This window comes from Xyrauchen texanus, chromosome 12 (genome assembly GCF_025860055.1).
Source record: "Xyrauchen texanus isolate HMW12.3.18 chromosome 12, RBS_HiC_50CHRs, whole genome shotgun sequence".
Taxonomy (NCBI): Eukaryota; Metazoa; Chordata; class Actinopteri; order Cypriniformes; family Catostomidae; genus Xyrauchen; species Xyrauchen texanus.
The window spans coordinates 7257341-7377006 of NC_068287.1; the positions used below are offsets into that span (position 1 = coordinate 7257341).

The following is a 119666-nucleotide window of genomic DNA, read 5'->3' on the forward strand; positions in this document are numbered from 1 at the left end:
AAGAAATATTTCCTTCTCAAACTAAAATGTTTCAATTAAAACTTGATTTAATTGGTAATCAATTTACAGGTATTTCATGTCTCCGCAATAACACTTTCTTAGTATTTTATATTAACAACATATTTCTAAAAGTTAAAAAAAAAAATACAAATTAAGTTGCAGGTTAAAAGAGTGCTACTAAACATGATTCACCCAAAATAGTTCGTCACACAGCACAGGACGTTCTACTGTTAAAATATTTAAAGCCATGAACTTCATCAGGTTATAACAGTCTCTGGCATGAGTCACCGTGCCACATCAGTGAGTGGAGAAGACAAGAGATACTGGGAAGTGCTCCCATGACTTTAGTGAGACGAAGAAAGGTTCCTCTGGATCTGCTGGTCAGAAGCTCCCCACACATGGACCTGATGGTGGAGAACACTAAGCAGACAATGTCGGTTTCCAACGACAGTGCATACGACTCCTCAGCAGTGGACACAGACACAGAAGAGGGACAAACCCACTCCAACATCACACTCATCCTCACCTACAATGAAGAGCTCATGCATAAGGTGAGCACCTCGACACATTCTCCTACAACCACAGATGCAGTAATTGCATGTAAACATAAAGTTTCTATCTTTTACATGGCTGCCTTAATTACACATCCACCTCCTGTGTTCATTGAGCGGGGTGGTTGCATCATGTGGATTTCTGTATTGCATAGAGGAATTGTGACTCATGCCTGTCATATCAGAACAAAAGTGACCTTCTGTATCAGTGTGACTCATTGGTGGGTTTTGCAGGTTTGTTTTTCTGTCACTCACTAAGATTACAAAGCTGCCCTAGAGCAAAAATTTGACCACAATAAAGGTTTCTGTTTGAAACAACATAGTTGTGCAGCCTTGTGTCATAAGACATCCCTTTAAATATGCCATGAAATCAATTGGAGTTTTGTGGCTTTTATGTCTAGAGCACAACAGTCAGGCTTCTTATAAACCTTTAAAGACCGACATACAGTATCGTGAGCTCCGAAGTTGTTAAACGCTGGTATATGCTTCTGAGCGAACTACACTACCCATGATCCTCAAGGAAGATCCATCAATCAGAGAATCGCATCAAAGCACATCAAAAGAGCTCTGCACTCCCATGATGCACTGTGAATGACACAATCTGCACTCTCAAACTACTTGTAAACTCAGCAAAAAAAGAAATGTCCAAATAACTTTACAGATCTTTATTGTAAAGGGTTTAATCAATGTTTTCCGTGCTTGTTCAATGAACCATAAACAATTGATGAACATGGACCTGTGGAACGGCTTACAGATGGAAGGCAATTAAGGTCACAGTTTTTAAAACTTAGAACACTAAAGAGACCTTTCTACTGACTCTGAAAAACACCAAAAGAAAGATGCCCGGGGTCCCTGCTCATGTGCATGAACATGCCTTTGGCATGCTGCATGGAGGCATGAGGACCGCAGATGTGGCCAGGGCAATAAATTGCAATGTCCGTACTGTGAGACGCCTAAGACAAAGCTACAGGGAGACAGGAAGGACAGCTGATTGTCCTCACAGTGGCAGACCATGTTTAACAACACCTGCACAGGATCTGTACATCTGAATATTACACCTGCTGGACAGGTACAGGATGGCAACAACACTAGGAACGCACAATCCCTCCATCAGTGCTCAGACTGTCCGCAATAGGCTGAGAGAGGCTGGATTGAGGGCTTGTAAGGCAGGTACTTACCAGACGTCACCTATGGGCACAAACCCACCTTCGCTGGACCAGACGGGACTGGCAAAAAGTGCTCTTCACTGAGGAGTAGCTGTTTTGTCTCACCAGGGGTGATGGTCGGACTCGCGTTTATAGTCAAAGGAATGAGCATTACACCGAGGCCTGTACTCTGGAGCGGGATCGATTTTGAGGTGGAGGGTCCGTCATGGTCTGGGGCATCATCGGACTGAGATTGTTGTCATTGCAGGCAATCTCAACACTGTGCATTACAGGGAAGATATCCTCCTCCCTCATGTGTTACCATTCCTGCAGACTCATCCTGACATGACCCTCCAGAATGACAATGTCATCAGCCATACTGCTCGTTCTATGCATGATTTCCTGCAAGACAGGTATGTCAGCGTTCTGCCATGGCCAGCGAAGAGCCCAGATCTCAATCCAATTGAACACATCTGGGACCTGTTGGCTCGGAGTGTGAGGGCTAGGGCCAGTCCACCCAGAAATCTCTGGGAACTTGCAAGTGCCTTGGTGGAAGAGTGGGGTACCATCTCACAGCAAGAACTGGCAAATCTGGTGCAGTCCATGAGGAGGAGATGCACTGCAGTACTTAATGCAGCTGGTGGCCACACCAGATACTGTTACCTTTGACCCCCCTTTGTTCAGGGACACATTATTCCATTTCTGTTAGTCACATGACTGTGAAAATTGTTCAGTATGTCATAGTTGTTGAATCTTTTTATGGTCATACAAATATTTACACACATTAAGTTTGCTGAAAATAAAAGCAGTTGAAAGTGAGAGGACATTTCTTTTTTGCTGAGGTAGTTCATGGCTTAGAACACTTAAAAGGATTTTATGAAAATGAATGGGAAAAATACTTCTAGTTCAAAGATGGTTAAAAAGTTAAGAAGGAACGGTTGCACTCTGTTAGCTTTGAGGCTAACATCTTTATGCTAGTATACGTCTTCAAGCTAACAAAAATATCTTGTAGCAGATATATACGTCAGTGTTGAGGAGTAACAAACTAAAAGTAGCAAAGTTACTAACTTGATTACATTTTCCAGTTGTGTGACAGTACCTCAGCTGTTTTCAAAACAATGTAGCTTTTCCAGTAACAAACCACTTTTCCCAATAAGTATTAAATTTCACAATGTTTGTGGACTTTGTGACTGAGCAAGTTATAATCAAACTCCCTTTCCTAAACTGTCTCTATCATAAGTAGTGCAAGAAAGTAATTTTTTGTGAATTGATTAATTCAGATGGTTTGTGTAAATGATCATATTCAATTAGTCATATTTAGAGCAGTTAATTTATCTGTTCAAGTTTAATGCTGTCGCTATAATTGAGATTGTTCATTCAAAAACCCTCATTGCATATAACTCATCAAAATTTGACTCTGATTAAATTATACATCTAATAATCAAATTGTTGTATTTAAAAAAAAAAAAAAAGTAATTGCTCTCTTTCTTTTAGTAGTTAGCCAGTTTTGCAGAAAACCTTTCAAAACATTTAAAATTCTAGTTTTAAAATACAACTCTCTTATTATATTAGCAGAGATTGTTTTTTCCAGTTAATGGGCAGCTTCCATAAAAATGAGTAATCTGTGGTGAAATGATTAGCACAGGATGTCATCAGCATTTTTCAAGGATAATTGTAATGCCTGACCACACAAATGATGACCGTTCTGCTCTCAGAGTGTGCTTTCAATGACACTCCTGCATTAATATCACACAAACACTTCTATAGAGGATGTGAGGTTAGAGATTAGAAAAACTGAAAACTGTAAGCAAAGCTTCAATTTAGTCAGTAACTGGAGGATGAAAGCAGAAGAGCACAGTCAGCAATCTTCACATTTACATTATTTGCATGTGCATACTGGCCAGATGTCAGATGAATGTACTGTATGAACTCTAGATCAGTGGTTCTTAACTGTTTAACTGGAGGTACCCAGTTAAATTATTTACACAACACTGGATATTTCTTTCTTTTGTGTTGCTAATAAAGCACATGCAACCCGTTCATGTTTATATCTATCTACTTTGATTAGTTTCTACCAAATGACATAATTTTCACCAAAATACTCTATAGAGTTTGATCAGAAACTGTTTTGCTGAGATGAAATACTGGTATTAAAATTAATGGGAGTGGCCAATTGGAAAGGCCAATATGGTGGATGTAGAAAAGAAAGTCCCGGCTTATTGGTAAAAGAGCCAATTACCTTTTAGATTCAGACATCGTCTCTAAGGCTACTCGAGTAAAATAGCATTTATTTTGCATTTAATCTGAGGTAAAGAAGCACAAATTATGATACTGTTGATGTCAGATTTTACAGCTGATTTTAAATATGTTCTATGATTGTAATCTTGACCAACCATTTTGGAGATTATGGTATTTTCCCATTCAAGTCAACAAGAGCTGTACTTTCATAGCTGCCTGGGAGTGTTCCTAAAATGGCTGCCAGTAGAGGGACTTTGTTTTGATTGACAACCAAAGATATGGGAAGCATTTTCACCTCCCTTTTACTGTTAATACTGTATGCCTATTTATTTTGCTCTTCTAAATACACGGTTATATGGTTAGTTGCATTTTATTATTTGAAATTTGCATTGTTTTGATCCCGTTGTCTGTGATCCTATCAATTCAGAACAGATCTGAGACGCACAATTTGAAAGCCTCTAAAATACACACATATGTACAGTTAATGCACACAATCTTGCTATTGTTAATTTTGAGGTGTCATTTGACGTTTGTGTGCTTTCGTTTCAGCCCAATAATCCACTCAATGCATGTTCAAAGACCATTTTTTGCCACATTAGTATTAAAGTACAGAATTTCAAGTTGATTTCAATAACTGTCATTTACATGTATAAAGTATTTGTCCTGTTTGTTCAGGTTGTAAGTGGATGTGGTGAGGATGGATCACAGGAAAGGGGCGTATTAAAAAAACATGAGATGTGAAGTACATCACATCCCTCGAGTGAGGGCACTCTAATTGTTTCTGTTGTTTTTTTTTCTATTATTAAAGATGCTGCATGACTAAACTTGGTCCTTAAACCCATAAAGGTTCTGTCAAGTCATTGTGAACTGAGAAGATTTTGCTCTGTAAAAAGTTTCATGTTGTTATTCAATTAAGCAATAAAGTGCAAAAACACATTTTAAAGGGACAATTCTCTCATCATTGACTCACCCTCATGCCAGCCTAGATGTGTATGAATTTATTCCTTCAGCAGAACACAAACGAAGATTTTTAGAAGAATATTTCAGCTCTGTAGGTTCATGCAATGCAAGTGAATGGTGGCCTGAAGGTCAAAAAGCATATAATGGAAGCATAAAAGTAATCAACACTACTCTAGTGGTTAAATCCATGTCTTCAGAAGAGATATGATAGGTGTGGGAGAGAAACAGACCAATGTTTAAGTCCTTTTTTACTATAAATTCTAAATAAAACAAAAGAAGAACAAAGTGGAGCTTTTTTGATTGATAAATCTTAATTTGTGCCCACCAGAAGAAAGTCATTCACATCTGGGATGGCATAAGGGTGAGTAAATGATGAGAGAATTTTCATTTTTTAGTGAACTATTCTTTTAACGACGCAAATTTTCATTAAAATGAAATTAAACTTTTCATCAGGTCAGCCAGGAGGAGAGTACTACAGAAATATTCTTATTGTAGAGCTTTTAGGCTGCGTGAATCTAATGTGATATTCCTATTGTCATAATGAAGCATCTACTGAAGAGGGATGTTTTGCTGGTTTGGCTGCAGAAATGCATGTGTTGCTATGACAATGTCATTGTCTGCCCCCTTCACCTGCCTCGTGTGGTTTATTCCATTGTGTGTTTTCTTCATCAAGCGTGTCTTCAATTGGATGAGGGATTTAAAGAATATCAAACATGCATGAGTTTTGTATGAATTAGTAATAAAGATTAAAGTCCTGTGGCTGTGTATTGGACAGTGTTCGTGTTCTGAAATCATGCCACCCCTAAAGGAATTGCTTACAGCTTTCATCATGTGCAAAATAATGCTACATTTCGAAATAGTGCCATGTCATGAAACTATTCAGTATGAGCATGATATCCATATTACACTCAAGTACAATATTCTAACATGCTTAAAGGGATAATTCACCCAGAAATGAAAACTCTATCATCATTGACTCATTTATTTTCATTGTATTGTTAGAGTGACCAGGATATTCTTCACCAATTCAACTTTTGTGTTCTACATAAGAAAGAAAGTCAGAAAGAATATGTGTTTGGACAACATGGTGGTGAGTAAATAATAACAGGATTTTCATTTCTTGGTGAACCTTTTTTTTTCATTTAAAAATCTATCAATGTAAAAACAGGAGGGGTCACACAGCATGATTAAATTACATCCTCTGGGAAACCTTGAAAAATCGGAGGCATACACTCAGCAGGGATTTCATTAGAACAGAGGGAAACATTGCGAGACACACTAGTGTCAACCCGAGCAGAGTATCAGCATCTGCCCCAGAGGTGATAAATGTCATCCAACAAGCTGCATGTGCTTTTGCAGCCTCTGGCCAGATGCTAGAGTGGATGTGATATCCATGGCAACCAGGACTGGATGACGCCCACAACCTGCTCTCAGTCCCCACGGAGATGACATGCTGCCCTTTTTGATGTGACATGATGCTTATAAAGGGGGGCAAGTGAGAGATATAGATAAAAAGAGGGGATGTTTTACTAACAGTGCTTGTTGAACACTATTCTAAGACGTGAGGGGTGTTTGCCTATGCTAAAGTCATCACCTTGTTACTAGGGTGTTACTAGGTGGTTTCTAATATGTTCTGCGCGATTGCTTGGACATTGCTAGATGAGTGCAATGGTGTTGTGGTTTTTCGCTAAGGAGTTGCCAAGGTGTTCAGAGATTGTTTTGGGTGTTCTGGGTAGTTGCTAGGGGGTTACTAAGTGATTCCTCTGGTGTTGTGAGTGTTTGCTATGGAGTTGCCATGCAAGGTGATCAGAAAGTTTTTTGAGTGTTGGTATGCAATTCGAAAAGGTTGTTAAAGTGTGGTTGCTAGGGCTTTACTTGGTGCTTGCTGGTGTGTTCTGGATAGTTGTTAGGGTGTTTTTAAGAGGTTGCTAGGGTTTAATGGGTGGATGCCAGGTAATTGCTAAGGAGATCAGAGGTTAGCATGTTGTTACAGTATATGGTTTGTAAGGGCATTCTGGGTGGTTAATAGGACATTGCTAAGTGGTTTTTAGTGTGTTGTGGATGGTTGTTAGAGCATTACTAAGAGGTTGCTAGGGTGTAATGGGTGTTTGCCAGGGAGTTGCTATGGAGGTGCTGAAGTATTCTGAGTAGTTTTTAGTGTGCTGTGGTTACTGGGGTGTTCTGCATGGTTGCTAGGATGTTGCTAGATTGGTGCTAGGCTGTTGTGGGTTGTGGCTGTGTAGTTTTGAGGGTGTTTTTTGGCATGTTGCTATTTGGTTTATTCGAGTGTTCTGGGTGATTGCTAGGTGGTCCACAGTGTTTAGTGGACTGTTGTTAGGGCTGTTCTATGGCGCAGTTGGTAAGGTTTTTTTTTAGTTGTTTTTAGATTGTTGGTATGCAGCTCCTATGGAGGTCCTGAAGTGATCGGAGTGGTTTTTATCTTGTTGCTATGTGGTTGTTAGGGTGTTCTGCAAGGTTGCTAGACAGGGGCAAGGGTGTTGTGGGCTGTGGCTATGCAGTTGCTCTGGCAGTCAGAGTTTTTTTTGTGTGTTTATCTAAGAGGTTTGTTAGTGTGTGCTAGGGTGTTGTTAGGTGGTTGCTTGTGTGTTCTGGAAGTTTGTTAGGGTTTTTCTAGAAGGTTGCTAGAGTGTAAGGGGTGTTTGCCAGGGAATTGCTATGGAGGTATAGCACATCGTGCTTGCTAGTGTGTTCTGAATCGTTGCTAGGGCATTGCTAGATGGGTGCTAGCGTGTTGTGGGTTGTGGCTATGCAATTGTTAACACTGTCTGAAGTGTTTTTAGCATGTTGCAGGTAGGTTTGTTAGTGTTCTGGGTGGTTACTAGATGTTGTTAGGGCTTAATGGGTGTTTGTCAAGAATTTGCAGTAGAGGTGCTTGGGTGATTTTAATGGTTTTTAGCTTGTTGTGGTTACAAGGGTGTTCTGGTAAGTTGCTAAGGTGTTGCTAGATGGGTGCTAGGGTGTTGTGTGTTGTTGCTATGCAGTTGTTAAGGTTTTAAGAGTGTTTTTATCATGTTGCTATGTGGTTTAGGGTGTTGTGTGGTTGCTAGTGTGTTCTGGAATGTTGTTAGGGTGTTTGCCAGGGAGTTGCTATGCAGGTGCTTAGGTGATCTGCATTTGTTTGTGTTGGCCCACCATGATCCAATCAAAATGTAGCAACTTTTCTTTCATATGACAGTAAGAGAGGGGACCTGCCATAATCTGGGGGCCCTGGAATGCCAGCTTTTACATTCTACATATGTATGAACCCACAACGATCAAGAACATTTGCCATTACATAAATGTTAAAGTGAAACTGGAACAATTTGCATTCACTATTTCAAGATTCTTGCCTACAGTTTTTAACAGCGCATGCACATCACAGCTAGCGTTTAATATTTACATGCTCTTCAGGAGCTGAATAGCATAAAGAATAGAACACTTCTGACTGACTGCACAACTCAAGTTATCATCCACAAGTTATGTACTTAAGTCTAACACCTAACATCAAATAATAAATTAGTAAATGCTGTATTAGCAATAGTAATAGTTATAACACTAATAACATCTACTTGACTGATCTTAACAAAGCAGTGAGTGGGTACAGAGCTGCTTTCTGGCATCCTTTACTAATTCTTTTTGGCACTAATAGCGGGTGTCAACATCAAAGTGACTAATCTGTCTTTACAACTCCAGCTCTGATCATCTCTCCAGTGATTTATTCATCACAGTTCAGCTGAATAATAATTTGAGAATGCAGTGATTTAACTTGAACTTGATTCTTCTCTGGGTTTGTCACTTGTCTGGATTTTGGTTATGCTTGTACTTTACAATGTATTTTTTATTTTATTTTTTATCAGATAAAAAGCCTTGTGAAAGTGTCTTAACCCTTAACCAATTTGCTTATTTTACTTGTGGATCTTATGTAGACAGTTTGTTCTCCATATTTTTATTTCTAAGCACAGAAATTATGTAATTTTAACATGACAATGTGCAGCTTTTGGGGTTTTAATCTGAATATCCATACTTTTCTGTTGCAGACTATACTAGTTGGAGACAGTGGAGTGGGGAAGACATCTCTGTTAGTGCAGTTTGACCAGGGGAAATTCATCACAGGATCCTTCTCTGCTACTGTGGGCATTGGCTTCACGGTGAGTCTCACTGCAAATTCATCCATCTGGATGTCAGCAGCTAAAAGATGACTTCACTTTTCTCCATGGAGGTGTCATTATATAATAAACATGGCCATATCCACTGCAATATTTTTTAATTAATTCAGATTTTTGTTTTGTTTTTTCAAGCTTAAAGGTGCACTCAGTAATTTTTTGAAGTATGTAGAATAGGGATGGGCATTTTGATCATTTTGTCTACTCGGGTACTCAGACTAATTACTCGAGTACTCGTCGAGTACTCAAGGGGCAATGACATGTACATAACTGTATATAATAACATGTCTGACAAACGTCTTTGGCTGCTGCATTGTGTCTTGTTGTTCCAGTGTATTGAAGTTTATTATATGAAGATTCTCTCCCCAACTGCACAACATGCGTCTGTCTGTTCTTTCTTCAGGTTACCTATGTAATCTAATAAGTGCGCACCAGTTTTTTTTAGTGACTGTCTAAACAGTATATTTTCAAATAACAGGAGATGCCATAACATTGCGTTTTAATATGCGTGTTAAGTTGAAGTTCAGTTTTGAAGATGCTGCACTGTGTTCCATTTAACTGCGCTCTGTCAAACTGTTTGAAACATTCACCTGCTGTACACTGCCACACGCGCCTGGTGTGTGTGTGTGTGTGTCCAAATGTTTGCTCTTGTGAGGAAAGCAGTGATGCTCTGTATTATTGTTGTTTCTGTGATTCATGAAGCGATCCATTCAACTCGGAGAGTCTGAATTTCTATCTTTCAACAGAGGAAAGTGCAACGGAATGACACTTTATATCGGATATCTAACTTGGAAACATGAGCTGAAATCTTTATTCATTTGGTCGAAATGCAGGTGTGTATTACGTCACGCAGGGCAGGGAGGTTTAGTCAGTGACAATCATTCACTTTTACTAAATAATATCCATTAACGAGTCAAAGTTCTTACATTAAATGATAATAAAGCGTGTTTAACAAACGTTTTACAGGACAGGTTTTCAAAACACGGTTAATTACTCTCTCTTTGTTTTGATTATTGTAACGATAGCATTGCAGCGTCGTATCAGTTTGTTTGCCATGAGAAGTCTCTGATAATCGATGTACTCCTCAAAATCACAATGTAATCAATCTCAAAATTAAAAATAAGCTCCCTCTTTGACACGGTTGTGTTAATTGTCAGGTAATTGTCACTGGATTTCAAATTAAGTGAAAAGTCACATCATACGTGATCACTATCGATCATCGTTTTCATGATGGATCATTGCTGCCACGTCTGAGAACCCGAGTCCTCGAGTACTCGTGCCATCACTAGTTAATAAGTATGCCTTACACTGACACCTAGTGGCCTGGATGTTGCATCATTCAAACCCAGTAGTTATCAGTTACCGATGCCATTGTAGAAATTAACTATACAAAGTAAATCAGGATTACTTTAATCAATGAGTGAAAGTGTCCAATAACACGGCAGTTACTGAGATGCAGCGAGTAGTATTCAGCTGGTCATGTGATTCTAACATGGCTGCCCCCATGATGCACCTCTGCATGTAGAATTAAACAGCTTTTATAAGATTACTGATACGACTGGACTCTTCATCTCACATGAGTGGTCATGATTTTATTAATGCATTTCAAAATGACTATTCATCTCTTTAGAAGTAAAATGTTTTAAGTGAGGAAAAAAACGACTGAATACACCGTTAAGTGTGTAATTTCTATGCCACTAGCATCACCAAACAGAGTAAAAAAAAAAATGCTGTTTTTTAAACGGATTACAGAAAACTCCCCCATCTTTCATTGGTTGTACAAACAAATAGTCCCGCCAACTCACACCATTGGTCAAGATAATGGCAATGCTTTGATAGCGCCATAGTATCGCACTTTTAGGGGAAATTAAACTACAAATGGCTTACTTACAGTTGTTTCTGCAAATTAAGCATGGATATGAGGGGAAAAAATTATATTCAAAAATCCGTTTTAAACAAGATTCATTACTTGTGAAGCATGGAGTGGTGGTGGCGTAGTGGTCTAAAGCACATAACTGTTAATCAGAAGGTCGCTGGTTCGACCCCCACAGCCACCACCATTGTGTCCTTGAGCAAGGCACTTAACTCCAGGTTGCTCCGGGTAATAAGTGCACTGTAAGTCGCTTTGGATAAAAGCGTCTGCCAAATGCATAAATGTAAATGAATTGATTCTTCTTACCCCATTGGCAAAAAAATATATATTTTTGTTTTTTTAACCTTCCTATATTTTTGCTTAAAGCAAGAAAAGAAAAAAACTATATGCCAACATGAATATTGAAGATCTGAACAAGTCTTTTCATAATAGTGCAAAATGGGGCAAGATGTCCCACCCAACATTTAATTTCACACTTTCTTATGTTAAAAAACATATTTCTTCATGAAATAAATATAAAAGTACATTTTAAACACCTTTATTATTTGTCATTACCTATAATTGACTTCAATAATCATTGTCACTATTTTGTGATCATTGCATGTTTTAAAAGTATGAAATTTAAGGAATATGTTAATCATTCAGATGTATCATTTGATTAGTCAGTCATTATAGTTTACTCAATTTAAGAGAACTTAAGATGTATAATTTGAAACAGATTTTTTTATTTGCACAATATACAAACATAAAACTGACACAAATATTATAATAGAACAAGAAAATAAATAAATAGGTCTTGTGCAAAGTACTTTACCTCAAAAAGAAAACAATTAACAATTATTTCAAATGTATTATATTATATTATATTATTGTAATGGAATATTGTTGATATTTAAATATTTGTAGTATTATTAGTATTCAATTTAGGATTTTACTTTAAAAAGCAATTTTGTTTTCAGATGTACAGTACGTTATATTCCCCTAGTGAGTGGGTCACCTTACCCCAATAGGGCAATAAGATGCCCCTATACATTAATTTAGCTGTAAAAACCAAATTAACATTGTTTCAATTAATATATTGTATTAATATATTAATAATGCATCATCATCCATATGCTAAACTTATATCTAAATATGTTTTATCAGTAGATGCACATTGTTCATTAAGGGGGGCATCTTCCCCCTTCTGTTCTACTCTCTGAAAATGTTAATTGACACTCAACTATCAGTGGTTTGTCTGTTGCTATCTAACGTCATATGTGCCTGTAGAGAGCCGCTGGGGTTTCTCAGCTCTGAGCGTCTGATTACAATAGTATGAAAATGATCATTTTATTGAAGCCTCTGATTGTAATTGCTTATGAATCTGTCTGCCCTCTGTTGTTTTTCAAGTGCCCTTTTTTAATATTGTGTAATTACTCTGTGTTGTCGTGTGTGAAACAAGGTGTTAAAGGGATAGTTCATCCAAAACTGTTAATTCTGTCATAATTGACTCACCATTATGTCATTCCAAACCTGGATGACTTGCTTTCTTCCCTGGAACAAAAAAATGGATGTTTAGCTGGCTCTGGTAATCTCAGGATATATATCTCGAAGTTCAGACAGGGAATCAAATAGAATAATATTAGTGTATATTCCATTCACTTTAATCAGATTATTGTTAGAGAATATGAAAAGTGTTTCTGGTTCTGGCATACCAGACTAATGCAGCATAACTATGAGTTGAGGAATAAATTAGGTGTATGCCTGGCTGAAAAGAGGAATCTAGACTTAAACTGAGAGAGTGTGTCTGAGTTGCGAATAATGCTAGGAAGACTGTTCCATAGTTTGGGGGCCAAAAAGGAAAAGGATCTCCCTCATTGTGTGGATTTTGATATTCTAGGTATTATTAATAGGCCAGAATTTTGATGGAAAACAGCATAATAGAAGATCACATAAGTACTGTGGAGCTAGGCCATTTAAAGCTTTTTAAAGAAGTTAGAAGTATTAGAAAATGAATAAGAAATGTTACCGGTAGCCAATGTAGCGATGATAAAATGGGGCTGATATAATCATATTTCTTGGTACTAGCCAGCACTCTAGCTGCTGCATTTTGAAATAAATAATAATACGTTTATTTATGGAACTTGCAATACATCCTCCCAGTAATGCATTACAATAATCTAGTTTTGAGGTCATGAACGCATTAATTAGTTTTCGGCATCAGAACCAGAGAGCATGTGTCATAATTTAGCAATATTTCTGTGATGAAAAAATGCTGTTCAACAAACATTGGTAATTTGATTTTCAATCACAGATGACTTTCAAATATAACACATAAGTTCTTCGCTGTAGAAGATGACATAACAGTACATCCACCGAGAGTCAAATTATATTTAATCATCTTATTTTTGATTTCATCTCCTGTTGTAGTTGTTGTTAGTTATTCTTGCTTATCTTTTGTAAATAAAATACATTTAGAGTAAGAGCTTAGGCCGAATCTCACAAATCCTTCAGATTATTCAGATGACCGACTCCCTCCAAAGTACATATTTCTAATTTATTGAATGGTCTGTTTGGATCTTTCTTATACTGTGAAAGGTGAGATTCTTTAGCTGGTGCCCCAAATAAACGGAGGGAGGGGCCATCTGAAATTCATAAACACATACACACCTTAAGTGACGTGTGATCAAAAATCACCACATACTTTGGTGTCTTGTGTGAAGCCCACTACATTTCAATTGTTGGCCGTATTATCACTACAAGAGTGACTATAATGATGACAAGATTTTTATTTTTGTGTGAAGTTACCATAGTGTGTAAAGATGAAGCTATAATGTGCCGTTTCATGGGGGAAATCAGAAAAGAGCATCAAAACAGCCTTGCAAAAAAAATAAACCTACTGGAATCCTCCATGGGAGGATTGCCTCTGGGATTTCTAGGGTTTTTTGAAAAGTAATGAATACAGTTTTATTAAATTTTACTGAAAGCATTATAAAGGAAACAAAAACATTCCTTTATAAATTAACATTGATTATTAAGCAAAAGTGTTTTATTATTATGAGAATGATAATAGATGTCGTTCTATCAGTTTGTTAGTAGCGGGCGCCAAAAAAACACGTTCCTCTATTTGTGAAAAGGAAATCAAGCTTGATTAATTTTGTAGCATTTTCCGAATAGGCGTGCAAGTGATCAAGAACGCTATCTCTGTATCTCAGCAGATTTTTTAAAAGACACCTGCTGTCATACTGATGTATGCATCACAATTCTCTGTACATGAATGAGAGAACCACTTGTAAAACCCTTTAATATTTTTGGCAGAAGTTAGATGCATTCAAAACCGATTGTGCGCGGTGTCACAGCCTATATAGATTGCAAGCGAGCAACGAGACAAACCAAAACACTCCTATTATAATCAGCGAAATTTTCTCATGGACGTGGAATAAACCTCCCCTCTGCTGCTCAACCTGCACTTATGGTCTGTGAGGAGGATGTGTGTCAGGTCTTCCGGAAACAAAAGACTAGGAAAGCTTCAGGCTCAGATGGTCTCACCTGCCTGTCTGAAAGTCTGCGCTGACCAAATGGCACCCATTTTCACACATATCTTCTATAGATCACTGGAGCAGTGTGAAGTTCCCTGCTGCTTCAAGTGCTCCACCGTCATTCTGGCCCCCATAAAACCTAAAATGACAGGACTTAATGACTACAGACCTGTCGCTCTCATGTCTGTGGTCATGAAGTCATTTGAGAGACTGGTTTTGGACTACCGGAAGGAAATCACTGGACCCCTCCTAGACCCCTTCAGTTTGCTTAATGATCAAACAGGTTTGTGGATGATGCTGTCAACATGGGACTGCATTACATTGTGCAACACCTCGACAGACCTGGGACTTATGCAGGGATCCTATTTGTGGACTTCAGTTTAACCTTCAATACTATCATGCCTTATCTTCTCTCAACCAAACTGACCCAGCTCTCCATGCCCATCCCAATCTGTTGATGGATCACCAGCCTTCTGACAGTGAGACTGGGGAAAATAACATCCAGACCCTCACTATTAGCACTGGTGCTCCAAAGGGATGTGCTCTCTCCCCTCTACTCTTCTCCCTGTACACAAATGACTGCACTGCAAAGGACCCCTCTATCAAGCTCCTGAAGTTTGCAGACGACACCGCGGTCATCTGCCTCATATGCAATGGTGACGAGTCTGCATATAGATGGGAGGTAGAACAGCTGGCTGTCTGGTGCGGTCACAACAACCTTGAGCTGAACACGTTCAAAACAGTGGAGATGATAGTGGACTTCAAGAGAAATCATCACCATCCTGAATAGTACGGTGTTAGCAGTGGAGTCATTACAATGTTTGGGGGGACACCCACATTGACTCCATTGTGAAGAAGGCTCAGCAAAGGTTGTACTTCGTTCACCAGCGGAGGAAGTTCAACCTGTCACAGGAGCTCCTAACACAGTTCTACTCGGCCATCATTGAGTCTGTTCCATGTACATCTATAACTGTCTGGTTTGGTTCAGCCACCAAATCTGACAGAGGGAAAATACAACGGACAGTCGGGACTGCTGAGAGGATTATTGGTGCCCCTCTACCCACCCTCCAAGGTCTGAATGTCTTCAGATTGAGGAAACGTGCTGGTAGAATCACCCTGCCCACTGCCTATTTGAACTGTTGCCCTCTGGCCGGCACTACACAGCACTGAGCGCCAGGACGTCCAGGCACAAGAACAGTTTTTACCCTCAGGCCTTTTTCCACATGAACAATTAAACCGCCTTCAGTGCAAAAATGTATAAATGCCATGTACATGTGTAAATTCACTCATATGCACTTGCACATGTACAAATGCCATTCTATGTAATATGTCCTATTTATTAAATGTTTTTGTATGTCTATTTATACTCTTACTTTGTTGTATATGCTGTCTCACTGTAATGTTCTGTGTGCACTTATTTTCTGCTATCACCAAAAAATAAAAAATACCTTGAGTAGTAGATGAGCAAATTTGGCAATAAAACTCATTCTGATTCTGATAAACGCAGAGAATGCCAGTTAAAATGAATCAGAATTATCAAATGGGCGGGGCTTATTGGTGCGGATGTTGTCTATAATTGATCAGGTACGGTTAATCTGTGTATTTCACTAAACAATGGCTATTAAAGTTACTATTCAGTTGTGACTGTCGTGGAATATCGCGATGAATCTCTCTAAGTTGTAAGAAAACTTTCGGAGTCTTGAGTTCCAGATGCCAAAGTTGTAGTTTATTGAACACCAACAAACATGAGACCGGCCAGCTGTCCGTTCTGACTGTCTTAGTCCAAAACCTCCTCTTCTATACAGTTTGTTATCTGGCATTACCTCATTTCTGTGCCCCTTTGTTATTTTTGTAACCAATGGATACTATTTGCCACCATTATCTCACAGAGCCTTTTGATATCTTTTTACTGGTAGAAACTTGGCTTTAGTCTATCTTCAAGGTCCTTAGTCTCATTATTTTGTTACAGCTGGGTGCTCTTTGTGGCCTCTGCAGCATCAACACTTTTAGTAACCTCATATGCTCTCTCCTGGGTCACACAAAGGCCAGGAAACTCATATAAGTATTTTGATATATAAGAAACATACTAGAATATTGAAAAATATACTATATGACCTAGTGTCCTTATTATCTATTTAAGTCTCGCCTTGTCATTATTTAGATGAATTGTTTGTAGTGATGTTACGTTCGTGAACGAATCGTTCTTTTTGAACGAATCTTTTAGGTGAACGAATCATTCTCGTTCACGTTATCCATTGACTCATATTTCTCGTTCACTGAAATTCCTCCCTCCACCACTGCGCGCCGCTATTGCGCGCATGCGCAGCTCAATGAACCGTGTAGCTCTGTGGACCGTTTCATCTGTCAAAGACAAAGAGTGACTAAACCTCGAGCCAATAGCCTTCGAGTATGATACGAGGACGGAGCATGTGATTTGTTGAATCTAGTGAACGAATACGCCCTTTATTGAGTTGCTTTGAGTTTGAACGAGTCAAATGAACTGTTACATACATCTCGTTCAGTGAATAAAAATGAATATAAAAATATATATGTTTGAGTCATGTCATGCACTTTTGTTTGTTTAAAAACTGTAAAACATAAAAAAATTTAGAGTACTGATTATTTGCGTCACGTCATTCCATCTCATTTGCGTCACGTGACTCACGTCAGCTAATAGCATTTCAGCTCGGGCTTAGAAGGGGCATGTAATTGGTTGGATCTACTCTGCTGAATGAATATCATATTGCTCTGTTTTGAGTCTGAACGAGAGAGAGATCTCCCGTTCGTGAACGAATTGAACGAACTGGTTGCTATACCCAGTTCGTGTACCAGGTCGGCCATTCTGTCAATCTAGTTCATCAATCAGCAGAAAGTGAATGCAAAGCGCAGGTATCCGTACTGTGCACGCGCAATTCATATCTTACATACAGAACATAACTCCTCGTTTAACTCGTTCTGACCAAACAAATAAAATGTTAACTAGCCTGCCTAGTATGCAAACAAATTAAAAAACACATGTGATTTGGTCATCCGAAAAGAGTGTAATTTAAAAGATAAAAAGAGTGTAAAGACTTTGATCACTTATTTAGACTTATTTTATCCATTTAATGAGTAGGGCACCATTTTTAATAAAGTCAAATCAGTTTTTATTTTGTAACAAGTAAATACGTTAGCTGAACAACACATTTTGCCGCACCTGCTGCTGACGTATTTGTGTAATATGGAAAAAAAAAACTGAACGAATCAGTGAACGAATCTGAACGAATCATTTTGGTGAACGAACTAAAAATGAACGAGTCTCTTGAAAGAATCAAAATTTCCACCACTAATTGTTCGTATTTAGTTGTAAATTGTCGTCCAGACCGCTTTTAAAACGGAACGTGTTGGACGACGTCTTCGTGTGATACCTGTTACTTTTATCAGCGCTGGTTAGGAGGACCAATCACACTCGTTTGTGATTAAAGAATTTGTTGGGGAGCCGATTTGTTTGTGTATTTCATATACCAGTCCTTGTAAATAATATATGTAAATGATTTTACTCTTTAGTGGAGAAATTTCTTTAACAAAATAAAAACGTTTTAAGATTTTAATGCGACTTAACAGAGAATTCGGCTTTCTGAGCCGTCGCGCCCCCCCTGCTGGACAAACACCTTTATGTCTCTAGGAAACGATTATCGACGCGACAAAACTAGTCTTGATCGCTCCCATTATAATCACCCAACCTGCGCGCTTGCTTGCAGAATAGACAGCTTATCTGATAAATATCTACCCGTTGTAGTTTTGACGCGTCGCTCTTAGGGGTGTTGTTTGTCGGTCTCCTCTCAATCAGACTGATCAGATGTGACCACCTGTGGTGTGTGCATGACTCACAAGAGCCTGTTGCTCGCGCGCTTTATTACTTCATGTGATTTTTTTCGGAGCAACCTGTGATTATGCGCGCGACTGGATGATGATAATCGTCATGTTTTGAGTCTTTGCGCGTTATTGATGATGAGGAGGACGCTTTGATGCATTTAGATGCATTTGTATTTTTCTTCATTTCTATTTTTCTCTCCTCATCCTCCGGCTGCATCTGGTGAAGTTTGGGCTCGTTTGAGATGGACTATGTGATGCATTTATGAGTCAGTCACTGGCGTGTCAGTAGAAGAATACCGAAAGCAATATTTGCATTATTTGTTTCCGCGATGTCAATCAAAAAAGCAACATTGACGGAGAATGGGGTTAAAAACGGAACATCAAGAAATATGCTGGAACGATGCGCTTCGGTCAATGAGTATTTTGATATTTCATTCAAGGTGTGCATTATTATTATTTTATTGTTGTTGTTGTTATTGTTGTTATGTGTTATACATTTGACCTGTTAGTTGGGACTTGTGGCGCGCGCGTGGGTAGAGCTCTCGGAAACCACTTTTTAAGAATGTAAAGGCATGCTCACCCAGCCATGCAACTATCAGCACTTCAAATTGCAGGAAATATGATGTTTATATCCTTGTGTTCAAATCAAATAGCGTTTAAATATTATCTTACTGTCTAACTATTAAATACTTGTTTTTAATTTATACGTTGGAATTTGCAGGTATATGGTGAGGAAGGGTGTAGTAATATTTTATTAACTTTAACTTTTCCTCAGTGGTGGACATATTTACCTAGGGAGTCGGTCAATTTTTGCATTTAAAGACTATGTCTACTCTGAAATGACAATGATATTTCGTTATTGCATCCGGTCTGGTATCCTAAATAATCCCTTGAGACTTTTCAGTCCAATAAACGAGCTAAATTGGTTATCTTTTGTTTTGTAGTGAGGAAAATTAATAGATTAACGATAATAACAATGTGCAATGACAGAGTTGAGCAATAGCGTTACATCTAGGTTCTGCGTGGATTACTATTATGCAATATTATAAAAAAAAAAACAGTGTAAAGCGGAAGACGTTTCACAATTTTAGTTTCCTGTCTATTTAAGGCCAGTTTTTCCGGTTTAAGCAGCTTCGTTTTGGTCTTAGAGTCAAGCAAATTCACCATTTACTTTCTTATATCTTGTTTCTTGTCTTATTGTTCCGTGAGGTAAACTCTGCACGCCATCAGTTAGCGTTCTCTTTCATCTCAATGGCAGTTGCTCGACTGTCGCAATCAGCGTTGTCAATATTGCACACAGTTCCACTAGCGACTATCCTGAGTTTTGGCGTCAAAGGCAAAATGTAAAACAAATTTCATGCTTTTAAGAGCCACACATTCCTTCCCATTGTCTGAACTTCTTGAAGCGTGCAGCGGAGCACATATCCACACGTTCTGACGCATCACTATTGTTTTCTTTTTGGAATCGCGCCAGGACCACGCTGCCCCAATTTAATCCCTGATGCTAACCAGACAAACCTTGACTTCCCATTTTTTTTAAAGAAATCCAAGCCCTGTTATTTTTTGATCCCTTCTGTCTTTCCTCCTGTCATATAGAGATTACGTCTTTTGAACTAATCAATGGTCACTTTTCATGGACTGACACGTTTCCACCTTATTTAGCAGCATAAATCTAGCAAACATTTTATATTTGCAATTATTTAGTGTAAATATTTAACAATATACTTTGTAGAGATCGGCCAATAGTGAATTTTTCTGATAGGATAACTAAGGTGGTCGAAGAGTCCGATAACCGTTGAATCGGCGATATTAAAAAATACAATAGTGGAAAAGCGTCTAATGTATGTGCTGACGGGGCACATTTTCCATTTAGTCACATTTTTGTTGTCATACTCTCGCTTCAGTTTAGAACACTTAATTTTCTAATCAAAATAAAAAGAATATGCATTGAAGTGAGGATAAAAATATGGATGAATATTGTCAATGATGAAAGGTTTAGATACAGCAAATCCCTACGTAATTGTTTTTATTTCACCTTTAGAGAACGCAATTATACTGTAGAACCAAACTGTTCTAACTAGAATCCTCCAGAAGTGGCTACAGAGAGGAGGAAAAAAAAGTTTCAGGAAATATCGGCACCGATTAATCTGTAATACTGGCATATCGGTCTACCTTTAATACTTTGTATTATATTATCCTGGAATACGTTTTACAAACGAGTTCCCACTGCTGCATTGAGGTTTCTAATACAGCTGCTGAGGGAGTGACAGAAAATGTTCACATTTCAAACCCAGATTTGTGAAAAGGGTTCATTGCCGCTCGACATCTTTTCGCATTGAAAATCCTGTTTCATTCTGAAAACCTCATAATGTTGAACGTAAATGTGTTGTGAACAAAGTTTCATGTTGACTTTCAGTGCTCATCAAACAAAACCAGGATGTTTGTAATAAAGTGAGTTTTGTGTCTGACCCTGATGCTTTTAGGTGATGCTGCTGGGAGACTCTGCAGTGGGGAAGACCTGTGTCCTGGTGCGCTTTAAAGATGGCGCCTTTTTGGGAGGCAACTTCATTGCCACAGTGGGGATAGACTTTAGGGTGAGCCTGCAATGGACAGAGCTGGTTTACTTCTCTTTGTTCAACATGTTTGCAATGACTTATCACCAGTTAAAGGGGTCATATCATGGAAAATCTAATTTACCTCAATCTTTAAATGAGTTTTATGTACAATGTAAACATACAGTAACTTTCAGAACTCACATATCCTATACGATTACGCATTTAGCAGTCACTTTTGTCCAAAATAACTTGCTATACAGTACATTTTAATAGCAATATGTGCATTCCAGGGAATCAAATCCGTGACTTTCCTGTTTCTAGTGTCATGCTCTACCAGTTTAGCTACAGGACTGCAGAAATCCCTCTGAATTATCCCAATGTTAGAAGGTGGCGGCTGAAGTTTATCTTTAACAGTATCCAGGGTCATTTGAGTCCAAATTTAATGGTATGTGGCACATTTCAGCCAGATCGTTTTGTGAACCTGTAAGTGTAATCAGTCTTTCTAGCAAGTCAGTCTACTGGCGGCCATCTTTGGTAAGTGCAGCTCATATCTACTCGAATGAGGAACACAGAAATCTCCAAAACGGTTGGTCAAGATTACAATCAAAGAACATATTTCAAATCAGCAGAAAAATCTGACAACACTGGAATCATAAACGTGTATTTCTTTACCTCAGATTATGCAAAGAGACGCAATTTTCCTGGCTTGTATAGCTAATGCGCATGCGTGTTCTCAAAGTTGATTAACAGGTGATGTCTGTATCTAAAAGGTGATTGGCTCTTTTACTTGTAAGGCGGGATTTCCTTTCTACATTCGTTGAACATTGGGCGTTCCAATTTCTCCCATTTCTTTTAATAGAAGTGGCCCATCTATGCTAAATAGTCTCTGTTGTAATGCACGCTTTGCAGAAGTGGCTATTTTTTGAATGATTCAAAATCACAAACTATATCAAATGGCAGCAAACCTGTAGCCTGCAAGGAAGTGCTGTCACTCATTTCACATGCAAAAAGGGACTGTTTTTGGTGCAAAAAATTGATTAAGATGCTGAAATAAGAGATGATCTCACAGGACGTGTTTTTGGATTTTTTCTGTACACATGCGTCTGATGGGCACTTTTGGTGCGTCTTACTGGTTTTCAGTTTCCTTAGCAAACACAAAGTTTTAAGGATGTTCTGTCAAGTTAACTATTGTTTGAAACTTTAAAAACGCATCATGAGACCCCTGCACTCCACTCCGTTGCGTACAGCTGGATTTGTGTTTACTGCCCCCTGCCGACTGAGACTAGCAAAAACATAGTGGTGCCACATCGATCTTGAATTGCTCCATTGGTTCTGCAACGATTAATTGCATTGATTTTTTTTATGTGTTAATATAATTAATCAAATGAATGGGTTAACTCCACAGATGTAATTACAAGTAATGAAAATTTTATGATATGACCCCTTTAACATTTACATCCAATGTCAATAAGCTTTACGGACACTCATAGAGCTGTCTTGTGTGTGTTTCACTGTATGCATTTTCCATATAATCTACCAGCCTCTCTGGTAAATCTGTGAAGTCACTGTGCCACTTCAGATGTCTTGGAGTGTGCAGATATAACAGGCCAATATGATGCTCGTTCATGTTTCAGTCTGGCTAAATGATTAACAGTTTACGACCCTACAGCAATGGGGTCTTGAGCTACATCTGCCAGCCCTGGTTGGAGTGTTAAAACGTAGTTGTCTGTATTAAATTAATATTCCAGAATAAATATAAATGTATACAATAAATGCACTGTCAGTTAGCTTTAAGGGTGCACATAATTGGATGAAAATACAATTTGCTATCTCAGAATTGATCAACAGTGGTTCAAATAGGTTCTGCAAAGAATGTTATGCAATACTAAGCAACATTTTGTATTTAGGTTGAAATTAAATGATTATTTCAGATTAAATACAAATGTATACAAAAAAATGCATTGACAGTGAGGCTGTACACGTACAGTGCAAGGCTATGGGGAAACCGTTTGACTTATAGCCTTCCATTGTAGACTTCCATTATAAATTCTTACCCACATACGCTAAAGCAAGAGAGTGCTGATAATCTTCCCCTACACCGAGTAGCTCACAGATCTTAATCACACATGTGTTCAGTTAAAATAATGGCACCTTTAATCGTGTCCCGCCAGGTTTGACATCATTGCAAATGCCACTGGTTTTCACATGTCATGTCACCAATCACGATGCGACAAGTATGGATGGGAATTGTATAAGGAATTTAACAATTTTGATTTAAAAGAATATTATGGATTAATTAAAAGTTTATACAAAAAATACATTGACAGTTATGCACTTACAATAAGGGTTGCCCCATAGACCTCAATTTTAAATATATAAATGTACTATTTAATCCACATACACTTAGCCAATAGTCCACTGTCAGTTAGCATTAAGGCTGCATGTATTATTGGATGAAAATAATGGAATAAAAATGGAAAAAAAAAGGAATTGGATGAAAACATGACACAAATAGATTTTTGCCCACATGCCAAAACAAGTCAGTTTGGGTTAGCCACGTGTCACTTCACAGGAAGGGGAAATTGTATATTTTTGGCTTGTGGTGCAAAAGTAAAATAATACTAATAATAATAATTTAGAAAGTGGCATGTTTTAGTCGCCCATAAAATTCTGCAAGCTTTGATTTTCTGCCAACAATGTCTAAAATTAATTTGAAATGTGGCATCTTATCTGCTGCGGCTGAGAGAAACAGTGAAGCATTTCTCCGCTGGTATTTTTTTGAATGGCACAGTGGCAGCACTATAGCCTGTGTCTATTTTGGGCTCTTCTTTGTAGCACTTGCTCAGTATAAGGGTGTGTAGGAGCAGAGCCAGAGCAGGCTGATGCCAGAGAAATGGAAAGCCATTACTAGTAATTGATAGCTAGAGCTGATTTATGCTAGATTCACAGAGGCCTTCACAGATGTATGTTCTTGAAAATATGGTGTCAAAAAAGACGCTGCATATGCAGTACATGGTCAGTTTATACCAATTCTCAAATATTTGGCAAGGTTAAGACTTCTAAAAGGTCCTTAGAGACATTTAAAGGATAATTTTCTCACCTTCAGTGTTGTTCCGAGCCTAAAATCTGATGTTAGGCAGTATGTCCGAGCTACGATTTTCCAAAAAAATGAATGTAGTTGGTGATTTTTATTGTTGAGCTACAAAGAGGACAATAAGCACAATAAAAGCAGCATAAAGTTTTCCATGTGACTCTATATGTGCTATATTCAACCTGATCCCATTACATTTACAAAAGCGAGTGAAGTCTGTTTTTAAGGTGAATGTTAGATGGATGTTTTAATCAGTACCTCATTCTCAACCTCCCTAATCTAAAACTTTAACCGAATCCTAACCAATAATGTTCAAAAAGATAAAGGAGCGGTGAACAGAACAGACATCCTTACCCTAGACCAATAACTATACCTAACCATAAGTGTTTTAAAAGCATATTTGAAATGAAAACACATTTACTGAAGCAACCACGTCATTTCGTGTCGCTTGTATTGCACTTTCGCTTCACTTTTGTTTTGAGCGTCCTTGGCTGGGCTCAAGGTCTGAGTCCAAAGTCCAACACTATCAAGTGAGTTACAGTGCAAGTTAATCACATTGGAATAAGTGTGTAAATGTAGGTGGGTCTGTAATACAATCGTTTTAAAAATTTCAAATTTTAAAAAAGTGTTTTGATATAAAACCATAGCAGTATGTGAGTAACAGATAAAAAAAATAAGTGTTCATAAACAGCCACAGTACCCGTGATTTGGAAGAAAGTGATGTAAAAGTCAGCTGCAAAAATGTAGTTCAAGTAACGTTCATTCGATGAGGCAAGGTTGGCAATAATCCACGTCTTCTGAAGCCATGCAAAAGCTTTGTGTGAGGAAGGCACTCAAATTCAAGCCCTTATTCACTCATAATCTTCCCTTCTGCTGTAGCTCTCAAATCTTATTTGTGATTGTGTTCAGTTAAATATTAGCACCTTCAATCATGTCGTGACATCATTGACACCAAATGCTGTTAGTTCTCTCATGTCATGTCACCAAAAGAGCCGTCTTGGTTCTGGAAGTATTTTTCATTATTTTTTTCACAGGGATTTGATAAAAGCCTTCATAAAAGAGCTGTTAGCCATGAACCAAACAAACCAGCACTGAGGTGAATCACAACATTACGAACTCTGATTTGAAGCAAAAAACGTATTTGAAAACCAGACAAAAAGATTAAGTTACAAGACTGTGTACTTGCCTCGTTTCTTGATGGAATGAACTACAATCCCATGATGCATTGCGAATGTTGTAATCTAATTAAAAATGGTGGGAAAATATAAAACTGTTGATTTAAAGTTGTAACCAATACATATTTTTAATTTTTGCAAAATATAAAGACTCAATTGAGTCATTAACAGTCTGCCATAGAAGTGAGTTCTTTAGTTGGAGTTTGTTTTCTCCTCCAGATCATGGGTATTGCATTGTAGTTCATCATCATGAATTCCACCATTAAACACAAGTTTTAAAAAATGCTGATGAAATAATGCAAACTGATGTCTATAACAGAAGCATATACCACTGTTTAAGAGCCTCGAAACTCACAGTAGGTTTATACAAGGGCAGCATAATTCATCGAAATAAAATCGAAATCGCAATATGACCTTGTGCGTTTATTAAATTGCAAAGGGCTGGGATTTAAATAAATAAATCGTCTACTCGCTTCAAAGTTTATTTGCGCTGCTCAGTCCAATCTATATTAAGTTAGAGCACTGTTACAGTGTTTTCAGAGCGGTTCTGTGCTCCACAACTCCCTCTCATGCTTAGAGTAACAGAAGTGCTCTGAGTTCGGTTCCATTTGCTTACGTGCGCTAAACGCTTTATTTACACTAAACTGGTACGTCCTGCGTATCATAATAATAACACAGAAAACAAGATGAGGTGTAAATCAAACATCTTTATTAAATGATTGCTGAGCAAACAGCATTAACAGTAACATCTGTAGAGTCCAGAAACTACTCTTCCTCCATTCTCCTGTCATCTGTTTTCCTCACGAGAGTGTGTGTCCCTCTAATTACACTCCCCGAACATTTGAATATGAAGAAGACTTTGTTTCACAGTTTATATGTTTATTTGTTTGTGGTTGAACTGAAAAAAGGTCTCAGTTTGGTTCTTTTTAAGAGGGCTCAAGTGTGAAAACCCCATAAGCCTTTTTGCAGTTGAATTCAAAATAATCCCAATATGACTTTTTGTCCAAATTGTGCAGCCCTAGTTTATATGTTATCATTAAAAATCTACTCCCGTCAAAAAATATTTATGGGATTTTTACTTCCGAAACCACTCTATTGAGACAAATTAGAAAAATATGACAGAGGTAAATATTATCAGTTAACAACGACTTAAATATCGGTCATGCAAAGTTATCATATGGCTTCAGAAGACTTGGAATATAACACAGCAGTCATTTGGACTGCTTTTATGATGCTTTGATAGTGCTTAAATAGTGACAACATTATCATTTTTGTGTAAACTATTCCTGGATGAGAACTAGAATCATGTATTATGTAATCCTATATTTGTGTCTGTGGAATTCTTCTTATTATGTAGCTGAAGATGAGTGATGCATATTTGATGGTTTTGCCCTTGGAATCTCTGTAAAGAAAAATAAGACATCTGAGCACTGCTTAAAGCAGTTCTGTCAAGAAAGAAAATGGTTTTCATTCAAGCCAGATAATTAATGCTGAGTGAAAGCACAATGGAGAAATGTCTGTGTTCTTGTTGAACCAGTTAATGTTCTCTTTAGAATTGCTCTGGTCTTTGCTGTGCTCAGATTTCACTGTTGTTTATGTGAAATGTCCTGGTTGTGTGTTAAGTATGCAATGCGTGCATATGGGATAACTAGTATGTTTGTCAACCACATAACCATTTTTTTTGGTCAGTCAGCATTATATTTAGAAACTGGGTAAAAATATTGAGGACTGTATGACTGGCTTCAATTATTGTCATCGAGCAGCCTTGAAATGTGTGGATGTATGTGAATGTCTGCAGATGACAGTGAAAATTACTCATCTCTGAAATCTCACTTCCATTTGTTTGATTGACGTTTTCTTTCTTAATAGCACTGCCATTTGGTGGACCAAATCTTCTGTTAAGTCTGCTGCTCTCAGTGCAGAAGGTGCGATTTTAAAACATTTTGTTCTCAAAGGAAGTAACGGCTGACGTCAACAGGAAATTAAGCAGCGAGCTGGGCTGCTACTTCATCTTCACTATATAATTAAGTCAAAGTCGAGAGCCTGGCCACACAAAAGCAAATAGCACATTAGAGATCTCACTTTAGTGGTAGCTAAATTGTATGACCATTTAGGTTTTTGTGTGTGCTGTAATTTCCTTGAAAAACAAACTCAATCATTGTTTTCGTCTTCCAGAACATTTGTGAAAATTTAAAGAGTTACTGCTTTACAGATCTCAAACCAGACAAAGCTGGTTTAAGTTTACATTTACATTTATGCATTTGGCAGACGCTTTTATCCAAAGCGACTTACAGAGCCCTTATTACAGGGACAATCCCCCCGGAGCAACCTGGAGTTAAGTGCCTTGCTCAAGGACACAATGGTGGTGGCTGTGGGGTTCGAACCAGTGTCCTTCTGATTACCAGATTACCAGTTATGTGCTTAGACCACTACACCACCACCAATCCCACTAAGTTGGTCTAACTGGTCCTCCAGGCTCCTCAAAAACCATCAGACCAATCTAGCTAAGGATTAAGATGTTTTTTTACACATGGAGTGTACTGTGGTGTCATAAATCCTGTGTTTCTTCTTGTTGTCTGTAGAATAAGGTGGTGTCTGTGGATAATGTGAAGGTCAAACTCCAGGTAAGTAAACACAAGTTCATTCTCTTGTTAAGGGTGTTTGCTAAAACAGGCAACACTATTATTATTTTTCATTAGGGATGTACTGATACCATTATATTTTGAGAACGAGTACTAGTAACAATATTTTCTTTTCGGTACTCGACAATACTGATGTCTGTTTTAAATGTTTCTGAATTCCATATTCTACAGTTTATTTCAGTTTTATCATCAAAATGGTGCTTAAATGCATTAATCAACTGAAAATAGAATAATTTATTTTCAACATAATGTAGTATTATTTTTTATCAATTGAAGTACTTCTATACAGAACCTCATAGCACAAGCCAAATTAGAGATATTTTTGTCAAATAAATTGCTGCATAACAGATGTGAGGAATTGTTTAAATATAATACATTACTATTGTATTATTATTAGTAGTAGTATTATTACAGTGAATATTACATAACTCCACAGTAGTGATATATTTCTGTTGTCCATTTAAATTGAGATTTTTATTTTGGCGGTACCTTTTATTCTAGTGTGAAGCCCTTTTCTGTGTGTGTTTTTGACGGTAGTTTGTCACCTTTCAGAAAATCAGGTCGCTTCATGACCAATGTGATTATTAAACCGCAAAAGGCTACTATTTCATTAACTAAATATGTACTGTAGTCTGTAGGTGTAGTGCGCTACAAAGTGAATTAGTGCTATGTTCCCTGTCATCTGCTACAAATAGAGAACGCAATGCTCATGATGATATTTTAAAACTCCTTGGATTTACATTTACAGTTGAAGAAGTTTACATACACCTTTGCTAAAAATTAGGGTCACTATTTATTTTAAGAATGTAAAATGTCAGAATAATAGTAGAGAATGAGTTATTTCAGCTTTTATTTCTTTCATCACATTCCCAGTGGGTCAGAAGTTTACATACACTTTGTTAGTATTTAGTAGCATTGCCTTTAAATTGTTTAACTTGTGTCAAATGTTTTGGGTAGCCTTCCACAAGCTTCTCACAATAAGTTGCTGGAATTTTGGCTCATTCCTCCAGACAGAACTGGTGTAACCTGAGTCAGGTTTGTGGGCCTCATTGCTTGCACATGCTTTTTCAGTTCTGTCCACAAATTTTCTATCAGATTGAGGTCAGGGCTTTGTGATGGCCACTCCAATAACTTGACTTTGTTGTCCTTAAGCCATTTTGTCACAACTTTGGTGATATGCTTGGGGGCCATTGTCTATTTGGAAGACCCATTTGTGACTGAGCTTTAACTTCCTGGCTGATGTCTTGAGATGTTGCTTCATTATATCCACGTAACTTTCCTTTCTCATGTTGCCATCTATTTTGTGAAGTGCACCAGTCCCTCCTGCTGCAAAACACCCCCACAACATGATGTTGCCACCCACATGCTTCACAGTTTGGATGGTAAGATCTTTGTCCCCATGTGCACTTGCAAACTGTAATCTGGCTTTTTTATGTCAGTTTTGGAGCAGTGGCTTCTTCATTGCTGAGCAGCTTTTCAGGTTATGACAATATAGGACTCGATTTACTGTGGATATAGATACTTGTCTACCTGTTTCCTCCAGCATCTTCACAAGGTCCTTTGCTGTTATTCTGGGATTGATTTGCACTTTTTGCACCAAACTATGTTCATCCCTAGGAGACAGAATGTGTCTCTTCCTGAGCGGTATCATAGCTGTGTGTTCCCATGGTGTTTATACTTGCGTGCTATTGTTTGTTCAGATGAATGTGGTACCTTCAGGCATTTGGAAATTACTCCCTAGGATGAACCATAATTGTGTAGGTCCACAATTGTTTTTTCTGAAGTCTTGGCTGATTTCTTTTGATTTCCCATGATATCAAGCAAAGAGGCACTGAGTTTGAAGGTAGGCTTTATAATACATCCACAGATACACCTTCAATTCGGTACACCTCATATCAGAAGATAATTGCCTAAAGGCTTGACATAATTTTCTGGAATTTTCCAAGCTGCTTAAAGGCACAGTTATCAGTGTATGTAAACTTCTGACCCACTGGAATTGTGATGTAGTCAATTAAAAGTGAATCAATCTGTCTGTAAACAATTGTTGGAAAAATTACTCATGTCATACACAAAGTAGATATCCTAAACGACTCGCTAAAACAATAGTTTGCTTATATTAAATCTGTGGAGTGGTTAAAAATTTTTGTAAGTATATGTAAACTTCTGACTTCAAATGTACATTCAAACATTATTAAAACATCTAGCTGAACATGAAGTGCACAGCACATGCAAACTATATATTTATCTCAAGAAATTGCTGACTTTGCGGTTTAAAAATCACACTAGGACATTTATGCAATGACATTCATAAATCAGATGGTATTGTTTTGTTGTATCGGTGCATTTTTATGAGCATGGTATAAGACTCGATTCCGATACCAGTATCGGGACATCCCTATTGCTCATAGCTTGTGATTTCAACAAACCTGTAACCCTAAGTATTAAACATCAGCATGTAACTCGTCCTGCACCTTTTGTGCTACAGACATGAATGACACCTCAAATTATATAGCTTGTAGAGGAGAGATGTGATTTTACTTTTCAAAGCATTGTCATTTCCATCGGCATCATTTCCATGACACAATTTTATTAAACACATAAATGTGATGGAAATGACACTGTGGTGGGACTTTTCATGACTTTAAGAAAGAATTTCATAAACCACAACAATCTTCTGTGATGCATGTACATACATTGTTAGTTGACAAATTTAGAAAATTAGTAAGAGTATGTTTTGTCAATACTTTACTTTCTAGAAGTTCACAGTGCCAAAAGTTGAAAAGAAATACACAAACAACCACAACCGCATAGCAAATGTCAAGAGAACTATGATGAAGCTGTTTGACCTGTTAACTCTTTTCTTCTGCAGATGTGGGACACAGCAGGTCAGGAGAGGTTCCGTAGTGTTACTCATGCATACTACAGAGACGCTCAGGGCAAGTATGCAGTGTAAACACTAATGTTGTCATTACTGGAAAAATCAAGTTGTCTTATTTAAACATTACTTGAAATGTAAAGTTTTGGTCTCATAACTATGTTCCGTGAACTTATTTGTCTTAAAAATCCATAGACTTAAGATTTTAAGTGTTAATAACTCAAACTACTGAGTACAAAATTGAGTTTATGGGGAATACCCATAACACCTTGTGCTTGATTTATGTATGTTTCTTTGGTCAAAGGGAAAAAGTTTATTTAATAATTGACCTAGAATCAGTTATAATTCTCTTTATTTAAGCTGTGTTATTGTATGACCAAAATTTGAGTTCATTCTATTAAAATTATTAAGTAGACTCATCAATATTTAATGAGGTAGGTATTCTTGTATCTAGTTACCTTAGCCCTATATTATCAACTCTATATGATTCTATATGATCAAGTTAAGTGAACTTAAGTGAAAGCCATTACTCAATTCAATTGAGGGAAAAAGTTTACTCAATTGAGTAGTCAACTTATTAGGATTTTCAGTGTACCATCTCTACTAACAGACTGAAGTATTGCTGCTATATCTGATACTGTATTAACTACTAAAGGTAGATGACATAGATAAATACTTTTAGCTATTGCCTTTTGGAGATATTTAATGTTCACTCACTGACCACTTTTTTAGAAATACTTGTACATCTACTTATTCGTGTGGCAGCAGTGCAATTTATAAAATCATTCAGATACGGGTCAGGAGCTTCAGTTTATGTTCACATCAACCATCAGAATGGGTAAAAAGTGTGATCTCAGTGATTACGACCGTGGCATGATTGTTGGAGTTAGACGGGCTGGTTTGAGTAGTTCTGTGAGTGATTTCTGCTGATAGCATTAAAGAGCAATATTTAACCGTATACATATTTATATAGGTCAAATGTTGGAATTGTTGGAACAAATAGTTGAATCTGAGTTTTCAATCAATTTATAGAAAATAACAGTTTGAACTGATTCATGGAAATGAACTTACCAAATCTAACACAGTTTTTGATACTGAATTTCAATGCGGAAACACTTTTAAAATATCTTTTTTAACGTTCTCATTCTTGTGAGTTGTGAGACAGGGAGGGGTCGCTGAATTGGTATATTTAAACAACACAGTGAAATCTGTTTATTCTATTGTAAGTACAGTGGCATTTCACGATGAATACATGACAAACAAATACTGTCTGGAGGCTTTGAGTTGTATAATTAGTGTATAAAGCTCTAGTGTGAATCATTCAGTATGACTTTAACCTGCTCTTTCTTTACATTACAGCTTTACTGCTGCTATATGACATCACAAGAAAGTCCTCTTTTGACAACATTAGAGTAAGACACAAAGATCTTATCACACAAGTATCATTATTACGGATTAAATGGGTCATTCCTATTATACAGTTTCTGAACTCTGTAACTTTTATAAATGAATTATGCATGTGTTGTTATTTTAGGTTAAGTGTATTACAGACTTTGAGAAATATGCTCTGGTCAAGCTCAAGCACTTTCATTTTAATAATAGTTATACTTTGATTATTGACACAATTGGCAGAAACAGTGATGATGCAAGTAAGAAGCTTAAGTGAGTCTTTGATCCATTACTGATTTTTACTGAAAGTATTTGTTTCTTACTTAAATTATTATTTTTTTTTTGTTTGTTTGCTATCTATCAGGCCTGGCTGACTGAAGTCTATGAGTATGCACAGAAGGATGTGGTCATCATGTTGCTTGGCAACAAGGTAAGTGGGACTTCCTGTAAAGAGTGCAAAGAAAGAGATAAGCAGCACACCCCTTGAAATGTAAAATGTATAATTGCATGTGCAGACATGCACACAATCTCAAAATATGTTTGTTTGTACTTTTTATTTCATCTCTTTCTATACTTTTCTTTTATTTCTCAGTTTAGTTTTTTAGGTACATGGTTTTTAACCATGCCTGTATTTCTTTGGTCCCCTTCTCTCATGTTTTTACGAACAGGTGCATTTTCCATTTCTCTTTTTGATTTGGATTTTTTTGGACTAAATCGTTTTTCTAAAAATGTATGTCCACATATGTGTCCAGCGGGAACAAGTTTTGAATGTTAATAAAACCAAGCTATAGAAAGTCTGTTTCTTTTTATGATTTATGTTTCCAGGACTGATGGTTATTCATGTTTTTGAGATGTTACAGACATTGCATCAGAAATTATCATAGTTAATTCTGATTCAAAGTAATGGCCGGCATCATCCAATCACTGCCAACTATGCTAAAATAAAATTATACATTATAAATTCTGAATCTAAGTAGTGATTAAAATTGTATCATGTCTGCCAAACATGTTGAGTGGTCCAAACATCTTCTGCAGCCTGAAACTGAACTTTTGGTCGGATTTTAGGAGTGAATGCACTAAGCAACATAGGAAAGCTAAAGGATGCTCCCTTGATCCCTAATTAGGGAATGACTGTCTTCACTTCAAAAAGGCATATTAGATGAAACTAGAGACTCTACTCTTTTGACTCAAACAGGTTTTAATGTAATTACTTAATTAGTTTCTTATCAGATGTATTTATGTTGCCATTTCTCCAAAGGACAAACTCATCTGAGATTGGTGCCATGTTGTTTTGTCACATGACTTCATGTGTCGTACATTTAACCTTTTAATTGCAGCCTAGAGTCTCCTGAACCGAGATCTGTTGGTTTCAATTTAATTTACAGTAATAATGCATAGCCTATATTGAAGCCAAAACGTCATGTTAGGGAAAGTGATGGGGTAAATATTGATTTTACAATTAATGGTGATCTTCATTTGAACAATCCCTACAATTGAGAGTAACAGTTTGGTTTGACTAGTTCCGAATAATGTGTGTCCAAAGAAAACATCCATCCATGCTATCCATTTGAATAATGTCTCTTTTAATACCCTTTCTGTTCTTTACAGTCAGTTGTTTATCAGAAACTACAAAAATAGAAACATTAATTCTAATCACGGATTAGCACGGATGCGCTAAATGTGCTAATGAGTTCTCTCTCGTTAATATGCACTCTCTTGCTGAACTACAAGTAGTCTTAAAGAGACACTACCGTTATGGCACTCTTTCTACATATCAGTGTAAATAAATAAATAGTACAAATTATGCATGTAAACAAAAACCATGTAATAAAACATATGTATGAAATATAATAAATGCAGTTTCAAGACATCATATTTATTGATGGAATAGATTGAATTTCTACATTTGCAAAAAGCTCAAATGTGACAATGATACTAATGATACAAAACTAATGATACAATGAAATTGGTGAAATTAATATTTCATATAGTATCAGGTTAGAACTTCCCCTATAAAATTAACAGTATTTGCTGAGAGAGAATTTCTTTCATATGTAAGCAAAATGAACATTATAATATAACTAAATTATACCCAAATTAATCCGAATCTAATTGATTTGAGACCTTGTGAATCAGAATCGATCAGGAAATCAATACCCAGCCCTAATGGGTATTGATAAAGAGATGCCAATAGATCAAACCAATACTGATTGATCAATAATAATCAATATTAATGATAAAGTTAAATGATATTTAATCTTAGGTACACATCTCTGGGTGATTAAGGCTTTACTGATGGTGAGATGGGGGTACTTGTGGCAAATCAAGTTTGGGAAACACCGACCTAATAGACTGAATAAGCCAGAAAGCCTATTTTAGAAAGGTCAGGTTCAATACAACTTAAGCTCTATTCACAGCATTTGTGGCATAATATCAATTACCACAAATTATTTAGACTTGTCTTTATATTTTTTATAGCACATTAAATGGTCATGAAACCCCAAAAAACACATTTGGAGATGTTAACAGATACTGTATGTACAGGTAGCACATCATTGAAAACAATTATAGCACTCGTGTTTATTGTAATGGGTTAAGTGGTTATTTTTATTTATTTATTTTTTATTTATTTCATTTTTTGAGCCATTTCGTTCTTCCTGTTAAAAAACGAAGCTTGAAGCAATGTCATAAAATATGAGGATATGCGTGAACTCTTGAGTTGTGATTGGATGTAGAGTACACTAAATACTTCATTCGATTCTGAGCGTTTCTCCACATTATTCATGAGAAGGAACGCTTCCATCCAATCACTGTCTCATGCATGAGCTTGCATTACAGCGGAGAATTCAAAACCACACACGGACTTGACAGCGGTTCCTGGTTAAGATATGAGAGCGGACTTGTACACAAAATATCGTGGTGAGATGGGAATCACTGACTGGACCACGGTTGATGACCAGAGCGCGCACATTTCTTCTGCAATTCACACTCCAAACTTGAAGCAGCTGTTTGTTTAGAGACATACAAATTGAATTGCGTCATCTCCGTACGTCTGGTCATGGACAGGACAACACAATGGCTGTTCAAAAACAGAAGACAATGAGGAAAACACATATCTTAAAGTCATGTGAACTCTCTTTTTGGTTTCCTTTACATCGTGCAAAAGACAATGTTGAAATGAAGGCAACGAAGTTAAAATATTGGATAACTTTACACAGATAAGCTTAGTAAGTGATTTTATCACACTAGACTCATGTTCACATGTATTATGTTAAAGTCTTGCGGTTGTACTTTTGAAACAGTTTGATGATGTTTTGTGTATTGGACACGATTACTTTAATTATGTGCCTTTCTTTCGAAAAAGAGGAATGAGTCTAAATTATTTTCTGTGGTATTCAACATTATGGCACAAACACTGTCAATAGAGTTGAACTTATATTAAACCTGAAATGTTCCTTGTAAGATCTGACTTTATATTAGGTCTCTAAGCAGTCCTGGTGTTGGTGGCAATGCCTGCTTTCACTTAATTCTCAAGTTTGAATAAAATATCAGAATCTTTTGATTTTCAAACTGTGCTATCATCTTCACTCTTCTCACATTTATACTTTTGTCTCATGATTAATAATCAGCAAAGTGCTTCTAAACTCTTTTGCTTTTTTCTCTCATGTTTTGATGTTCACGAGTGACAGTGAGTGAATTGTTGGGTTGTTGTGTTGACCCCCTCCTGTTCTCACACCCACTATCTACCCAACTTTTTAGATTTTTTCCGCACTCGTTTCATTACTCTTTTTTGAAGTCTGAGGTGAGAATGACTGGTGCTGAACTAGGGGGGTTTCATGACACTTTAAGATGCACACAATTTCAGCCAAAACATTATACACATTAACATGAGACTTGTGGTCTGTGCATTTATACATTATATCCGATATTTGAACGATTTCAACATTAATGTCATGACCTGGTAACTTTTGCATGACATGCTTAAGGATAGCAGAAAGGGACTGTTTACACCCACAGGAATTATGTCTGTAACGCATAACTAGAAGTCTATCTGACTATAAAAGTAGTCCCACCACCTAAATTACAATTTAAACAACTTAACATAATAAACAGATTTAAACTAATGAAATTATGTAAGTGATTTAACAACAAGCTTCATATTTATGCTTTTAAACCCTCCAGAACATTGGCCCAGTTAACGGTCATTATAAGTGCCTTACTGTAACAGAGACTATTTTGCCAGAGATGGAACAATTACAGTGGTGAGAAAAGGTAAGTAAACCCTTTAGAATTAGCTGGTGTTCTGCATTAATTGGCTGTAAAATGTGATCTCATCTTCATCAGTCACAAGTAACAACACACAAACAATAATAATCTTTCATGTCTTTGTTTAATGGGATGTGTTCAATATTAACAGTGCTGTGGAAAAAGTAAGTGAACCCCTATGATTTTATAACTTGCCGATCCTCCTTTGGCAGCAATAACCTCAACCAATAGCTACAGATTAGACCAGCACAACGTTCAGAAGAAATTTTGGATAATTTTTAGAAATTAACTTTTCCCTTGATGATGGCAAGCGGTCCAGTCCCTGTAGCAGCAAAGCAGCCCAAAATCATGAACAGAGATGTTAACCAGTTCCAATGATTCCTTTAAGTCTTTAGCTGCCACTCTAGGGTTCTTTTTTTTTTACCCCAGTGAGCATTCTGCGGTGTGCCCTTTGAGTCATTTTGGCTGGATGGCCACTTCTAGGGAGAGAAGCCACAGTACTAAATTGTAATTATATACAATTTGTCAATAGATGAATATCTAAGCTCTTCAATATAACACTGTAACCCTTTCCAGATTTATGCAAAGCAACAATTCTTGAACTTGGGTCTTCTGAAATCTCTTTTTTTTGTGAGGCATGTCTATGTCAGCAGATGCTTCTTGTGAATAGCAAACTCAAAATGTTTGAGTGCTTTCTATAAGTCAAAATAGCTCTAACCCACACCTCCAATCTTGTTTCATTAATCGGATGCAGGGTTGCCAACTCCTGAAACTAATTAGATTTTTGTCATCTTTATCCAAGGGATTCACATACATTTCCCACAGCACTGTGAATGTTTAATGGGAAATGTTCAATAAAGACATAAATGATTATAATTGTTTGTGTGTTGTTAGCTTAAGCACACTGTGCTTTGTCTATACTTGTGACTTTAATGAAGATGAGATCACATTTTATGAGCAATTAATGCAGCAAACCAGCTGATTCCAAAGGGTTCACATACTTTTTCTTGCCACTGTATATTAAAATTATCAGCAGAGTGTTTGAGCACTGAACGCTTACAACCTCCTTTTTTCTGACTGCGCATACTCTTAAGGCATAGTGTACGCATGAACCTGAAATTATTTGCACTAATTAGTGGGTCCACAAGGTTATCATGAAAACATGCTAAAAGAAGATGTAAAATATCTCTGAAAAATTCCCGCATTAAAAAATATGAATAAATTCTAGACAAATCTGATGGAAGCTTTTAGGCATGAAATGCCTGGAACACAGCTGCAAAGTCACCGTTATTCCTTCTTTTGAAATGTACAAATTCAAGCCATCGGGCTCGTAACCAGTGCCGTTTGGGGTATTGAACCGGGTTTTGGGAGGGAAATCAACTTAAACCAACGGCAGGTTTGTGTACTTGATAGGATGTTGAAGAGGCGGGGTTAAAACTGACTTAAAACTTTTCACTAATGACATACGTCACCAGAGAATAGTCAGTTATATCAGCAAGCACAAGTTATTACATTTTGTTTTAAGATTACAAGGTCAATTTGATATATGTATACACTATATAACAATTAAGCATTGATGAATCGTTCACAATAAGACCAGTAAAATGCATTAAGAAAATAAGTGGCATCAATTTTTATTTTATTGCGACTAGGAATGGGAAAAATAGGAATGCCCAATATGGATGATGTAGAAAAGGAAGTCCTGCCTTACTTGTAAAAGAGCCAATCAGCTTTTAGATACAAACTTCACCTGTCAGTCAACTCGAGATCTCGAATGCGCATTAGCTGGGCCAGCCTGAAGAATAGCTTTTTTTAATCGGAGATAAAGAAGCACTTTATGATACCATTGTTGTCATATTTGACTGCTGATTTGAAATATGTTCTTTTATCGTAATCTTGACCAACCAATTTGGAGATTTAGGTCTTTCCCTGTTCAAGTAGATGGGAGCTGTATTTTCATACAGCTTGTCTCCATGGAAAATAGCTGTTTGTGAGTGTTCCAAAGATGGCTGCCAAATGCTCTGACTTGCTTTGAAAGGGACTTTGCTGTAACCACAATATTTGCTTTTTCTTATTGATGGATGTGTCAGAATTATTTTAGGTGGTATCAACACTACGCCACAAATTCTGTATATTGATCCTGGAACATTGTCTTAATGTGACCATATATAAATGTCTTAATCACTGGACCTCAGTTTATACTCTAGTAAAACAACAAAGTAACATGTATTTGAGTAATTTCCAATACAGGTAATGTCTTCATAAATAAAAAAGTAAGTCTAGTTGATTCAGTATTTCATGTGTAATTGACAGTCAGACATGGCGGCTGAGAGGGTCATCACACATGATGAGGGGCAGAAGCTGGCTAAGGTACAGACTCAAATCTAACAGCTTTGCTTCTATTTACAATTACAAATGATCAATAAAATCTAGTATAATTAAAACCTGAAGTAATATAATTTATTTAACTGCAATGCTCTTTGTTTACTTGAATGAAGGAATATGGAGTTCCTTTCATGGAGACGAGTGCCAAGACTGGTGCCAATGTGGAACTCGCTTTCCAAGCCATAGCAAGGTTGGAGTTTAATTATATTATATTTGTTATAGGAAAGTTATGTGTTTCTGAAACATCAGACTTACAATGGTGTGACTTCAAAAGGTTTTTAGAGGCATAAATGCAATCCAATAATTGGTCCTACTGTAACTTTCTATTAAATAAATTTATAAACCAAAAATGTGCTAATATATCACATTCATTAAATTTTTTTAAATATAATTTCAGTGATTACAACAAAACACTTAATGTGTAAGAGCCTAAAGTCTCAGGAGCCTTAAGAACAGCATTGCATAACACAGTATCATTTCTTGTTTCATTACTAGTTGAAAGTTATGGAAGTCATAACTTTTAGATCAGGGCTGTTTCTAGTTATAAGCGGTATAAGTGGCCACTTCAGGCCCCCGAGCCACCAGGGGGCCCTGCAAAAAAAAAAGTATTTTTTTATACATTATATACAAATATGCTCAGAAACTGCCCTGTTCACCCAAAAATGAAAATTCTCTCATTTACTCACCCTCATGCCATCCCAGGTGTGTATGTCTTTGAAAAATCAAAAATAAGGTAATCTTACCTTTTGAAACTCGAAACAGAACAGTCAGCATAAACGTCGTCATACGAATCCACCGGTTAAATTAATGTAATCTAAAGCTAAATTATCGCTATTGAAGCAAAAAAAAAAAGATATTCAAGTACTTTTTAACTATAAATCATCGCTTCCGGTCAGCAGCAGTAAGCGTGTGACGTAATCACGTTGGCATGTTCACGTGAGAACAGACGCACGTGCGTCACACCCGGAAGAGCAGCGCTGTTTAGAAATGAGTGTACGCTGTACAGGAGCTTAGTTGGTTTTGGTTTAGATCTGTATTTGTATATGTTTGTTTGTTTACAGTGGTGCATTTGTGTGCTCATCCTGGATGTCTAAACCGAGAGAAATATTTGAGATTACGTCTCACGCGTGACCTCAGCCCTCTTGTGATTGCGCATATAGAAGCAATGATTTATAGTTAAAAAGTACTTAAATATTGATGTTTTTCACATGAAAAGCAATTTTTCCGCTTAAGAAGACATGAATTTAACCGGCGAAGTCGTATGGATAACTTTATGCTGACTGTCTGTGATTTTTGGAGCTTCTAAGGTGAATCACCATCCACTTGCATTTTAAGGACCTACTGAGCTATTTTTCTTCAAATATGTTCTGCTGAAGAAATGAAGTCATGCACTTCTGGGATTGCATGAGGGTGAGTAAATGATGAAAGAATTTTCATTTTTGGGTGAACTACACCTTTAATTCAACCAACTTCTCAGACTGAAGTGTTTCGGATTCATTAATTAGTATGGGCTAATAATAGTCATTCGTTTTGGAACTGTATTACATTGGTTACGCTGTAGATTCAAAAGAACAAGCTCATAATTGTCATTCATTCGGCAGTCGGACTGTATTGTTTGCGCTGTGCATTGCTATGCAACAGGAAACACTGTCCGAATATATTAGTGCAGTGTATTCATTCATACTGGCGAAAAAAAAGAATGTTCAAGATCCATTAATGGAACCAAAAGCCAAAATTGTAAGGTTACCGTAACTTTAAAATTGCAAATATATCTTGATACTACCTTTAAACTTCATGCTGTTTTAAAGTTCTTTCAAAATTTCAAGTAATACTTTGTCAAGTTTATCTTGAATAAACTTAACATTAAAATTGATCATGAATCTGGACGTTGTTTTATTTCTGACACAGAGAACTGAAGCAGCGAAATGCCGAGCAGCCACACGAGCCCAAGTTCAAGATCCACGATTACATAGAGTCAGAGAAGCAGAAGTCCAGCTGCTGCGGCAGCCTCATGTGACCCAACTCCACATGTTCATCAACTCGAGAGATATTTGTATACAATTACGTGTGTGTAAGAAATGTGCCGTGTTCTGATGTGTCTGTTCGCTTTATAGTCAGGAATATACAGCCAAATACTGCAGGATTTAATGAGGTACATCACAGTAATAAGAGTGATGATGGTGATTTATCCAGGTGTATACAGTATTCAGGTGTGTCCGAATATTCCAGGTACCTTTGTTTGTGTAATGTGATTCCTAGGCTTTCTCTAATGATTATGGTCTATATTTACACATTTATTAATGTAACTATTATTAAATGCATAATACAAATGTGCTCTAAATGGGCATTGTAGTGGTTTTTAAATCAAATTCTTTCAAATGTCTGTTTAAGTGTCAAAATGTCCGCATACAGTGACCCCAAAGTATGTGGACAATTAAGCTGCTCTTAAAAATGTATGGCTGTCTTTGCATTACAAAATATCAAACCAAGTGGAATTTATTGAATAAATCGCACAAGCACACTTTTAAGCACAAAATTGGACAAAGATACGTATTTTATAAGAATGAATAAACAATATAACTGCTTAAGAATGAAAACAAAGATGTATGGTTGTTAATCGGTAACGGAACTTATATTTAATGCTAATTTGCCAGAACGAACGTATTTTGGCCAAATTACGTCTCGTATTTCTTTGGCGGCAAAAAAAAAAAAACGCTCGTGGCAAATAACAGCGAAACGTAATTGTGTCACGTATTAAAGCGGGAAAACGATAAGAGATAATCTGACATAGTTTGTTTGCGGATGCCAATTGGTTTGATATTTTGTTGCTTATAGAAGTGTCAAAAGTCTCCAAATATTTTTTGGGGCCACTATATGTTAAATATATGTTTACAATCGGTATATATTGACTTATAAAGAATCCTAGCACAGCTTGATCAAAACTCAGTACGTGTTCGTTTTTGCCTTGCGCATGCGCATATCACACTCACTCATACCTGTCGCATTCACTGTATGATTGTCTGGCACAGATATTGATATGAAATAAGTATATAAATCTGCTACCGAAATGAATCGTAAAATATTTATTGATTCGTCTTGTGCGAACACCACGTTTGATGTCACTCCAGTTTTCATAGTGATCACAAAGTGCCATGAGAAAGTCATTGTTTTAGCATAGGATATTGTACCTACACTTGTTTTGTAAGAGAGGGATTGTTGGTTTCCATGTATGATTAATATTTAAAGCCACAGGGTGGCAGTGTTACACACTGAGAATTGCAAATAAATAATTAGCTTAATTTTCTTGTTGCCTTACCTTTGTAATTTACTGTATGTGTCCTGTGCTTTAAATAAAGTAAAATATTTTTAGTGGATACCATCAGGTTATAACTCTAAGTTTTGGACAAGAGAAAATGTAATGGAGCTGAATGAGTAATTGCTTGTATTGTATTATTCCTTGTAAGTTGCTTTGCATTAAAGGATCTGCCAAATAAATAAATGTCAGTTGATCTTGGTTAGACATTGACTTGTATGATGGCTGCTATCTGTTATTATGTTTGTTTTGTGACATGATGACACCTGTGGCCTCTGAGAGCACCTGTTTATTTAATATTTGGCCCAGGGGTCGGGAACCTTTTTTCACTAAGGAGCCAAAAATTTTATTTTTGGTTGATGGATTTTTTCGAAAGAGCCATACCACAAATGAATAATTTACTATTTTCAAAAACAACGTTTTTCAATAAAATATAATTATTATATTGCCCATAGACTACTCAAAAAGAAACAAATATGCCAAAATGAATAGGTAACATGTTGCAATATGGAATTGAGTACACGTTTTTGTGTGGGTCTCCTTAAAATTACTTCATTTCACAATTGTTCATGAAATATTTTACTTCCCCTTTGGGCTGGGCGATATGTAAAAAATATTTTAATGATAATCGCATTTAAAATATCATGATATCTGATTATATGGTCAACCTCCAAGGTCGGTGAATCTTTTTTCTTTATTGATTTTGCTTTAAAAATTTTATTAATTTATTGAAACACAAAAAACTGAAATAAAAGACATTTCTGAATTCAAATTGCACTTCCAACTAAACAAAAAAAAGCAATTAAAATAACGAAGTGATTAAAAAATCTTATGTATACCCACCTCCCCAAATCCAATGGCCCCATTTCACACAAGCATCCGTCAATGACACCAGGTGAAGAATTACTAATAGCCTACAAATTAAGAACTAAAGACAGGAGTCTTACAGGTCGCCTTCCACAATGGCTGGTACATCAGCAAAATATTCTGCATGAAAAATCCGCATTTTTCAGGTGTTCATTTCAAACCTTGTTCACCAGGAGTAGGCTGTACGACAAATTTGGGAGAAAGGAAATCAAAACAGTGTCATTGACTTTAAGCTTTGCAATCGCACCCACACTTTCTGTTGGAAAATTATCTCTAGAAAGTTTTAAACGATCATGTGAATGGTGAGACACCCGGCGAGCAACTCAATTTTAAACAAAGAGCCAATTGTGGCTTGGGAGCCATAGGTTCCCGACCCCTGATATACCATCTCAAAATCTGTAGTAAAACAATCATAACTGTGTAATTTTAATTATGCTACATCTGTCAGCATGATGCCGGTGGATCACATTCAGTCTCTTTGTACGTTACGTCATTGTTTTGGCCAACGCTCGCTCATTCAAGTCAAGTCAATTTTATTTGTATAGCGCCTTTCACAACACACATCATTTTAAAGCAGCTTTACAGAAGATCAGGCATTAACAGACAATAAAACTGTAATGTCTATAATGTCGATGAATCATCATTGTGTAATTAGATAAAATACGATTGTTATTCGTGTTTAAAAATAAGTAATTATATAATAACTGTATTAATAACCCCAGTGAGCAAGCTGAAGGCGACTGTGGCAAGGAACACAAAACTCCATCAGATGTTGATTAATGGAGAAAAATAACTTTGAGAGAAACCAGAATCACTGTGGGGGCCAGTTCACCTCTGGGTAACATCAAATCAAAATCAAATCACTTTATTGTCACACTACCATGTACACAAGTGCAACAGTAGGTGAAATTCTTGTGTGCAGTTCCGAGCAACATAGCAGTCATGACAGTGACGAGACATATACCAATTACAGTAAACAACATACTTACACAACACAATTTACATATCAGATGTACACATACTTACACAACACAATAATTATATAAAATGTACAGTAAACAATACACACAATATAGAATACACAATATACAATACAATAAGTAAAGAGTATACATTATATATATATATATATATATATATATATATATATATATATATAAGTAGTTGTATTGAGGAGAATATGTTGACAGTCCAGTGTGAGATTATAGGTTAATAAAGTGCAGTGCAAATTATTGATCATGGGAGATCAATTGTTCAACAGTCTGACTGCTTGGGGGAAGAAGCTGTCATGTAGTCGGCTGGTGCGGGTCCTGATGCTGCGATACCGCCTGCCTGATGGTAGCAGTGAGAACAGACCATGACTCGGGTGGCTGGAGTCTCTGATGATCCTCCGAGCTTTTTTCACACACCGCCTGGTATATATGTCCTGGAGGGAGGGAAGCTCACCTCCGATGATGTTTCTGGCAGTTCGCACCACCCTTTGCAGGGCTTTGCAGTTGTGGGCGGTGCTATTGTCGTACCAGGCGGTCATCATTAATATAATGTAAATATTACTTATGTATAGTTAAAGTCATGGTTTAAAATTATTAAACTAAGTAAGTGTTAAGGGTCTGTGTTTAAACATCGATTTTGTACGAACTGTAAGATTAATGACCAATGTCTTTGAAGTCTATCCTGGATTAACTGCAGAAGTTCACATAGATGCAATCGTCCTTGTTAATTGGTTGATGAAGGCTTTTGTTGGCAATTGTTAGTCTATGCATTCCATTTCAAGAGTGTAATCCATCAATAGACCGAGGTGATGCAGGCAGAGATCAGGGATGTGAAACGCAGTTCAACCTGGCCGGTAATTTCGGTGAGGTTCAGTCACTATCCTAAATCCAAGGTTCAGACAATGGCATATGAAGTATCCCATGTCTTATGGTTGGATTTGGCATCAGTTCATCCTCTGAAGTCCATCATAATAGATAGAAGTGATGTTTGGCTGGCACCGGGTGCATTTAGTCATCATCAATCAGCGACAAGTAGAAGTGGAGTTCGACACCAAGCAGGAATGGTGCTGGATCCAGCCGGTTCTGGTGACCTCAGGATAGGAGTCCCTAGGTTGAGACAGGGAAACAAATAAAATAATATAAGCATAGATGCCATTCAATTAGAGTTATAGATCATGATCAATGTTTCTGGTTCCGGCAAACTAAACTAAATCAGCTTAATTGTGGGTCGGAGGATAAATTAGGTGTATGCCTGGCTAAATAGATGAGTCTTTAGTCTAGACTTAAACTGAGGGAGTGTGTCTGCATCTCGAACAGTGTTAGGGAGACTATTGCATAGTTTAGGAGCCAAATATGAAAAGGATCTACCTCCTTTTGTGGATTTTGATATTCTAGGAACTATTAACAGACCAGAATTTTGCGATCGTAATGAACGTGATGGAATATAGCATTGTAGAATGTCACTTAAGTACTGCGGAGCTAGACCATTCAAAGCTTTGTACGTAGTGAACAGAATTTTAAAATGAATACGGAATTGAACAGGTAGCCAGTGTAACGATGATAAAATGGGGCTAATCTGATCATATTTCTTGGTTCTCGTTAGCACTCTGGCTTCTGCATTTTGAACCAATTGAAGTTTATTTTTTGATCTTGCTGGACATCCTCCCATTAATGGATTACAATAATCTAGTCTTGAGGTCATAAACGCATGAATTATTTTTCGGCATCAGCAACAGAAGAGCATGTGCCGTAATTTAGCAATATTTCTTTGGGAAGAATGCAGTTCTACAAACATTGGTAATTTGATGTTCAAAGGACAGATTGGTATCAAATATAACACCTAAGTTCTTCACTGTTGAAGATGATGTAACAGTACATCCATCGAGAGTCAAATTATATTGTAGTGGCTTATTTTTTTTAGTTTTTTGGTCCAATAATTAATACCTCTGTTTTGTCAGAATTGAGAAGAAGGAAATTTCTAGCCATCCAATCTTATATTTCATTGATACACTCTGCTAATTTCGAGAATTGTGAAATCTTATCAGGTTTTGAAGAAATATAAAGTTGGGTATCGTCGCATAGCAGTGGAAACTTATTCCACGATTCCTGATAATATCTCCCCAGGGAAGCATATACAAGGAGAAAAGCAGAGGCCCTAAAACTGATCCCTGTGGCACTCCATATTTTACTTTTGTTTGATTTGACAATTCCTCATTTACATGGTGGTAGCGGTCTGCTAAATATGACCTAAACCATGCTAATTCAACTCCACAAATGCCAACATAATTCTCCAGCCTATTCAAGAGAATGTCGTGATCTATCGTGTCGAATGCAGCACTAAGATCTAAAAGCACTAGAAGAGAAATGCAGCCGCAATCAGTTGATAAGAGCAAGTCATTTGTAACTCTGATAAGTGCAGTCTCTGTACTGTGATGAGGCCTAAATCATGACTGAAATTCTTCGTACACTCACCTAAAGGATTATAAGGAACACCATACTAATACTGTGTTTGACCCCCTTTCGCCTTCAGAACTGCCTTAATTCTACGTGGCATTGATTCAACAAGGTGCTGAAAGCATTCTTTAGAAATGTTGGCCCATATTGATAGGATAGCATCTTGCAGTTGATGGAGATTTGTGGGATGCACATCCAGGGCATGAAGCTCCCGTTCCACCACATCCCAAAGATGCTCTATTGGGTTGAGATCTGGTGACTGTAGGGGCCATTTTAGTACAGTGAACTCATTGTCATGTTCAAGAAACCAATTTGAAATGATTCGAGCTTTGTGACATGGTGCATTATCCTGCTGGAAGTAGCCATCAGAGGATGGGTACATGGTGGGCATAAAGGGATGGACATGGTCAGAAACAATGCTCAGGTAGGCCGTGGCATTTAAACAATGCCCAATTGGCACTAAGGGGCCTAAAGTGTGCCAAGAAAACATCCCCCACACCATTACACCACCACCACCAGCCTGCACAATGGTAACAAGGCATGATGGATCCATGTTCTCATTCTGTTTACGCCAAATTCTGACTCTACCATCTGAATGTCTCAACAGAAATCGAGACTCATCAGACCAGGCAACATTTTTCCAGTCTTCAACTGTCCAATTTTGGTGAGCTCTTGCAAATTGTAGCCTCTTTTTCCTATTTGTAGTGGAGATGAGTGGTACCGGTGGGGTCTTCTGCTGTTGTAGCCCATCCGCCTCAAGGTTGTGCGTGTTGTGGCTTCACAAATGCTTTGCTGCATACCTCGGTTGTAACGAGTGTTTATTTCAGGCAAAGCTGCTCTTCTATCAGCTTGAATCAGTCGGCCCATTCTCCTCTGACCTCTAGCATCAACAAGGCATTTTCGCCCACAGGACTGCCGCATACTGGATGTTTTTTCCTTTTCACACCATTCTTTGTAAACCCTAGAAATGGTTGTGCGTGAAAATCCCAGTAACTGAGCAGATTGTGAAATACTCAGACCTGCCCGTCTGGCACCAACAACCATGCCACGCTCAAAATTGCTTAAATCACCTTTATTTCCCATTCTGACATTCAGCTTGGAGTTCAGGAAATTGTCTTGACCAGGACCACACCCCTAAATGCATTGAAGCAACTGCCATGTGATTGGTTGATTAGATAATTGCATTAATGAGAAATTGAACAGGTGTTCCTAATAATCCTTTAGGTGAGTGTATATACAATTTCTCTGTAGAAATTAACATATTTGGGAGGATACTGCCTTTTCTAGTATTTTTGACATTCGAGTCCCTATGGAGTGTGTGCATGAGCATGAGCAACAGGTAGCTGGCTGCAGTTCACTTATCGGCCACAGGTGTCATTAATAACAAGGCTTTCTGAATCTTACATAATGCGCTCACATGTTGGCCTGTTTGAGCAGTATAACGAACATATTTTAATACCATTTAGGCCTTCTTGTTGGTCACAACACTTGAGATTTTTTATAGCCACTAAACCATTATTATTATTATAATGGGGCAGTGGTGGCTCAGTGGTTGAGGCTCAGGGTTACTGACCATGTGTCCTTGAGTAAGGCACTTAACTCCAGGTTGCTCCGGGGGGATTGTCCCTGTAATAAGTTCACTGTAACTTGCTTTGGATAAAAGCCTCTGCCAAATGCATAAATGTATTATTATTTCTGTAGAAGTGCATTGAATGTTTTTCAAAAATTTATAAAGCCAACATGTGCACAAAGATTACACTCCTGTGAATTTGACACATGCTGTTAGTCATGCGTTTTAAGTCTTTTAATCATATTGGACATTCTTATTTGCCAATGGTCAAATTTTATTAGTATTTTTTATGGCAAGAAAACATCTTGTGAATTCAAGAGAGATGTCATTTGCAGTGTTGGGTAAGTTACTCTAAAAAAGTGATTATTACTAACTACTAATTACATCTACAGTGTAATTAGATTACTGTACTAATTACTCTTTCTGAAAAGTAATTGCATTACTTATTACTAGGGCTGTTGATTTAATGTATTAATTAAATGCAATTAATTTTATTAAAAATAACTTGTTAAAGAAATTAAGGCAAATAATTGCAATGCCCCCGGACTGTAATAAGGAAGATTCCTGAGAAATGTAAGCTTGTAGTACCACCTGTTTACCCCAGAGGGCAGTAATTGGAATTTCAGCTGTATGGTAACGCTTAGTTTATACAGTGAAGAAAACAACACTTCAGCAGACAGAAAAACACAAACTTACGTTCTTGCGTTCAAAACAATATATATTAAATATTTAAAGATAACTATGTATAATTACTTCACCGTTATATATTGAATTATTGTAATATGCAATTAAATGCGATTAATCGCGATTAATTAATCGGGACACTATGTAATTAATGTCGATTAAAAAAAATTAATCGATTGACATCCCTACTTATTACTAATTACTTTCTAAAACCCTGATAAACCTCGACCAGATGAATAATACAAGGATAGTTATGAAACTGTTCTTTTAATTCTTTCAAATAAATCATATCATATCAAATCAATTATTTATGAACTGGCCAAATAATTAGAGGGGGCAGATTTAAATTTGAAAACATACATTTTTATATTAGACTTTACATTTTTAAATTCACTTTTGTATTATATAAAATTGTTCTAGAGTCTATACAGCATTTAATGTAATTACATCAGAAGTAACTAATGAAATTACTGAAAAATTAATAAAAGTAATCACTTACTGAAATGTTTTAATGAACAAGCTATTTAATTATTGTAATTAATTACTTAGTAATGCATTACACCCAACAACACTGATCATTTGTAATCTGCAGTGTGGACAGATGATATCTCAGTAAATAGCAGATTACTGTAATTCACCTACTTTCACTTCATGCGTGCAGTGAGACAGAGACAGGAGGCGGTGCTAGAGGAGTCATTCTTTCATGGGCAGGATCTGGATGATGTGCTGTTGGCCAAACAAACACTTGAACAGCACTAGAACTTTCTCTTGCTACAACAACAGCAAATCACTTCATTAACTGAAGCTGAGCGGGTTTAACATGTTCATTCGTGATCATCTGAGCGCAGGACTTTCAGTTATTCGCCATTTATAGAAGATCACATTCAATCAACAGGTGAAACTCAAGATGCCCAGCCAGACTCTGTGTCCCAGACTATGCGTCCTAGAGAAGGGCGAGAACGGATACGGCTTCCATCTGCACGGAGAGAAGGGCAAAACAGGCCAGTTCATCCGCCTGGTGGAGCCCGATTCCCCCGCCGAGCTGTCCGGGCTGCGCGCTGGCGACCGGCTCGTGTTCGTGAACGGTGAGCGCGTAGAGAGCGACAGTCATCAGCAGGTCGTGTCGCGGATACGCGCGACCGCCGGTAATCTGGAGCTCGTAGTGGTGGATCTTCAAACCGACCAGCTGCTAAAGAAACACGAGCTGAAGTGCGTGAAGGAGTTCGTCACGGAGGGTATTCCGGTGCCGGAGTGGGATGACTCCGAGTTCCGCGGGAATCTGATGGGCAACGGCACACCGAGAGAGTCTCCGTCTCCATCGCCGCCGCCGGTGCCCGAGAGGAACGGAGAGATCCTTTCCGTGCACATTCCCGCGGTGGAGAAACTCCGATCATCCGTGAGCTCGGACATGGTGAGATTACTAACAAAAAAAGTACTTTGGAAATACAAAGGTATTCTGTGAAGTACATTGGAGCACCATGTCAATATGAATATGGTAATCATTTATTAGCAGGGTGTGTGAAAGTGTCCTACCATGGGATTAACATCTGATATGGCGCTACCACAAAACTTTTTAAAAGGCTACTGACATGTTCAGTGATCTGTAGGCTAATAAAGAATGTTAGATTTGTTTACACATAGGCCTACTAAGTAAAGGTACCAAAATGTGCCATCATACATGTTATTGGGAGTCAATTCCATGGTTTTCCTTGAAGTACCTTGGAGCACCATGGAAATACAAAGTGTGTAAATACATCAGTCATTAAGTACTATGTTATGTATCAAAATACCATGCTATTACCATCTGATACTCTGGTACTCCCATATTACATTTTTGTTGGGCTACTGTCACATTCAATAATCTGTAGGCCAATTGAGGATTAAATTCAATTCAGTTTACACTGAACTATCTCATAACTTGTGATACTGACATGGTCCAACATAGTCTCATGACAACTTGAAATAATGTGTCCTACAAGGCAAAATCGTCAAATATTGTATGACTTGGTGCGTACAAAAAGGTTCGACATTTATTCCCATACCCTGATAGCACACGTACATCACCCATCACCCATTTACATCTGGAAGACGTATTTTGAACGTTGTTTTGCTCATCTGCAATACAACGTATGCCAATATGTCTCGGTGGTCAAGACATTTATCAGATGTCTTTGAGACATTATGATTTAGATGGTTTGTAACTCTGATCTTTTGAAGATGTTTAGCAGATGATAATAAAGATCTAAAACAGATATCGCGGAGATATACGTGCGTTATCTAGGTAGAGACCAACCAATCAACAAACACAATTTCAAATTGATACAACAAAGGCATCAAATGTTTGCTGGCGTCCTATACAATACTTTTATTTATAGAAAGGAAAGGTCTGTGAACATATTTGGTCATTCCATATTTATTTATGAATACAAATGACTGATGAATGTCAATGTCCCATCTCGTTCCAAATCGCAATTATTTTTTCTTATGTGGTACAAAAAAAGTTATTTTCCTTTAAAAATCATGGTTTAGGGTTTGGGCAAGGGGTTAAAGGAAACATCGTAATATCATAATTTGTTTTTCTCTATGAGAGTAAAGTTTTTTTTTAAAAAAATCTCTAATCATTTACTCACCCTCATGCCATTCCATATGTGCATGACTTTATTTCTTCTGCAGAACACATATGAAGAAAAATAAAAAAATATCTCCGCTCAGTAAATCCTTAAAATGCAAATGGATGGCGATTAGACCTTTGAAGCTCTAAAAAGAACAGACAGTCTACATAAATGTCATCCATATGACTCCAGCGGTTAAATTAACGTCTTCTAAGGTGACATAATTGCTTTTTGTGCGAAAAAGATCAATATTTGAGGACTTATTAACTACAGATCAATAGCAGGCGCATGTGTCAGCAACGCGTACAGCCGAGGATGCACCTGCTATTGACTGTCCTATAAGAGTATCACAAAGAAGTTGTATTAGGGGTGAATTAAATGCGTTCATTCGGTCCCTCAGCTGTGCTGATGACGCAATTTGCATCACACATAATGTGTGCGGAGCAATCCGCAATGCGGACACCCGAAGTATGCTTTTGCCGCGATCAGAAGAGTATACTCACAAAGGCATCACGGTCGACCAGGCACAAGGTGATCCAGAACATGCAAAAACGAAGTATACCTGGGCCTTTTGGTGAACTATCTCTTTAAGATTTCACTAACTAGTACTATTATTACCTGTCGTGAGATCTGGTTAACATGGTCACATGTAATGTTGGGTGTAATCCAATTGCAATGTAATTAGATACAGTAATCTAATTACTTTTTAATAAAAATGTAGTGTCATGCAATACATTTTAAATTCTTGGAATAAGATTACAGTTACTGACTTTTAAAGTAATTTAATTACTTTTTAAATACATGATAGGGTTATTCTTATTTCTAACATATATTTTATTTAGAATACGTGAATTATGGCCCTATATCGAGTCATTGTGTATGAGAACAATGAGGTGCCGTGTGTATGACTTGTGTGTAACAATGAACAAGGAAGAAATATAAACATTATTTTGAATTTGAGCGAAAAGTGTTTTAGAAAGTAACTTAAAAGTTAAGTAATAAGTAATGTGATTACCTTTTCAATGAAGTAATAAGTAATCTGATTACAATTTTAGTGGATTACTATTTTTAAGTGTCTTACTGAACACTGGTCACATGGTAGTACTATTAGGCATGTATCATGGTAATTTCATTGTATTCTTTGAAGTGCCTTGGAGGACCATGTAAATACCATGGTACATGAATCATTCAGAAGCAAGGAATATGTCAAAGAACCATGGTATTACCATCTGTTACCATCTCTATCATGATACTGCCACAAACCTAATCTTGACCCCAACCCTTGTCAATGCAATTTATTTGTCATACTTCTTCTCATGTAAATCAGAAATATGTCAACACATACAGTATGATTTCATTATGTTTGAATTGTTTTGATCTTGTTTATCCATGTGTGCGTTTGTAACGTTGGCTCAAGTTTTGATTGTTGCCAAAGGAAAATCAATGATAACTGTGAAATGATAACTGTGAAATGCACACCAACACATTGTAGTACACTTGGCTGGTAACATATTCAGTGTTGCAGTCATTTAACTTTGGGTGGGTGGTGTTGTGTTGTGATGTGGAGGAGGTCCACCAGATGAAGAGTTCTTAGAAAGAAAGACAGACCACTGCATTCAGCCCTGACCCTGACAAAACACCTTTGATATGCAATTTCACACCTCAAGCAATTACACAGAGTTCCAGCACTGCTTAGGAACATTGGGTCTCATTCACTATTAATTGTGTTAATAGTGAATCTTAAAAGTGTTCTTAAGTAGAATAACAGAAAAGGTTCTAATTGCAAAATTTCTGCTGAATTTCAACAGGTGTAGACAGACAATAACATGTTCTCATCCTCATTGAGGAATCTGGATCAGTGACATTTATTTTAAAGTTGGCTCAAACACACTTCTCAAGCAAAACATTACAGGAAAAATAAGTTTGATGACATTTTACATAAATGTTCCCTTAGTTAAGGTATTATAAAGGGGTAATGAGTAATACATTATTTACAAATGCATTATAAATCATTAATATGCAGTTATAACAACTAGCGTAAAAAGGGTGATTTTTTTATTCAATGCCAAATAGTGAGCCATTTTACCTCACTTGTTATAAATGCGTAATAACACTTATTCAACATAAGTAACCTATGAAAATGTACCTTAATTTAAAATGAACACATTTGAAGCGTTTATTAAGGAGTTGCCAACATTAGAAAGTAACCTATATACATTAAGTTCAGTCAGGCTTTATTATGTGATTTATGCTGTGAATGAGCATGAAGACCTGAAAAGGGTTTTTTGCAGAGGACTTTAGGTAACTAGGACTAGTTAAGTTGGGACACCACTCAGAGTAGCACCAGTCTTTTGATATCCATCTGACAATGAAAGTAAGTCAAGACATTACAGTAATGAATATGAACACAACGCTGGCATTAGAAAATGATATAATCCCTCCTTTAAATCTCACTATTAAAGTCTTTGTTGCTGCTACATATGCTATATATATATATATATATATACAAATAAAATAAAAAATATTCAGATAATAAAAGTGCATTACATTCTTGTGGCAGAAGAGTTCATCATTGATAAGACGATGCAAAAAGCGGCTTTAGAATACAATGTATTGTTTACTACCATATTATTGATCATAAGTCAATCATTGGCATACAGTTCACAGCAATCCATTTCACAAGTGAATTTGTCAATCAGTTCGAGATTTGTTATGAGGGCTTGTTTAAGGATCCGTCAATGAACAGCTGCATCAGACATGCTTGTGTAGCGTCTTGGATGCGTTGCGTCATAAACATAAAATTTTTAGGTCACTGTGTGAAGTTAAATATAGTTTAATACTTAGAACACATCTTGAGATCCCTTAGTTCAGATTTGTGCTCCATCAAGTGTTTAGAATGCAAGAACATAACGCATGTTTGTGTTCTTCTGCTGTTCAAGGGTGTTTTTCTTCACTATATAAACTGCGCATTGCCATGCAGCTGAAGTTTCATTTACTGCCCTCTGGAGTAAATAGGTGGTACTACAAGCTTGCATTTCTCAGGAATCTTCCATATTATGTTCCGGGGGGCATTGCAATTAATGGCGTTATTTTTAGTCAAATTAATCACACTGAATTAACGCATTAAATCGACAGCCCTAATTATAAATAATTTATTTGCAGCTGCATATAAATAAAGCATACCGATTTTGAACACAAATACTTGTTTATGCAAGGTTGGTCAATAAGACCCATTGTTGTCGCATGGAACAACATGTGTAGCTGTTCTCTACCAACGAACAGATTGTCTGTTGTGACTCTTAAAGACTATATTTTGCTCTCTGTCCAGATGAAGTCCAGCTCTCTGAGTAAGAGTCTGTTGTGTTTGTCTCACACGTCTCTCTGTTTGTTGTTCGGATGGTTGTAACTGTGTTTTGTGAGTGTACTGCAGCCATGATAATGATTTGCACATTACTCAAGCAGGAACAAGGACAGACTCCAGAACAGCTGGACTCCCCATGGTGATCCAAACCCCCTTTCATTGTCATGTCATTAGCATAACCAAATTACACACAATGCCCTTTTGGCATTGCAGTCTAAGTGTGTGGATCTGTTCTGCACCCCACCAGTAAGCCAACTGCCCTCATGTGGAGTGGTCTACTGTGTGGTGTATCCACTAGTCCAAACAGTCTGCTTGGATGAGTGCTGGTTTGTAGGAGGGCAGCCAGTAGAAAATGTCGCATCTTAGGGTCAAAAGGGTTAGGGTTTTCTATTTATCTCTGTTTGTCCAGTAATCGCTTAACAACACCCTCACAATGTGTTCCGACACATTAAGCTGCGGTGCTCATGTGGGCAATGCGCTTTCAATCTTGGTTTATGCTTATTTCCTAATTCTGGTCCCTCCTCCTCATTCTACTTTTACATAGTTATCTTTTCTCTTATGTTTATATCTTTAAAGTGGCAACAAAAATGTTTCATGTTCCATCTTTTGGTTTTCATGATTTAACAAGAGTATATGAGCATGATAATACTAGAATGAGAGCTTTTGAATGAAAATAGTAGAGAAAACCTCTAAAAAATGTGCTGTGTTCTGATATTTCCAAGACATGCTTGGAGGGGACGTCTGAGTGAAATCTGAGAAGATAGTTGATGGATGATTTTCACTTGTGCACAGATGACTGGTCTTGCATAAGCATTCTCTAGGCAATTACTGGTGAGGAAGTGCTTTAGTGTTAAGTTAAATTGACCGAGTCTCTCCAGGTCAACTGCTGCTTCTTGCGTAACTCCTCTGTTAGGAAGAGGCAGGGTACGTCATCCCATGGCTGGTACATTTATACCCGTATCTTGGCCAAGCTCCCTTATGTACCTATTCATATTCAAAACTTCCTGTATGAGCAGGTTGGTACAAACAGAACTTGGAGTCTTGTACTATCATGATCTTGGCAATTTCCTGTAAAAAAAAACATTGGAGGTAGGGCTCTGCGTTATAGCTCAAATTTCTCAAAATATTTATATTTTTTAGCCTTTGGCAATTTCTTATATATATCCTGATATTTGGGTCAATGATATGGTCCTAATTTATTTACATTTTTTATCTGGATCTATTAAGTGTTAAATTAGACTTTCAGATAGCTTTGTGGGTGGTAAGTTTACTTTAAAAGTTTGAAATTATAATAGTCATGTGTTTCTCAAATCATATTTGTTTTTTAAATATAATGACATTTATATAAAAAAGCAGCTTGGCGGATCCAGATCATGTGATGCCGGCATTTTGTGAAAGTGGAGATTCAAAGAGGCTGCAGTCTGTCTGTGGGAATCTGTTCTTGGAGCCGCTGGCAGTGTAGAGACTCCAGAAAGCTGAGAGTGGTTTCCTCTCATTGTTTTCCATAGATGTGCAGATATCTCAGTTAGCACTGATCTTGGAGCAGTTCTGTTACCATCTGTCCATCAATTACCAAAGGAAATACTTTTGTTCATATTTAGCTTGTTTCTTTAATTAGGCAGATGGATTTGTTTGTTGTTGTGACCCGCACAAGAAGAGACAGTCACAATGTCGAAGTCAAACAGCTTTATTAGAACAAAGCGTGCAAAGTACACAAAAAAGGGCAAATCCAGTGAAGAGTAGTCAAAGGGAGCGTGAGGTTGAAGCCGGGGAATCAGTAGATGAAAATGACGAGACTAGTGGGAGCAAAATACAGGGGAACAAGGGGAGCTCTGGAGCTGGCAAGTTAAGAGGAAGACTACACACAAGGGAGTTCGAAACTAGACGGGACTAGCGGGGGGCAAAGACACGGGAAACTAAATACAATAACCAACGGGTGTGAAACGAATGTGCTGTGATATAAATAGGGGAACAAACGAGTGGTGCAGGTGAAACGAATGACAGGTGATGGGACTAGTACAGGTGTAACGAATAAAGGCGTGATTGAGACGAGTGCAGGTGGTCATAATGTTCTGGCGATAGGAGTGTGCATGTGAGTCCCGGGGGGGAGATAGTGTACAAGCATGTGAGCTCGTAGGAGCAAAAACGAGCGTGCAAGCTCGAGCGAGCAAAACGGGCGTAGAAGCCCGAGGGAGCAAAACGAGCGAGGAAGCTCGAGGGAGCAAAACGAGCGTGCGAGCTCGAGGGAGCAAAACGAGCGTGCGAGCTCAAGGAAGCAAAACGAGCGTGTGAGCTCGGGGGGGCAAAACGAGCGTGCGAGCTCGAGGGGGCAAAACGAGCGTGCGAGCTCGAGGGGGGGCAAAACGAGCATGCGAGCTCGAGTGGGGGAAAATCGAGCGTACGAGCTCGAGGGGGGCAAAACGAGCGTGCGAGCTCGAGGGAGCAAAACGAGCGTGCAAGCTCGAGGGGGGGCGGAACGAGCGTGGAAGCTCGAGGGGGCGGAACGAGGGAGCGGGGTTCGTGACAGTACTCCCCCCTCTAAAACGGACGGCTCCTGACGGCCGCGCTCGGTTGCGAGGAAGTGGTGCTGGACGATCCCAACAAACAAAAAACCCTGAACAGACAACCCACAAAACACACAAACAAAATTGAGGGCAGTCCAAGGGGCACAGAGGGAAATGAGACAGTTCATGGGGTCAATGGGCAGTTTCAAGGCAAGGTCAGGGGGAACATAGCGGACAGGCGGGTAGTCGGGAGATCTAGGGGGCATCCAAAGGGCAGAGGCTGGGTCAGGGGGTCTGGAAGGCGACTGGAGGACAGGGACTGGGTCCGGGGGTCTGGAAGGTGACCACCGGACAGGAACAGGGTCAGGAGGCCAGGGAAGAGGCCACAGGACAGGGAGAGTGTCAGGGGGCCACCGGACAGGGTCAGGGGGCCAGGGAAGAGCCGTGAAAGGCGGAGCCGTGGAGGACTTGGGAGACGGAGCCTTGGAAGACGGAGCCGTGAGAGACTCGGCAGGCGGGGCACTGAGAGGCTGAGGAGGCGGCGCCATGGGGAGCCCAAGAGACAGGGCAGAGGGAGGTGGTGCCGCAGGAGGCTCTAGAGGCGGAGGCCTGGAAGGCTCTGGAGGTGGAGCCGAAGGAGGCTTTAGGGGCGAAGGCCTGGAAGGCTCTGGAGGTGGAGCCAATGAGGGTGGCGCCGTGGGAGGCTCTAGCGAGGTAGGCCTGGAAGGCTCTGGAGGTGGAGCCAAGGGAGGTGGCGCCGTGGGAGGCTCTGGAGGTGGAGCCGTAGGAGGCTCGGGAGGTGGAGCTGTAGAAGGCTCTGGAGGTGGAGCCGTAGGAGGCTCGGGAGGCGGAGCTATAGAAAGCACTGGAGTCTCTGGGAGCAGAGCCGTAGGAGGCTCGGGAGGTGGAGCCGTAGGAGGCTCTGGAGGTGGAGCCGTAGGAGGCTCGGGAGGCAGAGCCCAAGAAAGCTCTGGAGTCTCTGGGAGCAGAGCCGAGAGAGGCTCGGGAGGTGGAGCCGTAGGAGGCTCTAGTGGCAGAGTCCTGGAAGGCTCGAGAGGCTTGGGGGGCGGAGCCCTGAGAGGCTCGAGAGGAGGAGGAGCCCTGAGAGACTCGAGAGATGAAGCCGTGAGAGGCTTGAGGGGTGGAGCCATGAAAGACTCGAGAAGAGAAGCCCTGAGAGGCTTGAGGGGAGGAGAAGCCCTGAGAGACTCGAGAGGGGAAGCCCTGAGAGGCTTGAGAGGGGGAGGAGCCCTGAGAGACTCGAGAGGCGAAGCCATGAGAGGCTTGAGGGGTGGAGCCATGAAAGACTCGAGAGGAGAAGCCCTGAGAGGCTTGAGGGGAGGAGGAGCCCTGAGAGACTCGAGAGGGGAAGCCCTGAGAGGCTTGAGAGGGGGAGGAGCCCTGAGAGACTTGAGAGGCGAAGCCATGAGAGGCTTGAGGGGTGGAGCCATGAAAGACTCGAGGGACGGAGCCCTGAGAGGCTCGAGAGGCGTAGCCCGGGGGGGCTCGAGGGGTAGAGCTCTGGGAGGCTCGAGCAACGGAGCCCTGGGAGGCTCAAGAGGAGGAGCCCTGGGAGGCTCGAGAGACTTGAAAGGCAGAGCCCTGGGGGGCTTGGGAGGTAGAGCTCTGGGAGGCTCGAGAGGAGGAGCCCTGGGAGGCTCGAGAGGAGGAGCCCTGGGAGGCTCGGGAGGCGGAGCCCTAGAAAGCTCTGGAGTCTCTGGGAGCAGAGCCGAGAGAGGCTCGGGAGGTGGAGCCGTAGGAGGCTCTAGTGGCAGAGTCCTGGAAGGCTCGAGAGGCTTGGGGGGTGGAGCCCTGAGAGGCTCGAGAGGAGGAGGAGCCCTGAGAGACTCGAGAGACGAAGCCGTGAGAGGCTTTAGGGGTGGAGCCATGAAAGACTCGAGAGGAGAAGCCCTGAGAGGCTTGAGGGGAGGAGGAGCCCTGAGAGACTCGAGAGGGGAAGCCCTGAGAGGCTTGAGAGGGGGAGGAGCCCTGAGAGACTCGAGAGGCGAAGCCATGAGAGGCTTGAGGGGTGGAGCCATGAAAGACTCGAGAGGAGAAGCCCTGAGAGGCTTGAAGGGAGGAGGAGCCCTGAGAGACTCGAGAGGGGAAGCCCTGAGAGGCTTGAGAGGGGGAGGAGCCCTGAGAGACTCGAGAGGCAGAGCCATGAGAGGCTTGAGGGGTGGAGCCATGAAAGACTGGAGAGGAGAAGCCCTGAGAGGCTTGAGGGGAGGAGGAGCCCTGAGAGACTCGAGAGGGGAAGCCCTGAGAGGCTTGAGAGGGGGAGGAGCCCTGAGAGACTCGAGAGGCAGAGCCATGAGAGGCTTGAGGGGTGGAGCCATGAAAGACTCGAGGGACGGAGCCCTGAGAGGCTCGAGAGGCGTAGCCCGGGGGGGCTCGAGGGGTAGAGCTCTGGGAGGCTCGAGCAACGGAGCCCTGGGAGGCTCAAGAGTAGGAGCCCTGGGAGGCTCGAGAGACTTGAAAGGCAGAGCCCTGGGGGGCTTGGGAGGTAGAGCTCTGGGAGGCTCGAGAGGAGGAGCCCTGGGAGGCTCGTGCGGAGGAGCCCTGGGAGGCTTGGGAGGAGGAGCCCTGGGAGGCTTGTGAGGCGGAGGCCGCGAGGGCTCTGAGGGGCGAGCAGAGGCTGGCAGAGTCGTGGAAGACTCTGAGGGCGGAGCAGAACCCGGCAGAGCCGTGGAAGACTCTGGGGGCGGAGCAGAACCCGGCAGAGCCGTGGAAGACTCTGAGAGCGGAGCAGAACCCGGCAGAGCCGTGGAAGACTCTGAGGGCGGAGCAGAACCCGGCAGAGCTGTGGAAGACTCTGAGGGCGGAGCAGAACCCGGCAGAGCCGTGGAAGACTCTGAGGGCGGAGCAGAACCCGGCAGAGCCGTGGAAGACTCTGAGGGTGGCCGACCGTGGCGGGCATGGGCGCTGGCTCGTTGGCCGTGGGGGGCATGAGCGCTGGCTCGTTGGCCGTGGCGGGCATGGGCGCTGGCTCGTTGGCTGTGGCGGGCATGGGCGCTGGCTCTCTGGCCGTGGCAGGCATCGAGACAGGGGCCGTGACAGGCTTCGGGACTGGGGCCGTGACAGGCCTCGGGACTGGGGCCGTGTCAGGCTTCGGGACTAGGGCCGTGTAAGGCTTCGGGGCTAGGGCCGTGTAAGGCTTCAGGGCTAGGGCTGTGTCAGGCTTCGGGGCTAGGGCCGTGTAAGGCTTCGGGACTAGGGCCGTGTCAGGCTTCGGGGCTAGGGCCGTGACAGGCTTCGGGACTGGGGCCGTGACAGGCCTCGGGACTGGGGCCGTGTCAGGCTTCGGTACTAGGGCCGTGTCAGGCTTCAAGACGGGGGCCGTGGTGTGGAGCGCTGGTTCAGTGTCTGTCTCCCCCATAGTAAACGAGGAACCAGCGAACAGTAGGGCGAGGTCAATAAACTGAGCCAGGTTGAGAGAGCAGCGACCACCAGGCATGAATGATGAGGCTGGCTCATTCAGTCCATATTGACAAATGTCTTTTAGAGCCACCTCATCAAAATTCACCTGGTTAGCCAGGGCACAAAAGTCAACCACATAAGCCTCCAAGGGTTGACTCCCCTGACGCAAAACCAAGAGTTGGGCCGCTGGGTCCATAATGTTAAGGGCACGGTTTAAAGTTCTACAACCGCTGCCCTGCATAAACAACCCTTGGCAAGCGCCCGAAGAGCCATCAAACCTCTCAGGGGGTTGAAGGCTTACGGCGCTCGGGGATGTGTTGGGAGCATAACCGGGCTCAGGGACAGACACAGGCGAAACAGGGTGAAAAAAATCTAAAATCGCACGTACCTGCTGTCCCTGGGCCATGAGCGCTCGGTCATGCCTCCAAACCGTAGCTCCTCGCGCTGAATGAGACGTGTACCTCCGCTCTAGTGAGCTGCGCGAATCCTCAGCGCGGGGCATTGTGACTGTCTTCGGTAATGGTTGGTTATTTTGTGACCCGCACAAGAAGAGACAGTCACAATGTCGAAGTCAAACAGCTTTATTAGAACAAAGCGTGCAAAGTTCACAAAAAAGGGCAAATCCAGTGAAGAGTAGTCAAAGGGAGCGTGAGGTCGAAGCCGGGGAATCTAGATGAAAATGACGAGACTAGTGGGAGCAAAAGACAGGGGAACAAGGGGAGCTCTGGAGCTGGCAAGCTAAGAGGAAGACTACACACAAGGGAGTTCGAAACTAGACGGGACTAGCGGGGGGCAAAGACACGGGAAACTAAATACAATAACCAACGGGTGTGAAACGAATGTGCTGTGATATAAATAGGGGAACAAACGAGTGGTGCAGGTGAAACGAATGACAGGTGATGGGACTAGTACAGGTGTAACGAATAAAGGCATGATTGAGACGAGTGCAGGTGGTCATAATGTTCTGGCGATAGGAGCGTGCATGTGAGTCCGGGGGGGAGATAGTGTACGAGCATCTGAGCTCGTAGGAGCAAAAACGAGCGTGCAAGCTCGAGCGAGCAAAACGAGCGAGGAAGCTCGATGGAGCAAAACGAGCGTGCGAGCTCGAGGGAGCAAAACGAGCATGCAAGCTCGAGGGAGCAAAACGAGCGTGCGAGCTCGAGGGGGGGCAAAACGAGCGTGCGAGCTCGAGGGGGCAAAACGAGCGTGCGAGCTCGAGGGGGCAAAACGAGCGTACAAGCTCGAGGGGGCAAAACGAGCGTGCGAGCTCGAGGGGGGGCAAAACGAGCGTACGAGCTCGAGGGGGCAAAACGAGCGTGCGAGCTCGAGGGAGCAAAACGAGCGTGCGAGCTCGAGGGGGCGGAACGAGCGTGGAAGCTCGAGGGGGCGGAATGAGGGAGCGGGGTTCGTGACAGTTGTGATGGTCAACAAAGCTTTTATTTTCATGCTTTTCTTTCTGCCCGAAGTTTTTATAGGGAAAAATCTATAGGAGCGTGGAATTAATAAACCAGGTAATCAAGCCTAGGCCTCAGTCAAACAATGGGTACCTCAAGGTTCAGTACTAGGCCCTCTACTGTTCTCAATTTACTGTACACAATATCACAGATTTTTTACCTCTGTTGTAGCATTGTGCTGTACCATGTAGTAGTGTCTTATTCATGTGGGGGCAGAATGTTTAAGCACTTTTGTGGTCCAGCTCAGTTTCATTAGGCTGTCCAAGATTTTTGGCTTTAAATCTTCAACTGATATACTGTCTTCAGTGTAAAAGCCAACCATTTAGAGAGCACATTACAATCTATCTTTAATTTAAAAACACCCATCTCTGTGGGTTATTACCTGATACATATGATAATTAGCATGTACAAACAGGCTGCATAGATTGTATAGAGTTTGGTGGGTGAAGGTTCATCTGGAGGTAACCAGGGTGACTTGTGTTCAGTATGAGTTCTCTGTATCCCTCATTCACACAGTGTCATGGGCAAGTTAGAGCTTTTGGGTTGTCCGAATCAAGGCTTGACGGTATACTGTAGCTAAAAATTATGTGTGGATAATTTTTAACCTTTTGACAATATTCAAAATTTAAACCAAAAACAGTGATTTTTACATTGTGACATTATTTTCAGGACACTTAAGCACATTTTACATCCCAGTTCTCATTACTGTATGCATCCAGATGTTTTTCTTGTACTATTCCCATTGTTTTCAATGACGATTCTCATTACCATGACACAGCCATTTTTTTTTACTGTATTAGAGTAAAAAGATGCTGTTGTACAATATGTTTCTTAATTAAAAGTACAGAAAGAGAGAGTACCAGGAGTGTACTACAATGATGATTAAAAACATTACAATTTAAAAATATATATGTTTTCAATTTGCAGTATTAAAAATATCATAATGACTAGATTTTTTTCGCATTCGGTTAAAATGTGCTTAACGTGAAAATAATGTGACAATGTAAAAAATTTTAATGGCCCTAAAATAGGCTTCATTTTCTATCTGCAAAATGTATATTCTTATTTTTTTCCTTTGATTTTGGAGTAGAATAGGACTTGGACATTTTCTTGGCAGGTTTCTTGAGACGTATGTTAAATTTGAGTGGTGACACAAACTAATCATTAAAGCGAATCACTGAAGTGATTCATTGAAAGGAACGGTTCAAAAGAACTGTTTTACGGAAATCAGTCAAACAACCCAACTTCAAAAATTTTATTTTGGCCAAATAAAAAGTGCATTAAAATCCTTGCACAATGTAGGATGTTGGTTAAGTTTACTTTGCCAACAAAATAATGTAAAAAATATTGTATGTTTCCATCTAAAAAAAAAAAGTATTGGCTTTGGGTTTTCTGAATAGCAGCTACCACACTGCTTTAGTCCATTTCCTATTCTGGTCTCCACAGGGTTGACAAACTCTTAACAATAAGCTAAATCCTTTCCTTCTACAAAGCCTGACTGGAAATGCCAAACTCTATCAACCTAAAATAGACTAGCATCTCCACCCTGGCCAGTGATGCCGATAAAAACACGGCAATGCCTAAAAAGCTTGTGTTGACCAAAGCTGAATCTTAGAGTGTGATTGTAAAACATAAATTGGTCTCAGATATGTAGATATCGAGAAGTTAAAGGGGCTAAGTAATGAACCATGGAAACCCCATGGTTTTTTCAGATTAACAGTTTTTATTGATTCATACAATTAACAAAGAAAAGTAAAATATATATTCACAGAATTAACATTTAACCCCCACTATTACCCCTCCTCCTCCCAATCCCCAATCCCAACCTGACCCTCAACAAACATCCCTGTGGTCACACATAAGTATGCACACACACACACACACACACAAAATATTAATCACACATGTTTAAAACTATACTTCTCTCTCCACTGCCCCTCCCCAAGAGCCCTCCAAGAATGCCAAATAGCTGCCCCATTTCCCATCAAAGGAGGCCAAGTTCCCCAGTCTTCTACATAACACTTCCTCGAAAGCCACCACCCTCCCCATCTCCGTGCACAACTCTTGAAATGAGGGTGCTCCAGCCGAATTCAATCCCTTTAAAACAACCTCTCAGCCGATCATAAAACTGGTTAGGACCTGATTTTTTATGTGTTTATTCCCTATATTGATGACCGCCCCATTGCCTAAAATACAGTCTGGGACAAAATGAAGTTTGAGTGCCCAATACGTCACACATAAAACTCTGAACCTTCAACCAAAATTCTTGGATCTTAACACACCACCAAAAAACCTGGGTTGTGTCTCCATCTTCTGATTGGCTGTCAAAGCCAAAGCACAACTAACTCTGTATACAGAGAACTTAGAGAAGGAATTAAGAATTATGTTGATGAATAATAAAATATCATCTGCATAAAGTAAAAGCTTATGTGCCACACCTCTCACCACCACCCTTGTAGTCATCCTCCTTTCTTATCGCAGCTGCCAATAGTTCCAGGGCAAGACAGAACAATAATAGGGAAAGAGGGCAACCATGCCGGGTGCCTCTATCCAGAGTAAAATAATCTGAAATTAATCCATTTGTTTGTACTGCCGCTACCAGGTGTCTATAAAGTAACTAAATCGAACCTATAATAGTATTCCCGAACCCGTACATTTCCAAAATCTTAAAAAAATGATCCCATTCTATCATATCAAATGCCTTTTGGCATCATGTGAAATGGCAGCGCGACCGGAGTCTGATCAATTGCCACTGACCACATGATATTGATGAAACACCTAATGTTATCAGAAGAGCTACGGCCCTGAATAAACCCCACCTGATCTATATGTATAAGAGGTTTTATAACTCTATTTAATCGGTTATCCAAAAGTTTTCACAATATTTAGTCTAGCTGGATCAGGGAAATTGGATGGTAACTCTTACACTCGCTTGGATCTTTGTCCTTTTTATGAATCAGACTAATCCGGGCTTGCGTCGTGGTTAGCGGAAGCGTTCCATTCTTTAATGATTCTGTATAAACTTCTTGCAAAAGTGGAGCCGATTCTGTAGCATAAGATGTAAAAAACTCAGCAGCAAAGCCATCTGGCCCTGGAGCCCTGACTTCGCCAAGCTCCTCCAAGTTTATCTCAGAATCAAGAGAATGTTTTTACTCAGCCGTCAGTTTAGGAAATTCGAATGGTTCCACAAAGTTTCTAATACCCTCATCAGTAGACAAAGATGTTGAACTATAGAGATCAAGATAGAATTCTTTAAAAGCATTATTGATATCAATGACTGAGGTAAATATTTCACCACCAGCAGATTTCACTGAAGGAATGGTAGAAAAAGACTCTCTCTGTTTTATATATCTAGCCAGAAGTTTTCCTGCCATGTCCCCCTATTCAAAGTATGACTGTCTTGCCCTGAATAGCTAAAACTCCACCTTCTGTGACAAAATAGTATTATATCTGTATTTCAATCAGATCAATTCTCTGAGGCCATCAGACGACATTCGAATCTTCAGCTCTGCCTCGGCACTCTTAATATTCCCTTCCAACTCCATGAGCTCTCATGCTTTGGATTTTTTGGTGAATGAGGCAAACTGTATGATCCAGCCCCTAAGAACTGCCTTAAGTGCCTCCCAAGCCACGCCCACAGAGGATACTGAGGACCAGTTGGTATCCATATAAACATTTATTTCAGCCTTTAACATTTGTTGGAATTCAGGATTTTGCAAAAGGGATATATTAAAGCGCCAACTATATGATTTCCTTTTATCACTATTTGGCAACACCTGGGCTTGATCTGAGACTAAAATGTTTCCAATTGAGCAATCAACAACAGATGAAATGAGGGACTTAGATATAAAAAAAATCTATTCTAGAATAAATCTTATGGACTGATGAAAAAATATATATACCCTACTAGATGGGTTCAATAGTCTCCAAATATCGGTAAGACCAAGATTTTTACACATCTTGGAAAGTGTCAGTGTTGCTCTAGGGGGCTTGCACACTTTTGCTTCACTATGATCAAGGACCAAGTCCTTCTAATGATTAAAGTCTCCTCCCAATATTATATCATGAGGGGTGCCAGCGGCTGGCAACATCCCTTCAAGATCTATAAAAAAAGCCCTCATCATCTATGTTAGGTGTGTAAATATTAGCCAAAATAAGACTTTGCCCCTGAAAATCTGCTAAAACAATAATGACTCTTCCAAATGTATCTTTAATCTGTTTGAGACATTTGAAATGTAGATGCTTACTTATCAATGTAATGACTCCCCTGCTCTTACTTGAGCCAGCACTAGAAAACATGTCCACCCCATATCTTCCCAAATTTTCCAGCTTCCTGCAGGGAAAGATGAATTTCTTGAAGAAACACTATATCATATTTCTTACGCTTAAGAAGAGAAATACCCTTCCTTCTTTTTATGGGGTGCCCCAACCCATTCACATTCCATATGGAGAGAGACAATCCACTCTTATTAACATTTGACATTTTGACATATGGGAAAACATTTATTGTGTGTCAAAAACAAAATTATCAGGGCCACATTCCAACATTAGTGCAACAATCAAACAATTCTCCCGAACTTCCTCCAGAACCAAACAAACAGAAAAAAGAAAAACATATGCATTAACCCTGTGCATGACAGCGCCAACTGGCCTCCATCCCTTCCCTGTGACAACCTTGCCATCGGATTACTCAAGTCTGGTGTTACTATATAAATTTTTTGAGACAGAATTATACACCAAAAGAAAATCTATAAAACAAACTCCAGCCTATGTGGAATAAACACAATTAGCATGTAGATTCATCCACAAAATTGCCCTGAAGGTGTGGTGCTCCACAAAACAAACTCCAGCCGCTAGGCGGAATCAGCTAAAAAAAAAGGTGCTCATTCCTCGGACAGTCAAACGAATGTTCAGTGAGCCGGACCATTCGGCTGCTACATGTGACAAATGACCTAGTCACTCAAATGTCTTGCAAGAAATACTCCACAAAACATTTAGTCTCCATGGCAGTGATTAATCGACATATTACAGCAAGATCCTACAAGTCAGCAACAACCTTCATCAGCATTGGCGACATGTTCAACATCTCCCGCCGAATTTCCCTAGTTTCTCCGACCATATCTGCTCCCTGGCTTGGGGCCTTCTCGGGGGTGTCATCTTGAGCACGTAAGTGTCTTTTAATGTCTTCTGAGCCCAAGTATTTGGAATTCTTTGACATATTGTCCTCCTAGAACAGTTATGGAACAGAGTGTATCGAATCTCACCGGTTTATGTCATTAATAGTGTTAAAACTAGCAAACTGCACAGAGCTCGCCGTTCACTCGTCCGAACTTCGCATGGCATCACGTGACCCACACCCAATGATTTTTGAAGTAGAACTCAAACCAGTGGAGGACAGAAACAATAGACAGGTGATCCAGTGATTCACCATGTAAAAGTCAGCAGGTCTTACAGAGTCTTAAGCCCTGTTCACACCACCAGTGACTTTGTGGCTTGGTGTCGCTAGGCTCTGCGATCAGTGTTGCTAGTGGGTGTTCCTGCTGTTTGTTGCTGTAATGCTATTGAAGGAATGCACGTCTGGCCATAGCATTTGAAAAGGTTATCACGGATGAGACCTATTACCGGTAAAATTAAGATATCATTGCAGTTTGACAAGGAAACAAGACGATCAATCTATCAACGTAAATCATTAACAAGACTATCAATCTATCATGGTCGTATGAATCAAACTCACTCAGAATGCAGACCGTTTCTGACACGCTTTTCCGTGCATCTTTGTTTTATTATATACATGGATGTGGTTACAGACAAATTATACAGAACAGTAAAAATCCCTCACAATGGTGCAACTTCTCCTCTATCTTGCCTGCACTCATCTCCTGTCTGCCAGGAGACAGATGACGTGAGCTCTGCTGTCTTCACTCTCATTGGTAGTTGCTCATGATTGTCACTCGTCATTTGCATAAAGTTAACATTTTCACAACTTCTCTTGTCGATCTCCATCGTGATCTCTGTCGCCAACGGCCGCGACAGCTTGAGTTGCTGGAAGTCACTATGCTCTCATTGAAAATCAATGGGATCCTGTTGCTGTCTCGAGCGATGTAAATGGGGCTTTAGAGAGCCAGGGGTCCCACTGCAATCATAAGAGAATGATGGATTTTATACAGTTGTGTGTGGTATAGTAAATGGACATCAGAGAGAGAGTGGGAGAGAGTCATAGAGACACCACCAGACACGAGGAATAAACTCTGGGCTATCCAAATTTTGTTCAGTGTTAGGCAAGTTACCTTTATAATTACTTCAATGACATTGTAATCAGATTACAGTATTCATTACTTCATGTGGAAGTAATCACATTACTAATAAGCTACTTTTAACTTAATTAAAATTGAAATACAGAAACATTTTGTCCCTCATTGTTCATTGTCATACACTCAGCACCACACATTTCTCCCTTACAATGACTCGAATATCGAATATGTGTCCAACACAAGTAATGTACTTAAAGGTAATTAACTTAATTGAAGGCCTGTAATTGTAATCTGATAACTCGTATTTTCAATTACACTACTTTTTGCTTCTATATTTTAGGAAGTGGATCCCTCGCAAGAGGATCATCATATTTGGGGGTCCTTGACATCAAAAAGTTTGAAAACCCCTGCTCTGCTCAATAACTCTTTCAGTCCTGTTGCCAGTCTGGGAGAGTGCAGACATACACCACCTGCTTCCAGACCAAGAGTAAGTTCATTATTAACATATGAACACATGCTGTTTGTTTTTGTTTTTCATCATCTGTGGTCATTCAGTCTAGAGCTGGTCGGTGTAGTCAGGACGAGGCATGTTTGACAGTAATGTTGATCATTTGCAGGACATTTGGTCTAATATGGGTGAACTTTGGACCAGACAGATGGATAAACCTAGCGTTGAACAGGAAATCTTGTTGAGCGAGATCATTAATTGCATGAAAACTGAAACTCTCTAATATATAGATATATAGATAGTCTGTGAAACAGACTTTAGTGACAAAGCTGTTACCTCCTGTAAGGTTGATTAATGCAATTGTTCATTTATTTTTCAGAGATATTCAAATCAATTGCATTTTAATGAATTATCACATTGCCTAAACAGATGTGACTTATGTCATAGAGCGACTATAAAATCAGGTTGTTAAAATGTGCACAATGTGGGCCTCTAATTTCTTTGTAAATATACACAGAAATTGACACAGACATTTAGTTCTGCTCATGTTTCATGAATAAATTATGTTTATTTGGTATGTGAGAAGAGAATTGCTGTGGTGCGTACAGTGTGTCAAGCAGATTGTATTATGATTATTATGGTAAGATTACACAGTAAAGGTCTATTGATTTCGAGTTCAGTCCAATCTAATATTTGCAATTCTTAGACAGGAAGTTCACTTGGGAACTGCTGTTTAAATATTTGTTATCAGTGGAAAAGATAATCTATACGCAGATTACGCAGTCTACGTAGGGCACCAACTCCCTAGGGGGCCACCAAAAAGTCCACTGGCTGCCCTTCCTCGCACATTATATATTATTAAAGAACCCGATAGCAGTCGTGGAAAACTCACCCCATCTGACGATCGCCTCAGTTTTACTGATGTTTTTAACTAATATTGAGACTTTTCTGCTTAATCATTTATCACTTTTATTCATTAAATCTACCAATAAATGGCTCCATCTGGTATTTATATTTTTATAAAGTTGTAAAGTATGTATATAATATGGTATTATTATTATTATTTTTTTTTAAATATATTTTAAAATAATTGTATCCCCTTTTCTCCCAATTTGGAATGCCTAATTCCCACTACTTAGTAGGTCCTCGTGGTGGTGCGTTTACTCACCTTAATCCGGGTGACTGAGGACAAGTCTCAGTTGCCTCCAATTCTGAGACCATCAATCCGCATATTTAATCATGTGGCTCATTGTGCATGTCACTGTGGAGACTCATAGCATGTGGAGGTTCATGCTACTCTCCGTGATCCAAGCGCAATTTACCACACGCCCCATTGAGAGCGAGAACCACGAATTGCTACCACGAGGAGGTTAACCCATGTGACTCTATCCTCCCTCACTAATCACACCCTGGATTCAAACTCACGACTCCTGGGGTGGTAGTCAGCGTCAATACTTGCTGAGATACCCAGACCCGGTTTTATTACAATTGTTATAAAATATTTGTAGGCTGATGCTATGATTTTATTGTTGCTGTCTAATGATTTTTAGTGATTGTTGTAAAAAATCTGGTATTGTGTGAGCAATGAAGAGGTGATGGAAAGTCTCATTCATAGAATACATGCTCACAGAGTCAAAAACTAAATTGAATGGTTGAAATACCTGTTTCTCTGTCAACTGTCAGCTAAAACCTTGCTCTCATTTGTCAAATGTTTGCTTAGTCAAAGACACATACCAACATAGTATCGCTTACATTCATTTGAATAAATGATCTAATCATTAAGGTCTGCCTGGACAACATGAGCCTGTCTCTACTTTGTTTTGTGATTTTAGGGAGTCTTGCAAGCATTTATCAAGAAATTACCAATTGAATCCCCCTCAATAAAAAAAACTAAACAAAAAACAATTCAGTTCATCTGTATAACTAAAGCTGTTGCTTTCCATGTATGTCTTTAGTTCTTATTGCAGTTGATTTTAACGTTTTTAATGCACGACGTGAAGGTGAAGAACCACTCAACACAAAGTGCATTAAAATCGCTCAGCTCACATCTAGCCGTGGATTATCCTGCTTATACCATGATCCCTTGCCAGACAGTTAAAGCTGTCATAGATTTTTGCAATGCAACCTCCGACTGTAAGGAGACAAATAATGATTAACTTTATCAACAAGTCGTTAATCTAGAGTTCTGCTGGTTCTAAATCAGACATAGAGATAAATTAGTGTGATAATATCACATTTATTTGAATTAATTCAATGTATTATTCACAGTCAGCCATGATTACTTTAATCAATGATCGAAAGTATCAAATTACAGGACAGTTACTGAGATTAAGCCAGTAGTATATGACTGGTCATGTGATTCTAACATGGCAGCCCCCATGAGGGTACCCTCTCCATGTAGAATAAAACAGCTTTCATTGGGTCTGGGTATCTCAGTGAGTATTGTCGCTGACTACCACCCCTGGAGTCGTGAGTTCGAATCCAGGGTGTGCTGAGTGGCTCCAGTCAGGTCTCCTAAGGCAACTAAATGGCCCTGTTGCTAGGGAGGGTAGAGTCACATAGGGTAACCTCCTCATGGTCGCTACAATATGGTTCTCACTCATGGTGGGGCACATGGTGAGTTGTGCATGGATGCCTCAGAGAATAGCGTGAATTCTCCACTGTAATGTGCTCAACAAGCAAGGCGGAGGCAACTGAGATTCGTCCTCCGCCACCCGAAATATAAAAAATCGATGTATACTTTAGGTTTTAGCATAGGCTGACAGCATACAGTTGTCTATTAATTGTAATAAATTGTAGAAATACTGTAAAATATACAGTGAAAGTCCGGCAATTAGTAGCAGAAGTAGTAGAATGTCCTGTAAACAGCGGTGTAAATTAACAAATTACAAATACTCACGTTACTGTATTTAAGTAGATTTTCATGGGAATTTTAAATTTTTATGTTGTTTAAAAATGTTGTACTTTTGCTTAAGTACATTTTAAGTGCTGTAATTGTAATTTACTGGATAAATTCTCCCTCCGTCTGTGTTCGCTACTTCCCTGACCTGATTTTATTTTTATCTATCAACATGATTGGCTAGGGAGAGTCTCGTGACTCCCGACCAATCAGAGAATTCAGTTTACAGCTGAACATCTCGGATGCACCTGGAAGGGCTTTTCGCAGTGAAAAATGCCAATTGCATGATCGTGTCATGTGAGTTTAACTTGCTCAAGCCAGATATCAGCATTAATCCTGCTTCTAATTTGAAGAAACATATTGAGGTGAATGTAATATTTCTGCTTACTAGATTCTGTGTGTCTATAATGTAGCCTGTAATTTAACTATATATCACTGGGAAAGATTAATGCAATGTTATCAATAGGGCTGGGCAATAAAACATTCTTGATGTTTATCTGAAACAAAAGAGAGATGTCCTCGATATCGATGATAAACTTTTGAGAGTTTTCTATATTTAGCCTCTATTTTACATCTAGAACAGGGGTGTTCATTAAATTGATCGCACCACTGGTTGGTTGATCTAGATGAAATATAAAAGATTCACTTTTTATTTCCTGATGTCTGTAGCTGCATGTTGTTTGAGTGACAGGTGGCTAATGTTTGAGCGCTAATGTGGGTAAGCGGTCAAAATCACTTTATAATTCCGTCAATGCTCGTCTTGATGTGGCATTAATGTAAATAAATTCGGTTTGGTCGAAATTGAACATAAACAGTGCGACAAAAAGTGTATTTGCATCAAAATGTTTGACTTGTAGTGTACATGTAACTGAACTGAGCACTGTTTAATGGGCTATGACATATGAAGGATATTAATCAAACAACATTAACAAGGAAACGAGAAAAACACTCACTACATTTGGCTGAATAACTTGAGTAGCTTTAAAAGTATTTATGTAATAGAATAAAACAGTCAATTTTTTTAATAATACTCACCCCAGATGTAGAGAGTGTGTTAATTGGTATAATAAATCACCAGGAAAGTAGAGATGATAAAACATCTTATGCTTAGCCTTTATAAAGATAGAAAAGTATCAACATTTGTAGAGCGATACTTCAGCAGAACATTACACCAGTCACAAACTTCAGAACATTGTGCATCATGCATTACAATGAGAACACAAATATTTCTGGGCTTACAAGATACAAGAACTAAATCAGTGTGGAACATTGTATCTCAAAAGGAGGACAATGTGGCCCCCAATGTGCTACTTAAAAAATAGTTCACTCAAAAATGAAAATACTCTTTATCATTTACTCACCCTCATATCATCCCAGATGTGTATGACTTTCTTTCTTCAGCTGAACACAAATTAAGAATATTTCAGCTCTGTTGGTCCATACAATACAAGTGAATGGATACCAAAATGTTGACGCTGCAAAAAGCACATAAAGGCAGCATAAAAGTAGCCTAATCCATGTGACTCTAGTGGTTAAATCCATGACTTCAGAAGTGATATGATAGGTGTGGGTGATAAAAAGATCAATATTTAAATAGATTTTTGATTGAAATTGTTCTCTCTGTCCAGTAGATGACGATATGCATGAAGAATGTGAATCACCAAAAACAAAAGAAGAAGAAAGTGCAAGTGGAGATTGACTAAAGCTTTTAATACGCTTCAGCCGCAGTTACTTCTGAGTAAACTTGGAAAGAGTGATGTTAATCCTTTTATTATTAAGTGGTTTTTCTCTTTCTTAACCAAACGTACTCAAATTGTAAAAGTAAATAATACACTCTCTGATCCAATACCTATTAGTATTGGTGCGCCTCAAGGTTGCGTATGCTCTCCTTTTTTGTTTACTTTATATACAAATGACTGTTTTAGTACAAATAAGAATAACTATATAATCAAATATTCTGACGACACAGTAATATTGAGTCTTTTGGCGAAAGATCATGATATATCAGTGTATCATTCTGAAATTGAGAATTTTGTGCGGTGGTGTAATGTAAATCATCTCATCGTAAATGCATCAAAAACTAAAGAAATGATAACAGATCCAAAAAAATTAGGTGATCACAGCCCAGTCATCATCTATGATAATAGCTACCATCGAGCAGGTGGATACCTATAAGTATCTAGGTGTGGTTATTGATTGTTCATTTACTTGGAAAGCCCACATTGATTACGTTGCCTCCAAATTCCAACAACGCTTGTATTTTTTAAGAAAACTTCGGCTGTTTGGTGTAAATCAGAGAATTATGCAATTATTTTATTATGCAGTTTTAGGTAGCCTTTTAAATTATGGCATGCAAACTTGGTATGGCAATCTTTCGGTTCAATTAAAATCACAGCTTGCACGCCTTGTGAGAATTGCAATGAAGGTTATGGGTATAAGGGAATACTCATCACTTCAATCAATTTATGAATCGTTGGTTTTAAAAAGGGCACAGACAATAGTAGGTGATACCAGCCATGTTTTATTTCCAATGTATGAGTTGCTGCCATCAGGGAGACGGTATAGAGTCCCACTGTGTAAGAGTAACCGTTATAAAAAATCCTTTATTCCTCTATCAATTTATATGTTAAATAGCAAGATGCAGTAATATAGGTCTATAGTTGTGTGTGCATTTTGTTATATGTATATATTATGCAGCCTTGAGTCCATTTGTTGTATGTATGTTGTGTATTAATGCAGCTTTGAGTCCAAGACAAATTTCCTGAAAAAGGACAATAAAGTATACAAACAAACAAACAAACAAACATATTAGGCTACTTTTATGCTGCCTTTATGTGAATTTTGGAGCTTCAAAATTAATTAATCTTAATCTTAATTTGTGTTCTGATGAAGAAAGAAAGTCATACACATTTGGGATGGCATAAGAGTGACTAAATAATGAGAAAATTACAATTTTTGTGTGATTATTCCTTTGAAGCCCGATGTGGCCCCTGTACCAAACAACTTCTCTACCCCAAGTGACCCTGCTTTTTAATTTTAGATTTTTTTTTGCATTCCATGCATTGTTTAATTAAGGGAAATTTAGACCCTGCACATAAACTGATTTTAATGTAATTGTTTCATACATTATGATATTGAAAATAGCTTTTCCATCTTTCCATTCTTTCTGGCAAACAGTCATGAAAGGGAATGTAAATTACGGTAACATAACATTACAGTACATTTTTAAATTGCAGCATCGAGTTTTTATTATAAAGGGGCATAGCTTTCCCAACTCAGTACTCAATACTCATGAGTACCTTTACATAAACTACTCTTTTACTCTTACTTGAGTAGTTTTTAGGACAGGTACTTTTACTGTACTCAAACTATATTTTTTAAGAAGTAACAGTACTTTTACTTGAGTATGATTGGTCAGTTCTCTTTCCACCCCTGCCTGTAACCATACACTAAAATATTTTACAGTGCTGTAATCTGTGTGTGTTTGCTTTAGTGCTGCATGTGTGAGCATGTGAGTAGAGTCAGAGCACAACAACAGCAGGAAATGACTGAGAACACTCACTGCACTGTAATAACACTGTGACAGAATGCTTCTTCTTGCTGTCTCATGTAATTTACAGCTATGGCTGACACAATCGTGACATTCTGGCCAACAATCTTATGTCATACACATTTATTTTAGTGTGTGTGTTTTTTCATGTGACTTACATATATATACACTGTATTAAGTCATTCATACACATTAAAGGGTAACTAAACCCTAAACCAACTTTTTTTAGTTAATGATCTGTAAGAATGGGGCTTTATTAGTACTGGTCATTGATTCAAGTAATTGTTTTGACATTTGTGTATAAAGTGTTTTAATTCTACAATATATGGTGTAAAAACGTCTGAGTGCTGCCCTCTTCAGGTTGAACGGTGGCTACTGCAGTTCAATTTTCCTATTGGCTGAGTGCTGCCCTCTTCAGGTTGAATGGTGGCTACTGCAGTTGAATTTTCCTATTGGCTGTTTGTGGTACTTCGTGACGTAAGCGATGACAGCTGACGTAAGCAGGTTCCAACTCACCACGCCCTTGGTACGAGCTACCATGCCCATGGCAGTATAAAAACCATCTTGTTTCGTCAAAACCACTGTAGCGAGTCAGGAGTTGGAATTGCGAGTATTGAAAACCATCAGGATAGAGTATTTTAGCATCTATTTAGCATAGCATTTATATAGTTATTTAGATTATTTTGTGTAGCCTAGGTAGTTAATTAGCATATTTGTTAGTGTAGTATTGTTAGAAGCATAGTTAGTTAGTAGCATAGTATTAGGTCAGTTAGGATAGCTTCAAGTTAGCGTAGATTATCTGTATTTAGTACAGTGGTCAGGATGGTAGGTAGGTGTAGTGTTGCTGGTTGCAACAGCACTGCTGGACTGTATTGCTTTCCAGCAGACTTGGAAATTAGGCACCAGGGGTTGCACGTCCTTGTTCTGGAAGACCACGAGTTCCGCCTAGAGCTGGAGGAGTGTGCAAACTGCATTTTACGCTGGATTGCTTCTCCAACGCAATGGAGGTGGAAATGGGCTTCTCCAAACAGCTCACGCTGAAAAGCTGACGCAGTGCCAAACGCTGCTTCTCCTGCATGGACTCCACCACCGCAGCGGCGTCTTGAGGTGAGTGATCATATATATTTGAATCACAATTTATGGTTAGGCTAAAGTTAATCCTCTGGGGTCGACAAACGCGGGTTCGCGATCGCGGAGTGTTAAACGTATTGCACCCTTATACATTGTATTACGGTATTGACTACCTGTATAGTTTTATTTGGAGGTATACGGTTTTGTACATGATGACGTTACGCTTTACGTCACATTCTTCTAAGTTGAGAGAACAGCTAACTGATGTTATGTTCAAGTGAAGCTTGCTAAATAAAAATCCTGCTAAAAGGATAAACATCACTGAACAGCGTTTCGTTTGTTTTTCCTGCACGCGAGTGAAGGTGAATGCACACTCGGATGCTCAACAGGGAGTTAAAACCGCAGTTTGAGACAGCGGCTCGAATTGATATGGCTCCGGCCCTGTGTCCACAGACAATTCACCCTCCTCCACTTCAGGTGAAGGTGGGGGAGAAAGGTCCTCGACTTCATAAGACCGCTCCGTGGCAAAGCTACTTGCGTCACTCCAGTCACTGTCCATTTTAGAGTCTGACAGCAGCTGTCAATTAATCTGTCACTACGGGTCTCAGGTGCACGCCCCCCCGCTCAGCCCCGCCCTCCTTTAATTTTAAAACAATCGCATCAAAATACCACCAACACATCAGCTACAACACATGAGGGGACCGGGTTTTGGACCATTGCAATTCTCCTTTCCGGGATGGCTACAAATCCCTCCCCCGCCCACTGTTTTGATCACGCGGACTGGGAGATGTTCCGGACCGCCTCTGATGACGACATCGAGGTATACGCTGACAGCGTAACGTGTTTCATCAGGAAGTGCGTAGAGGACGTTGTTCTGACCAAAACAATACGGATCTACCCCAACTAGAAACCATGGGTTAACGGCGATGTTCGCACGGCACTTAATGCGCGGACCTCCGCTTTTAATTCCGGGAACACGGAGGAGCATAAACAAGCCAGATATGCCCTTCGTAACTCTATCAGAGCAGCCAAACGCCAGTACAGGCACAATATTGAAGGACAGTTCAACGCCACTGACTCTAGAAGTATGTGGCAGGGAATTAACATCATCACGGACTACAAAGTAGTCCTCACGGAGAGGGCACTCGTGGCTGACGCTACAGAGGTTGGTTCACTCTCCGTCTCAGTTGCGAATGTAACCCGATCCTTCCCAAGGGTGAACATCCGTAAAGCCGTGGGTCCAGACAGCATTCCGGGCTGCGTCATCAGAGCGTGCGCGAACCAACTTGCTGGTGATTTTATGGACATTTTCAACCTGTCCCTCTCCCTGTCTGTATTCCCCACATGCTTCAAAATGTCCACCATTGTGCCTGTACAAAAGCAATAAAAAATCACTTGTTTAAATGACTGGCATCCTGTTGCTCTGACCCCATCATCAGCAAATGCTTTGAGAGGCTAATCAGAGATCACATCTGCTCTGTGCTGCCCACCTCTTTGGACCCATTGCAGTTTGCCTACCGCAACAACCGCTCCACTGATGATGCCATTGCATCTACAATACACACTGCTCTCTCCCACCTGGAAAAAGGAACACATATGTGAGAATGCTGTTTGTAGACTACAGCTCAGCATTCAACACCATAGTGCCCTCCAAGCTTGATGAGAAGCTCCGGGCTCTGGGCTTAAACAGCTCACTGTGCAGCTGGATACTGGACTTCCTGTCAGGCAGACGTCAGGTGGTTAGAATGGGCAGCAACTTCACATCACTGACCCTCAACACTGGAGCCCGCAGGGCTGTGTTCTCAGCCCACTCCTGTATTCCCTGTACACACATGACTGTGTGGCAACACGTAGCTCCAATGTGATCATTAAGTTTGCTGACGATACGACGGTGGTAGGTCTGATCACTGACAATGATGAAACAGCCTGCAGAGAGGAGGTGCACACTTTGACATGCTGGTGTCAGGAGCATAACCTTTCCCTCAACGTCAGTAAAACCAAGGAGCTTGTAGTGGACTTCAGGAAGAAAGACAGAGTACACAGCCCCATCGCTATTAATGGAGCACCGGTGGAGAGAGTCGCACCAGCTGACCTGCACCAGTTGACTACATGACAGCTTCTTCCCCCAAGCAATCAGACTTTTGAACACTTCAAAATAAACCTACTGTTGCACTTGTGTACATGGTATTGTGACAATATAGTGATTTGATTTTATATATTCACTCATCAGCCACAATATAAAACCTCTGACAGGTGAAGTGAATAACATTTATTATTTCGTTACAATGGCACCTGTCAAGGGATGGGATATATTAGGCAGCAGGCGAACAGTCAATTCTTGAATTTCATGTTTTGTAAGCAGAAAAAATGCTCAAGGGTAAGGATCTTAGCGACTTTGACAAGGGCCAAATTATGATGGCTAGACGACTAGGTCAGAGCATCTACAAAACGGCAGTTCTTGTGGGGTGTTCCCAGTATGCAGTGGTTAGTGCCTACCAAAAGTGGTCCAAGGAAGGACAACTGGTATATCGGTGACAGGGTCATTGGGTGCCCAAGGCTCATTGATGCACATGGGGAGCGAAGGTCAGCTCGTCTAGTCCATGCTGGCCATGATATAAAGCTGTCCGTACACACAGTGCATTGCAACTTGCTGCGTATGAGTGCCCATGCTGACCCCTGTCCACCGCCGAAAGCCCTACAATGGGCACGTGAGCATCAGAACAGGACCATTGAGCAATTTTCTGCTGGGAAACCTTGGTTAATGGCATTCATGTGGATGTTACTTTGACACGTACCACCTACCTAAAGATTGTTGCAGACGACACATACCCTCTCATGACAATGGTATTCCCTGATGTCAGTGGACTCTTTCAGCATGATAATGCGCCCTTCCAAACTGCAAACATTGCTCAGGAATGGTTTGAGGAACATGACAAAAGTTTATGGTGGTTGACTTAGCCTCCAAATTCCCCAGATCTCAATCCGATTGAGCATCTATGGGATGTTCTGGACAAACAAGTGTGATCCATGGAGGCCCCACACACACAGAAACTGAAAGGGTTTCACCAAAATAATAGCTCCTTTTAAATGGAAAAAAGCCTTTGTAAAATTAGACTGCCATCTGCTGCGCCACATCAACATGTCCTGTGTGTGTGTGTGTGTGTGTGTGTGCATGTGTGATACCTTGACTGGCTTCTGTAAATGTTTTATCACCCTCTTGTGGTCTCCTGACACTATTATTCCAGACATTCAGCTGAAGCCCAACTGAGTAAATTGGAAAGCATGCAAATTAGGCTTCTAATTTAAATGTAGGCTAATTGTAATATATCGATGCCTCAAAAATAATGTGCCAATCAATAATCAATATATCAATATTTTACGACATTCCTAAATATAATAAAATATAATATACATTTTTAACACTATATGACATTTAGATAGTAGTACAATATGTTAGTGGAGTTGAATTGAGCAGTATTTAAATTTTTTAAATTTTATTTTATTGCCAATGGCGATATAAAAGCCAATGTCTAGAGAACAGGACAGCTGATGTCTGTTCAGATGAAAATATCTGAAGAAAGATCATGTCAACTATCAGTTGAGAAGACTATTGATACAGTAGATTTTGGAACTGACACTAGGCCTAATGCTACTTATGTTAACCCACCAATTGTGTAATAATCTCAAAATGCCCAAACAGCTGATTAATCAGTCTGGCCTATATATCAAGTACTAGAATTTAGGGAAGAAATTTCCTCTATTTGGACATGAACTCCAGCTTGCATTTCAAACACAAAAAGGCTTTAGAAAATCTTGATGCAAGTCATTGTTCCCCCAGGAACTGCATGTAAACAGCACAAAAATATTGTAAATTCACTCTCCCTCCATATTTGAGAGTTCTTAAGAGTTGTTGATGTTGCAGTGGCTGTGTTGGTTTTGCCGGGCTGATCTAAGGTCAAGGCCAGGGTTGTGTACACAGGATGTGCTATCAGAGCCAACCCTCAGTTCCTGCCGGTTTCATGTGAATGGTTCCTCCTCACGAGATGGACAGGCTTTTGTGATGGCAGCAGATTCTTCAGATTCCATGCCCTCTGTTAGAGTCCTCCATACGAGGCTCACAACACGTCCTCTGTTGTGTCGCTGGTGGCCAAACGTGCATTTGAGATAGAGCAGCAGTGCATTTGTTGTTGAAGCTGAGCAGACAGCATCCTTACTCAAACACTGACTGATCCTTAGATTTGTCTGAATCTGTACTCAATGTCTCTGGTCTGTTCTATTCATGACTGGTGCACCTGATTTACATCTTTAACAGTTATCACTATGTCTCATATGGCTTTGTATATGTGGCATGAATACAGACACCATGGAATGGGTGACATGCATTAGAAAGGCCAAGTTGAAGGGTTTAAAATGTTTTGAATGCAGGGTCTTTGTTGTAACAGGAAACTTTATTTTGTTTATTTAGGCCTTGCCTACCCTGAAAGTTTAGTTAGTTTAAAGTTGAACAGTTCTTTAGGCCTTGTGTAGGGATGGGCAATTTGGTCATTTTGTCTACTTGAGTGTCTACTATTAGTTTGTGTATAGTTGTCACTGAATTTTGAAATTATCACGCACGATCAATATCGATCATCGTTTTCATGATCCTTCATTGCTGTCACTGCCGAGTACTCATCCCAAGCTGTTTGTACTCATCCCTTGTGTAGTTTGATTAGAATTCTGAGGGATGTAGGCCTTGCTAGGTGATTGCTAAGGTCCTCTAAGCGGTTGCTAGGCAGTTGCTAGGGTGCTATTGGTGGTTGCTAAGGCATTGCCAGGGTGTTGCTAGGTTGTTCGTGCTGGTTGCTTGGATATTGCTAGGGTCTTTTGCCTGATTGCTATGGTGTTGCTATTTGGTTGCTAGGGTGTTCTGACTTGTTGCTAGGGTGTTGCTAGGGTCTTCTGGCCAGTTGCTAGTGCATTGATATGTGGTTGCTAGGGTGTTATGTTTGGTTGAGAGGACATCACTTTGTTCTTCTGGGCGGTTGCTAGGGTATTGCTAGGTGGTTGTTAGAGTGTTCTAGCTGGTTGCTAGGGCATTGATAAGGTCTTCTGGCTGGTTGCTACGGTGTTGTTAGGTGGTGGCTAGGGTGTTATGTCTAGTTGCTAGGGTGTTCTGACTGGTTGCTAGCTTGTTGCAAGGGTCTTCTTCTTGTGCATTGATATGTGGTTGCTAGGGTGTTCTGTTTGGTTGCACGGACATTGCTAGTGTCTTCTGGCCAGTTGCTAGTGCATTAATTGGTGGTTGTTAGGGTGCTCTTACTGGTTGAGAAGACATTGGTAGGGTCTTCTGGCCAGTTGCTAGGGTATTTCTAGGTGGTTGTTATGGTATTCTATCGGGTTGCTACGGTGTTGCATGGGTGTTGTATAGTTGTTAGGGTGTTGCCAAGGTCTTCTGGCTGGTTGCTATTGCAGTTCTAGGTGGTTTCTAGGGTGTTCTACTGGTTGCTAAGGCATTGCTAATTTCTTCTGGCTGGTTGTTAGGGTATTGTTATGTGGTTGCTAGGGTGTTCTGACCAGTTGCTAATGCATTGATAGGTAGTTGCTAGGGTCTTCTTGGCGGTTTTTAGGCATTGCTTGGATGTTGCTAGGGTGTTGCTAGGTTCTTCTGGTCAGTTGCTAGTGCATTTTTAGGCTGTGTCTCATTTGGAAGGCTGCGTTGGTCACATATCTCGGCCGCATACATCATCAAGGCTGTCTCTTTTCATAAAAGCGAGTAGGACACTTCGAATGCAGGCTTCAAATGCGACCTTCTTTCACAGGAATTTGGATGATGCATGAGGTATATCCTTTGTGGGCACTCAATACCCACAATACTTTGCTTCAAAGGAAATTTCTAAAAATATTTCCAAGTTGAAGTACCTTCTAGATGGGTGCAGAGTATATAATAAGTATAATTATATTAATATATAATTAAATAAAGTATTAGAATAAAAGTACACCTGTAAAATAAATTTTTTCTAATCTATTTATCTTTTCTCTTTACATCATTATAACTCTCCTTAAATGTACCTCATACATTCCCTTCTATTTTTAAAGAGTGGGTGCTGTCATAGTAACTATGTTCTGTTCCATTTCCGTTTGTCCTACGAAGGCCGTCTCATTTAAATGAGGCTTGTTTAAAGGAGGACACTCGGTATACTGCAGCCTTTGTATCCTACCTAGCACGCAGCCTTCCAAATGAGACACAGCCTTAGATTGCTGAATCAAGCAGAATAGGTATCTAAATACAGCAGCACTCTTCATCAGTGCAGATTAACCCCCTCTCTGAAGCCCACACCAATTTTGTACGTGATTTCCACCCATCCTCAGTCTGCCAGAGTGACGGTATGGTGATGGAGCACAGGAGCTGTGGTTCTGGGTGGGTGTAGTTGCTGTTCCGCATTGTTTCTGACAGTGGGAAGCTGGTGTGGTCACAGGAAGTCCAGCTCTTCCTGCTCTTAAGCTGAACAGAGGAAATTCTGCCATAGCTTTGTGTATTAGTGAGAATGCTTGGAGGAGCGGAAGAATCAGGGTGGTGTCGTACAGCAGAATTTACTATAGTACATACACCCTACTCTCTATTCATATGGTGTAAAAATGATGTAATGTATGGAATTAACACTGTGTTATGTTTATTCTATTCCTGTGTGGTTTAGATTTGCTTTGATCCACTGTGGGTAGAGACGATTTATATGCCAAAGTTATGACTCCTTAAAAATGCCTTGACAAAATATATGGGGGAATTTCACAAAACCTGTCAAGATGTCTTTACATATTTTACTCCAAAATCAAAAGAAACAAATGAGTAATTATAGTTTGCTTACAGAAAATGAAGTCTATTTCAAGATTGTTTTGTGGTAATTGAGCACTTTGTTTCCTCAAATTCATATTACTGCAATGCGGAAAAAAGTATGAAATATTATTACAATTTTAAAGTCTGTAAAGTAATACATAATGTTACAGTGTCTTAGGTGGTGACTAACGTATACGATCATCCACATGCTCTTTATTGCTTTACTTATTGCATTTCATGTTTAACGTTGAAGTGAACGACAGATGGGGAACTAACATTCTCACTAGTACAGTCCCAGCTCAGTAAAGTTTTCTTTTCATGGAATATTATAAACTCTTTTGCAATATTCTTTTTTAGAAAGCGCTGTCGAAGCACCCAGGGTTCAACAGCATACGCTCTTAGAGATGAGGTGAACAGTTTTGTGAATTGCAGCTCACGGATCACACAACCGGTCGGCTCCGAAGAAAATTTCTGAATGAACAGATGCATTTCCCTCCCCTTATACTCATATGTCCGGGGGCGGGACATGCAAATTCTGTCTGCCAATTTCTCATTTACCTTTTCTCAAGTTCAGAGATGTGCGAGGCTCTCAAGATAGACCCCAAGTGTTGCTTCTTTGACACAACGTTGAAGTGAGCGACAGACGGGGAACTAACTTTTTACTAATACAGTCACAACTCAGTAAAGTGTTCTTTTCATGGAATATTATTACTGGTTTTGCTGAAATCATTTATGGAATATATTTATGAACATATTTATTTTGCTGAAAAATTATTTGTGAAAAATAGTAGGCTAAACACATTTAGAAACTTTAACTACAGCTGCCACAGTTCTAATAAAATTGATTCCATGTAATAGATTAGCATATGAAACTGTAAAAGTTTTGTCAAAATACCAAAGTTGCTGTTACTGCTGTAAAATCGTGATCAGTTTCAGTAAGGGTGATGATGTGTATTTAAAAAAATCTTTTATATTGGCACTTGTCAAAATAATAATCCAGCAGAGCAAATCCCTTGAATGAGTGGTTCTGCGAGTCGCACCACACTCACACGAAAACAAGCCTTCATTGCACGTCTCAGATGAGAAGCATATTTAGCACCTATAAAGCACCCAACGCAAGATGCATATCATTCATTTTGTTTTGGCAGCCCGAAAGTTCACCTTGAGTGGCAGCTGAAAGATTTTGTGTAGTTTAGAATTAGTTGCATGCCTTTCATTTATACATTGTATTACTAGTATGATTGCTTATACTTATGTACAATTAGCATTTGAAAATATGTCTTTCTTGAACATTTGTCCAGTGGACAAAAACTCAATAAAACATGGGTTTCGAAAATTGGACGTGACCTAGAAGCGACAGTACCAGCCAATGAACTGTATTTTTGTCAAATTAAGTATGACATCTAAGGTCTATTTTACCCCCTAGGAGATTGTATTTGTGTTTCTGTAACAATTAAAGGTGTATAAGAGCAAATCTTCAACTGCGTTGAAATCTGCATATCTTTCATTGGATGTTTCTCTAGGCAAATTATAATGACAGCAACTTAAACACAAATAGTATCTCACAAACCATTCTTTAAAAAGTGGTCTATAAAAAGTCCCAACTTGTTATACGTAGCGGAAGGGTGTTGGATGACAATGTAGCATACTGCCAGTGAACAGTGAGGGGTGGGTCGTAATCAAGTGACCTCATCTTGTGTGCCGTTCACTTCCACCACATTCAGAACAAAGAGAAAACATCCTTCTGTCTGGACTAATTCCTCTCCAACAGCTTACAGTGTGTCTTCCCTTTGTCCCCAGTACATAACACTAGAACAGTGGTTCTCAACAGGTGTGTTACGACTCAAAAAGGTCACAGATCTGTTCTGATAGGGTCATGAACAGGAGGGAAATAAAAACAATGCTAAATGCAAATAATAAAATGCAACTAACCATATATACTATATAACCATATATAACCAACTATAAACATGTATACCGATCAGCCACAACATTAAAACCACCTGCCTAATATTGTGTAGGCCCCCCTCGTGCCGCCAAAACAGCACCAACCCGCATCTCAGAGTAGCATTCTGAGATTATATTCTTCTCACCAAAATTGAAAAGAGTGGTTATCTGAGTTACTGTAGACTTTGTCAGTTCAAACCAGTCTGGCCATTCTCTGTTGATCTCTCTCATCAACAAGGCGTTTCCGTACACAGAACTGCCACCAGGGGCGTCGGACTGGGGGGGTAAAGGGTACCAAGTACCCAGGGCCCGAGGCAGGGGGGGCCCCTTAGAAGTCAGTTTTCTATACATACATATTTGGTACGGGGGCCCAGCAAGATGGTTTGTACCCAGGGCCCAAAATTTGGTGCTACGCCCCTGACTGCCGCTCACTGGATGGTTTATCTTTTAGGCACCATTCTGAGTAAATTCTAGAGACTGTTGTTTGTGAAAATCCCAGGAGATCAGCAGTTACAGAAATTCTCAAATTCATGAGTGGGAGCTCCACAATATTAGGCAGGTGGTTTTATTGTTGTGGCTGATCTGTGTATGTGTAGTTAGGAAAGCAAAAAGAGAGAAGAAAACGCTTTCCAAATATTTTGTTGTCGACATCAAAGGCTGTGCGTCCAATCAAACTCAAATTAATCTTTCACTTGATAGAAGCTAGACATATTAAGTAGATGTCAACAGAGACAGGCTGCGTGACACGCAGTCACTCTCAAAAAACACAAACAAAACTATGCAAGATTAAAAATATGACCCACACTATGTTAAATACGGGTTCACTTGCAGCAAGAATACAAATGGTTTGTTCCTACTACAGTGTATTTTGTACCTTTTTCACGCTAGCTCTATCTTTGATTTTTAATGGGAATGACAACGAGGCTGTGAGGGATAGACTTGCAGTCTCTTCAATGGGCTGTACTGCAGTTTAAAGTGTTTTTGGATCATTCTGCAGACAAAACATTGATCAAATATCTGTCTAAGAACATTCATTAGACAAAGAACTCCAGCTAACATGAGTTGTGGAAAATCAGATGTGATCTTGGAGCTTTTTACAAAGATGGTGCTAGCGTGAATTATTGGCTGCCAACAGCGTGGAACTATCTAAATTCAAGAGATTTAAAGACCAAAATTTCTTAGTTTTTGTAATATGTTTTTAAGGACATAAAAAATACAGGTACTGTGTTGGGTCGCCACTGGATAACCAATTGAGAAGCATTGCTCTAAAATATACTATTGATGAAGTAAACTGACATACAGTCACCACAATTCCTGCATTCCAGTGGCATGAGCTTGTGTTTCATTGTGCTGGTGTTGTGTTGTGTCTGTCCAGCAGGACTTTAAGCTGGAGCTCAGACCTCGGCTCTGTGTCATTCGGAAAGGCCCCAACGGCTTCGGCTTCAACCTCCACAGTGAGAAGACCCGACCCGGTCAATACATCAGAGCTGTAGATGTTGACTCGCCAGCAGAGATGTCCGGTCTGCAGCCCAAAGACCAGATAATACAGGTACAAATTCATTAGCCCTGTTCCAAACCCAAACCCTATTGAGCCATCTCGCTGTCTACTACCTACTTAGGTAGCATCCTTACTCAAATGGAATCTCATAAGTGACTGTTCTGAAACGCTCTACTTAGGCAGCAACTCTGTTAATGGTCACTCACATGAGACTAAACTAACAGTCATTCCAGTAGAGCTACCATTCTGGAAGTAAAACAACTAGGCAGCTCACTAGTTTTAGCAACAGAGCTAATCATTTCACATTTTGTATTCTGTATTCTGTATCAGCAGTTTTATAAAAAAGGAAGCCTACTGAATTTTAGTAAATCACTGAGGTTAGAATAAAACATGATGGATTTATACTTTTCCAGGTATAGCGTTCATACACACTGTTCCTAGAAAAGAAACATTTGCACATTGTGCAACTTTTTTAGCCCATCCTGTTGAGAACATAGGAGGAGAGACTCATGGGATAGAAATGGAACATGGGCAAGAGCCATGGAACAAGCTCATCACCACCATTAACATTGCAGAGAGAAGAGAATGCAAACAACGTCAAACAGAGCAAACTGAATTTACGGTGTATTACTCAAGGCAATGATAATGTTTTCTTGAGCTTGTGTTCCAGTCAAATGTTTGGACACACTTGACTGAATTTATATTTCTTATGCTCTTAAAACCCTTTTGATATTACGCTATAATGTTACAAATAGTTTCCAAGACAAAAATAAACTACCTATTTATGAATTTCTTCTTAAAACGTAACTTTAAATGGCTGAGAATTGAAGCAGATGGTAAAGATAAAGTGTCTAGCATATAATCCTTCAGCACTGTTTAAAAGCATTTCAGGATGAACCTCATGTTGTTGGTTAAGAGCTTGGGATGTAGCTTTGAAGAAGCTTAAATAAAATATATTGATTTGAAATAGTTTAACATGTTTTGGTCACTGCATAGTTAAGACTTTCCTACTATGAGCCATTTTGAAGATAAAATGATCACTGGATTTGCCAAAGTAACATAAAATCTTTTAAAGATACTCAGTTTTGTTTGAGGCACATACTAGATAAGTTTTGCTATTTTCCCATGTGTATTTTGTGCAATCGCTTGTAGAGAGTGCTGTACCATTATTCAAATTAAAGGAATATTCTGGGTTCAATCGACAGCATTTTTGGTATTATACAAAAAATTATTTTGACTCGTCCCTCCTTTTCGAGGGTACAGTGCAGCACTTACAATGTAAGTGAATGGGGCCATTTTGGAGGTATTAAAGGCAAATATTTTTATATTCAAGTAATTTTATAAAAGCACAAACTAATTCTGTTTAAACTCTTGTATTATTTGAGCTGTAAAGATGTTTAAATCATTGTTTTTACAGTCATTTTAAGGTTTATTGTGTGAAGTCGTCATGGCAACGAGGTTGTAAAATTGGATAGAACTTTGCTCAGAAAAGGTTAGTTAATGATTTTATCACACTAAAATCATGTTTACATGCATATATGTCATGTTTCTTCTGTTGGTTCATGTTTTCATGTCTTTTATTTTTAATAAAAGACACGTTCCTGTTTTATGTCACGTGATTTCTGTTTCCCTCATGTGATTTTGTCATGTGTTTCCCCTGTTCATGTGGCTTGTTTTCATTGGTTGATTACTTTGTTATTAGTATTGTCTTTTAGTTTAGATTAGATTAGATTAGATTCAACTTTATTGTCATTGTGCAAAATACAAGTACAGAGCCAATGAAATGCAATTAGCATCTAACCAGAAGTAGTATGTATGTATATATATATATATATATATATATATATATATATATATATATATATATATATATATATATATATATGTAAGTATATACAACATGGGTTTTTTGAGTGCAAAGTTATGATGTAGAGAAACAGACACCAGCTCAATGCAAATGTCTATAATACAGTACAAGGTGCAAATGAAGAAGCATAAACTGAAGGTGCATTGTACAGAATGAGGTAAGTATGTAAATGTGTAAATATATGTATAGGGCCGGTGGCCATAACAGTGCAAGCAGCATCAAGAGGTAGACGTTATGTGCAAGAAATGTGCAAGGGAAAAAATATAAAAATATAATTAAATAAATATATATAAATGAATAAAATAAAAATAAAAATATGAAGTTCGGGTGGGATGTTCAGCCCCTGAGTTTAGAGTTCAGTAGGCTGACAGCTGAGGGAAAGAAACTGTTCCTGAGTCTGCTGGTGTGAAAGCGTAGACTCCTATAGCGTCTCCCAGATGGGAGAGGAGTAAACAAACCGTGGTTGGGGTGAAAGGTGTCTTTGATAATGCTTCTCACCCTCCTTAGGCAGCGTTTATTGTGAATGTCATTGATGGAGGGTAGCTGGACACCAGTGATGTATCGGGCAGTTTTCACCACCCGCTGGAGTGCCTTCTGATCTGAGACAGTGCAGTTGCCATACCACACTGTGATGCAGTTTGTTAAGACACTTTCAAATTTCACAAAATTCAGCAGGATATGGGGGGACAGGTGAGCTTTCCTTAGCTTCCTAAGGAAGTAAAGGCCCTGTTGCGCCTTTTTAATCAGAGTGGAGGTGTTGTAGGTCCAGGAAATATCCTCAGAGATATGGATACCCAGGAACTTGAAGCTTGTCACACTCTCCACTTCGTCCCCATCAATGTAGATGGGAGTGTGTGTGTGTCCTTTCCTAGTCCACCGGTAGTCCACAATCAGTTTCTTGGTCTTCTGGGTGTCGAGTGTGAGATTGTTGTTGGCACACCACACTACCAGGTGCTGTACCTCTTCCCTGTAGGCCGTCTCATCGTCGCCGCTGATCAGACCTACCACCGTGGTGTCATCTGCAAACTTGATTATGGAGTTGGAGCCATGACTCAGGTATGCCGTTGAGGGTGAAGAGGGAGTAGAGGATTGGACTCAGCACACAGCCCTGTGGTGCACCAGTGTTCAAAGTGAGGGTGGAGGATTTGTAGTTGCTTATCCTAACAGACTGTGGTCTGTTCGTGAGGAAGTCCAGGGTCCAGTTGCAGAGGGAGGGGCTAATGCCAAGATCAGTGAGCTTGGAGATCAGCTTGGATGGGATCACAGTATTGAAGGCAGAACTGAAATCAGTGAATAGCATCCTGACTAGGGATGCACAGAAATAACAATTCTGGGCTGAAACTGAAACCGAAAATCCAGGATGCACTTGGCCGAAAACCGAAACCGAAATGTACCAAATTTTTTTGTGTATAATTGTATTAATATTATACTTTTTCATTAATTTCATGAATTTAATGAATCTGAATTGAAAAACTACAAACCAATAAAATAAATCACACTTTTATTGAAAGTAACACACCAAAATTGGACAAAACATATATTAAAACTATATTAAATATTATTCTTCATTCAGTTCTGTAAAAATCTAATTTTACAGATTTTATTAACAATTTTCCAAATAATGTAAAGTTTTAGAAAACTATTATATGCAAAACAACAGTCAAGCAATGAACTTAGCTAGCATCTGTCAAAAAGTTTAAATATGCAACAGTAATTTTAATTAAAACAAAAAGGCAGAACACAGAATGGCAGAGGGCCTCTATTCCACTGATCTATATATAACTATAATATATAATTATATATATAGATCAGTGTTCTATTCTGTTTATGTAAACGTATGTACACTTTAAGTGAACGTTATTGTGCAAAACAGCAGTAATTGAACTAAATCCAACCTCAACTGTAAACGACAGATGTATCCTCAAGTGAAGAACAAGTGTAATGTAATTGCTATACACATCATATTGGACCGCTTTCTATTTAAGTACAAGTGACAGGTTTCTCTTCAAGAACAAAAGTTGCTAAACTTTCTGACAGTCTCTCCTGTCAGAAAGCTCATCAAGAAGACGAGATGCTGCACTGAACAGTCTCTCACTCTCTGTGCTGGTGCTTGTGCAGATAAATATCCGCGCAAGCAAAGGAAAGCGGTCTTTGTTTATGCAACCGTAGTCAAGGGGATTGTCATTTCTGGCAATGGGTAGTTCAGCTAGATACGTCTCAAGTTGTGGTGTAGCTGCGCTAGTTGTGGCACTGCTGTGGATCGGGGCACTTTCCTGTAGAATCTCTTGCTGTACTCTGTATATATATCTCTTGAAAGTGCCATTTCAAGAGGCACCGAAAGTGCCATTTTCGGGGCCAAAATTTCTGTACATCCCTAATCCTGACATACATGTTATTTTTGTCCAAGTGAGTCAGGGCGGGGTGAAGAGCTGAGGCGATAGCATCCTCAGTTGACCTGTTGGGTTTGAACTGATATGGGTCCAGTGTTGGGGGCAGACATGTTTTCAGGTGGGAGAGGACCAGCCTCTCAAAACTCTTTGCTATGATGGGAGTAAGAGCAATGGGGCGGAAGTCGTTGAGGGCCACTGCAGCAGCATGCTTTGCTACTGGTACAATGGTGGCTGTTTTAAAGCGGGTGGGGACAATGGCCTGGGCCAAGGAGAGGTTGAACATGTTGGTGAAGACGTCAGCTAGCTGTTCTGCACAGGCCCTGAGCACACGGCCCGGGATGCCATCAGCGCCAGCAGCTTTATGTGCCTTCACTCTGCTCAGGGTGGAGCACACGTCACTGGAGGAAAATGTCAATGGCAGATCATCAGGTGGGAGCTCAGCTTTTATGGGTTGTTCTGTGTTTCCACGATCAAAGCGAGCATAAAAGGTGTTCAGTTTGTCTGGGAGGGTGGCATTACTGGTTGGGGGGGTGCTGTTCGCAGGTTTGTAGTTTGTGAGGTCATGGATGCCTGTCCACATACGTCGGGGGTCATTGTTCGTAAAATTGTCCTCAATCCGCAGTTTGTAGTTGTATTTTGCTGCTTTAATTCCCCTCTTCAGACTGGCCTTGGATAAAGTGTAGGATTCCCAGTCCCGGTGATAAAATTTGGGGAGTGCTGTCCTCAAATTGGCGTGATTGAAGTCGCCAGCAATGATAAAAGCTCCGTCCGGATGCGTTGTTTGCAGTTTACTAACAACAGAAGAGAGTTCCTTCATGGCTAGCTTAGCATTAGCATCTGGGGGTACATATAGTGCAGCGATTATGGTAGATGTAAATTCACGGGGCAGGTAAAAGGGTCTGCACTTGATAAAGAGGTACTCAATATCAGCAGAACAGTGGGATTTGGTAATAACAGCATCGGTGCACCAAGTTCTGTTTACATAATGCAAACACCCCCACCTTTGCTTTTACCAGAGTCCACAGCCATTCTGTCAGCTCTATGGATACTGTGCCCCTCTAGCTCAATCGCGCTGGTTGGAATGGTGCTATTGAGCCAAGTTTCCGTGAAAACCATAACGTTGCAGTCCAAAAATATTCGCTGAGTAATCCGAAGCTGTAGTTCGTCGATTTTATTTGCCAGAGACCGTACATTAGCGAGAAAGATGCTCGGTAGCGCTGGGCGATGTGGGTTTAGCTTTAGCTTAGTCCGCAGGCTGCCCCGCTTACCCATTTTATGTTTACTTTCATTGGTTTAAGTGCATTCAGTCTTGTTATCTTGTTTATAGTTTAGTCTTGTGATTGGTTGTCTTGTTTACTTGTTAACCATGTCCGTGTATTTAAGCCCTCATGTTTGCCATTGTGTTTTTTCAGGTATTGTGAATGTAACTGTTGTTTTGGTCAAGTCACGTCAAGGTTAGTTTTAGTCAAGTTTTGTTTATGTCAAGTCTTTAGTCAAGCCTAGTCTAGTCGTTCATGTTTTTGTTTTATTTTGATTCACGTTTAATATTAGGGTTATTGGATTCCACTTTTGAAAAATAAAACTGCGCTTGGGTTCATCACATCACCTTCATCTTCCTGTCACTCCCTGTGTCCAGAAATGTTACAGAATACCTGACCGACAACAATGAATACAGCAGTTCAACTCCTCAGCCTACAGCAGGGATATCGTCCCCTGGAGGAATATGTGAAGGATTTCTGTGATCTGGCCAGCAAGGTGGGCTTTAATGAGGTCACCCTCAAGGACATTTTTCATGTCATGGCCGCCGAGGAAGAGGAGGTGGAGGAGAAGGAGAAACAAAATAAAACCTTGGCAGAAATAAAACGTCATCATTTTAGGTGAACTAAAAAAATTATTTTCGCCCAATAAGTATAAATGAGCCTTTACCTGACCTTTTGCCATTTTAGTCAAAGGTCTGGCTTCACAAGACTGTTTGACTTGTAATATGTTAGCCAATCAACTTGTGTTCTCTCTCTTTGTCGAACATGTAGTTTGCTTCAGTTGTTTATTGGTAGCTGGTTTCACTATCAACGCTTTACCAAAGTTTTTCCTGTGTAACCCTCCTCCTCCCCAGCAATATCTGTCTAGGCTTCACAGGGAATGTATGAATGTTTAGTCGGCCAAGACCAAACCTACTAAATTGTCATATCCATTACACATTCAACATTCATCTTCATTTATTTCTGATTTGTGGGGGACTCACAGCTCTCTCCTTTTCTTGTGCAAGTTATTATTCTCACTGTGTTCACGTTCGGCCCGCTATCCAGATTAAGGGCTACAGAAAGGCCACCAGTGTATGTGTGAAGGCAGGGAAGGAAAGAGAGGGGGGGATTGAGGGCTCTTTGTTGTCCCAGAGGGGCCTCCAGTGCTCCTTCTGTGAGCCACGCTCTTTGTGTTGGACAGGCAGCTATTGTTCCTGCTGCTGAGCGCACATTGTCTTTTTCCTCTCTGATGCTGTGTGAACTCAACTAACAGACACACCCTCATTCCAAATACAGAGAGAGATCCGTTCCCAAAAACTGATAAAGGTAACTGGTGACTGATATAAATTCAGCAGGACAGAAGCTTAATGATTTAAGTCATCTGTTGAAATATTCAAAGGCAAAGATAACTAGTTAGAACAGGAGTAGGAGAGAACAGGAGAAAACATTTTGTCAACAGTTTGCCCATAATTCATGGAAGTCCAGACTTTATATGCCTTTATTAAAAATTGTACAGGATTTGCCTTCAAGAAAGTTTACCATTGTTGTTCCATTGTTTATCAGTGGCATTTGTAATAAGACCATAAGCACAGGTAAGACCATGGATGGCTCCACAATACTGTAGTTAGGTCAATGTAGATAGCTGTGGGGGTGAGGGCATGGCCGAGCCTTCGTCTGGGGAGGGAGGAAGCTGTAAGTGTTTTCACCTGAGATGAATTGCTGCTAATTGTGATTTCTACATTCACAGTGAGAGGGTGGGAGATAAAAGCTGCCCAAAACACCAGAGAGGGGGAGAGAGAACCCAGCCAAAAAGCTGTGTGTGTTAGATGCTGTCGGCTGTTGTTAAAGCTTTACCGTCACGCTTGAGGTGGATGTGTTTATTTTATAAAATAAAAGTGACATACCTGAGTTGGAATCACTGTTTCCCGCTTCCTCATTTAATTTAACCATTACACTGGTGCCAAAAACCCGGGATAAAAGAGGAAGAAGATACGGTGCCATGGTGTTCATAAGTCTTCAGGTCCCTTGCCAGCATCCACCAGGCCCAACACCAGGCTATCGTTGACATGCGTGTGGAGCAGCAGCAGCGTTTTGAGGTGCTCTTTTGGGCCCAGGAAGAGGACCGGCTGGTGCATGCCAAACGTTCCCTGGCAGCAGTGAACCCTCACATGCTGCTAACAAAGATGGGGCCTCAAGATGTACCTCGAGCTCTTTGAGCACATGACCGAAGCCCTGAGATGGCCACAGGAACAATGGGTGGTACATATACTGCCGCTGCTGACCGGGGAAGCCCAGATCACTGCGCAACAACTTCCGATCGGTGACTTACTGGACTACGTGAGGTTGAAGATGTCCATCCCGCAATGGATCGACCGCAACCCAGAAGAACACCGGCAGCGTTTCCACTCCTTGATGCTGAGCGAGTTCGGCCGCCCGTTTGCCTTTGCTCAGCAGCTCCATGACACCTGCCAGTGGTAGGTGCTGGCCGTGGAACAGCTTGTTGGTGCTGGAGCAGTTCATCTCCCACCCTGTTCCATTTCCCTGGAAATGGGGGATCTTCTGCTCTATCAAACCCCACAAGCTGACAAGCTGTGTGTGTGTGTTTGTTGGCCGCTGTCGGCTGTTGTGAAGCTTTACCATCACACTTGATGTGGACGTGTTTCATTTATAAAATAAAAGTGACATACCTGAGTTGGAATCGCTGTTTCCGCTTCCTCATTTCATTGAACCATTACAATATTCTTTCTGAAAAATAAACTATAGAATTTGTTATGAAAAATCAAATAGCCCAAACACATTAAGAAACCTTAACCTTAACTACAACGTTTACAGTTATCTAATACATTTACCCTAATAGATTTAATATTAATCCGCAACCTTTCTGTCTTAATACCAGTTAGAGTTTCTGCAATTTCCTTTGGTGGCCCGACATTCACAGAATTTTCAATGCAGAAAAAAACTGAAAATGTCACCTGCCAAAGTGGCCAGTATATTTCCGCCACTGCCAATTTCTACCCATATTTTCCCAGATGGATGGGTGTTAATGTAAAGCCCTGCTTGACAATATGAAAGTGGCATCCACTTTCATTGTATGGAAAAAGGAAGCTCTGACATTCTGCCTAAGATCCTAGTTTGTGTTTCAAGAAAGAAAGAAAAGAATATAGGATCTGAGTGACATGAGGGTGAGTGAATGATAACAGAATTGTAATTTTTTTGGTGAACTATTCATTTAAATAAGTGCCACCAAAACGTACAGTAGCCTACATTAGAACACTGGACTTTTTATCCATTTATTGTCCAGAATCAGGCTTGGATCCTGTCAGATGTGACCTTGATATTCATTTCAGACAAACTTGTCTCTTGTGTGTATGCCTTAACTTGTGAATATTTAAAAAACGGTACAGGATATCCTTCCCTTGGACTGCAGGAAACAAGACTGATAATATTGAAAAATGAATGCTTGCTTTGATAAACACTTTCTTTGTTGGAACAATGCAGATGTGAATAATGCTAAAAATAGATTTCAGGGTAACATCCAAAGGTGAGAGCTTCACTTCATTATGAGCAAAGTTTTCCCTCCATCACACATAAAAAATATATATTTTAGTCTGTTTTTAAGATTTACGCATTTCAGTTGTGACACATTTCATCAAATGTAATTAATTAATTTTAAAATGGTATATATATTATGAATTCAGAATACATGTGAAGTATTTAATTACAATTCTTCAGGAGTATGAACTTTTAAAACATAGTAAAACATTTTAATCATCACAATTGGGTAAATATTCTATTATAAAATAGTTGGCAATATACAGCAGAGAATAGCTGATAAAAGGAAGCAAACTACTAATGCAGCTACATTCAGTAGTGTGAGAGTTGCTCAGCTGTTTTCAAAACAGTCTAGCTTTCCAGTGTAGCATGACAAAATGCTACATTGCTGTTTTTTGTAATGTTGTATTGAACAATGATGCTCTGATTAAATTAGTATTCTGTTATATATTTAAAAAAAAGTTATTTCACCCTTTAAATTCAATGAAGTTAGCTAATTTCTTAAATGAGTTGTTTTGCTTGGAGTGTTGCTAACTACTTTTTAAAGACTAGCTGTGACTAAATACTTAGCTTGACAGGCTACAGTTTCAAAGCATCTCCAGCATGCTAGTTTGCTAATATTTTTCTCTGAAGATAGCTTCAGTAATTTTACTGCAGCTAGGTGTGACAGTAAATTAGCTGTTTTCAAAACAGTCTAGCATTTCCAGTACTGAGCCACTTTTTGCAACAATTAGCTGCGTAGCACGACAAAATGTTACATCTCTTTTTTTTTTCAATTTGTTTTGAACAATGATGCTCTGGTTAAATTAAATAATCTGATGCCTACTAATATTTTAAATGGTATTACCCACTTAAACAGTCAGTGTAGTAGTGCTTTTTGTTAGTAGTGTAGTTGTGTTTTGCTTGTAATTTTGCTAACTATTTATTTTTTTTTTTTTTTCAAAAGAGTAGCTTGACTGTAACTATGTAGCTTGACAAGCTAAAGATTCAAAGTAGCATCTCCAACACTCTTGTATGCTAGTATTTCATCCTGAAGATTGCTGCTGTAATTTTTTTTTAATCTAAGCGTGACAGGAGCTTAGCTATTTTCAAAATAGTGTAACTTGATTGTAACTTCTTAGCTTGAAAATCTACAGTTTCAAAGTAGCATCTTCAACACTCAAGTATTTCATCCGGAATATTCCTAGTACTCATTTAACACTTTGAAAGTCTTGCAAATATTCAAATGTCTCTCTTTATTTGCAGGTGAATGGAGTTCCAGTGGAAGGCAAGCAGCATTCAGAGGTGGTGGCTGCTATTAAAGCCAGTGGAGATGAGACGGCTCTCTTAGTTGTAGATCCAGACACAGATGCTTTCTTCAAGAAGTGTCGGGTGACGCCCACTGCAGAGCACATCACAGGTATAAAACTCTCATCTGAGACAAAATATAAAATGAAACTGGTCTGTTTTGTCAAGAAGAGCTTATGTAAGCCCAATTCAACAAATTTTAAGCATACTTCTTACTTTTTACTAACTCTAGATGACATCTGATGCAGAATAATCGTCGGTCAGGCATGTGTGACTGGTTACACTCAGGTTTCTCTCTCTCTGTGCTGGTGTTGTTTCTTATTAAAACAGTCAGAACAGAAGACAATTTTGTTTGGTCATCTCGTTTTGTCTCAAAGATCTCTCCAAGTGAGAGCACAGTGCCTAGTGCAGCTATGGAAACCAAAAGTGTGTGTTGTGCGAGTTAATATTTGGCACAATGACATTAGTCATGAGTGAGTAGAGACACATTGTTATCACATTTTATATACTGTCCAATAATTTGGCGTCAGCAGTAGTAGAAATATTTTATTAGCTGCTATCACTGATGTCACCTTTTATCAGAACTTCTTCATACACACTACATCTGTCAACATTGTCCCGGGCCCTGTGACAAGGAGCGGCCATAAGGTCCACTATGGCAATGGTTTTCAACTGCTTTTGCATCAACATTTAACAAGTGGTGACAACACATAACAAAACCCTTAACACATAGTTGGGGTCTTATTTTCTTTTACCTTCTGTAGTTTTGTTCATGGTTTTTGAGGATGAGGTCATGTGATGCAACCTGTCCATGATGGCAACAGTCTAATTTAGCTAGCTTTTATCAAGCGATAGATTAATTTGTACCAAAATAACAAAGAGTTTGATTGGACATATTTTATTTCCTCCTTATATATGTAAATATGCATTACATGCAAAAAAAAAAATACTTATTTTTAAATAAAATTATCGTTTTTGTTGTTTATAATTGGTTGATGTCTTTTTTCAATGATTATAAGTTCAGTCATGAAAGTCTACATGGTGCAGCTGATAGGTACTTTGGTTTCACTGCAGTGAAATACAAGAGTTTTCTCTCTGAAACCCTCCTCCTCCCCAGCACCACTGGTCTAGATCTGTTTCTAAAGGAATTGTATGAATGTCTAATTGTGCAGCAGCAGTATAAGCAGATCGAGCGTATCAAGACCAAACTTACCAACTTGCCATATTCATTATAGTATGTTCACATTATCAGACACCTTAATTGGGAAATTCCTGGAGTCTTTTTGTCCAATGTTCAAATATTTTTTTGTTCCAAATCAAAGTTTGTAATGTTGTTATTCACCTCTGGATTTGTTCATGGCTTACAACTCTTTTATGAAGCATTTAATAAAATATGAATGGGAAAAATTGCACTCTATTACCGCAAATATTATTATAGGCAATAAAGTCACTTCAAGTAGTTCTTTCAACCAATCAAATCCTCTCGTTATGTCAGTCACACAAGCTCCAACTCTTCCACATATGATAACACTAAAGTGTCCTCTTTCCAGAACATACTCTCTCTCTCTCTCTGCTGCCCATCACACGAATGTGGAAGCTTAATTTGTGTGGTTTCCAAGGTGCTGGTGTGGAGTGGCTCTTAGATTGCGTTATTTGTACTGAAGAGCTTTTGAAGTGTCCAGACTGCCAGCCATGTGTGTGTTTTTGTGCAGATCAGGGGCCAGATGGATACAGGGTTATGTATGGATCAGAGTTATCATGGCACAACACAAAACACACCATCTTCACTGCAGTTGTCTGCCACTCATTTTAGTGTTTAGAAAGAGATAAAAAGGTCCAGAGAGATGATAATAAATCAGAAAAGAAGCTAAGGGTGTCAGAAAAACCTTCTAATTCTGTTATCTGCTTCACTGCTCTCTGCTTCCTAAATAACAGAAGGACCAGCTGGTGTTGGGAACTTCAGAATTGGTGTTAGAATTGGGCTGTAGACGTGATGTGTAATTTTTTATGTCAAACATTTTATGTGTAATGTTAAAATACCTTATGTTTTCTTAATTTGCAGAGACCAGTAAGCCATTTGTAGTCTGATTTGAACTCTTTGTGCTATGAATGTTTTTTTTCTTCTGAGGATCCCAACCAGCCCGACAGCAACATTCAATTGACATGCAAAGATGTTTTTGCTTAGTCAAGCTACAATCTTCTATGTGTTTAATTATGCAAGACACAATGAATATTATTGAATATTTGAAGTCCTCATCACCATCTTTTCCAGTTTAGATTGGGAAGTGAACAGGCATTACGGACATGAGAAATATGAACACGGAAAAAGGAAAACCATTCAAAACTCCTTTAAAAATGCATCTTTGTCTTTAAGACATTGGAATGGAATCTATTAAGGCTGCACTACTGATTAAATTAAGATAGACATTGCTGTATGGCTTTGAAAGATTACTAAGTGACAAAAAGATACATTTTCAAATATAGTTTTAATTCACCGCTTCAGAGGGAGCGGCTCTCTCTATCAATGTGTATGGCTTATGCTGAGCAGCGGCAATATCACTTGATAAATGTTAATCATTTTACAATTCAAATTACAAAGTTTGTCATTTTAAATAAATTATTGCATTTTGTGAAAAGCATGGCCACCTGTGGAGTGCAGTCTTCACATTAATGGAAAATTCTCTGTAAATCCAGGTGTGGCAGGGCCATTGGATTATAGTGAGCCGCCTGGAAGAGTGTTTCCCGACGGCTCTTCGGTACTAACAGCTGAGTTGTAACCTCTTTGGTTTGAGTGTCCTGCATCACTCGATACAACCGCTCTTTGATAATAGAAAAGTACAGGTATGTGAGCGCAAGACCGGGCTGGAGCTGTTGACCATCAATTACTTTCACTAGTTCGAAGGCGTGCCTGAGGGACTCGTCACGCGACAGCTCCAGAGGGAAGTCCCCCTCAGGGAAGTCCCTGAGGACAGGAACTCCCTCGTCTGCGTCATCTTGATGCGGAGCCGACGTTGATGTCCCCTGCACCGCCTCCCAAGCCATAGTATCACACGCCACACCCCACGCCACTACTCTGCAGGACCCATCCACACACATTACCCTCAGTACATTTTTAAAACAGGGCCAATTGGTTCCCAGGATTAGTGGATGGGTGTGTTTCATTTTAACGCCGGTTACCGTCGGATGTACAGAAAAGTGCAAATTAAAGTACTGACCTCAAAACCTGCTTTGCTGTCTCCTGACTCCTCCATTGCTCAAACCAACCAGTTTACAGTGGTGCCAAAACCCGGGTTTGGAGGAGAGCGCCGCTATGGAGCCTTCACCGCTGGCCGAAGTCACAGCGCCCTCACCAACATCCAGAAGACACAAACACTTACATGACGGACATGTCCGTAAACTTTCTCTCTCTCCCACACAATCCTCCACAGTCGGCCTTCATCCCTCTCAGAGGCTTGATTAGCCTGATAAGGGACCGGGTGTGTATAATCACGACCCGGCCCCGCCCTCCGCCCTGCCACACCAGGTTACCCTCATATTTTCACCATCTAGGGTTAGAGGGTTTCACCATCTAACGTCACGTTTCAGACCACATCCACACGAATATGTTTTCTTTTGAAAATCCATTAATTTAGCTACGCTTTTGTTCCATCCACACTGAGACAGCGTTTTTCAAAAGACGTGCTTTTCAAAAATGCTCTCCCAAGTGAAAAAAATTCGTCTTTGCATTGTAATGTGCAGGGAAAACTGAGATATTTGTAAACAATGATGTGTTTGTTGTCTTGTGACGCAGTCATGTGATCCATTCAACCCAAAACAATCAAGATGGCGGTCTGTGTTGTAGTGGTGTTGTTGTGTGTCGTTGTTAAATATACTGTATACGTTGCTTTGTATAACCTTCACATTGTATTACTTCAAAGGCAATGAGAAATTTACTTGGAATTACAGTCTGGTGACAGAGCACAAGAACAATTGTGTTTCAGTAATTTGTACATGGAAATGACAGAGGGCCGTGCTTATACATTTTTTCCCCGCATGTGAAATAAGGGAATTTAATTGTTTTCGTATGTCTGATTGTGGACGAGCAACTTTGGAAAACATTTGAAAATGGCAGTGTGGACGGAGTGCATTTTGAAAACGGCAGTTTCAAATCAAAACAGATTAATGTGGATGTTGCAGCTTGACTCACAACCTTGACGATCACGTTAGCCACTTAAAATGGAGGAAAGTTTCATTCAAACACTTAAATAAAATCTGAGATCAATCTGATATCTGTAACACTTACAATGTTGTAGAAAAATCTGTCTCCTCAGATCCAATTCTCACTCTAATTGCGATCCAGTGCTCGTCCTCTTCCTGGGGGGACTTAATGACTGTTCCCTTTCAAGTCAGTAACTTCGACGGTGTGCCAGTAGTTGACACTGTGGGAGCTTCTTCATGGGGCAGTGACCTTAAAACCCTATACCAATCAATTTGATTGGCTAGTGATTCTTGGCGCTCTGCCCTATGCATGCGTCATTGTGGGCAAATTAGCTGAAGCCCAGCATCAAACCATCAGACATTTCCTCTTTCATGCAGGCATCTCTCGTGCTCTGGAACCCTAAACAAATGCTTCACTCTTCTAATGTACACATGGTCAGAGAGTGGAATTTCTCCCTGTGTGCGCCAGCAAAGAAACGTGTATCCTTAAAACACTTCCCTGTTGCAAGTTTTTTTGCATTGTGTTTCTTTTGACTGTGTTTACAAACTGAAAGAGCAGCATTTTCTGAAATATGTATTTTTCGATAAAGTGTTTTCCTGAGTCTGATGGGCAAAGTAGGTTTTGGAGCACAGCCATCAATTGCAGTGTCATACCAAGATCTCCGCATACGTCTCTTGTGTCACTTAATTTGCTGATGTGTAATCCATCATGAAGGCATCTCGATTTTGTTCCCCATGGAATTAAAGGGGTTAATGGGCCGTGACGACACGTATCCAGGTACCATGTGTCTCACTACCGTGATGATCTTTACCAGAATAATAAATGAAGCACATACCTGTAGTATGTAACAGAGGAGACATCTGCTCAATGCAACCTAAGAAGAGTAAATGTCATACAAGCTAATGTTCTGATGAAGATGTTTGAAGTGTCTTTACTCTTCCTTGCTGCCTGATGAGGAGCGTTACATTTGCTGTTGGAGAAAGCTGACTGTCTAAAGGATGTAGATGAAAGTTTGAGGCATAGTTGGTTGATCTATGACTGACCAGTGTTTCTTTTCTCTGCCTGCAGGACCGTTGCCTGAACCAGTACTAAATGGAGACATGGAGGAAAAGGTAAAACAACAGCTCTAATGTTATCATACTAGCAAGCCATACTAATGCATTAAGAGTAGTATTATAGAGAGAATCCAGCTAATATGATCTTTCTAAAAGTGGATCTAATTTCTGATTGGATGAGCCAATTTTGAGAATATTATTAATTCATCAAAAATTTTTAATGTTTTCATCCCCTTTTAATTCTGACACCTTGTAAATTTTCTTCCGTGAAACAAAAAAGGAGAAGTCAGGGAAATGTCAGAGCCACATGTAGTCCATATGAGTCTTCTGATTTTGTAGGACAGCTTTGTGTGGAGAACAGACTGAAATTTAAGGATTTATTCTCTGATAATTTCCTCTGCTGTAACTCTCAAAACTTGTTTTGCAAACTTGCTGCAAAGCGATTTGTCAAGTGACATCAAACCTGGTGTGACATGTCTGAATGCATTATTTTTAATTGAGCATAAGAACAAATATGATTTGAGAGCTATGACAGAGGGTAAGATTATCAGTGAATTATGTTTGAAGATTCTATTGTCGCAGATTGTCACAATTTACACACACACACACACACACACACACAAACATTTATAAATTACAAAACTAAACAACAAATCATAAAACACAATGGCAAATCAGAAAAAAATTAGCAAATCACAAAACACAACACCAAATCCAGAAACAAAACAACAAGTTTGAAAACACAGCAGCAAATCAGAAAACACAACTGTAATTCAGAAAACACAACAGAAAATCAGAAAACATCTCGGTTACTGTCATAACCTCCATTCCCTGATGGAGGGAACGAGACGTTGTGTAGATGTAGTGACACTAGGGGTCTCTCTTGAGAGCCACGGTTACCTCTTATCTTTGAGAAAAAGCCAATGAGAATTGGCGAAAAGAATTTGCATGCCCCTCCCCTGGACATACGGGTATATAAGGAGGGCAGCGTGCGTCTGTTCAGACAGGTTTTGAGCTGAGGAGCCAAGAGTAAGGTCCTGGCCATTTCAGCGGCTAGTACAATGTTGTAGCAAGAGGGACACAACGTCTAGTTCCCTCTACCACAATACCATGTTACATGGACTGCTGATGCAGGTGCAAGCAAGCTGCTGCGTGCAAAAATAGCAAGTGCATCAGACTGCACGTAACCTTCCCCAATGCCCCAAAAGACGTCAACTAGCATGGGAGCAGGCCGCGCCAGCTGCTGCCTTTTCTCTCTCTATGTTTTCTCTCCATAGAGTGTTAGATGCGGCTGGGGCCATCTAACACTATAACACATATCGGAGAAGGCGTTCTTTTCCTATCCTATTCTTTCAGGGGGAAAAGACCCCGCAGAGACCACATCCTTCCCAGCAGGGGAGGTTAACATGTGTCAATATGGAGGTGGCGCGATGGTAGGTCCTGCCTCGACGGGGAGGAGCTCTACAAACATAGCGTCCGGGTGGCAGAGGGAACTCTGCCCAAGGGAGATGCGGGTCTGCCGACAGGGGGTCCGTACCTTGGAAAATACATCACCGGAGATTATCGGAATAATCAGTACCTGTGGCACTTGTTCCAGTACAGGCAAGTGGGTGCCTGCAGTGGGTCTGGCTGCGAACTCCTCCACTGAATTCGGAGCCAGAGGACTAGGGAGGAAGGACATCCAGGGTCCGTGACTTGTGGACTTGACTGGGGGAGTAGAGCGCACGTCTTCGCCTCAGGAGAGGGGAAAGGCGCTATGCGCAAGCGATACACACAGCCAGCTGTTCCATATTACTGAATTCTACGTGTTCAGAACTTACAAAACACGGGACGAGACCAGCTCAACGCAGAGATTGTAAAATCTCGTGAAGGTATTGGGTGTTGCCCAGCCTGCCACTCTGCAGATGTCTGCTAGAGAGGTGCCATTTGCCAGTGTCCACGAGGATGCCACACTCCTGGTAGAGTGTGCTTGAACCCGCAAGGGGACGGGCACGGCCTGGGTCTGGTAGGCCAACGCAATACTGTCCACGATCCAGTGGGCAAGCCACTGTTTGGAGACAGCATTCCCTTTCTGGTCTCCACCAAAGCAGACAAAGAGCTGCTCAAAGTGTCTAAAGCTCTGCATATGATCCAAATAGGTATGCAAAGCATGCACCGGACACAGCAACGCTAAGGCTGGGTCTGCCTCCTCCCAGGGCAGCGCTTACAGGTTCACTACCTGATCCCTGAAAGGGGTCGTAGGAACCTTGGTCACGACTGATCTCCAGGCTATTGTCGCTGCAGGTCCCCAACCCTCTTGATGGAAGTGATCGTGATCAGGAGGGCCGTCTTCAAGGAGGGGGCCTTTAGTTCAACTGACTCTAGCGGCTCAAATGTGGCTCTCTGAAGGCCCGAGAGGACCACGGAGAGATCCCATGAGGGGAACAGGTATGGCCTAGGAGGGTTCAGCCTCTGGGCGCCTCTAAGGAGCCTGATGATCTGGTCGTGCTTCCCTAAGCGACTTACCGTCCACTGCGTCGTGGTGAGCTGCTATGGCGGCTACATAAACTTTCAAGGTGGAGGGGGACAGCCGCTCCTCCAGCCTCTCCTGCAGGAATGAGAGCTCTGACCTGACTGTGCACCGCTGTGGGTCTTCAGATCGGGAAGAACACCAATTTGCGAATAAGTGCCCCTTTAGGGCATAAACCTGCCTGGTAGAGGGAGCTCTGGCTTGAGTAATCGTGTCTACGATGGCTAGTGGTAGACTGCTTAGATCTTCCACATCCCATCCGAGTTGCCAGATGTGGAGGTTCCAGAGGTCTGGGCACAGATGCCAGAGGGTCCCCATCCCTGAGAAAGAAGGTCCTTCATCAGGGGAATCCGCCAGGGAGGTGCTGTCGCGAGGAATGTGAGATCCGAGAACCAAGTCCGAGTGAGCCAGTAAGGGGCCACAAGAGTGACTTGTTCCTCGTCCTCCCTGACCTTGCACAGGACTTGTGAAAGTAGGCTCACTGGGGGAAATGCGTACTTGCGCAGCCCCCTGGGGCCAGCTGTGTGCCAGCGTGTTTGTGCTGAGGGAGGCTTCCATCAGAGAGTACTCTGCCGAACAGACCCCAAATCAGCTGGACCACCTGAGGGTGGAGTCTTTACTCTCTGCTGAGCGTTACCTGCCTTGGCAGCATGTCCGCTGTGGCCTGGACAGGAAGAAATACAGCCAGCAACTCTAGGGAGTTGATGTGCCAACCCAGCCGCTGGCTCCTGGATAGGGCAGTGCCCGTTGCACACGGCTCCCCAGCCGGGAGGGAGGGGGACTCCTGCCCGTAGAAAACAGAAGTCTGTCCAAGGGCTGAATAAGTGATGGCAGGAAGATCACACGGTATGTGCCGTAGCGCCATGCCCATCTCAGGACTCATGTCTGAAGCCAGTGCTGAAGCGGTCTCATATGCATCAACCCGAGTGGCACAACCGTCGCTGAGGATGCCATATGCCCCAGAAGCCTCTGAAATTGTTTCAGTGGAACCGCTGTGCCCAGTCTGAACATACTCAGGCAGTTCACTTCACTTGTGAGGCGTGCTGTCATTGATACAGAGTCTAACTCAGAGAAAAGAGATGCTCTGAACCGGGGAGAGCTTGTTCTTTTCCCAGTTGATCCAAAGCCCTAAATGGATGAGGTGCCTGAGCACCAGGTCCCTGTGTGCACAGAGCAACTGTCAAGAGTGTGCTAGGATTAGCCAGTCATCAAGTTAGTTGAGTATTCGAATGCCCACTTCCCTTAACGGGGCAAGAGCTGCCTTTGTGACTTTCATGAAGACACGAGGGGACAGGGACAGACTGAAGGTGAGGACCTTGTACTGATATGCCTGGCCATCGAGAGTGAACTGAAGAAAGGGTCTATGATGGGGTAATATTGAGACGTGAAAGTATGCGTCCTTCAGATCTACCGCCGCGAACCAATCTTGATGCCGGACACATGTCACATCTTGAACGGGAGTCTGTGTAAGGCCCGGTTCAGAACTCGCTGGTCCAAGATTGGCCGCAACCCACCACCTTTCTTTGGAACGATGAAGTAAGGGCTGTAGAACCCCTTCTCCATCTCGGCTGGAGGGGCAGGCTCTATCGCATACTTGCGCAGAAGGGTTGCAATCTACCCAGGGTGGAGGTGTTTTTGCCCTGCACCGAGGTGAAGCAGATGCCTCTGAAGCAGGGCGGGCACCTGACGAACTGAATTGAGTAGCCGAGTCGGAATTTCCTGGCTTTAAAAAAATACTGGGGATGAAAACTACTGAGACAGCTCTCCAACCAAAAACATAGAAAGCCACATATTGCAACCGAATTACTGTAAAATACTCAATTGCCACAAAAAATACAATATGCCACAAAAAAAGAAAAACATCTGAACCGCAGTCTTAAAGGGAGTGTTCACCCAAAAATGAAAACTCTCTTATCATTTACTCACCCTCATGCCATCCCAGATGTGTATGACTTTCTTTCTTCTGCTGAACACAAACAAAGACTTACAGAAGAATATTTCAGCTCTGTTGGTCCATACAATGCAAGTGAATGGTGACGAAAACTAAATAAAGCAAATAAAGGCAGCATAAAAGTAGTTCACAAAACTCCAGTGGTTAAATACATGTCTTCAGTAGTGATATGTAGTAGTGAGAAATAGATCAATATTTACATATTTTTTACTATAAATTCTAAAAACAGAAAAAGAATGTGAAAGTGAAAATGAAAATGGAGATTTATAATAAAAATGACTTAAATATTGATTACCAAGCACAATGTCTTGAGTAAGAGTCAGATTGGAAACCTAACAAACAACCGCACCACTGACCACATTCACACGCTACACACTGTTGTCAACCAGCACTTTCACCAAAAAAGCAAAGGCAAAATGTATGTATGTTTTGTTTATTTAAAAAAAGGGTTTGATTCAATTTGGCACAATGGTCTATATTGTAAAATTCGACAGTCTGGCATAAGGGTTAAAATGTATGACGCATTTACATTTATGTATTCGGATAACAGGTCCAGAGTTCAAATTTGCAATATTAGAACTGAATTCTTCACTCAAGGGCGTGGAGTGAGAATGGGCTTCAGTTTGAGTCCAACTCAGTTCAACTTGTATATTAATGAGTTAGCAGTACTGCTGGAACAATGTGCAACACCCGGTCTTACTCTAAATAATTTAGAAGTTAAATTTCTCTATTCAGAGACCTGGTGCAACTGTCAGATACGGCACAAGGAAAATGCAACAGCAACCTGGACCTGCTGGAGAACTATTGTCAGAAATGGGCCCTGAAAGTGAATAAAAAAAAATCCATAAAAAATACAGATTACAGGAAACCAGATACATGTTCACTCTGGAAAACACTCCAATGGAACACACCCTACACAATGACTACCTCAGTCTAAAAATCAGCACCTCGGGAGGTTTTGGTCTGGCAGTGAATGCACTCAAAGAGAAAGCTGGAAGAGCATTCTATGCTATTAAGGGCAAATTGACCCAAGTAGACATTCCTTTCACAATATGGTGTAACTCTTTTGACAGTATTGTCATGACAATTGCACTGTACGGATGAGGTTTGGGATCTACTTTGTCTGGCAGACTACTCTAGATGGGACAAACGCCCTATAAAATATAATCCCTGCATGTAGAATTCTGTAGAAACGTTCTAAGAGTTCAGAGAAGAAAACCTACTAATGCATGCCGGGCTGAACTAGGCAGATACCCTTTAATTACACATTCAAAAACAGGGCCAGTTCTGTGCATATGGGGGGCCTAAGCAAAATCCTTCTAAGGATCAAGGCCCATCCATAAATTGCAGTTACATTCTCCCTTCCCTCTCGGGCCACAAGGGGGCCCCCTAAGCGGACACTTATAGCTAGAAATTGCCCTGTTCAAAAACGATCCCTCAAATTCTTGACAAAGTCAAGTTCCCCTAAAACACTGCAACATGAAACCCTTAAAACTCAAGAGTTGAGGCCTAAAACCAGTCCCCTTTGTCAGCTGTCTCTGAAATTCACAAACCCAATAACACCTAAAAAACACCAGTTTCCAGGTGATACTGGGGGAGGACAATTACTCATCAGTAACTGCACACTCTCAGAAACAATTACTGATTTGATCATTATAATCTAGGAGTATCTGAATCTTTTACAGTATTCCTTTCTTGCCATTACTCGTTGTGTGTATTGATGCTTTGGCTAATATTGGATGTAAACACAATCATGCCAATAAAGTACTTTGAAATTGAAAGCCCAATGTCAAATAAACAATCAAATTATTTTTCCAATGCAAATAGTACTCATGTCGATAAACAAAATTGTGTTTCGAGCCTTTCGTCAAATAAACATCAGTATTTTTTTCCTTTAATTGAATGGGGCTGGTATCTGCCATAGACTCCCATTAAAGTACCATGCTGTTATGGGCCGTGCGTCCAATGACTTCACTTCATGTCACTTCACTTCATGTCACTTCAATCACTTCATGTAGAAAAAAGCAGATTGCGTTACTTGAACAAACAGTGCTGTAGTAATGTGTGATGCTTTGTACTTTAATTCACTAAAATAATGAAATGCACAAGAGGGATATGTAATTTACATAGATTATTTGTAAATATATTGCTCTCATCATTGACACTTGTTGTGAAATTTTAGGGGAAGCCGTGCTTACCATGTAGTCTTAAAGCTATCTCCACAGGAATCATACCGATGACCTTGGTTGATAGCTCCATGTTTCATTGAGCTACAAGAACCACATACACACACTAAAAACAAATAGCTCTTTGGATGAACTTGATTCAGTCATGTAGAGTGGTTCCACATGTTTAAAATGAGTTTTCTTAACTTAAAATTACTATATAATCTCAACACATACACCTTGTATAGAAAGAACCTAGTTGAATTGGGTAAACCCAACATAATTAAATTTGTCAATGTAACTCATATAAATCACACTACAGAGTGTAGTTTAGTAACTATGCTATGGTTAGCAGCACAGCATTTACTCAATGAAGCAAACAACCTAGTGCAATAATTACCTGTCCTCATTATTTGCTCAAGCTCCACTCTTCACCATAATGGTAACTGCCAAAATTCCAACTTAAAAGAAACTCTTCTAAATCTCAACATAACAACACATTAAACACTAACAAGTATCCCCCTTCATATTCATCTAGCACAAAAAAAACATAAAATAACACTTAATTTTTCAAATGTGCTTTCCCCATCAAGTCCCATGCAATCCATGCTGGGAAATGGCTGCCTAGTTTCATCAATGCTGCATTAACACCACCAAAAATATTCATGAAGTCACAACTGGCTTAAGTAAACTTCTATTTTACAGTTTTAAATGGATAGAATATAGTGAAATCACGTTGAGGCAAAATGTTCTAGAATTGTGTTGCTTTAGTTCAAGTAAATTGAACATGCAGCAAATGTCCTTTTTTTGAGTGCACACTCAGTATTGTACAATGTAGATACCCACAGCCATTCAACTGCATCTCACAGTTTTCATACTGGAGTGGAGGTGGACGGATCAGGTAACGGGTGTCTTCACAAATCATTGCCGATTTTTTGTTTACACAGTTGTTCGTGAATCAGAAGGAGTTAGTGCGCAACTGAACTATCTGAGGAGTTAATAGCTGCTTTACCACTATCGGGCCAGTGCGAGCAAGGGCTATCAACTGGCTAGCCGAGGCCAATAGCCTTGGACTTTGAGCCGCAAGACCAAAATCGATCTGTGTTCCCACCATCAGGTTAATAGCTCTGCAGCATTGCCCTAAAACCCGCCCTTAATACTACCGCCCTGGTGCCAATGTCACACACCCCACCCATTTCACAAGCAAGAGGGAAACTCAAGCTGAGGTATCATGTTATCTAGTTATCTAGAATATCGAGTTTATATTGATGTCCAAGCACACCCTCTATGAAAGTTCACCAAACCATGGAAAGACATTTCTTAGGGCACCGCTTTGTCCATTGGGAGTTTTAACAGGTTTGTACTGTGCCCACATTTTATTTTATTTAAAAAAAAATTCTCTCTCCAAGAAAGCCCAAAGGAGGCACGATGAAGCCCTGGAAGTGACAGTTGGAATGCAACTGGCACGCACTAGCACACCCTCATTTGGCCCGATAGTGGAAATGCGGCTAATGACGCTACTCACAGGCAACTTTCGACACTTTTATTCAGTAGGGCGGATTACTATGGCCATGGCAGTGACCAATGAGCATTTTCTAACAGTGAAGAATTGAAGTACTTAGTCAATACAAACAGTGGCTTTAAAATCAAAATATTTTATTTCCATATAATTAAACATAACCCTATTACTGGATTACATCTGCGCTACTGTTACTGTATTAAGCATGTGCGCTCGAGGGACGAGTATGCCTCAGCTGGATGCAGTTTCAATCTCTACCCCTTAGATTGGGACATTTGCGCAACTCATAGAAGAGGTTCTGACTGCACAGAAACATTTTGGTTTCGGAGTTTGTAGTTATTTACATGATCTGCTTCTGTATTATTTGAACTTTAATAAAGCTATAACTCATTAAAGATGTAACACTGGGGTGTTTCCTTTAAAGAGCTCCGACCCCACTTATTCCACATGAGAGTATTTACTTATTTAGTAGTTTAGCATTATAATTCTTTCTACATCACCTGAAGCTGAGCTGTGTAATTCTTCCTCTCCTCTGTCAGGCCCGAACTACATTACTGCTCTCGTGCATCATCATTACAGTTTAATGTGATCTCATGTTACTTTAAATGAGATCAAACGACTATTCTCGACAATTTTTTATTGTCGATATTGTCGATAATGTCGACTAATTGTTTCAGCCCTACTGTAAACGCTAATTATGTCATTACTGGCAAATCATGTTGTCTTAATTCAAAATAACTTGTAATGTCAAGTTTTGGGCTCATAACTTAAATATGTATTTTCCTTATTTTATTTGTCTTAAAAATCCATAGACTTAAGATTTTAGGTGTTAATAACTCAAACTATTGAGCGCAAAATCAAAGCTATGGAGAATACCCATAATGCCTTGCTCTTGAATTCTTTTATCTACATTAAATTGTATTCCCTTTTATTCCTTGCTCAAAGGGAACATACGAATGCATTTAAATAGGAGTTATTAAGAATTCATGGAGGTTTTAGCTCATTTGTAGTATTAGTTATGTTGTTTTGTTGCAAATAGTTGTTTTGTGTGATGTCATCATTAGGGTGATCTAAGCATTGTATCATCTAAATTTGAGTCAATTCAACTAAAATTATTATGTAGAAACAACAATATTTAAATAGCAAATCTGAGATACGTCTAGTAAAGTTAAATAGTTACGTTTATTCTATATGAACACCAAATTAAGTGAACTTAAGTACACAAGTTTTGAAGATGCCATTACTAAATTCAATTGAGGGAATGAGGGAATTTATTTAATAAATTGAGTAGAGTCAACTTATTAGGGTTTTCAGTGTAGGTTTTAAATGCTAAAAGTGTATAGATACTGTTCAAAAACATTCTGGTTGTCAAACCTGTAGTTACTCTGCAAGGACATGAACTTGAAGAGAAATATCTTCATACATCCAAGGGCGTAGATCCCAGGGGCCCCCCCCAATAATCAAAACAAGTAAGTACGTGTAAACATGTACCAATGTTCAAGCCAAATCTACGCCCTTGCATACTTCCACTGAAAAACAAAAAGTTCTGAGTAAGCTCTAGCATCATTTATTTGCAGATGCCACTAGGTTTGATATTTTGTTACATAATGCAGTGACAATTATGTGCTTAGCTGTCCAAATACGATCTTAATACTTTCTACAGCAAGCCCTGAAGGAGCAAATAAACTTTTACCCACCTAATCAAGCATATTACAATTATTTATGTTTGTGTTGTTCTCGTGTTCTTATTTTAGCAATTTATGACAGGAAGATAAATGTCAGAGGCAGTTGTTTAGTCTGTCACTTATCATCCATTCTGGTGACAGACCTCTGACAGAAGAGGGCAAGATTTCTGCACAAATCATGGGTGTGAAACTGCTTCGAGTTAGCTAGAGGAGTGCTGCCTTTACAGAAAAGTAGCAAGACGCAGGAGCTGTGAGACCACATGTGTCTCTAGAAGTGAGGAGATGGTGGACTGTGAGAGAGCTGAGACACATTCCTTCAGCCACTGGCTAATGGTGGAGCTGGCAGGAGGGAATAAGGGGGGTGCTGTCACCTGCTGTCACAGATGCCGTGCTAATGCTGCCCACTCTTACAATTAATGAACGTCTGTCTGCAGCAGCCTGAGGCCACTCTGTTTTGAAATCTGTTGAGCTGACAGAAACAACAGTTAGAGGGTCAAGTCTCACCCCTAGTGGACAAACTGAAGCACTGCACCTCAAGATGTCCATAGTTTTCTGTGTAACTTTGGTGGGTGGTTTAACTTGCTGTCTATGTAGCTGGTTGTTGGCCAGAATAAGCTGCAAACTGGACCAGACTTTGTGCTGATGGTAAAAGTTTGTCTACTAGTAGATGATCTATCACAGGATATTTGACTGAAATCCGTGTCTGCCTTTCAGGTAAATGGAAATGTGGCCAAACAGGTGCAGCTGAAGGACTCAAAACTGTCGGTCAGTCCGTCCCCATCCAACGCATCCTCCAGCACATCTCTCACGACTCTGGTCACTGGGACTCCACCCCCTGAGGTAAAGCCTTTAAGATATGTGTGAAATGAAATACTTGCTTATTACTTACTGAATACTGTGCAGTATATGCTGCATACTGCCTAAACAGATTTTAAATAATAGCACACTACATTGTTATTCATAGCATTATGAGGTCATGTGATAACAGTGTTGCATACAACTGCTTGAAATGTTTATTATTGCATACTGTTTTATAGTATAGAGTAAGCAGCTGGTTTTCCATTCCAAACAGCTTTACCAGTGCCATGGGATGCACTGGCTGAATGACAACTTTCAAAGCATAAAGGTCTTCAGATCATCAGATTCAGATTCAACATTTTTGATTGAACGGTAGCTGTAACAGTGAAAGGATGAGATTCAAAGTATCCACACTCAGATGAACACTTTGCATGCTTTCAATAAGAATAAATCCCGAAAGGGAGCAGTTTGTTTGGGTTATTATTGGCGGTTCAAATTACTTGATGCCATTTAGCAATCTATTAAGTTTAGCAAAAATACATACCAAATATAATTCACACAAAACAGTTTCTTGAATATGAGTTCAAAGTCATTTTTATGTTTTTTTTCTGGGGCTTAAAGTAAAAAAAGTGGTGTAATTGTCCAGAGAAAAAAAGCTTAAAACTCATAAAAAAAAAAAGATTGGCAAAAAATCAAAAACATATTTTGTTGGCGTGTATAATGGGGCGAAGACTTCCTCTCTCACCTTTCTGTTCACTTCAATCCATCTTTAACTCACAAAAAAACAAACTCTCTTAATATTAAAGCTGCGTATTGCCAATTTTCTTCACGATAAGAAATGCACAGTGACATATATTATGATTCAATAAATTGTGGGCCATCACGTTATAATCTAGCTGCAGCAAGACCCCAGAGAGATCTCCTTGAGACCCTCATGACTGTACGAAGTTTACATTTTTTTTTCAAAATCTCAATCTCTTTTCACAATACGAAAGTATAATTTTTTTTTTTTTTTTTTATGTTTTTAAGAATATGTGATGTTTGAAATAAAGCATATCAACTGAACTTTTAAGAAGCCTCAGCATTTTTATGAACTTTAATAATTAGAACTAAAATGTAGAAACCATGTGTGAATGAAACATTTCATATTAAACAAAGATATAGAATTATCATGTGATTTAATGACTGTCAATCATGTGAAACATTGATCCAGTTAGCCAAAACCAAAGAATCAAAGCACACACAAACAATTCCTTAAGTGTCTGTTAAATATGTTCTTTCCTCTCTGTCTACACTTTTCACTCGGTCACTGATCTTTTTTTTCCTTCTAAAATAGATATGCCACAAACATCACCATCACCATTAATCTAAATTAAATAAAATAGTCATACAAAAAATATGAAAAATTCAAAGAACAATAAAATTGTTTAGATGTATACCATGATATTAGATTATTGTTGTCACACACATGACAATTAAATAAATCCTGAGAGTCTATCCCCTTCAGTTTTTTGGCTGGTGGTTGTACATAAGACAGTGTTGCTCATTCAGTGTTTCAGTGGAAAAACACACAATAAAGAGGTCAGAGTTCAAGTTACCAAAATGTAAAATGTTTTCATCTGTTTAAAAACTTAAAATAGTCAAAGATTACTTGTATGTTTGCTCACGTCTTGTCTCGATCGTCTAGATTGCAGCTCAGTGTCTGTCGCTACTGGCAAGCTGTTGGGCTTATTGATATTAATCACATTGTCTGCGTTCACTGGAACTTATTTGCTGAATCAAAACAGTGGGGATTACAGCTGTTGAGTAAGTTCTGCACACTACCGAAGCAACCAGCTGCCAGAGGATTCTGATGGATCTTAAAGGCTTCCCCTTGTAATTATTATTTCTCAAAAAGTGGAGGACATGGAGGACATGTCCCCCTCAGTTATAATGGTTCCTGCACCCCTGAGTTAGATAGATTCATGTATTTTAGATACACAGATGAGACAAAACATTATGACCACCTGCCTAATATGCTGTTGATCCTCCCTCCACATGCTGCCAAAACAGCACTGACACAGCGAGGCATGAACTCTACAAGACCCCTGAAGTTGTCCTGTCGTATCTGGCACCAAGATAATAACAGCAGATCCTTCAAGTCCTGTAAGTTGTGAGGTGGAGCTGTTATGGATCCACAGATGCTCAATTGGATTGAGATCTGGTCATTTGGAGGCCAGGGCAACACCTTGAACTCTTCATCATATTCCTCAAACCATTCCAGAACAATGTGTGCAGTGTGGCAGGGTGCATTATCCTGCTGAAAGACCCCACTGCCATCAGGGCATACCATTGTCATGAAGGGGTGTACCTGGTCTGCAACTATGTTTAGTAAGTTGGCACATGTCAAATTTCCATCCACATGAATGGCCAGACCCAGGGTTTCCCAGAAGAACATTGCCCAGAGCATCACACTCCCTCCACCGGCTTGTTGTCTTCCCACAGTCCATCCTGGATGCTATCACTTCTCCAGGTAAACTGCGCACATGTACATGGCCGTCCACATGATGTAAAAGAAATCATGACTCATCTGACCAGGTGACCTTCTTTCACTGCTCCAAGGTCCAGTTCCGATGCTCGCATGCCCATTGTAGGTGCTTTCAATGGTGGACTAGGGTCATCATGGGCACTCTGATCGGTCTGCGGCTGCGCAGCCCCATACACAGCAGCGTGTGATGCACTATGTGTTGTGACACATTCCTCCCATGACCATCATTAAAATTCTCTGACTTGTGCCACAGTAGACCTTCTCTTGGTTCAGACCAGACAGGTTAGCCTTCGTTGCCCTCGCACATCGATGAGACTTGGGCGCCCAACATTCTGTCGCCGGTTTATAGTTTGTCCCTCCTTAGACCACTGTCTGTAGGTACTCACAACTGCTGACCTGGAGCACCCCACAAGCCTTGCCGTTTCAGAGATGCTCTGACCCAGTCGTCTGGCCATAACAATTTGGCTCTTGCCTAAGTCGCTCAAGTCTTTACTCCAGCCCATTTCTCTTGCATTCAACACGTTGAGTATGCAAACTGATTGTTCACTTACCATCTAATCTACCCAGACCTTGTTAGATGATCAGTGTTATTCGTTTCACCTGTGAGTGATCATAATGTTGTGACTCATCCGTGTAAATTTTAAGAAGATTTTTCATTTTTACACTTTGGATGACCATATTTGTCAATGACCCAAACATAACTTAACACTCATAATTTGGGTGGTATTTATCTATGCTGTGTAACTCGTCCTGCAGCATTTGTGATGAAGACATAAATTATGTACTTCTACATTTATACATTTTGTAGACCCTTTAATTCAAAGCGACATGCAGTGCATTTCAGGTTTACATTTGATCAGTCTTGTTATACCATTTACTTGAGAACATTTTAAAATATAGTTTAGTAAGTTAATATTTGTTTCTCTTTTTTAGGGGGTGGAGCCGTCAATCATAAATGCCATACCAGAGCTGAATCTGTCCCTACAGCAGGTGAAGGAGCGCGCTCACCAGAAACGCTCCAATAAGAGAGCTCCACCCATGGACTGGAGCAAGAAAAATGAACTCTTCAGTAACCTATAGACCTCCGTCAGACCTCTCCATCCATCCATCAAGACTTTTTGACATAGACATGGTAGATATAATGAGGTCATCAGTAGGGCCAGTATGATATATATATGTACAGTGTGTATATATACACACAGATTTATATTGTATTCAGAAATATATATTTGAACTACTAACAGATTGTATCAGTACATTTAGGGCAATGGAATGTAACATTCTACAATGGTGATGCATTTCAATCATTCAAACATACTACAGTATGTTCAGAATGGAATACTAACTTACCACTTACTGTATACTGCGCAATATTTGTAAGTGAAACTGAAAAGAAATAATTCCATGCCAAACATTTCAAACAGTAGTATGCTATGTTTTGGTCACAAGACCTCATTGTGTTGCATGTGAGTGGTATCCAGTAATCATCTTGAAAATAATATAAGTATAATCATATAGTATAAAGGCTCACTTAGCACATTATTAGGAACATGATCTTCTGCTGGTGTAGCCCATTCGACTCAAGGTTCGTGCACAACATTTGCATTCTGAGATGCTATTCTGCACACTATAATTGTACAGAGTCGTTATCTGATTTAATGTAGACTTTCTGTCAGCTCAAACCAATCTGACAATTCTCCGTTGATCTCTCTCATTCTGTCCACAGAACTGGATGTTATTGGATGTTTTTGGCACCATTCTGCGTAAATTCTAGAGACTGTTGTGTGTGAAAATCCCAGTAGATCAGCAGTTACAGAAATTCTCAAACCAGCCCGTCTGACACCAACAATCATGTCACAGTCCAAATCACTGAGATCACATTTTTCCCCATTCTGATGGCTGATGTGAATATTAACTGAAGCTCCTGACCCATATCTGCATGATCTTATACATTGTACTGCCAGCACACAATTAGATAATCACATGAATAAGAAGGTGTCCAGGTGTTCCTAATGAAGTGCTCAGTGAGTGCAAGTATGCTAATGCAGAAATAGTAAGAATAGTACGTATGTTAGTATGCTATTCTGAACATAGCCCTTGTACCTAATCCACCATGTATGTTTGATATTAAGCAGATGTGAGTCTGTCATGTGCATGAGGCTGTACTGGAAAGTTCTAACTTAACAATGTAGTTAAGCATGAGTTCGATTTCATGAATAATTTTTAAGCCGTTCTCAGGCTTATTTCTCTACTAATTCTGTTTCTCTGAAACATCTTACTGTTTTATAATGATGGACCAAATAAACTGTTGATAGAAATGAATTCTTCACTTACACTGTGAGCCAATGAGTGCATTTGTTAACTAAGAATGACATATCATATACAGGATATGTTGCCATTATTGCTGAAATCAGAGACCTCACTGAAAATAAATGGTATTTAAAATCACATTTAAACCTGGAAATAAAAAAATGAAAATCAGTAATATTTAAGATGCTGCTCTAGTTCTTGGTTACTTACCAAATGTAAAAGTATATATTCAAATATTGAATATACTTGTCAAATGGCCACATGTTCTAATCACCAAAGTATTTTGAAATGCCCACAATTTGATTTTTTTCTGTTCGTTTTATGTATATAGTCCAATGTTGACATCATACCATGCACTTGATCATTGGTGTATTGGTTGTCGTTTCCTGTATGCGTGCACATGTGAATGTTATTTCCATGTATCAATACATTTATACATCACACCCACTTTGTCAGATGCTATATTTCAGTAGACAAATTACTAAATTGTTACAATCCAGGTTTGTGAACAACATAAGTAGCTGTCAAAAGCTATAAACAGAGGAGCAGGTTTCCTGGGGCAGTAGCAGCCATGAAGTGCAGACAGCACCTTTTAAAATGGGAGGACTTTAGGTGTGGCTGGTTAGAGTCTCCACCCCTTTCTAACTGGCAGCCTCACACAGGAAAAAGAAAGCAGAGGCAGGGTCTTCTCTATTTCCAATTTTTTGGACACAAGGGAAGAACCATAACCAAACAGCAAGTAAAAATAAAATGAGGCAAAAACAACTCGACCCCATGAACTGTGGCAGGGCGGAGGGCGGGGCTGGGTTGTGACTATACACACCCGGTCCCTTATCAGGCTAATTAAGCCTCCGAGAGGGATATGACAGACGGTGGTGCGGGAGAGAGAGATCGTTAACGGACATGTCCGTAACCATAACTATGGACAGACAAAAGTGACTTCAAAAAGACAGCATATCATTGTCCACTCAAAAGTATCACGTCAATAATCAAATGCAGCAGAAATAAAGTGTGCAACTGGAAACAAAGTAGCAATGCATGCCAAAGCCAAAAACAAAAGTATGCTACAAACAACAATGTAGCAATGCAGGCTAGCAGCAGAAACAAAGCACGCTACAGAAAATAATGTAGCGATACAAAACATCCAATACAAGTTGAATCTATCCCGGACGAGCTGCCAATTACACTGGCGGCCAAAAGTTCGGAAGGAAATTGGTATTTTAATTCACCAAAGCAGCATTCAACTGATCACAAAGTATATTCAGGACATTACTGATGTAAAAAAAAACCAGCATTATCACTATTTGAAAAAAGACATTTTTGATCAAATCTAGACAGACCCCATTTCCAGCAGCATCACTCCAACACTTTATCCTTGAGTAATCATGCTAAAATACATGCATGTACTAGAAAATCACTTACCATTATATCAAACACACTTGAAAGCTATTTGATTTGTTAAATGAAGCTTAACATTGTCTTTGTGTTTGTTTTTGAGTTGCCACATATGCAATACACTGGCATGTCTTAAGTTCAATATTAGTGTGGCAGGGCAGAGAGCGGGCCGGGTCGTGAACGTACACACGCGGTCCCATATTAGGCTAATGTTTCAGTTTATTATTAAAATATTATTTATGTTGAAAAGCCGGTTCTCGACTCCTCCTTTCCATGGATCCATTTACAACTAGGTGCAGAAACCTGCAAAGAGGAGGATACCATGCAGAGTCTCTAGCCACAACCGTCCACCTCAATAGAGCAGCCGTAGCCATCTGCCTGGGGACGAGAGCCCAGCCTGAAAGAGGACGATGGTCTCGCCACTGGGACAGGGCTCCTAACCCCAACTGAGAGGTCAGGCCGCTGCCAGGGCGCAGGGTGCCTGCCGCTGAACGCAACGGGTTTAAGACCGACGCGAGCCGGGAGGCTCACTGGCACGCCTGAGCGGAGGACGCTGCCAGGGGCAGCGAGACCCTTCTGTTCCCCAGAGCGAGACGGGCGCTCCGCCAGGGGCTGGAGGACTGCCTCTGATCCGCCCGGAGAGGTGTGGCTGTCGTCCGATAGAGGGTGGAGGAGTGGCCGAGGAACAAGCTGCGGCGTATCGGAGAACTGGCGAGTAAGTGTTTTTTTTGTTCATCTCTCTCTCCTCTTTCTCTCTCACTGCCACACTGCGTTGTCCTTTTCCCTCTCTTTTAAATTTTACAGTGTTTTTTTGGGGGGTACTACACTGT

The 119666-nt window shown here is 39.9% G+C and overlaps 3 protein-coding genes across 5 annotated transcripts; all 3 read left to right on the forward strand.

Moving 5' to 3' along the window:
* Positions 1–338: 338 nt before the first annotated feature.
* LOC127652978 (uncharacterized) lies at positions 339–15526 on the forward strand. The gene is made up of 3 exons (XM_052139441.1): positions 339–551; positions 8932–9042; positions 15437–15526. The coding sequence occupies exons 1-3, from the start codon at positions 339–341 to the stop codon at positions 15524–15526; spliced, it is 414 nt and encodes a 137-aa protein (XP_051995401.1).
* Positions 15527–18137: 2611 nt separating this feature from the next.
* Positions 18138–42212, forward strand: zgc:112183 (uncharacterized protein LOC550410 homolog). Its single transcript, XM_052139937.1, has 9 exons — positions 18138–18743; positions 20787–20897; positions 27707–27748; positions 30636–30702; positions 32001–32053; positions 32395–32460; positions 38610–38666; positions 38795–38871; positions 40590–42212. Exons 1-9 carry the CDS (start codon positions 18633–18635, stop codon positions 40696–40698), a joined length of 693 nt encoding a protein of 230 aa, XP_051995897.1. The 5' UTR covers positions 18138–18632; the 3' UTR covers positions 40699–42212.
* Positions 42213–49281: 7069 nt separating this feature from the next.
* On the forward strand, positions 49282–117891 carry LOC127652543 (Na(+)/H(+) exchange regulatory cofactor NHE-RF1-like). Of its 3 annotated transcripts, XR_007971742.1 has the most exons (8): positions 49282–49972; positions 68504–68650; positions 86265–86438; positions 96683–96836; positions 101991–102034; positions 112521–112646; positions 116065–116263; positions 116858–117891. XR_007971742.1 is itself a non-coding variant. In XM_052138722.1 (7 exons), the coding sequence occupies exons 1-7, from the start codon at positions 49469–49471 to the stop codon at positions 116209–116211; spliced, it is 1296 nt and encodes a 431-aa protein (XP_051994682.1). In that variant the 5' UTR covers positions 49282–49468; the 3' UTR covers positions 116212–117891. The 3 variants fall into 3 exon arrangements, 2 of the variants coding, with proteins under 2 accessions (XP_051994682.1, XP_051994683.1); XM_052138722.1 differs by having other exon boundaries at positions 116065–117891; XM_052138723.1 differs by having other exon boundaries at positions 86268–86438; positions 116065–117891.
* The last annotated feature ends 1775 nt before the right edge of the window (positions 117892–119666 follow it).

Excerpts from the sequence above, each read along its gene's own strand:
- LOC127652543 (XM_052138722.1), top strand. The coding sequence starts at position 49,469 with ATGCCCAGCCAGACTCTGTGTCCCAGACTATGCGTCCTAGAGAAGGGC. Across the intron at positions 49,973-68,503 it reads CATCCGTGAGCTCGGACATG|GAAGTGGATCCCTCGCAAGA; the intron begins GTGAGATTACTA and ends TCTATATTTTAG. Across the intron at positions 68,651-86,264 it reads CACCTGCTTCCAGACCAAGA|CAGGACTTTAAGCTGGAGCT; the intron begins GTAAGTTCATTA and ends GTGTCTGTCCAG.
- zgc:112183 (XM_052139937.1), top strand. The coding sequence starts at position 18,633 with ATGTCAATCAAAAAAGCAACATTGACGGAGAATGGGGTTAAAAACGGA. Across the intron at positions 18,744-20,786 it reads ATTTTGATATTTCATTCAAG|GTGATGCTGCTGGGAGACTC; the intron begins GTGTGCATTATT and ends TGATGCTTTTAG. Across the intron at positions 27,749-30,635 it reads ATGTGAAGGTCAAACTCCAG|ATGTGGGACACAGCAGGTCA; the intron begins GTAAGTAAACAC and ends TTTCTTCTGCAG.
- LOC127652978 (XM_052139441.1), top strand. The coding sequence starts at position 339 with ATGACTTTAGTGAGACGAAGAAAGGTTCCTCTGGATCTGCTGGTCAGA. Across the intron at positions 552-8,931 it reads ATGAAGAGCTCATGCATAAG|ACTATACTAGTTGGAGACAG; the intron begins GTGAGCACCTCG and ends TTTCTGTTGCAG. Across the intron at positions 9,043-15,436 it reads CTGTGGGCATTGGCTTCACG|CCACCAAATCTGACAGAGGG; the intron begins GTGAGTCTCACT and ends GGTTTGGTTCAG.